This window comes from Pan troglodytes, chromosome 5 (genome assembly GCF_028858775.2).
Source record: "Pan troglodytes isolate AG18354 chromosome 5, NHGRI_mPanTro3-v2.0_pri, whole genome shotgun sequence".
Classification (NCBI taxonomy): domain Eukaryota; kingdom Metazoa; phylum Chordata; class Mammalia; order Primates; family Hominidae; genus Pan; species Pan troglodytes.
In genome coordinates, this window is record NC_072403.2 from 96,837,908 (window position 1) to 96,982,086 (window position 144,179).

The following is a 144,179-nucleotide window of genomic DNA, read 5'->3' on the forward strand; positions in this document are numbered from 1 at the left end:
TCCATGTAATGCATTTTTTTCATTATTCTATTTTATTTCACTTTAAAAGAAGTGCTTGTTGTGTTCCATTCAGTTGATGTTGTAATCCACTATATTATGATCTACTGTTTTACAAGCATTGTTCACATGATTTTAATTAGATTAGCATGATGGTTAATACTGAGTATCAACTCGATTGGATTGAGGGATAGAAAGTATTAATCTTGGGTGTGTCTATGTGGGTGTTGCCAAAAGAGATTAACATTGGAGTCAGTGGGCTGGGGAAGGCCGACCCACCCTTAATCTGGTGGGCACCATCTAATCAGCTTCCAGTAAATACAAAGCAGGCAGAAAAACATGAAAACGTGAGACTGGCCTAGCCTCCCAGCCTACATCTTTGTCCCATGCTGGATGCTTCTTGCCCTCAAACATTGGACTCCAAGTTCTTCAGTTTTGGGACTCAGACTGACTCTCCTTGCTCCTCAAGCTTGCAGATAGCCTATTGTGGGACCTTGTGATCATGTAAGTTAATACTTAATACACTCCCCTTTATATGTGTTTATCTATCATATTAGTTATGTCCCTCTAGGGAACCCTGACCAAAACAATTAGGGACTTGTTCTTTATGTCATTTTCTCTTCTAGAAGAGAATATAAATACTAAGGGCAAGAGCATTGCATGAGAGGCTGCAATATTATCATAGTACTACAAAATAACTAGCCCATACCATCCAGAGGATCTTTGCACATCATCTAGTTCCTGGTCCTGGAATTATACCTGAGACTCATAGAGTGCTTTCACCCAGAACCCAAATTTTATTTCTAGGAAATAGACACTGTTTGTCATCATTCCTGGTGTCCCATCCCATTCATGCTAGATTAGTTATGTTTATCAAACTTTAGGTTACAGCAAAGAACTTTTCTATGGCTAGGCATATATTATCATATAAATATTTTATTTTTAAACAAAACTCGTTTTCTATACGTACTTCATTAACTGATTAGCATCATATCTTTTTCTTCATGTTCTTCATACCTAAATATATGTTTTATAAAGAAATCTAAAGATATTTGCTGATTTTTAATGATGGTTATGGTTGCTGGTGAACATTTTTAAGATTTTCTTATACAAATTTAGCAGTTACAAAGCAATCTCAGAAAAAGTTCTCAATTTTTTTTTTTGTAGATCTTAACTATGAGTTAAGAGTTTTATAGAAGGATGATGTGGGCACCGCATATTTAAATTCCTTGCACAATGTCATACTAAACATAGGAGAAAAATACCCAGGATTTCAGGCTTCTAATAAAATTCTTATTATAAGTAAGCTTATCCTACTTTAAGGTACTTGATAACAATTTGTGTGAAATTCTATCTGGATATTTAAGCTTTTCAGTGTTCTGAGGGTGTGACTGGTTATAACATGGTGCTAAGGGGAGAAAATACCTGGGGTCCCTCCATAGAGAATTCCAGAGTCCCAGACTGTATTTTTATTTCTTTAATTAACCATTCATTCATCATTTTTTTCATTCTTTCATTAGGTCCCATCCACACACATATATTGAGTGTCCATCATATGGCAGTCACTGCACTTGCCACTAAAGATGAATTGAAGGCATCCGAAGATTCACAAGAAATGCTCTTGGTCCTTAAGGAACTTTGTCTCCAGAGTCATAAATTATAATAATAATTGCTAGTTGGTGATGCAGCCATACCTGTACTGTGTGTGTTCAGAATCTGAATAACCAGTTTAATAAAGTCAAATTGTTGTGGAAAACACTGGGGAGATTCTGGAACCACTTTGAAAAAAACCAAAGAACCTTGGAAGGAAAAAAATATAAGCTTCCAAATAGAAATATTAATACATAAGAATTTAATTCCTCTACTAAAAATAATGGCTACCCAAGACATTTACTAAATATTAATAGGAACAAGATGAGAGGCTTGCCAGGAGAATAGGGAACAAAGGTGAATATCGTACTAGGAGTCTTCTATAAAAGAATGGAAATCCTTGGTCTTGAAGGAGTTATTAAACATCCATGAATTTTTATTTTAATAAAAATCAGGTAGAAAATACAGAAAATAGGCTTGACACAAATAATTTTACTATAAATCGGTGTGTTGTTAGTACACACAAGTGAATGAACATTAAATCTACGTTGACAGCTTTGCCCAATAAGAATGTATAAATATTGAAAAGAAAGGGATTCAAAGAATGAAACACTGGGGAACAAAACAGAAAACCAGATTCCAGTTCAATTCCCACACTAGAATTACCACTGCAGAAAAGCAAATGCTGAGAAACATTACGTTTGAAGGAGCAGGCTCACAGGGTTCAACCATTCAAACAAACTCCATTTTGCATAGAAAACAGAGAACAGACAATGACCTTCTGGAATCTTCTCATGCAAAGTTACCATCTGACCTCTCTGGTGCTATCTCTGTGTAAAAATAAGAAGTGAGAAACAGGAAACATTCACACAAATATTTTGGGAAGGATGCTGCTGACTCAGCTAGAAGATTGTGACTCACTGGGAACTCAATTGGCTGACCCAGGATGGTATGCCAAAAGAAGTCTCACATGAAGGAGTGGAACCTGGCCTGGCTACCTGATGCATCTACGATGTACAATTCACTTTTTTTGTTGTTGTTGGAAGAAACTCATAAAACTCATTAGAAGGCTTAGGAATGGAGACCTAATTTTTAAAAAAATTGTTTTAAACTTTTATTTTAAGTTCAGGGGTACATGTACAGGTTTTTATGTAGGTAAAATTATGTCTTCGGGGCTTATTGTACAGATTATTTCATCACCCAGGTATTAAGCCTAGTGTTCATTCATTATTTTTTTAAATTCTCTCCCTCCTCCCACCCTCCACCTTCCGATAGGCCCCAGTGTGTATTGTTCTCCTCTATGTTTCCATATATTCTTATCATTTAGCTATCACTTATAAGTGAGAACAGGCAGTATTTGGTTTTCTGTTCCTGTGTTAGTTTGCAAGGGATAATGGCCTCCAGCTCCATCCATGTCCCTGCAAAAGACATGATCTTGCTATTTTTATGGCTGCATAGTATTCCATGGTGCATATGTACCACATTTTTTTTAATGAGTCTATTATTATGTAGCTTAAATCTTAAACATCATAGAATCAAGAGTTACTAAAAAACAACCACCTTTCAAAAAAGAGATGGATAAATCAAAATTAAATGCAGGTGCCTAAACAATATGAAAATATTCTAATTTTGTAGTAATGAAATGGTAATTTTTTTAGTGCTTTTCTCTTTTTTATTATTATTATACTTTAAGTTTTAGGGTACATGTGCACAATGTGCAGGTTTATTACATATGTATACATGTGCCATGTTGGTGTGCTGCACCCATTAACTCGTCATTTAACATTAGGTATATCTCCTAATGCTATCTCTCCCCCCTCCCCCAACCCCACAACAGTCCCCGGTGTGTGATGTTCCCCTTTCTGTGTCCATGTGTTCTCATTGTTCAATTCCCACATATGAGTGAGATCATGCGGTGTTTGGTTTTTTGTCCTTGCGATAGTTTGCTGAGAATGATGGTTTCCAGCTTCATCCATGTCCCTACAAAGGACAGGAACTCATCATTTTTTATGGCTGCATAGTATTCCATGGTGTATATGTGCCACATTTTCTTAATCCAGTCTATCATTGTTGGACATTTGGCTTGGTTCCAAGTCTTTCCTATTGTGAATAGTGCCGCAATAAACATACGTGTGCATGTGTCTTTATAGCAGCATGATTTATAATCCTTTGGATATATACTCAGTAATGGTATGGCTGGATCAAATGATATTTCTAGTTCTAGATCCCTGAGGAATTGCCACACCGACTTCCACAGTGGTTGAACTAGTTTACAGTCCCACCAACAGTGTACAAGTGTTCCTATTTCTCCACATCCTCTCCAGCACCTGTTGTTTCCTGACTTTCTAATGACTGGCATTCTAACTGGTGTGAGATGGTATCTCATTGTGGTTTTGATTTGCATTTCTCTGATGGCCAGTGATGATGAGCATTTTCTCATGTGTTTTTTGGCTGCATAAATGTCTTCTTTTGAGAAGTGTCTGTTCATATCTTTCGCCCACTTTATGATGGGGTTGTTTTTTTCTTGTAAATTTGTTTGAGTTCATTGTAGATTCTGGATATTAGCCCTTTGTCAGATGAGTAGGTTGCAAAAATTTTCTCCCATTCTGTAGGTTGCCTGTTCACTCTGATGGTAGTTTCTTTTGCTGTGCAGAAGTTGTTTAGTTTAATTAGATCCCATTTGTCAATTTTGGCTTTTGTTGCCATTGCTTTTGGTGTTTTACACATGAAGTCCTTGCCCATGCCTATGTCCTGAATGGTATTGCCTAGCTTTTCTTCTAGGGTTTTTATGGTTTTAGGTCTCACATGTAAGTCTTTAATCCATCTTGAATTAATTTTTGTATAAGGTGTAAGGAAGGGATCCAGTTTCAGCTTTCTACATATGGCTAGCCAGTTTTGCCAGCACCATTTATTAAATAGGGAATCCTTTCCCCATTTCTTGTTTTTGTCAGGTTTGTCAAAGATCAGATAGTTGTAGATATGTGGCATTATTTCTGAGGGCTCTGTTCTGTTCCATTGGTCTATATCTCTGTTTTGGTACCAGTACCATGCTGTTTTGATTACTGTAGCCTTGTAGTATAGTTTGAAGTCAGGTAGTGTGATGCCTCCAGCTTTGTTCTTTTGGCTTAGGATTGACTTGGCAATGCGGGCTCTTTTTTGGCTCCATATGAACTTTAAAGTAGTTTTTTCCAATTCTGTGAAGAAAGGCATTGGTAGCTTGATGGGGATGGCATTGAATCTATAAATTACCTTGGGCAGTATGGCCATTTTCACGATATTGATTCTTCCTACCCATGAGCATGGAATGTTCTTCCATTTCTTTGTATCCTCTTTTATTTCATTGAGCAGTGGTTTGTAATTCTCCTTGAAGAGGTCCTTACATCCCTTGCAAGTTGGATTCCTAGGTATTGTATTCTCTTTGAAGCAATTGTGAATGGGAGTTCACTCATGATTCGGCTCTCTGTTTGTCTGTTATTGGTGTATAAGAATGCTTGTGATTTTTGCACATTGATTTTGTATCCTGAGACTTTGCTGAAATTGCTTATCAGCTTAAGGAGATTTTGGGCTGAGACAATGGGGTTTTCTAGATATACAATCATGTCATCTGCAAACAGGGACAGTTTGACTTCCTCTTTTCCTAATTGAATACCCTTTATTTCCTTCTCCTGCCTGATTGCCCTGGCCAGAACTTCCAACACTATGTTGAATAGGAGTGGTGAGAGAGGGCATCCCTGTCTTGTGCCAGTTTTCAAAGGGAATGCTTCCAGTTTTTGTCCATTCGGTAGGATATTGGCTGTGGGTTTGTCATAGATAGCTCTTATTATTTTGAGATATGTCCCATCAATACCGATTTTTTTGAGAGTTTTTAGCATGAAGGGTTGTTGAATTTTGTCAAAGGCCTTTTCTGCATCTATTGAGATAATCATGTGGTTTTTGTCTTTGGTTCTGTTTATATGCTAGATTATGTTTCCTGATTTTCGTATGTTGAACCAGGCTTGCATCCCAGGGATGAAGCCCACTTGATCATGGTGGATAAGCTTTTTGATGTATTGCTGGATTTGGTTTGCCAATATTTTATTGAGGATTTTTGCATCAATGTTCATCAAGGATATTGGTCTAAAATTCTCTTTTTTTGTTGTGTCTCTGCCAGGCTTTGGTATCAGGATGATGCTGGCCTCATAAAATGAGTTAGGGAGGATTCCCTCTTTTTCTATTGATTGGAATAGTTTCAGAATGAATGGTACCAGCTCCTCCTTATACCTCTGGTAGAATTCGGCTGTGAATCCATCTGGTCCTCGACTTTTTTTGGTTGGTAAACTATTAATTATTGCCTCAATTTCAGAGCCTGTTATTGGTCTATTCAGAGATTCAACTTCTTCCTGGTTGAGCCTTGGGAGAGTGTATGTATTGAGGAATTTATCCATTTCTTCTAGATTTTCTAGTTTATTTGCACAGAGGTGTTTACAGTATTCTCTGATGGTAGTTTGTATTTCTGTCGGATCGGTGGTGATATATCCTTTGTCATTTTTTATTGCGTCTATTTGATTCTTCTCTCTTTTCTTCTTTATTAGTATTGCTAGTGTTCTATCGATTTTGTTGATCTTTTCAAAAAACCAGCTCATGGATTCATTGATTTTTTGAAGGGTTTTTTGTGTCTCTATTTCCTTCAGTTCTGCTCTGATCTTAGTTATTTCTTGCCTTCTGCTAGCTTTTGAATGTGTTTGCTCTTGCTTCTCTAGTTCTTTTTATTGTGATATTAGGGTGTCAATTTTGGATCTTTCCTGCCTTCATTTGTGGGCATTTAGTGCTATAAATTTCCCTCTACACACTGCTTTGAATGTGTCCCAGAGATTCTGGATGTTGTGTCTTTGTTCTCATTGGTTTCAAAGAACATCTTTATTTCTGCCTTCATTTCGTTATGTACCCAGTAGTCATTCAGGAGCAAGTTGTTGAGTTTCCATGTAGTTGAGCAGTTTTGAGTGAGTTTCTTAATCCTGAGTTCTAGTTTGATTGCACTGTGGTCTGAGAGACAGTTTGTTATAATTTCTGTTCTTTTACATTTGCTGAAGAGTGCTTTACTTCCAACTATGTGGTCAATTTTGGAATAGGTGTGGTGTGGTGCTGAAAAGAATGTATATTCTGTTGATTTGGGGTGGAGAGTTCTGTAGATGTCTATTAGGTCCGCTTGGTGCAGAGCTGAGTTCATTTCCTGGATATCCTTATTAAATTTCTGTCTCATTGATCTGTCTAATGTTGACAGTGGGGTGTTGAAGTCTCCCATTATTATTGTGTGGGAGTCTAAGTCTCTTTTTAGGTCACTAAGGACTTGCTTTATGACTCTGGATGCTCCTGTATTGGGTGCATATATATTTAGGATAGTTAGTTCTTCTTGTTGAATTGATCCCTTTACCATTATGTAATGGCCTTCTTTGTCTCTTTTGATCTTTGTTGGTTTAAAGTCTGTTTTATCTGAGACTAGGATTGCAACCCCTGCCTTTTTTGTTTTGCATTTGCTTGGTAGATCTTCCTCCTTCCCTTTATTTTGAACCTATGTGTGTCTCTGCACATGAGATGGGTTTCCTGAATACAGCACACTGATGGGTCTTGACTCTTTATCCAATTTGCCAGTCTGTGCCTTTTAATTGGAGCATTTAGCCCATTTACCTTTAAGGTTAGTATTGTTATGTGTGAATTTGATCCTGTCATTATGATGTTAGCTGGTTATTTTGCTCGTTAGTTGATGCAGTTTCTTCTTAGCCTTGATGGTCTTTACAATTTGGCATGTTTTTGCAGTGGCTGGTACTGGTTTTTCCTTTCAATGTTTAGTGCTTCCTTCAGGAGCTCTTTTAGGGCAGGCCTGGTGGTGACAAAATCTCTCAGCATTTGCTTGTCTGTAAAGGATTTTATTTCTCCTTCACTTATGAAGCTTAGTTCGCCTGGATATGAAATTCTGGGTTGAAAATTCTTTTCTCTAAGAATGTTGAATATTGGCCCCCACTTTCTTCTGGCTTGTAGAGTTTCTGCCGAGAGATCAGCTGTTACTCTGATGGGCTTCCCTCTGTTGGTAACCCGACCTTTCTCTCTGGCTGCCCTTAACATTTTTTCTTTCATTTCAACTTTGGTGAATCTGACAGTTACGTGTCTTGGAGTTGCTCTTCTTGAGGAGTATCTTTGTGGCATTCTCTGTATTTCCTGAATCTGAATGTTGGCCTGCCTTGCTAGATTGGTGAAGTTCTCCTGGATAATATCCTGCAGAGTGTTTTCCAACTTGGTTCCATTCTCCCCATCACTTTCAGGTACACCAATTAGATGTAGATTTGGTCTTTTCACATAGTCCCATATTTCTTGGAGGCTTTGTTCGTTTCTCTTTATTCTTTTTTCTCTAAGCTTCTCTTCATGCTTCATTTCATTCATTTCATCTTCTATCGCTGATACCCTTTCTTCCAGTTGATCGCATAGGTTACTGAGGCTTGTGCATTTGTCGCATAGTTCTCGTGCCATGTTTTTCAGCTCCATCAGGTCCTTTAAGGACTTCTCTGCATTGGTTATTCTAGTTATCTGTTCGTGTAATTTTTTTCCAAAGTTTTTAATTTCTTTGCCATTGGTTCGAACTTCCTCCTTTAGCTCGGAGTAGTTTGATCTTCTGAAGCCTTCCTCTCTCAACTCGTCAAAGTCATTCTCCGTCCAGCTTTGTTCTGTTGCTAGTGAGGAGCTGCATTCCTTTGGAGGAGGAGAGGCACTCGATTTTTAGAGTTTCCGGTTTCTCTGCTCTGTTTTTTCCCCATCTTTGTGGTTTTATCTACCTTTGGTCTTTGATGATGGTGATGTACAGATGGGCTTTTGGTGTGGATGTCCTTTCTGTTTGTTAGTTTTCCTTCTAACAGTCAGGACCCTCAGCTGCAGGTCTGTTGGAGTTTACTGGAGGTCCACTCCAGACCCTGTTTGTCTGGGTATCAGCAGCGGTGGCTGCACAACAGCGGATATTGGTGAACCACAAATGTTGCTGCCTGATTGTTCCTCTGGAAGTTTTGTCTCAGAGGAGTACCAGGCCATGTGAGGTGTCAGTCTGCCCCTACTGGGGGGTGCCTCCCAGTTAGGCTACTCGGGGGTCAGGGACCCACTTGAAGAGGCAGTCTGCCTGTTCTCAGATCTCCAGCTGCATGCTGGGACAACCACTACTCTCATCAAAGCTGTCAGACAGGGACATTTAAGTCTGCAGAGGTTACTGCTGTCTTTTGTTTGTCTGTGCCCTGCCCCCAGAGGTGGAGCCTACAGAGGCTTGCAGGCCTCCTTGAGCTGTGGTGGGCTCCACCCAGTTCGAGCTTCCCTGCCACTTTGTTTACCTACTCAAGCCTGAGCAATGGTGGGCGCCCCTCCCCAAGCCTCGCTGCTGCCTTGCAGTTTGATCTCAGACTGCTGTGCTAGCAATGAGCGAGGCTCCGTGGGCATAGGCCCTTTGAGCCAGGTGCGGGATATAACCTCTTGGTGTGCTCTTTGTTAAGCACGATGGAAAAGCCCAGTATTATGGTGGGAGTGACCTGATTTTCCAGGTGCCATCTGTCACCGCTTTCTTTGACTAGGAAAGGGAATTCCCTGACCCCTTGTGCTTCCCGGGTGAGGCAATGCCTCGCCCTGCTTCGGCTCATGCACGGTGCACTGCACACACTGTCCTGCACCCACTGTCTGGCACTCCCCAGTGAGATGAACCCGGTACCTCAGTTGGAAATGCAGAAATCACCCGTCTTCTTCATGGCTTACACTGGGAGCTGTACACTGGAGCTGTTCCTATTAGACCATCTTCAAAATGGTAATTTTTAATAACACCAAGAGGCTATTCTTCAACTCAACAAACAAATTAGTGTAAGCATCATATTATTATTTAGAATGGCCTGTTTCTGTGGAGATTTAGAAACATGGGCACTCATGGTTATTTTGCTGATTTTTGGATAATTAATAACATGTATCTAAATAAAAATGTTTCTTTGCTTTATTTTAGTAGTTCTGCTTCTAAGAATTTATTTAATCCAAGAATATAACCATTAGATATGCTCAAATATTGATCTATTAAGATGTTCTTTGTACCACGGTTTATAACAGAAATAGTACAAAAAGGAAACAGAACAACTGTCACTTAGTAAGAGGCTGACTTTGGATATATTCTTGATCTAGCCCATTGCCTCCACTTTAGTCCTGAGGGTCACCATCACTTCTTACCTGAACTACTGCAGTAGGTCCTAACTGGTTTTGGGGCTTCCACATTCCTCATCCTCCAATACGTTCTCCACACAGCAGCAACAGGAATCTTAAACTATAAATCGAGTCATATCATTCCACTCCTTAAAACCTTCTGGAGCCTTCCGTTGCCCTGAAAATAAAATCTACACTCAGTCCATGAGCTCAAAGTCCCTTCAAGAAATGGCCCCAGCCACAATGTGTGTGTGTGTGGTTGTGTGTGTTTGTGCTTATGCATCCTTTGTTTTTAAAAAATTTGTATTAGAGTATAATTTACACACAGTGAAATGCACAGATATTGAGTGTATAATTTGATGAGCCTTGACAAATTTATTCACCCATGTAACAAACACTCCTATCATCATATAAGAGAGTTCCAATACCCCCCGAAATACCCTCATGTCCCTCCTTAGTTAACCCCTGCTCTACTTCCTAATTATGGGACAACTATTATTATAATTTCTATCACCATAGATAAGTTTTGTTTGTTCTAGAATTTCATATAAATGAAAGCATACCATGTCTTCTGTTTTGTGCCTGGCTATTTTTACTCTGCATAATGATTTCAAGATTTCATCCATGTTACTGCCTGTATCAAGTTATTCCTTTTATTGCTAAGTAGTGTTTCATTGCATATCCTAGGTATTTATACTCTACAGACCTTTGACCTTCTTCTCAGTAGTCACCAAACTTGAGCCTCACTGATCTTTGATTTCTTCCTTTAATAAGCTTCCTTTGAATCTTCAGGGTCTTTGCATCTGATGTTACCTCTGCATGGAATGCTCTTTCCCCATCCTTTGCATAACTTACTCCTTCTCATCATTTTCGATCTCAACTAACATGCCTTCTCCACAGACAGACATTTTCTGACCAGGCTATATAAAACACCTTTGCATAATTTTTCTCTATTATTTCTTTCTGTTATGACATTGATCACAGTTTGCAATGGTTTTATTTATTTTTCTGTTATTCTATGTTTTCCCTTCTAGAATAAAGGCTCGCTGAATGTAGATACAATCTCTCTCTTGTTCACTGTTTCATCCCTAGCACTTAGGAGAGTGCCTGGCACATGGAAGGTGTTCAATAAATTTTGGGTAGGACTAGCTTTATTTAAATAAATAATAATTATTTTAATTGAATTACTTCAATCACCATTAAAATAACCCTGAAGGAAAATATATTGTGAAACATTTAGGTGAAATGACAGTTCAATAGATATATTACAATAGTAATATGCATAGTATAAACTCATTTTTGTGAAAAGTAAAAATTATATGTGTTTATGTATAATAAAAATATTGTTGGGCAGCATAATTTTAATCTTCTATCTCACCATTTTAATATATTCCAAAATTTGTAAAATAAAAATTATTTTCAGAATTGAAATTAATCATTTATTTCTAATCAGCTGCCTTAATCTGTAGTTTGGTGCCATGCCTGTGCCTTCCTTTGCCTGAAATGCATCAGGCAGGCGTGTGCTGTGTCTGAAATGGAGGGGGTTCATTCTGAATATTTTGTAGGATGATAGTAAGAAGTGTAGAAGTCAGGGAGAGCCTCCAAGTAAAATCTTTACTTCTTTTTAGTGAAGGAGTCACCAAACCTTTTCTGTAAAAGGCCAGATAGTAGATATTTTAGGTTTTGTGGGACATTTCTTTATTGTGGCAGCTACTGAATTCTGCCTCACTGTGAAAGCAGCTAGAGACAAAATGTAATCCAAATGGGCATGGCTATGTTCCAATAACACTTGATTTACCAAAACAGTTGGCAAGTTGGATTTAGCCCCAAGGATTATGTTTTGCTGACACCTTGTTCTAGCATAACATCTTGATATGGTTTGGCTCTGTGTCCCCACTCAAATCTCATCTCGAATTGTAGTCCCCATGAGGGAGGTACGTGAATGGATCATGGGGTCATTTCCCCCATGCTGTTTTCATGATAGTGAGTGAATTCTCATGAGATTTGATGGTTTTATAAGGGGCTTTCCCCTCTTTGCTTTCTCTTATCTCTTCTGCCACCTTGTGAAGAAGGTGCCTTGCTTTCCCTTCACCTTCCACTATGATTGTAAGTTTCCAGAGGCCTCCCCAACTATGTGGAACTGTGAGTCAATTAAACCTCTATCCTTTATAAATTACACAGTCTCAGGGAAGTTCTTTATAGCAGTGTGAAAATAGACTAATACACATCTTGAACTTTATTTGCTTATCCTTCTTAACTACCTAGTGAAATCAAATTATCAGAGTTCACAATTCCTGGCTTCACTACTTGCAGGCAGATGGGTCAATGAGCATATTGCTTAACATCTGTAAGTTTGGTTTTCACACCTGGAAAACAAAGCTAATACTAGTACTTACCACACAGAGTCTTTTTGATGATTAGATAAAATAATCCATGCAAAACACTCAGCCCAGGGTGTACCATGTAGTAAAGGCGTGTCCTAATTACTCTGTTTGTCCTAGGTCCATTCTCTGCCCTGCTCTGCCCTGTGCTGAGGAAACTGACCCCTACACTTACATAACCTGGGCCCCCTGCCTGGTTGCCCTCCACTTGAGTTCACTCACTAGGAGGCACTGGCTATAGACTGCAGGTGGGAGAAAACAGAGAGCTTTACTGAGGTATTTCTTCCTCCCCCTTCATTATTTCAGCACTGCTTTTCTGACCACAGCTGGGACTCTCCCTAGCTAAGGCTTTCAACAAGTAGCCCCTACTCCATGTCTTCAGCCCTCCCTCAGTGAGCTCTTGGAGTGCTATTTTCTTCCCTTGGACTTTTAGACATCCTGCTTTTACTAGTCTGTGGATATCTTCATATCCTTTGCTTATTCTCTAACCCTACCTACACCTAGATAAAAAGTGTCTTCATTTGAACCTTCTGGTGAATTCTATTCTCAGCTGGCACCCTAACTAAAACATTACTCTTTCATGTTAAAAACAACAAGGATAATGGTAACGATGAAAACTACTGTTATTGTTGTAATCATCAATTATTTCAAAACATTTTTCAGGTGTAGGTCTCTAAACTAATTCTTGGTTTACTATCCATTGCTCTTCTAGATCTTTCCAATATAATTATTATCAGCTAATACTATGACATTTGATATTGATGACTGGTGCTGAGAGAGACCCTGAGAGGTCAACTAACATATTTTCTTGCTTTAAGGTATTTTGAAACATGTTTCAAAGTCAGACAGGAATCTACAGTGCTGTACCCTTTTATCTCTTTCATGTAGCGAGAATTAAAATACAGTAACATAACCCCAAGTATAGATTTTCCAACAGTATGAAAATCACCCAGCACATAGAGTGATATTTCCACTCTTACACCACCCTTTTTCCAAGTGGTAGACAGGAATAGGGTGATAACGGACAAGGAAAGGGTAACAAAAGCACCATTACTCAAGGTTTTCTGGAGCCAGACATATCTGGTCATATATTAGGGCAGCAGTCGTAGGTCTGTGGCAGAGAGATGAGGGCAACCTACCTGTGGACTGGGCCCTGGAACAGAGGCTCTGAGCCAGGATTGCCCAAAGGCTCCTTCCTGTTACCTGCCTGAAGCTGAAACCTGCCAACTGCCATCCTTGGGAGCTATTAATATTTGACTTCTCATAATTAGCTCCAAATAGTTTGAATTGGGTGTATTAGTACTGTATTACTTTCACTTTTCAAAGTAAGCCTAAGAGAAACTGTATTTTCAACAATGTCTGTTTAAATCAGGAAGTACAAGGCTGATCTGAATTTGACTTTCACTTCAAGTAACAATGTTAAATGTGTCTGCAAACTGGCCAACAAGTCTCAAGGAAACTGTTGCATTTTATCATTTATAAAATGAAATTTTAAGTCATCATTTTTTGCTTATATGTACAATATGTATTATACCAATATACTTATTTTGCCAACTGTGTTTTCTTGGGAAGAATTGCTCCGTACTCTGAGATACTTTCTACTTTTTTTGATGTTAAAATAATCTTTCTTTTATGAAATTGTAACAATGAAGACAATAACGAGCCACAGTGATTGAATGAGTAGCACATCCCAGGCACTGTGCTTAGTGCTTTTCTATATTTAGCAGGTAATTTATCTGTAATTCTCGCAAGAAGCCTTGGAGGGGAATAGGACTGTTATCCTCATTTAAAAGAGACTAAAGATGGGGGACAGAGTGGTTAAGAATATTTTTTCAAGGTCTCATAACTATTATGTGGCAGTGTTGGAAGATAAACCTAGATAGTTTGACTCCAAAGGCTAAACTTCATTGTTTTCCCATAGTGTTGGTTGGTGCAAAAGTAATTGCGGTTTTTGCAATTACTTTGGCAAAAAACAAAATTACTTAAAAAAATTTTTTTTTGTTTTATTGTACTTTAAGTTCTAGGACACATGTGCAGAACGTGCAGGTTTGTTACATAGGTATACACGTGCCATGGTGGTTTGCTGCACCCATCAACCTGTCATCTACATTAGGTATTTCTCCTAATGCTATCCCTCCCCTTGCTCCCCACCCCCGACAGGCCCCAGTATATCATGTTCCCCTCCCTGTGCCTATATGTTCTCATTGTTCAACTCCCACTTATCAGTGAGAACATGCAGTGTTTGGTTTTCTGTTCCTGTGTTAGTTTGCTGACAGTGATGGTTTCCACCTTCATCCATGTCCCTGCAAAGGACATGAACTTATTCTTTTTTATGGCTGCATACTATTCCATGGGGCATATGTGCCACATTTTCTTTATGCAGTCTATCATTGATGGGCATTTCGGCTGGTTCCAAGTCTTTGCTATTGTAAATAGTGCCACAATAAACATATGTGTGCTTGTGTCTTTATAGTAGAATAATTTATAATCCTTTGGGTATATACCCAGTAATGGGATTGCTGGGTCAAATGGTATTTCTAGTTCTAGATCCTTGAAGAATTGCCACACTATCTTCTACAATAGTTGAACTAATTTACATTCCCACCAACAGTGTAAAAGTGTTCCTATTTCTCCACATTCTCTCCAGCATCTGTTGTTTCCTGACTTTTTAATGATCGCCATTTTAACTGGCATGAGATGGTATCTCATTGTGGTTTTGATTTACATTTCTCTAATGACCAGTGATTATGAGCTTTTTTCATATGTTTGTTGGCTGCATAAATGTCTTCTTTTGAAAAGTGTCTGTTCATAACCTTCACCCACCTTTCAATGGGGTTGTTTGTCTTTTTCTTGTAAATTTGTTTAAGCTCCTTGTAGATTCTGGATATTAGAGCTTTGTCAGATGGATATATTGCAAAAATTTTCTCCCATTCTGTAGGTTGTCTGTTTATTCTGATAATAGTTTCTTTTGCTATGCAGAAGCTCTTTAGTTTAATTAGATTCTATTTGTCGATTTTGGCTTTTATTGCAATTGCTTTTGGTGTTTTAGTCATGAAGTCTTTGCCCATTCCTATGTCCTGAATGGTATTGCCTAGGTTTTCTTCTAGGGTTTTTATGGTTCTAGGTCTTACATTTAAATCTTTAATCCATTTTGAGTTGATTTTTGTATAAGGTGTAAGGAAGGGGTCCAGTTTCAGTTGTATGCATATGGCTAGCCAGTTTTCCCAACACTATTTATTACATAGGAAATCCTTTCCCCGTTGCTTGTTTTTGTCAGGTTTGTCAAAGATCAGTTGGTTGTAGATGTGTGGTGGTATTTCTGAGGTCTCTGTTCTGTTGCATTGTTCTATATATCTCTTTTGATACCAGAACCATGCTGTTTTGGTTACTGTAGCCTTGCAGTATAGCTTTAAGTCAGGCAGTGTGATGCCTCCAGCTTTGTTCTTTTTGTTTAGAATTGTCTTGGCTATGTGGGCTCTTTTTTGGTTCCATATGAAATTTGAAGTAGTTTTTTCTAATTCTGTGAAAAAAGTCAATGGTAGCTTGATGAGAATAGCATTGAATCTATAAATTACTTCAAGCAGTATGGCCATTTTCACGATATTGATTCTTCCTATCCATGAGCATGGAATGTTTTTCCATTTGTTTGTGTCCTCTCTTATTTCCTTGAGCAGTGGTTTGTAGTTCTCCTTGAAAAGGTCTTTTGCATCCCTTGTAAGTTGTATTCGTAGATATTTCATTCTCTTTGTAGCAATTGTGAATGGGAGTTCACTGATAATTTGGCTCTCTGTTTGTCTATTATTGGTGTATAGGAATGCTTGTGATTTTTGCACATTGATTTTGTATTCTGAGATTTTACTGAAGTTGCTCATCAGCTTAAGGAGTTTTTGGGCTGAGACGATGGGGTTTTCTAAATATACAATCATGTCATCTACAAACAGAGGTAATTTGACTTCCTCTCTTCCTATTTGAATATGCTTTATTTCTTTCTCTTGACTAATTTCCCTGGCCAGAACTTCCAATACTATGTTGAATAGGCATAGTGAGAGAGGGCATTCTTGTCTTGTGCCCTGTTTTCAAAGGAAATGCTTCCAGCTTTTGCCCATTCAATATGGTATTGGCTGTGGGTTTGTCAGAAACAGCTCTTATTATTTTGAGATACATTCCATCAATACCTAGTTTATTGAGTGTTTTTACCATGAAGGGTGTTGAATTTTATTGAAGACTTTTTCTGCATCTATTGAGATAATCATGTGTTTTTTTGTCATTGGTTCTGTTTATGTGATGGATTACATTTATTGATTTGTGTATGTTGAACCAGCCTTGCATCCCAGGGATGAAGCCAACTTGATCACGGTGGATTAGCTTCTTTTTTTTTTTTTTTTTTGAGACAGTCTCGTTCTGTCACCCAGGCTAAAGTGCAGTGGCGTGATCTCTGCTCACTGCAAGCTCTGCCTCCTGGGTTCATGCCATTCTCCTGCCCCAGCCTCCCAAGTAGCTGGGACTACAGGTGCCCGCCAACATGCCCGGCTAATTTTTTTATTTTTATTTTTAGTAGAGATGGGGTTTCACCCTGTTAGCCAGGATGGTCTCGATCTCCTGACCTCGTGATCCACTTGGCTCCGCCTCCCAAAGTGCTGGGATTACAGACGTGAGCCACTGCGCCCGGCCAGATTAGCTTTTTAATGTGCTGCTCCATTCGGTTTGCCAGTATTTTATTGAGGATTTTTGCATCAATGTTCATCAGAGATATTGGCCTGAAATTTTCTCTTTTTGTTGTAATTCTGCCAGATTTTGGTATCAGGATGATACTGGCCTCATAAAATGAGTTAGGGAGGAGTCCCTCTTTTTCCATTGTTTGGAGTAGTTTTAGAAGGAATCGTACCAGCTCTTCTTTGTACCTCTGGTGGACTTCGGCTGTGAATCCGTCTGGTCCTGGACTTTTTTTGGTCGGTAGGCTATTAATTACTGCCTCAATTTCAGAACTTGTTATTGGTCTATTCAGGGATTCGACTTCTTCCTTGTTTAGTCTTGAGAGCGTGTATGTGTCCAGGAATTTATCAATTTCTTCTAGATTTTGTAGTTTATTTGCATAGTGGTGTTTATAGTATTTGCTGATGGTAGTTTTTATTTCTGTGGGATCAGTGGTGATATCCCCTTTATCATTTTTTATAGTGTCTATTTGATTCTTCTCTCTTTTCATCTTTATTAGCCTGGCTAGCAGTCTGTCTATTTTGTTAATCTTTTCAAAAACCAGCTCCTGGATTCATTGATTTTTTGAAGTATTTTTCTTATCTCTATCTCCTTTAGTTCAGCTTTGATCTTAGTTAATTCTAGTCTTCTGCTAGCTTTTGAATTTGCTTGCTCTTTCTTCTTTTCTTGCTAGCTCTTTTAATTGTGGTGTTAGGGTGTCAATTTTAGATCTTTCCCACTATCTCCTGTGGGCATTTAGAGCTGTAAATTTCCGTCTAAACACTGCTTTAGCTGTGTCCAAGAAATTCTGGTAAATTGTGTCTTTGTTCTCATTGGTTTCAAAGAACTTATTTATTCCTGCCTTGATTTCATTATTTACCCAGTAGTCATTCAGGAGCAGGTTGTTCAATTCCTGTGTAGTTGTGTGGTTTTAATCCTGAGTTCTAATTTGATTGCACTGTGGTCGGAGAGACTGTTTGTTATGATTTCCACTTCTTTATATTTGCTGAGGAGTGTTTTACTTCCAATTATGTGGTCAATTTTAGAATAAGTGCTATGTGGTGCTGAGAAGCATGTATATTCTGTTGATTTGGGGTGGCAAGTTCTATAGATGTCTACTAGGTCCACTTGGTCCAGAGCTGAGTTCAAGTCCTGCATATCTTTGTTAATTTTCTGTCTTGTTGATCTGTCTAATATTGACAATGGGATGGTAAAGTCTCCCACTATTATTGTGTGGGAGTCAAAGTCTCTTTGTAGGTCTCTAAGAATTTGCTTTATGAATCTGGGTGCTACTGTATTGGGTGCATATATATTTAGGATAGTTTGCTCTTCTTGTTGCATTGATCCCTTTATCATTATGTGATGCCCTTGTCTCTTTTGATCTTTGTTGGTTTAAAGTCTGTTTTATCTGAGACTAGGATTGCAACACCTGCTCTTTTTTGTTTGTTTGTTTTGCTTTCCATTTGTTTGGTAAATCTTCCTCTATTCCTTTATTTTGAGCCTATGTGTGTCTTTGCATGTGAGATGGGTCTCCTGAATACAGCATACTGATGGGTCTTGACTATTTATCCAACTTGCCAGTCTGTGTCTTTCAATTGGGGCATTTATCCCATTTACATTTAAGGTTAATATTGTTATGTGTGAATTTGATCCTGTTATTATGATGCTAGCTGGTTATTTTGCCCATTAGTTGCTGCAGTTTCTTCATAGTGTCGATGGTCTTTACATTTTGGTATGTTTTTGCCCTGGCTGTTGCTGGTTTTTCCTTTTCATATTTAGTGCTTCCTTCAGGAGCTCTTGTAATTCAGGCCTGGTGGTGACAATATTCCTCAGCATTTGCTTGTCTGTAAAGGAATTTATTTCTCCTTCACTTATGAAGCTTAGTTTAGCTGAATATGAGATTCTGGGTTGAAAATTCTTTTCTTTAAGAATGCTGCATATTAGCCCCCACTCTCTTCTGTCTTGTAGGGTTTCTGCAGAGAGATCCACTGTTAGTTTGATGGCTTCTCTTTGTGGGCAACCCTACCTTTCTATCTGGCTTCCCTTAACATTTTTTCCTTCATTTCAACCTTGGTGAATCTGACGATTATGTGTCTTGGGGTTGCTCTTCTCGGGGAGTATCTTTGTGGTGTTCTCTGTATTTCCTGAATTTGAATGTTTGCCTTTCTTGCTAGGTTGGGGCAGTTCTCCTGGATCATATCCTGAAGGTGTTTTCCAACTTGGTTCGATTCTTCCTTTGACTTTCTGGCACACCAATCATCGTAGGTTTGGTATTTTCACATAGTCCCATATTTCTTGGAGGCTTTGTTTATTCCTCTTCATTTTTTTTTCTCTAATCTTGTCTTCACACTTCATTTCATTAAATTGATCTTCAATCTCTGATATTCTTTCTTCTGGTTCGTCGATTCAGCTATTGATACTTGTGTATGCTTCTTGAATTTCTCGTGCCGTGAAAAACTGCAATTACTTTTGGACCAACCAAATAGATTGCACTTGCTTCTTGTTAATGTTCTTTGTTGGAAAAATTGTATTTTAAATCCCAAATTCTGGGAACCACTAGACTCTTCTCTCTGCTGTATCAGCTAATATGTTGCAAGTAGGCCTGAGAGGAGTGGACAGAGTGGGCAGGCTTGGAAAGCATTATCCAGACCATTGCATCTCCTATGTGGTCAGCATGGAGAGAGATTGCAAAGGCAAGTGTGGTTCTGATATTGCCACAGACATTTCTGCAAAGTCACTGGCTACAGAAACAAAAAGGTCAGAGAGAGGTGTTTTGGCTCTCATGACACCATGGTGGGGTGTTATCACCTCAATAATATTGCCAGCACCATCACAAAGAACACTACCTTCAACATAAGAAAGAAAACCTCCCAGAGGCAGCACATGCTGAGAAAATATGGCTGCAGTCCAGGAGGCTGTTTCCAGAAACCACACCCAGCTGAGAGCCCTCATCCCAGCTGGGAAGTCTGGTTATTGTTTGGATCAGCTCATAAAGTCCCTATGGGACTCCTTTGCTCTGTCTGATGGTAACAATAGAACACAGCTCTGGGAAGTTGGATCTCTTGTGCTGTTACATCCCTTGCTTAATATGTCAATGTATCTTTGTCAGGCATGATGGTGTGAATATGAGAGGTTAAGTTCACTGAATTAATCTGTATATGCTCCAGAAGTTTACCTTAATAAAGTAAAGGTATTCTAGGTCCAGCCGTTACTAGTGTTAAGGCTTGAAAGAAATTTGGAATCTGTATCCTACAAATACAGTGAAGTACATCTACACTAAACCCCAAGTAAGCTAAAATCCAAGCACAGTATTAGTTTTCCAGGAACATAAAAACATGACAGTGTTTATAGTATTAGAAAATCCTACTATTCAGTCATCATTCGTATATGTCAAGAAAAGGGCAAATGCCTACATCACATTGCATACTTGTGAAGACAGTTCTTTGGTTTCTAGCTCTGTGCTCTCACTGGGGATCTGTGTCATTTTATTCAAATCTAGCCATGCTGTTTTTATTATTATGCCAATGATGCATTGCTCAAAGTTGTCTTTAGTGTATGCTTTTATTCCACATTGATGATGCATTGCTTGAAGTTGTTCTTTTAATGTCTTTATTTTGAATAACAGCTACCATTGACTAAGCTCCTACCTATGTGCCAGCCACCAGTCCAAGGAATTTATATATTTTATCACACTTATTTATTATAACAACTCCTTGAGGCAGGTACAGTATTCCCATTTTATAGATGAAGAAATGAAATTGAGGTAGTGTAATTTTCCTAAGGTGAGGGGTCAGGAGCAGAGTTTGGATTCAAACAAAGCAGGTCTTTCTGACTCCAAGGTCCACTCTCTTTCCACTACACCAGGGCTCTGTCCTCTGTCTTTTCCGGTGATTATTCTCTAGGTATGTGCAATTATTGGACTTCTGCTTGCCACACAGCAGCTCCTGGGTCTTGCTACCTCCCTGCCCCACAAGTCCTGTTCAGTATGGTGCTGGGCCATGGGATCATGCCTCAACTCCTGCTGCCCAACAGATATTGGTAGAGATTCTAGATTCAAGATCTTAGATATTTAGTTCTGCCAGTTAGTGATAAGTGGGTGCTGCCAAAGCTTACTCTTAAAATTGCTTAAAGAAACAGCTTTCTCATTTTACAATCATAGAGAAAGTTGATAGAACTTTACTTTGAGAACACCATTGTTGTATAGAAAGTGTCTTGATTTTGGTGCTTCAGTTTTCTGCCAGCTCATTATTGAGCAGCCTACTCTTAGGGTAGCAGAGTTCGGCTTTCAGATCCATATAATGAAAGGGAAATTTGGATATGTGGTGGATTTCACTGAATTGGATTGATGTGGTTTTCTTCTACAGTAGAAAGTGATTTTCCTGAAATGGTCCATGTCTTTGTTGTTAGAGCAGATAATGTAAATAATAGTCTTGAGGTTTTTTTGATGATGCCTATATTATGCTTAAATGGAAGATTTTACAATATGGCTGGAAATATAATCTAAGAGCAGATTTCATATAAATATTTGAAATTTATTTCAACAAATATTTACTGAATATGTATTATGTGTCAGACCTGCTCTAAACACTGGAGATAAAGCAATGGAAAAAGCTGATAAAAAAGTTCCTGCATTTAGGGAGCTTATGTCCTGCTGTGGAGAGATAGCCAATAAACAAATAGGTAAAACATATAGTATGTCAGATGGTTTAAGTACTATGGAGAAAAGAAAAGCAGGACATGACAGTGAAGAGTGGTGGAGTAGGAGGAGTATTGCAACTTTTTTATTGGGAATAAAAAGGGAAGGCCTCATCAAGAGAATGACATTTGAGCAAAGATGTGCAAGAGCTGAGGGAGTGAGCTGCATGGATACTGGAAGGAAGAGTATTCCAGACAGAGGAAACCAAGGCCCAGGGAGCATGCCTGGCATGTTGGGGAATTGAAAAGGTGGCCAGTATCAATCAAGTGAGCCATGAGAAAGCAGTAGGAGGCCAGGCCAGTGAGACAGTGTGTGTGTGGCCATGTGAGCTGTGGTGTAACTGTGGCTATTGCTCTGTGTTGGGGAAGACCCCAGACTGTTTTAAATAGAAAAAGACGTACATATTAACAGGATCCTCTGGCTGCTGTGTTGAGAATAGATATTGTTGAAAATAGAGAGTAGTACCAGTATATTAGTTCTCTACACTGTGTAACAAATTATCAGAAACTTAGCAGCTTAAAATAACATCCATCTATTATCTCACAGTTTCTGTGGCTCAGGAGTCGAGGCACAGCTTAACTGGGTCCTCTCAAGGCTGCAGTCAAGATGTCAGCCAGGACTGGGTCTCATCTGGAGGCTTGGTTAGGTAAGGAGCTGCTTTCAGGCTGTCTCAGGTTGTTGGCAAAGTTCATATTCTTGCAGCTGTGCGATTCAAGGTAGCTGTCTTCTTGAAAGCCAGCAATGGAAAGAGAAAGAGAGAGAAACACACTCACACGTGCGCATGCACACACACACACACACACACACACAGATTTCAGAGCAGGTCTGCTAGCAATACAGTCTTATATAATATAATGAAATCATGGCCGTAATATCCCATGACCTTGGCCATAATGCATTGGTTAGAAGCAAGCCACAGACCCTATCTGCACTCAAGGGGAGGAGATTCCACAAAAGTGTGAATACCAGGAAGTGAGCGGTCACAGAGTTCATCTTGAAGTCTATTGGCCACAATTAAGAAAAACAAATGAGGAGGCTCTAATATAAAAATTAGACTGAAGGAATAAAATAGAATCCATTATATGATCTTTATGTCCTTGGTGCTGATAATGTATTGAACTGTATAGGACTAATTTGGATGTCATAAGCCAGAGACTTTCACCAACTTCTCTGAGCATCTTTTGGCCTCTCTCAGTCGTCCTTGCCTTCCCTAGTTCCTCACCATCAGGTCCATAATGTCCTTCCCTGAGTGCTAGTGCCCATCAAAGTTCTCCAGTCCATCTTCTCTGAGACAAAACCTGCATTACTCCAATCCCCATTCTGTGGCCAGGACTGCTCCCAGCAGCCACATGGGGCTACTGTTGTGTGTTCCTATGAAGTAGACAGCAGAGCCCAAGGCTGGGCTCCAGGACTATTTGCTAAGTCTGACAGTGGGTCTGCACTCCTCATGATGACTCTTTCTGTTTGGCCTTGAATTAGAGTTCACCCATCTTCAGAGTCCCCTTCTCCTGATAGTTCCTGAATGCCTGGTCAGAGTCGTGATCTCAATGCTTTCCTCTTGTTGCTGGCATCTTCCTTGATCTCTTCTGGCAAATTCCTGTTCTGGTTGCCTATACTGTATTCTTGGTCTTTTCAAGACTAAAGTCATGCCCCCACCTCTCTTTATAATCTGGTGTCCTTCCCTACATCCCATTTGGTTATTCCTGCCTGAACCACTGAGGATTGACAATGTCATGTTTTTCCCAATGCTTGCCACTGTGGCCTTACATCACCTCTCAGACTAGCTCCTCCAGCCAGCCCAGGATTCTTCTTAAGTATTTTTACATTAAGAGTAAAATTTTTTTCATTGTTGATAAACGGTATGATACCACACAGCCAAGGTTGCCACATAATGCCCAGGGTCCGGACTCAAAGTTTAATGAGATACTTTCACAATCTATAAATGAAATAAAGAGTCCTTTCTTGGCCAGGCACAGTGGCTCATGCCTGTAAGCTCAGCACTTTGGGAGGCCGAGGCAGGTGGATCACCTGAGGTCAGGAGTTCGAGACCAGGCTGGCCAACATGGCGAAACCCTGTCTCTACTAAAAATACAAAAGAAAATTAGCTGGGTGTGGTGGCACGCACCTGTAATCCCAGCTACTTGGGAGGCTGAAGCAGGAGAATTGCTTGAACCCGGGAAGTGGAGGTTGCATTGAGCTGAGATCACACCATTGCACTCCAGCCTGGGTGACTGAGCGAGACTCTGTCTCAAAAAAAAAAAAAAGAGTCCTTTCTTGTTTCCCCCTTGTGTGTCTTCTGAATCTACCTTTATGTAACATCACATCACTCTTCCACATTTTGGCCTGAAGTTCCACTGTAAATCTGGGACTGCAGATTTAATCAGTCACTCATTAGCACCACACAAAAGCACTGGGCTCAATACTGTTGGTAGGGGTGTAAAGTAACCGGAATATATCTGTTCCTGTCTCAATCAGGGCTAGAGTTTTTGCGAAGCCATCTGGCTTAAAAAATATATTTTTGGTAGCCTCTTGCCTTTCCACATAAAATAAGTGGTGATTTTAGTGTCTCTGGAATTTTTGCAGCATTTCTTTAGTGTTCTCTTTGTTGAGGAAAAATACATGACTCTCCTCATTTAGCACTTCTCCTGGTCAGGAAATCTCAGTTAGACTGCTAACAAGCCTGGCAAGTCAGCTTGCCCTTCTCCTCTTCCATCTGTCCTCTCAAATTCTTCACACCTTTAACATTTCTTGGAAATGTTTTTTTATTCACTTAGTCTGCAGACCTAATTGCCTCATACCTCCACACCCAGCCTAGAGTCTCAGCACAGAGACTGTTCTATCTCATAAAAGCTTCCCACAGCCTGTAGCTTCTTATCTTCCCTTGTCAAAAAATTCCTCTGACCCCACCCCTTTATATGCTCCGGCCCTCAGTCTGTTATTCCCCAATCACAAATTAAATGGTTATTTAATATTCTCCATAAACATACAAAGCTCAATAGGATACCCTGTGCCAAAACCACGATGAGGTCTTTGTCCTGAAGACCTCACATTCTGATGTCACTCTGGCTGTTATCAACACATTAGGACAATAACTGTATGTTGGCTCCATGGAAGAGCACCATCCAAGAGAGCAGCATTGCTTCCAAATTTTTTTTGAGAGGGCCCATATCAGGCATTTAGCTTGTGCGAGTCAATTCAGGTCCTTCATCAAAGTCTGCACTAAGCAGATCTGCCCCTGACACACAGTGCAGCTCTCCTTTAAGTCAACAAGAGCCTCTGGTTTTGTGAGTCATCCTTTCCCAGGCATTAAGGCTTAGGTATAGTTTTGATAAAAGACAGTTGAAGTTGTTACAGCTAGTTCACTTAACCCTTATTTTGGGAGTCTATCAGCCCAGAATTTCCTAATTCTGCCATAAAGACTTCCTAGCTAAGCATATGGAAGCCCTGCTGGATATATAAGTAGGCATTCAAATAGTACTGAATGACAAAAAATATATATGTATTTTGAAGTTGGTTCTTCAAGTAGCTTGAAGGAAGGGGTAAGGGAAAGGATATGGGCTTTGTAGTCAGTCAGACTAACATTTGAATCAAGCTTACTATGAATCGTATTTTCTCTGAATCTCAGTTTTCATTTCTGTAAATGGGGATAATAATACATCTCACATGGCTCTTGATAGAATTAAATACACAAATACGCCTTGTGGAGTGCCAGGCCCCTAGTGAGCATTTCCCCCTGTTGAAGTGGGTGATGGCATTTTGACAATCAAAGCCCATACACTAGGATGCTTATGCTAGCTCTTTACAGATGAGGACAGCCAAAGTGCTTGCCTCAGTGGCCTTGCCTCAAGAATGACACAGATTCAGAATTTGTCCTACTGTTTTTGTTTCACTCAGTCTTGGCTAAAGGAAGTGCAATAAAGCAGTAACACTTTAGATTAGTTTCAAGCATACTCATAAAATATGGAAACCTTCAGGAACCAGAAGATTCTTAAATTTTCTGAGGACTAATACAGAGGCACCGAAGAGATTTTTTAAAAATAAAATGTACAACAAAGCTTAGGGTCCACCAATAAAGTCAACTCTGACTTATTATTATTCATCTTCTTTATGTGAGAAGAATCTTACAGGTGATGTTCAGGAGGGCAGGAGACAATTTCAGAGGGAAACACTTCAGGCTTTCTGGGCCACACCAGCCTCTTTAGTTTTTCCCTGTACACCTTCATGTGTTGGGAGGATGAGAGTCTGTGAGTGTCAGAAAGGAATATATGTGTGTTTGTATGTGTGTATGAGGCTAGGGCTGATGGTGTATTTCTTTTTTAAAAAAGTAAGATTGAGAGTGGATTAATTATTTACTGCTTTGGATCCTATTCGACACTTTAGCACTTTGTATTTTCTGCACTATTGTGCTTTGTCATGTTATCTTATAATTACATGGCTAGACAACTTGATTTGTGGCCTCTACACAATATCTTTGGTTCACCAAATATTGTACAGCTACATGAACAACTTGTTGTTGTCGTTGTTTTACCAAGAAGTAAGCAAATAATCTTAAAAACAACAAACAAAAAGCATCAGAACTGTATTTGGATCTCACTTCAGTATACAAGTATTTTTTAGCAGGTTATTTAAGGGCTAGTATCAGCTGGGTGGTCTTTTTTATTATATTTTCTTTTCCAAAGTTAATTGGCTATAAATTCACTTTTAAAAATCTTGTTGTATATATAGCCTTAGTATAGGGCAAAGAAAAAATAACCTTCTATAAGATACTATGTCACCATTATTAAGATTCATCAATAGTCAAGCTCTATGCATATCCCAAACTTGAAAGTTATTCTGTCATTTACAATCATAAGAATGTATAAGATTAGAAATTTGCTATTAAAAAGAGAGAGTTTTAATTGATCCCTGTTTTACTGTTAAGCATGTAAATGATCTGTGAAATTTAAGATGACTTTGAGCATATAAGATAAATTCCATGAAGTCTGTCACAGCTTCAGAAATTAAATGATCTAACATTTTGGGAGGTTCTAACTGCTTATATATAATTATATTTTTAGTCAATAATAAAATTAAAAAGTAGTCAAAGGTAAAAATAATAATAAAGTATTACTATTTATATTTGGAAGAATGTATGCCATTAGAATTTATAGTTTTATTTACTTATTGAGGTTACAGGTGATACCTATTTCTGATAGCACTTGTGGATCCAAATAATCACCAAGAGTAGGCCCATTATTAGTACATGCGCCCATAGTAGTATTTCTGCCTATGACAATCCTGCAGAATCTAGTACAACCTTGGTTTCTTGGTGTTAGAATGTTGGAAATTGTAGAACTGAGGGAAAAGCAAATCCACTGGGTGAAGGAACCTATGAGGAATCTCAAAACTAGAACCCTCAGCTTGGAGAGGGGAGGAAAGTGATTTTAAAATAACTAATTAAATGTTTTTTAAAGGATTTTAGAAATAAAAATTTAGTGTAAATGTGAAGCCATTTTAACTTCAGCCTTAAAATTCATAATTAAATAAATAAAAATAATAGAATTATAGAAGGAAGCCACTAGATATTGATCTCTAGTTTCTCCAAATTCATCTCTAGGATCACACCAGGATCAGTGCTGTAGATAGCTTCCCCGTTTAATTCCTCCCGGAGAGCAAGTCATTAAAGCTCTGTCAGTTGCTCCCTGCAAGATTGAACAATTATTACTGTTAGAAAGTTCTTCTTTATATCCAACCTCATTTCTCATGGTGCATATTGAAAATTATTTCCTCTTCGGTAGTGTTTTTTAGAAATAAAATCAGCTACATTCCAACCTCCATGGGGTAGGGAGAAAGTATTAAAGAGAAAACAGTTTAAGTGATGTTGAGAGTATGTTTTTGTAAGTAATGAACTTACTCAAATGTCTTTGATAAGGAATTTAAACCAAAGGATATATCTCAGAACATAGCTGAGTGTCTGACAATCACTTTGTGTGCTTGTTTATAAGCCAGCAACCTCAAAGACTGTGCATTAAGTGATACCTTCACAGAATCCATTCAATCAATGGGAATGTGTATATATTTAATACCAATAAGAAAGTAAGAATGTCCAACTGGAAGCATGCAATTGCTCTCATGCTCAACCTCTAATATAAAAGGAATATGGGGTAGACATGTGCTCTTAGGGTGGGCTTGAGTGTTCATAAAAGTCCTGAACTGTTCTTTAACTGTGGGAGATACCCCAAATCAAGGAAAAAAGGAAAACATTTATGTGCAGTATTTGGTTCTGTGTTCTGAGATGGCCTTGTCTATATGCTAACCTTGTCTGTAGACAAATGCTTCACGTCTGCCACTATCTCACTGGCATATTTGGTAGTGGAATTGCACTGTCTATAAAGTGTTTCAGTTCCTTCAGAAAACATCACATAAATATACAGTAAGGCGTATTTTTTATTATATAGAGCAGAAGCCAAAAACCTCTTGCCAAAGTGATCTTCTAAAATTTTACACCTATTTCATGCATTAGAAAAGAAATATGTACCATATGCTTTCACTTATTTTATGATTAGCTCATCAGATTTGTGTTCTGTGTATACAGAAAGCCAAAAAGCCTTGTGTCTCTCAGGACCCTTCCTCAGCCCCTAATACCTTGCTCCTCTTCTGGCATTGCTTTTTAAAAGATCTGGTCTTGGCCGGACGTGGTGGCTCATGCCTGTAATCCCAGCACTTTGGGAGGCTGAGGCGGGTGGATCACGAGGTCAGGAGATCGAGACCATCCTGGCCAACACGGTGAAACCCCGTCTCTACTAAAAATACAAAAAATTAGCCGGGCATGGTGGCGGGCGCCTTAGTACTCCGAAGGCTGAGGCAGGAGAATGGCGTGAACCCTGGAGGCAGAGCTTGCAGTGAGCCGAGATCACACCACTGCACTTCAGCCTGGGCGAAAGTGCGAGACTCCGTCTCAAAAAAAAAAAAAAAAAATCTGGTCTCACAGTCTCTCAGAAGTTAAGTTGAATTTAAACTCAATAATAATACATTGTATTGATCTTTAAAGTTTACAAAGTGTTAATAAACACTTTGTGTTTGATCTTTAAAGAAATCCTTTAAAGATCATTACACACAAATATATTGTGTGTAATGATCTTTAAAGTTTACAAAGTGTTTTCACATAATTTCATTTGATTCTCACAACTCCTGATAACTCTATGGAGTTAGCCGTTTTGGGAATAATATTCCTATTTTATAGTTTTGGCAATTGAGACTGAGAGAAGAAAGGCTTCATGGCTTGCCTCAAATTATGGAGTTAATAACTAATAGAGCTAGGTCTTGAACCCAAGTCTTGAACCCAGGCTACTTATGGTAGACAGAACTCTAAAACGACCCCTGATGCCCCTCACCTTTATATAATCTCCTCTGCTGGAGTATCTGTGGAACCTCTGAATAAAATGAAATACCATGCCTGTGATTGTGTTATTTTATATGGCAAAAGGGATTTTGCAGATGTAATTAAGGCCCCAAATCGGTTAACCTTCAAGGGAGATTGCCTGTGTGGGCCTGACATAATCGTATGAGTCCTTAAAATATGGATTAAGAGGTCAGAGAGACAGAGGAGGCCAGAGAGATTGAAAGCATAAGAGGGATTTGATGCTAGGGAGATTCTCTGTTGCTGGCTTTGAAGGTGGAGAGGTCTCCATGGCAAGGAATGTGGGCAGTCTCTAGGTGCTGAGAGTTGACCTGGCTGACATCTAGCCGGGCGAGGGGCCAGGGGACTCTCAGTCTTACAACTACAAGGAACTGAATTCGACCAATATCCTGAATGAGTTTGGAAGCTGATTCTTCTCCTGGGCCTCCAGATGAGAACTCAGGGTGGCCAACAGCATGATTTTAGGCCTGTGATACTAAGGAAACCCAGTCACACCATGCCAAACATCAGACCTACAGAATTGTGGCATAATAAATGGGTGTTGTTTTAAGCCGTTAAATTGGTGACAATTTGTTATGCAGCAATATCAAACTAATAAACTGCTGTTCATTAATATTTATTGAATAATTATTACATGTAAGACATGAATTTTTATTTTTGATCAGTATATTTTGTGCCAATGTCCAGGAGGGTTAGTTAAAAATAAAATAAAAGCAACCCAAGCTTGCTAGAGTAAATTAACAAATATTTCCCTTTCCTTGTGGAATTTAGAGAATTACCATCCCAGTTCCCCTGAAGGTAAGCATGAATATGTCCCTTATTCTGACCAGGAAAAAGAGGAGAGCTGAGATATGTCTATTCCAGGATAATGGCTTACATTCTCCACATTCTCTTGCCCTGTTACAGTCAACTCTAAAACTCTGGAAGAGAAGACAGTGTCACATGGTGGGGTGCCCTGTCAGCCTGGGTCTGGGGAGCAGAACCTCCTGCCAATCTGCTTTGAGCACACCTACCCTGACTGACACACTTGTCTTGTAGGCACTGTGGCCACATGTAATACTGAGATTCATAAACAATGAATGCCACCCCACTGCACATCAGCAATGAAAGCCATGTCTTCTGTTCCTAGGACCTTTTGCTACATACTTTTTGGATAAGAAAAAAATAGAGCTTAACTTACCACCATTTTTTTTCTCCAACTAGGTTAGAGGTGAGAAAAGGAATGAAAGAAGTGGGTAAGACTGAGGAGATGAGAAAAACAAGAAAGAACAGATAGTTCTGTGGCTGAGCTACAATTATTAACTGCCACTAGCTAGACTCTGTGGGGTCCCCAAATATCAGTAACTATAGCCCCACTTCCCATGAGATGTTGACACCCAACATCGGTCATTAGTATAGTAACGAGTTGAAATGAGGAAATCGTGAACCTTAAATATGTTAAGATGTTTCCATTCTCTAGATTTGCTAGAACACATTTTCCTAATTTGAGAAAATGAAACCAAGGCTGTAAACAAACTATTATGTGGGCTTGCTTTTACATGTCATATTTCTCTGTTTCATTTCTGTAGAAAACTTGGAAAATAGGCATATATGGTAGCCAAGTTAAAGAAGCAGTTTTTATTTATATACCAGAACATAGTAACTAACAGATGTAACACAAATTTTTATTTTCTTTGCAACTATTCTTATAATCCTTCATCAGCTATCTTCTTTCTAAGCTGCAATATTACATAAAATACTTCCTATTAAAAGAGCCATTAAAGTTTGAGAATTTTAAGTGAGCCAAATTGAGTAAGTTGGTTTCCTTAGCCATAAATAAGCATATTTTGAAAATAAACTTTTTTGGGAGGTAAATTCCATAAAGCTGCTAACAAGTAGAGGTCAAAGTGAGCATCTGTCAAAAATATTATTTCAAGAAGTTTTGATACAAAGCAGGGAAATGCTACATAATGTTTAAGCTCTTGGTTTCCAGGCTTATTTCATCATCACTGTTTTTTCCATTTATTGACTAATCAGATGAATCAACTCTAAAGAAGTTTCTTTCATCTATTTGTGAAGTTTTTCAAGTAGATTTTTCTCAAACTAAATTAGATAGAGGATTTCTTTAGAAATTTAAAATTTCTGGAAATCAAAAGTAAAATGGACTTTTAAAGTTTATTTTTCTTGTAGTATGAAAAGAAGAAGATAGTTTAAAAGTGTGGTTTGATTTTCTTCTTTCCTTTGCAAATCAATTTTTCACATTTTAACTTAATTCTGAAGGGATTGCAAGTTGAATATCTTTCAAGGGCTTTCTCTCATATATAACATCAGTATTTTGAACAGAATATAATTTCCATGGTACTATAATATAATTATTAGTGAAACAAGTGTAGATGGTGAATTATGAAGATCCCCCTAATTCCAACTGCAGTGAACATTTGGGGTTAGGAATGATCCTCATCGAAACCAGCATCTTGGCTTGCTTAGGGGGAAGTGCACGTTGGGAGGATAAAGGAAGGCTAGACTACATAAAACTCATACCTGGAACCCCATGAAGTTTCCGTAACTCCCCCACTGCCATATTCAAGTTCTTCATCAGCTTGTTAATTTCATTCTAACAAGATTTTTTTCTTATATGAGCAAATTTTCTCTTCAGAAAATACATGCAGCGAGTAATTTCAATCTGGCCATTAAACAAGAGTGCCATTGAAGGCAGAAAGGCGCCAAGTTTTTGAGTGTGAGTTTTTTCCTTTTCTCCGCAAAAGAAACATACATTTAGTATTTTTTCATTTAAAGACATGCCCGCCCACAAACATCTGAGAAACATCTGTAGACAAAATGCCAAAATGCATAGTCGAATTTTGACTCACACCTCACCACCCACCAAGACCCCTGTCAACTCACAATAAACACCTTTCTAGCATCTGCCCCAGAGAAAGAAACGCCACATTACCCAAAGGTCAGAGCAAACAGATGTCACTTATTGCAGACCCTAATCATATCCATATCCAACCTTAGGAGGCCTGCAGTGGAGCTGACTTCGGGACTACGGGTTCCTCCAGTTGGAGATGCTTATCACTGTGTCCTCCCTCCTGATTTGAGCAAGGGGGGCCTTAGGAGGGCTTATCTCTAGAGACTGTCCCTGCATCCTGCTGACAGAGCACATGATTGAGCACTAGGGTTAAGGAAGCAGAAGGGAATTCTTCGTGGTTGGCCTGCACTTAGCAGTCGCTCTGTTTCTCACCCTGACAGGCTTGCAATATTCTTGCAAATATACTCCCTCATCAACCTCCCTGTCTCTGTTCTTATTGCATTTTGCACACATCTCTGTGCCTCTTTTTATAGCCTTCATCATGTTCAATAACATTAGTTTATGTATTTCACCCTTACAAGACAGCATTTCAGCTAGAGGAAAGAAACAAAAGGAAAGGAAGGAAACAGAGAAGCGGGGATATGGTATTTATAGAAGAACTTTAATAGACAACATTGGCAGTGCAATTTAGTGGGGTTTTTTTAATGGATAAAGAAATTGTAATATGTACACACACAATGGAATATTATTCAGCCAAAAAAATGAAGGAAATTCTGCCATTAGGGACAGCATGGATATACCTGGAGAATATTTTGCTAAGTGAAATAAGCAAGATACAGAAAGAAAATATTGTATGATCTCACATGTGGGATCTAAAAAAGTTGAACTCATAGAAGCAGAAAGTAGAATGGTGGTTGCCAAGGGTTGGAGAGAGAAGTTGGTCAAAGGGTTCCAACTTCCAGTTATAAGACGAATAAATTCTGAGGATCTAATGTATAGCACGGTGACTGTAGTTAATAATACTATATTTTATACTTGAAACTTGCTAAGAGAATAGATCTTAAGTGTTCACACCAGACACACACACACACATACACACACACACATGAAAAAGATAATGTGAGATGATGGATGTGTTAATTAACTTGATTATGGTAATCATTTCACAATGTATGCCTCTATCAAATTATCATATTGTATACCTTAAATATATACAATTTTTAGTTGTTAATCATATCTCAATAAAGCTAGAGGAAAACATTTTTTAATTAAAAATGAGCAAAAAAATTGAGGAACATAGCTTACTTTCCAGAATTTCAGTCCCAGCCAACCTCAAATGCACACAGATACAGGTACCATAAACCTGTAGCCTAAAGGCTAAGCTTTATCCAGTTATTGAATCAATCCTGGCCATGTCTGTCAGTATATTAGGGGTTCTCTTTCCCAGTGACTGAGTGACAGTTATGCCACATAAGCCTAGTACCTAGTGATCCTGGAGTGGTTCCACATGCTTCCTGAAATTTTTTCTCTATTCTTATGACTGAGCATTTGTTTTCTGTGTGTTTGTGTACCAATTTCCCCCCACTTGAACTACATCCCTCCTCTGGTTCTTAAACCACTGATTGTAGCCTTCCAGCCAGGCTTATCCACTTAACCTCCCCTGGAGACTGGACCCTGTCCTCTGGTTAGGCAGTGCTCCAGTGATGACAACAACAAGTTCTACTTAGAATCTATTTCTTCAAACAACTTGTTTATATTATTGGCAATTCCAATAAAAAATTTAAGCTATATAGGATGGTCCCCTTTTGCAGATATACCATAACACACTATCCGAGATATCTGATGTCCTAGCCAAAGCTAAGTGACTAAATAGTAGAAGAGCAAGGTGTCTCTGATTCCAGAGCATGACCTTCCCACCATATTTCATTGCTTCCTCTCTGGAATTGACACTATTCACCCTCCATCTTCAAGGGTCTCCTCTTCCATAGATGCTTTGGTTGTGTCTCATCCACCAGACGGAACCCTTAGATATCAGTGTCAGAACATACTCTCCTTGAAGACATTAGACTCAGTTTTAGATAATATGATGTTTTTACAGCAATCCCACAAAACTTTAGCATCTTCCCTGAGGCTTTTTTAATATTGTTTTCTGTTATGAGAATGGACAGATGTAAAAAAATGTAGGTGTATAGGGATGTGTTTTTATATAAACATAACTACCATAAAACCTTATCACGTTAGTGCTAATTTTTAGAGAAGTCCAATTTTATTCCTGAGTTGATCACTAGATTTTACAGAAGTGAAGTTTGATATCCCTAAGAGTTTGAAAATGTATATAATTGCAGCTAACCCTTGTTTGCTCTGAACTGAATTATCTATTGAGGAATACAGGGTCTTTTTGTTTTCTTTCCCTCCCCCATCTTCTGAGTTTGTCCAGTGAATACCATCGAATAAAAATAATCGTTGAGCATCTCTGTAGACACCGTACTGGTCTACACACAGAAAATTCATTTTTCAAATATCCATTAGTGGATTTTATATCTTTGTGACTCTAAACCAGGTTCTTGAGTTGTTTCTTAATAATATAAAAATAAGATATAACCTTTCCAAATGTGAGTTTCTTTAGAAGAGTTGATGAGGTATTTCCTTGTTTGTTCAAATCCCTCTTCTCCAGATCCTTAAGGATTTAAAAGTTATTTACATACTTTGCCAGTATATATATTTATTTGATTCCTTTTGTATGGATTTCTCTAGTTCTTTATAGTATGGAGAAAGACATGTATTATATAGGTAATATATGGGTAATGTAATGCTTGCTTCTATATCAAACAACACCCAAATGTATAGTGGTTCAAATACAATAGAAGTTTATTTCTTGCTTACATAAATTATAAAACAGATGTGTCTAATTGAAGGATGTCTTTTTTCAAGTGATAATATAGGAACTCCGATTCTTTCCTTTATATGCCTCTGTCATATTTAACATATCCAATGTGTTCATGCATTTTATCTCAAGTCAGTGAAAGAGGAAATCACTTGGAGGAAAATTCTGCATGGAGGATTTTTTGGGATAGTCACAAAACTGGTAAACATCACTTCTGTTTACATTCCAATACACATGGAACTCAGCATATGATAAAAAGGAGCCTGGGAAATAAAGCCTTAAGTGTGGGTTCAGGAACAAGAGGAAATGAGTTTAGTAATCCCACATTGTGGGGTTAGAGTCAGACAGACTTGGGTTCAAATCCTAGCTCTGCAATAAATTCTTATGTGAATCTTCATGTTTCAATTTTCTTGCCTTTTAAGAGATAATAAAACCTATTTTAGTGCTTGCTGTTAAGCTTAAATGGAAGGAATGATATACAAGTGATTAATACATAGTATTATTACTTGAATCAGAAAGGCCAAGACACATTTAGGTTTATGGTTAAACAATTTGTATAACTGTAGATTCTGCCTGGTCGCAAAAGCTTTGTGGGGTCAAGTTGGTCCACATTTTGAAGTTTTAACAGTATTTTACAAGTGCATCCCTGTCACTTAGCAACCTAATTAAACATTAAAGAAAATTTATTAATTAGGTACCAAGAATATACAATGGGGAAAGGACAATCTCTTCAGTAAATAGTATTGGGGAAACTGGACATTTACATGAAGAAGAATGAAATTGGACCCTTATCTCATATTCTTTACATAAACCAACTCAAAATGAATTAAAAACTTAAACATATGACCTGAAACTATTAACATAAAACTGCTAGAAGAAAACATAGGAAAAAGCTTCCTGACATTGGCCTGGGCAATTATTGTATTTTTATGTGACATGAAAAGCACAGAAAACAAAAGCAAAAATAGACTAATAGGGCTGCATCAAACTAACAGTCTTCCTTATAACAAAGGGAAGAATCAAGAGAGTGAAGAGACAACCTACAGAATGGGAGAAAACGTTTACAAATCATACATCTGATAATGGGTTAATATCCCAAAATATATAAGGATTGCAAACAACTCAATAGCAAGAAGCAAATAATCTGAAATTTTTTTTTTTTTGAGATGGACTCTCACTCTGTCACCCAGGCTAGAGTGCAGTGGCGTGATCTCAGCTCACTGCAAGCTCCACCTCCCAGGTTCATGCCATTCTCCTGCCTTAGCCTCCTGAGTAGCTGGGACTACAGGCGCCCGCTGCAAATAACCTGATTTTAAAATGGGCAAAGGATCTGAATAGACGTTTCTCCAAAGAAGACATATGAATGGCCAACAGGTATATGAAAAAGAATTGTTCAACATAATTAAGCATCAGGGAAATGCAAATCAAGCAGCAATGAGCTATAACCTCACACCTGTTACATGGTGTGTTACAATGGCTATTATCAAAATGATGAAAGATAAGAGGCGTTGGTGAGGAAGGAGAGAAAAGAGAACCCTTGTACACTGTTAGTAGAAATATAAATATAGAAATAGAAAGTAGAAATAGAAATATAAATTAGACCGTTCTTAAAATTCTCTTCTTTATGGAAAACAGAATGGTGGTTCCTCAAAATATTAAAAATAGAATTACCACATGATCCAGCAACCCCATTTCTGTATATATAGCCAAAAGAAATAAAGTCAGCATGTCAAAGAGATAGCTGCACTCCCATATTCATTGCAGCATTATTTATAATAGTCTAAATATGAAATCAGCCTAAGTGTTCACCAATGGATGAATGGATAAAGAATATATACAATGGAATACTATTCAGCCTTAAAAAAGAAAATTCTGTCATTTTTGACAACATGGATGAACCTGGAGGATGTTAAGTGACATAAGCCAGGCACAGAAAGACAAATACTGCCAGAGCTCACTTACATACATGGAATCTAAAATAATTAAACTCGTAGAAGCAAAAATTAGAATGGCGGTTACCAGAAGCTGAGGATGGAGGAATGAGGGAAATGTTGGTCAAAAGGACACATAATTGCAGTTAGAGAAAAGTAATAAGTTCAAGATATGTAATGTACAACATGGTGTCTATAGTTAATAATGATGTATACTTGAAAATTGTTAAGAAAGTAGATCTTACATGTTCTTACCACAAACAAAAGTATGTGAGCCGATGGATATTTTAGTTAGCTTAACTAAATGAATTCACAATGTCTACATATACTAAAACTTCACATCGTATATCATAAATATGTCAATTTTTATTAATCAATTAGACTTTAATCAAGGTGAGGAAAAAAGAAAAAATATCATAAATTGGTAGTATATCTTCTGGTGATTTTCCATGCTTGAAGTTATTCCTAACAAAACCTTATGGAGCACACTGAAAAGCTGATTTTGTGTTTCTACTTTGTCATATTTGATTTGGTGAATTGATACAGTTTGGGAGAAATAAAAATAATAGGTATAATTTAATTCAAACATAATGATAAGTTTCAAATTCTATAAGCACAACAAACTTAAAGTTCTCTTCAAATGTCAAAAAGTTGCCAGTCTTAAGAATTATGTCTTCATCAGTAATCCAGGTTCAGATAGGCATTTTGCTGTTTCAAAATCAGAAGTTGCCCAATAACCAAGATCTTAGCATAAATGAAAAGAAAGATCAGAATTATTTTTTGATAGGCTGTGCAATTCCTATGTATTCGCCTCCTTTTGGTTTCCCCAGGTACATTTTACCCTTTATATTTGTTTCACTTTTTTTTTTCGGTGCTAGCAGCAATGAGATTTCTGCCAGAACTAAACTCAGCCACTTCCCTGGGAATGTTCTCCAGTTGCTAATTTCACTACCGGAACTGTGTTCCCTCACATTCTGGCCTATTCCACGCATGCCTCCTCTGGAATAAAGGGTCTGACAGTTCTGTAGATAATGGTAAACATATGTAGCCAATGCTGTGCAATTCTTTTAGAGCCAGAAAGCATTAGTAGGTATTTCGGTTGCTACAACAACAACAACAACAAATCAGTGTAAAGAACTTCATCAAGCACCAGAACCCACAGAATACTATACGTCAATAATTTTAATGCACGGCAGAATTCTTCTTTTATTCTTTCTTTTTAAAATCATTGGCTAATTATAAATGGAAATCAGACTTATGACAACCTAATTCCAAACTTTAAAACTACAGGGGAAAAAGCTGGGTCAAGGGGGAAAGAGAACATTTCAACTTGTTTACTCTGGATACTATTCCCATTTCAAGTTAGGCCTTTTGATTCTTTAAATGTGCAAAAGAACTGACTTCCCTGAGTACACAAGGGACAAATTACATATTGTGATGTCATTGCGTTGCGGATTTCTCATACCACCAAATACATTAGTCACACTGTCAATGTCACGGAGATATAAAAGAAAAAAATTAAAAGGCATATTATTTTCATATGAGAATCAGTAATGATTTCTCTTTGGATGTATTTCTTCAAAATCATTTCCTAAATCTCAGTGAAACTTAAGAAAGCTATCTTAAAATATAGAATGACATCCTCAGCAGGTCAACTTGTGGTACTGTATTACCAGCCTAATAGAAACATTACTGTGCAGTGATAAATAAGAATAAAATGAAGACTAGAGGCAGTATCTTATTGGGTGTGTAACTTTGATTCATTTAATTGTTTAATTATTCTATATTGTATTTTTATGATTGCAGTGAGACATTTTCATCCAAACATACTGTAAGTTATAATCTACCAGAGTTCTCATCTATGGTGTTAAATTGATATAGGTGTCTCTAGCCTCCTGCCTACTTTCTCTGGCCTATCCAGTTTAGCAACTTCCTTCTCATGTGCCTGGAAAACCATCTGACATCCCTTACTGTCTGTGTTTTTTCCCCCTGCCCTCTAGCAGATTAGAATTCCTTCCAATCTAATGGTTGAATGACTTTAATATGGAATAGAGTGGTTCAACCCTAAGTAAGTGCTTTTCTACCTAGGCTCAGAACAAAACCTGGAGAACCAATTACAGAGACTCTGTGTAGAGAAAATCATGTTTCAGATCAGGAAGAATTCTACTTGACTGCAGTGAATACAATATCAAAATGTTCAGTTGGCTGAATTCCCTGGATGCGGCTTAACAGAATGTAAGTAAAGAAATGGACACATTAGACTCATTAAAACCTTGTGATATGATGGTGTAAATGAGCCAGAGCAAGAACCATTTGAATTCCATTCACATCAGTCAGTTACTCTGAATATACAAGTGATGGACCATTTCACAGTTGCCCAATATTGACTTCTACCAAGGTTTCTCAATTTGGCACTATTGATTCTCAGAGTTGTATAATTATTTCTGAAGGAAGGGAGGCTGTCCTGTGCATTGTAGGTTGTTTAGTGGCATCACTGGCTTCTACTCCTCAGATGACTGTAGTGCCATCACCCAAGTTGTGCCAACCAAAAATATCTCCAGACATTGTCATATGTCTCTGGGAGATAGGGAGCAAAATTGGCCCTGGTTGAGAACAACTAAGTTAGATAAATCTGTGTCTGGAGTTTCTGAGATCCGGGTGGCCAGGCACTGGCATCTCACTTTATTGATGGTGACCTAAACTGCAGGATTGGTGGTCAGAATGCTTGACTATTGGGAATGGAGAGAAGGGCCTCGAGCTACATTGGATGGGGCCACTCACAAAACAATGAAGCAAATAAATAATCCACAAATCATTTTACTACATCTTTGTGACCCTCACGAAAAGAAATAGTTTGCCCCAAAATAGAAATATTATGGTGATAATCTGAGCCAATCAATCTAACTATTACACACTGCATTTTGATAGAGCTATAGGTATATAAGTACAGGTATAGGTAGACAGATATAAATAGCTCTCAAAACACCTTTCCAGACATAACCTTAAGCAATTCTCTCAACTACCCTGTAAAGTCCAGTGGACAGGTGTTCCAGTTACTCTTATTTTATGGGCTACGAAACTACATTTCAGAGAGGTTAGGTGATTTCTTCCAGATTATACAAGAAGAGTTTAGATCAAATACAGGGCCTTTTCTATAGTTCTGTCTTCTTTAAAAATGAAGATTAAGTAGTGAGAGGTGGTATATGCTTAGACCATAAAAATATTTAGTTATGTATCACATAAGCAGAGGAAGATAAGTATTTACTTTTCTGTGACGGAGAAGGAAACCCCAGTAAGTGTGGGCTGAGATGACCCTTGGATTGTGACTCCAAGAGTTCACATGGAATATTTATCAGTTGGGCTACGGCAGCATGTTCTCACCAGGAATACATAAAATAATACTTAATTCTTTCTCCCTTAACATCAAGAACTTGGATCTAGTTTGAAGGAAAGGAATCATTTTCTCAACTATGACAATACTTTAAACAACTTCTTGAACTCATTTAGCGGCCACTGCAACAGATTCTATTGTTTTGTTTTTTACATCATCAGATTTTGATCAAAGGGTTGACAAAAAATTAGAAATACAAAGAGCAGAGCATGCTGTGTATCAGCTGCTGGTAGAGAGCAGATTAAACAAATGCCAGGGTTTATCACAGGCTGGGGACTACCCAAGCCAACAGTTGCAAATATAGCAAACCCTTAAATAATTTCAAATCCTTTTTTATTATCCATTATAAAAGTGAAGCTGGTTATACACTAGATTAATAAACACTCTCTGAGACATAGGATGACCTAGAGAATAACATATATCATGCCAGATCAAATGGTGTTTCTTAAAATTAAATGTAGAGTAAATATAAATGACAAAATGCAGAATGAACTTTTTTCATGAGTTCTGGAATGATCCTATTTGTGTCATACGCTACCATGATAATCAAGCAGTGTTGCATAATATCATTTGTAGAGGTTTTTAAAAACATATTTTTACTTTTATTCCCTGTTTGTTTCTTTTTCTTGAGAATCTTACTTTTCTTTTTTTAAATTATTTTCTATAGCACAGTATTTTAATTTCTCAAGTCTCAGAATGAATATTTTGATTAACAAAAAAGCCTAAAATCAAATCCTCCCCCCACTTTCTTTCAGAATTTAAGAGACAAGAAACATACTAATAAATACCGAATGATTTCTTCAACCATTTGATGTTGATAGGTTTCAATGAACAAAATTCTTCCAATTAGTATGAGTCTTAGGCTAAAACATGTTAAGATATTAACACTTGTCCTGTGGTTATGATTGTTCTTTGAAAATCATAAACCATGACAAAATGCTCTTTCAATACAAAAAATAAATTCAATTTTTATCAATTATCTGTGAAAGAATTAACGAAGTGGGGGAGGGGAGAATCAATGTTCTATGTAAAAGGTTAAGTAGAGCTTTGTAATTGACAGTGAAAGTCCACAAAAAAGCTAGGATGAGTAATGTCTACAGCCTCCTTGACCCATTAAAAGGTGATGAGTTCATGTGACAGCCAAGAATTATCTGCTCTCATAACATGGCACAAAAAAAGTTCGTTTTACATCTTATGAACTTACAAGTTCATTTCATTGGCACAAATTAGAAATAAGACTGTATGAGATAACCTGGATTTCTTCAAGCATCAGGCAAAACAGAATGCAATTATTGTCAAACAGGTTGGAATTATTAAGTTCTTTCCATTTACCAAACTGTTTTTTTTTTTTTAGTTTGTCTTCTTTATTCTTTTTTTTATATATATACTTTACGTTTTAGGGTACATGTGCATAAAGTGCAGGTTAGTTACATAGGTATTCATGTGCCATGTTGGTGTGCTGCACCCATTAACTCGTCATTTAACATTAGATTTATCTCCTAATGCTATCCCTCCCCCCTCCCCCCATCCCACAACAGGCCCCAGTGTGTGATGTTCCCCTTCCTGTGTCCATGTGTTCTCATTGTTCAACTCCCACCTCTAGGCAATACCATTCAGGACATAGGCATAGGCAAGGACTTCATGTCTAAAACACCAAAAGCAATGGCAACAAAAACCAAAATTGACAAATGGGATCCAATTAAACTAAAGAACTTCTGCACAGCAAAAGAAACTACCATCAGAGTGAACAGGCAACCTACAGAATGGGAGAAAATTTTTGCAATCTACTCATCTGACAAAGGGCTAATATCCAGAATCTACAATGAACTCCAACAAATTTACAAGAAAAAAACAAACAACCCCATCAAAAAGTGGGCAAAGGATATGAACAGACACTTCTCAAAAGAAGACATTTATGCAGCCAAAAGACACGTGAAAAAATGCTCATCATCACTGGCCATCAGAGAAATGCAAATCAAAACCACATTGAGATACCATCTCACACCAGTTAGGATGGCGATCATTAAAAAGTCAGGAAACAACAGGTGCTGGAGAGGATGTGGAGAAATAGGAACAGTTTTTTTTTTTAATTTTTATTTTATTATTATGATAGACTGCATTAAGAAAATGTCGAACACTTTTACACTGTTGGTGGGACTGTAAACTAGTTCAACCATTGTGGAAGTCAGTGTGGCGATTCCTCAGGGATCTAGAACTAGAAATACCATTTGACCGAGCCATCCCATTACTGGGTATATACCCAAAGGATTATAAATCATGCTGCTATAAAGACACATGCACATGTATGTTTATTGTGGCACTATTCACAATAGGAAAGACTTGGAACCAAGCCAAATGTCCAACAATGATAGACTGGATTAAGAAAATGTGGCACATATACACCATGGAATACTATGCAGCCATAAAAAAGGATGAGTTCCTGTCCTTTGTAGGGACATGGACAAAGCTGGAAACCATCATTCTCAGCAAACTATAGCAAGGACAAAAAACCAAACACCGCATGTTCTCACTCATAGGTGGGAATTGAACAATGAGAATCTTACTTTTTTCTGAAGTTTATTAGTACTTTCAACCTTATTTGCTGGATGCAAAAGCCTTCCCATTGGTTTGTGACATTTCCTTTAAAATATAATATAGTCTACATACTAGAGTCTATTTCAAAGTTATCCACTTCATTTCATCGATCTGACACTTCTTTGCCAATACCATGTGGTGTTAATCGCAAGAGTTCTATATTACATTTTACTATATAGTAGTTTGAGTCTGACTTTAATATTCCTTTTGTTTAAGATTTTATAAGCCATTCTCATCTCTATTTTTATTACCTAGTTTAATATTAGAATTATTTTTAAGTTAAAAAAGTTTAAAATTTTGACTGGCAAACAAGTAATTTATTTGTAATACTTAGTCTCTTTATTCAGAAATGTCGTATGTCTTTCTCTAATATCTTTCAAATTACTTTTTCAGTATATTTCATAAAAGTTATACTTTTTGTTAATTTTCTCCTAGTGATTTCATGTTTTAGACTGCTATTATGAATGGAATTTTCTAACTGGTCACTGCTCATACAAAGGAAAGTTATTTTGGATATTTATTTTGTGTTTCACCACTTTGCTGAATTGTCTTACTTATTTTAAGAAGCTTTTGGTGTGGCTCTTTAAGAGTAAAATAATTTCACATGCGCATAATAAGTTTTCTCCTTAGTCATGCATTTTATTTCATGGTATAGTCTTACTGCATTAGCTAAAACCTCAAAACCAACATTAACAATAGTAATAGTGAGCAGGACCTTGTTCTTGAATTTCTTGGGCACACTGCTTGTGCTTTACCATTGAGCATGGTATTGGCTGTAGGTTTAATACAGATCCTTTTTTACCATGTTGCTATTTCTAGTCCATTCCTACTTTTCTAATTAGGAATAGGTTTAGAAATTATCAATTACTTTTCCAACATAAATGGCATTGTTATGGTAAATAGTATTTACCATAAATGGCAAATTTCAGAGAATTAAATATCTCAACAAATCTGTAATGTGTCAAATAAGAATATTTAAGATACCATGTAACAAAAGCAGATATGTATCATTTCAACCTCTTAAAAACACTTGAATTTCTCTGAAAACTACTTGCAATGCTTGTATGCTCTATTTTACTATCTTAGCTCCTAACATGTCCTTGTGACTTTTCAATATTGACCTTGGCTAGCCAGCACCCACTCCCTCTTTTTCCACCCCTACCTCTTGGTTGCTTGACTGTATTTGCTGTTGTCTAGGACTAATCCTGCATACACGTGGTTTCAAAAATCCTCAGCCAGAAATAACATGATGCAATAGTTCAAAATAACTCAAAGAGAGATCAAAAGGTAAGATTTGAAAATGATTTCTATACTATTGTTTCAGTTTGAAATGCTCACTATATCTAGTTCAGTTAATCCACTGTTTACTTCCATTTTTAAAAACAAGAAAATATAAAGCCAGGTTTTCCATTGTGCTATGTAATACAACCTTTCATATTATTATTTAAACTCAGCTTGTACTTCTTAGTCAAGTTTAATTTCATGCAACAATCTTCTTATATCTACCCTAAACTGAATTATAGAAAAAATTGTTCACATTATTTTAGATACATCAGTAAGTCCAAGATACCTTTAAATACGTTAGTAAGTTCAGGATATCTATCTTGTGATAATGCCTCTTCATTGAAGGAGTCATTCTTTTTAAGCAACAAATTATTTTCTTTGCCACATTCCTTCTGCATAAAGTCTAATTTACTGTATCTTGTGTGTCTCTAACTTTTTTCCTTAAATGAGGGAATAAATTTTCAGCCTAGAAATGTACTGTATCAGATGACAACTTCATTAGAATTTCTTTCCAGTTTTGAAGACCTAGCCTATAACCATAGGCTTCTTTCACCTTCACCCACTCTAAAAATCTTACCATCCAACATCTTTTCTTGTTCTGTTTTCCTCTCTAACTTTCTGTCTTACAGACACACACACACACACACACGTGTGTGTGCACATTGAGCAACTAAATATTTTTGAATCTTGTTGACCAATTGTGAGTCTAGGCTGCTTTAGGCAGCAGTTAAAATCAGGGTATGTGAGTAATGCTAGGAAGGCTTGGAGTCAGACTGCTGGTGGCAAAACCGGCCTTCTCACTCATGATGTTGCTTAATCATGCTGTATCTCTCTCTCTTTTTTGATGTTTGTTTTTTCATAAAATATTTATAAGAGGGCATTGATTTTGTTAAATGTTTATAATAATAGTGTCCCTTCAATTAATTTTTGCGAGGATTAAGTACATCAAATTACATAAAGCATTTGGAAGATTGATCAAGATAGTGAATGCTTAATAAGTGCTGATTATTTCTATTATTATTTCATACTAAATAAACTGGCCTTGTAGAAAAGGAAGATGAGGGCAACCTTGCCCTTTAAACGTCTTTAAGACAAGTACATAAGACTGACAAATTACCAAGTATATATCCTAATTGTGCAAGAAACAAATAAGTGTTAATAGAAACATCTTTTGAAACTATGATTGAGAATAGTATTCATTAATGTCTATGCTTGGCAAACCAGTAATGAAAAGAGATACAATGTACAGTCATATCTCTGTTTCAAAAGAGAATGTATTCCAGTGATATACTTGTTACAACAGTATACCAGAAGTAGAAATAACACAGGGATACTGTCAGCTTATTTAGGGGGAAGGGACAGTTATCTGTTAACTATTAATGATTCTTATCAGCTTCCTAGATATAAGATAAGGATGGCATTCAGCTGTATGTAACAAAAATTCAAAATGTAGTAGCCTCACCACTGGGGACCTCATGTTCCATAGGCCATCCTGAGCTGGGGCAGAGGCTCCAATGGTCAATAGTGACCCTAGCTTCTTATTTTTCCTCTCCTATCCTTAGCAAACCGCTTTCATCCTCATAGTTGCAATATGGTTGCTTCACCTCAAGCCGCACATTGAAGTTCCAGATAGGAAGAAGAAGACTCCCCCAAATACCAGCAGACTTCTGCTTATGTTATTTCTATTAAGTCAAAGCTGTGTCACATGATCACCCCTCATTGAGAGGGCATCTGAAAAGGGGTTTAGCTGGGTACATTGTTCCCTGAGCAAAATAGGGCATCAATTAGTGAAGAGGAAGGAAGGCAAGAATAAACACTGAACAGACACCTAGATGTACCTGCTACATGTATCCTATCTCATTTCAAACTAACAACAGCTGCCTGACATAGGTGTTATCATCTTGTGGTTACTGATGATAAAACTGAGGCTTAGAGAGTCGTACGATTATAAAACCATAGAAAAGGCACTGGAAATTAGGTTCCAGAACTGCTATGCCACGCCACACCCCAGTGCTCTGACCACACAGGACTCAGATCCGGTGGCACCTCCTTAGTTCCCAGTGTCTAGGCAATGCCAGCCCAGGAACATGGGCAATTTTCCACACAGACTGAAGACCTGACCCACAGGAGAAGCCAGGATCTGAAAGAACCTCCCTGCCTTCTTCTCCTTTGTCACACCTGTCAAGAACCTAGCCCCCAAAGAGCTACCCGAAACTCTTCTCTGTGCTAGAGCCAAATTTGTCAAAAGAGCTCTATTTGCAGACAATTTATTATTTAAATGTCACTTTTTCTCAACCTTATTTTTGTTATAACCCCATCTTTCTTTCTAGTTATTGAGAGGCAAGTGTACAGGCTCTAGAGTCATGTTACTTGGGTTCAAATCCCAGCTCTAGCGTGGACTCACTGTGTAGCTTAGGGAAAGCTTCTTACTTTATAGGCTTGCATTTCTCTAACTGTAAAATTGTTGTAATATACATATTTCATTGAGATAACACAAGGACTAAATTAATTTGTATGTATAAAGCTCTTGGAAAGTGCCAGAAACATAAAGTTTGTTATCATTTAAAATCAAATTCATAAATGCACATTTTTATCTGTTTTGCAACTTATAAATATTTTGAAGTTATTGATGTATAATTTACACACAACAAAATGCACCAATCTAGGGTTTCAGTTTGATGAATTTTGACACTGTTATACACCTATGTAGGCACCACCTCAAACAAGATGCAGAACATCTCCATCATTACTAGACATCCCCTCAGGCCTGTTTCTAGTCAAGCCCTGATTTCTGTCCCAAGGGCACCACTGTCTGACTCTATGGCCATAGAATAGCTTTGCATGTTCTTAGATTTCAAATAAAAAGAATCATACAAAATGTACTTTCTTTGTGTCTAGCATCTGTAGCTCAACCCTATTTTTGAGATTCATCCATGTTATTGAGTGCACTAATAGTTCATTCCCCTTATTGCTGAGTAGTATTCCATTGTATGGCCATACAGCAATTTTTTGTCCATTTTTCCTGTTGATTTATATCAACATTCAGGTTGTTTCCAGGCTTTGGCAAATCTGAATAAGGTTATTGTGAACATTCTTGTATAAATCCTTTTGCGGACATGCACTTTCACTTTTCTTGGATAAATACCTAGAAGTAGAATTGATTGGTTGCTGATGGGGTAAATGTAAGTTTAACTTTCCAGAAATCTTTTCAACAGTTCTCCAAAGTAGTGTTACTATTTTATAGTTCCACCAGCATAACATGAGAGTTCTGGCTATTCAATGTCCCCCTAATATTTGGTTTTGTCAGTGTTATATTTTAACCATTCTCATGAGTGTGAAATAGTATCTATTAAAGGAATTGAAATTGTGAAAACCTCAAAACTATGAGTTCAGATGATTTCACTGATTCTATCAGATATGTAAAGAACTCTTAAATGTTAGAAAAATGGAGGGTGAGTGAACACGTCTGAGTGCATACTGAGATCTAAGAATCAGTTACTCAACAGATTTCAAGCATTCTGCCCTCACACTGAGTCAAGAGATTCCTAGTGCCACTAATTCCCAAGGCTTTGGCCAATTATGAGGTATTCGTTAGTTGCAATTAGGTTCTCCACTGCTGGCTTAGTATTCAGCGTTCTTGGGTCAGCTACTTAATCCCTACTCATCCAACAGCTTTCCAACTTCCTAAATTTTGTTACTGCAGTCTCATCTCTCATTTTCTCCTCTTTCTGAATTGGTATTTAAAAGAAATCCCTTTACTGTTGTTTTTATTGGACTTGAGGGAAGGAATGAAATTAGATATAGTTGCCAAATTCGGTTTCTCCCTTTGTTTTCTGCAGTCTCTCAGAAGCCCCTGCTAGTGGTAAAATTCTGAACTGTAGTTAGGGAGGTTGCAGAGCAGAGGGGCTTGAAATGCGGTCTCTGGAGGAAGACTGGGTTTGATTCTTCCCTGACCATTTATAAGCAATGTGTTTTGGGATGAGTTACTTAACATCTGGTGTCTCTGTTTCTTCACTTGTAAAATGGAGATAATGAAGATAACAATAGTATCTACTGCATGTACTTATGAGGATTGTCTAACATGGAGATCACAGTTATAACAGTGTCTGGAACATAGTAAGGTCTTCATAGGTATTAGACATCATCGCTGTTATTGCTCAAACTGGTGGCATGAGAAGGTGAGTTCCTTTGGTGGGTAAATAGTGGTATTTGTGAATGTAACCCAAGTGAAATTGTTTAAACTGTTCACAGGTCTGTGCATTAAAATACGTATTTCAACACCTGCTTATTCATTCTATTTGTGCTTATTGAATCCAAGTTTATCCTTGTAACCATGTGTAAGTGAAGATTTATCAAACAACATTGAAAAGCATGCTTATTAATTCTATTTGTGCTTATTTCATCCAAGTTTAAGTTGATCTTTATACCATTTCTAAGTAAATATTTAGGAAATAATTTAACAGTGTAAATATATTTCAAGGGGCTGATTAGCTTTAAGAGAACATCATGCTAGTAGTTTGTTTTATGGTTTAGCACAATTATATGGAAATAAATGAAACTTTTCTTCATTAAAGCAGCTATTGTAGTACCTATCTCTTAGCAGTTAATAGGAAGAAATTCTTTGAGATGTTTTTCAGTAATATAAAACAAATATAAAATATAAAACAATAAAAGAGAAATCTTTTTAGTGAGATCATAATTATATTCCCATAACATATAAAGACAGCATACTCACATACATGTACAATACATACTCACATAAATACACAATATGATATTGAATGCAGATGACTCCTAAATATCCTAAATTAGGAAAAACTGTGAACACATTTGCTAATTGGATCACTATACAATCATAAATGCCAGTGTTTTGAACTACTTTGGGTAGCCATGGCAAACATTATGTCTTACTGTATGCGTGTGTGTGCGGAGGGTGGAGGGGATGTATCAGGAAGGTAAGAAGTAATGTGGCACGGACTCAGGTCAGTTTGCCAGAGTGAGAGGAATCAGGGTGGTTAGAGAGGAACTGTGCAGTGTCAGCCCTGAAGTCTGGTAGAGGAAAAAGAACGCCAAGGTTGGAAACCATGTGTCAGCAGGTGAGTCGCCAAATCTGAGCAGAGAATATGCAAGAACAGTCAAGCTGACACTCAGGTTTAAACGACTGGCAAAGAATGGGAAACTAAGAAGCAGAAGGCACAACATTGATGGCTCATCAGAGGCCTCTTCCAGGCAGTGGGCAAGACCCCAGAAGAATGAGAAGGAAATGGGGGTAGGGGGTGGAAGTAGAAAGTGAAGGGAGAAAAAGGTGGACCCAGGGGCAGAGGGGAGCCCCATAAACAAGGGGCCAGTCCAGCAGCTGCTGAGGCCAGCAGGTCTGCAGACACACCATATAGGGGCAACCAGGACAAAGTTGCATTCAGTTCTGTTTAGCTTAGTTTGAGTTCAATAATCTGGCTCTACAATTGTGCTTCTGCCAATCTGAAATGGGTAGCATGAAACCAGGTAGCAAGAACCTAATGTAAACAGTATTGCCATATGTTAACTCTTTAGTTAATGCAGGATTGTTGCCTTGCAAGAGAATTATATGAACAAATGTAGTAATTGTCCTATACTATAAAAATTAACGCCTCCTCCATCAAGTGTTAGGGCACCTGTATAATTATAAAAGGCACAGCTGGTTACAAACTTGCTTATACATCACCTTATTTTATCACTGTTTACTCATGTGTAAAGTGAACTGATGACCATAAAATGTTGTAAGATTACTTTCTTGGGAAATTTGGTCATTACCATTTTTGTAAGCTTCGAGCTGGTGTTTCCTGTCTCATCTCTCTGGAGATTATAGGGTACTTTACATATTCCATTCTTTCCTAAAAAAAATTAAAAACTCAGAATATTCCAGTCTTATAAAATGTATTCTTCCAAAAGATCCTGGAAATAAATTGGCTCTGTGACAAATAGGTTCTATTTCTACGAAGGATTGTAATGCAAAGCTACTCTTTACATTCTATCTATGTGACTTGGATTTGATTTTTAGTAAAATTTTGCCAAAACTAAAAAAGCATATGAACTCAATCTCTAGGCAGGAGTCCGTACATAGACCCCAAGCCACAGATAGTGTAATCAGCTAAAGTTTCCTTAGACAGTCTGTGACTGTACCCCATGGTTAAGAAAACACAGCTAACCAAGTGCATTCAGCAAATGCCTGATGTGATTAAACAGAGTAGAGTTGACAAATTCAGTTTGGGCCCCACTGATTTTTTTTTTTTTTTGGCTGTATCCCTTTTTGCAAAATTTACAACTCTGTGAAATGTGTCCTATATTTCACATCCTGTGACTGCTGACCTACTTTTTTCTCCAAATTCAGTATTTCAAAAAAGGTTAAAGAAGTAATACTCAAGTGATCAAGCCCATGACACGTCTCAATACTCACAGAGCTGCATTTAGTATACCCAGATGTGGGAAGCCCAGTTGTTCCACAATGCTTTTGTACTTCCCTCTCTTCCTCTCAGCTTCTAGCTCTCTCGACCACCACCCAACTGATTCGCACAAGGAGATGACATCTCAGCCAATACTTCTGTTTACAATTTAACTTGTTGATAAAAAAAAAAAAATGCACACCACTTCTTGAGGGCCCATGACATGCCTGGAAATCTGTCTATCTATCTATCTATCTATCTATCTATCTATCTATCTATCTATCATCTATCTATCTATCATCTATCTATCTATCTAGTTTACAGTGCTTTAATCATTCATGCCTGGAATTTTATAATCATTATTTTCCTCTCTCCCAACAACCCTATTAGGTAGGTAATGATAACAAGAATGTATTTATTTCCTGTTCGTCAGGCATTGGATTAAAACTTTGATATACACAATCCCAAAATATCCTCACAACAAGCCCATGAGGTAGGTATTATTGCCTCTATCAAATGTTGAAACTGAAGTTTGGAGAGGTTAATAATAACTTGCCCACAGCTTGTGGGCTAGTGGAACCAGGACTCAAATCTACAGCTATTGACTTTATGGCCTCAGTTTTTCCCAAAGCAGCATTCTAGGTCTCTTGAATCTTACCTCCCATGAATGGATAAAGCCACAGGCTAGAGTTCCCATTAGATCCTAAACTCCTTAAGGGTCAGGACCCTCTATTGTTTAACTTTGTGTCCTCCACCAAGTCCAGTCCTACACCTTATGAACAATTGGTTCTGAGAAAGCAGCAAGGTATAGAAGAAAGCACAGGTGTTAAATCCAAGCATATCTCCTTCGAATCTTGGCTTCACTACCTACCAGCTGTGTGCCCTTGGAGATAATGTGTCCAGAATTTTTATCATAAAGGGCTTGTGAGTAGGAAGCAATAAAATATGGGGGTTTGTCTCATGTTGCCTAGCAAGCAGAGAAGAGGGCTTTCTGAAGACTGGTTGGGCAGCCATAGCTAACAATCTCCAAGCTATCCCCAAGTACCATCCTGGCTGTGGGTATGGTACACAGCCTCCCTAAGCCTCTGGATAATAGCACTCACCTTGTGGGCTCAATGTGTCCTACAGGGCATGTTCGATAACAGACTACTGAGCCCTATTTAGTATACTGACTCTGATTCAGTGAGAATCTGCATTTCGAATTAATCACCCGGTGATGCTGATGCTACCAGTCCAGGGACCATACTTTGGAATCACTGATGTAGAGAATAGAAGAAAGGAGGGAGAAAGTACATAGTCAAATATAATAGATTTTTGTTAATTAAATATCCTTAGAGTGGGCATGGAAAATAATAAAGAGGAAAGCATAAAATATGAGAAGTCCCAGGACAAGCTGCTAAGACTGAGTCATGTGTAAGAGGCTCAGATATAATTTGATAAAACTGATTCACCTATGTCCCAATGCCTCTACTGGATTGCTCTCTAGATGTCTCATTTGCAAAATGGAGATGAAAAACATGGTCTCTATCCAAAATGTGAAATTATTGTGTAATACACACACACACACACACACACACACACACACACACACACCATGCCTGCTGTGTGCTGTTAAACCTACTTCTGAAATAAAAGTTGTCCCTGAAGAAGCCAGTGCGTCTGCACTTTTGAATATGAACAACACCCCGGCCAGCTCCATCTGAAGTCAATACCATCTTCTTCTCCAACAATGTTTCTACTGTTTCCTTTGGAAAGAAATCCAACTAGTTGGCCACCAGATTCCGGGTTGTGCCTGGAGCCATGTGAAAGGTTTTGCACGTTAAAAGCAAATCTGGCAAACCTAGGCTTTTTGACAGCTTTGTGAAGTGTGAAAAAAAATCATATTTCTCTGGCACAGTTTTATGAGTTTTTGTCTTGAGCAAAAGGGAAGCTTTGCCTGTGAAAATGGAAAAAGGGTCAAGGAAATGACCGCAGATTAGTGATCCAATTTGAGATCCAGTGAATTCTGAAACTGGAAAATTTCACCAAAATTCTCAGGTTTTCTGTGCAACTGCAGAGGAGCTTTTTTTTTGTGCCAGGGACACCAACTCTGACTCTGCTCCATCACCTGCAACTGACAGGGCCAAGAGTGCTTAATTACAGGGATCTACACAAAAGGCTGCTGAAAAGAGTAGCTGATCATGACTAATTACTACACAGGGCATGGTATTTGCAAGGATTCTTCCAGAAGGCACCATGTTTGTGTGAAAAGATTATTTGGCTAGACTGGAAACATAAACTAAGGGCCTAGTAGAGGCTCATGAGAAAGAAACCCTATCTACAAATTTGCTGTAGTGAAGCTAACAAGAGGATGAAAAGACAGAAAATCTAGCCATAGAGGAATCTGGTCTCCTTCTGTCATTTCAACAGGTCATTTGCCACATAGCTAACAAAGCACGAGCCTCACTCAAGGCTCCTATTTAAACAGCCCTTGGAGAGGGGCCTGAGCAATGTTCACGTGGTCATGTGTTTTTTAATTTGTCAGCACTTTACAATTTTAAAATGCATTGTGATTTCTTTTCTTATTCTGTAAATATTTTCTTTCCTATTTTTTTTTTCTTGAGGAGAAGGCTCAAAAATTGTATAAGCTTCAGGTCTCTCAAAACCTAAATCTTTTCCATCACTTACAAAGTTCACTGAGTTAGAAAATAAGGAGACTTAGAAAATAATATTTCCCAGACAAGGTGACTATATTAGTTTTCTAAAGCTGCCATAACAAAATACCACAGATTGGGTCACTTAAACAACAGATATTTAGTTCTCCAAGCTCTGAAAGCTAGAAGTTCAAGAGCAAGGTGTCAGCAGGATTGGTTTCTTCTGAGTTCTGTCTCCTTGCCTTGCAGATGGCTGCCTTCTTGCTGTGTCTTCACATGGTCTTTCCTCTGCCCGTGTGCAGCACTGTGTCCTAATCTCCCCTTCTTATAAGCACGCCTGTCATTTTGAATTAGGGCCCACCATATGAGTTCATTTTACCTGAATTACTTCTTTGAAGACCCTATCTCCAAATAGAGTAACATTCTGAGGTACTGGGGGTTAGGAGTTCAACATATGAAATTTAGGGGGACACAATTCATTCCATAACATTTCTCCCTGTGGCCCACCAAGAATGATACAGTTCTTACTGCATTCACCCCATCCCAACAGCCCAGAAGTCTTAGCCCATTCCAGTATCAACTCTAAGTATCTTAATATCATCCATATTATCACTATCATTTCAGTTTTGCTGTTGGGACACTAAAACTTTGGGAAAAGGCTTTTTATTCCTCCCAGCACCCAGAAACCCAAGCCCAGAGCTGCCATTAGTTGCTGGCATAACAGGAAGAAGTGGGCTCAGGTACTGTTGGCAGTTAAAAGAACAACTTACTGTTGAATAGTTCAACTCAACATTTGAAGTTTACACAATTATATTTTCCTCTAAGAATTTAATTGGCCTGGTTTATGACTCTATGCCAGCCCCAGAGGGCTGATTTCACAAGCTGGGTCATTACTTAGTCCCTACCCTACATCAGCAGGAATCTCAGACATGCCACTTCATTTTCCACCAGAGGGTCTCCACATGCCCAAGAACCCTGAGGGTCCTTCATGTTTATCCAGCTTAGCCTCTACCTCCAACATCGCTGCTTTTAATGTCCAACACCCCAAACCCACAAAACTACTCCAAAAGATCAAGGAAACCAAAAGAGAGTTATTGGCAAGGCAGTTAAAATGGCAAATCTCACTTTGTGTTGGCTAGATGGGTCACCAAAAAAGTGAGGACTCTGATCATTCCATATTTCTGTATTTTATCTCCCATTTCTTACCACTTCACCTTAGAGATGGGATGTTTGTGTGTCTGTGTTTCTCAATCTCTCTCTCTCTCTCCCCGTGTGTGTGTGTGTGTGTGTGTGTGTGTGTGTGTGTGTGTGTGTGGTGGCAGCAAGTAGATATGATAAGAGCAAAGAAAATTGTGGGAATAGAATAGAGGCAGAAACATAAGATCAAACTCTAGGATTTCCAGGTGACAATGAAGGCTATTTTACCATATAGACCACACATCACATATATACCTCATACACATTTTTACACACACACACACACACACACACACACACAGCACACTGTAAGGCAAAACAAAACAAAAACAAAAATCAAAACTTTAAATGTCATAGGTCCACTATAATTAATGAATCCTAAAAAATATGCCTGCACAAAACTGTAACCCATGCTTGTTGTTAGCTTATTTTTCTTTTTTGTTTACATAGTGGGTACCAGGGTCTTGTTAGTTTGTTCACTCATTCAACAAACATATATTGAGCAATAATCACGTACCAAGAACACTGCTAAGTTCTAAGGATTTAAAGATGAATAAAACACAGCCCATAATAATGTAATGCAGAAAAACATGTACTTTCATAGGTCGTTTTTGTATATGCAGCTCAGAGTGGGTACAGAGAGGAAGAGAGTGCTGCCTGGCATAGGGGAATCAGGAAAATGGGGTGACCCTCAAGCTGAGTGGTGAAGATGAGTTCCAGGGAGAATAGCCAAGGGGACTGTCTTAAATGCAGGGAGGTTGTGTACAAAGATGCCATGTCATAAAAGGGAAGTTAGAAAATGAAAGGGTCAGGTTTGTAGACTGAAAGTTGAATACAACCTACAGAAGAAAAGTGGACTCTTCTAGAATTTGGGAGAACTTTTTGGTATAGGCTTTCCTTTTCATTTTTTTAAAAATCTTTTTAAAGAGGTTGAAAAGCCTTGGAGCTGATATAAATGTGGTTTGCCCTAAAAATAAGATTAGTAACCACAGACTGCTTGGGGACTATTTCTGACAGAAATGAATTTGAAAGGAAATTCTTCTAGAAAAGTTTCCTTTTTAGATGTGATTTATTTCAGAAACTAGAGGTGAATACATTTGAATGTAGGTGTTTGTGTTTGTGTGTTTATGATTTTTGTGTTGTGTGTTTATGGTTTTTTAAAACTTTTATATCACTGATACCAACTGCGCTCGCCAGTTAGATAAGAAAAGATAATCTCTTATTTTATCTAGGTAGTGTAATAGCACAGGGTAGGAACTATAGACTTTGAGGAGGCACTAGGCCACCCAAGAAGATAGAGTATCAAGGAAATTTTGAGGGTGCCCCTTAACATCAGCACCCATTTTTAGTATCCTTTATCTAACATCACTCCAATAGAAGAGCTCTGGGTAGCCAGTATGATGAGGAATCTAGATTTTGTGGTGTGGGCTGAAAAGATGTCCATAAGGCCACCCAATGCCAAGTGCATGGAATAGCTGTGACTTCATAAATGTGTTGAATGAAGAATCAATTCCAGGTAACTATAAATTTTTTTTACACAGAAACTGATTTCTCTAATGTACTTTTCTTGACAGTAAGTTAATTTCAAGGGCTGACTTTCTCTAGAAAGGGTCTTTATAACCAAATATGCCCATTGACATTTTGAATTGATAAAGAGTTCGGGGATAAAACTTAGAATAATTCTTGAGGGTCCTTCTCATGACATTAGGCCCAATATCCTTGCATTCAGGATTGGATTTTCATTTGGGCCCACCCAACACAGGTATTTGAGGCAGTCTTCTTCTCCTCTCCTACATAGATCATGTCAACTCTGTCTTCATGCCTTTGATTGAAAGAGCCCCTCCCCTGGAATGCCCTCCTGGCCCCTTTCTGAATATCTGAAGCCTGCCCATTGCTACAGGCCTTGCTCAGCTCCAGCTGCTGTGATATACCTGCTTGCCTTCCCAGCACTGGCACCCAGATGTACTTCCTCCTGCCTGCAAACTTCTTTTTTTTTTTTTAAATGATTATTATACTTTAAGTTCTAGAGTACACGTGCACAACGTGCAGGCTCATTACATAGGTATACATGTGCCATGCTGGCCCGCTGCACCCATCAACTCATCATTTGCATTACGTATTTCTCCCAGTGCTATCCCTCCCCCCGCCCTCCACCCAACGACAGGCCCCAGTGTGTGATGTTCCCCACCCTGTGTCCAAGTGTTCTCATTGTTCAATTCCCACCTATGAGTGAGAATATGCAGTGTTTGGTTTTCTGTCCTTGTGATAGTTTGCTCAGAATGATGGTTTCCAGCTTCATCCATGTCCCTGCAAAAGACATGAACTCATCCTTTTTTATGGCTGCATAGTAGTCCATGGTGTATATGTGCCACATTTTCCTAATCCAGTCTATCATTGATGGACATTTGGGTTGGTTCCAAGTCTTTGCTATTGTGAATAGTGCTGCAATAAACATATGTGTGCATGTTTCTTTATAGTAGCATGATTTATAATTATTTGGGTATATACCTAATAATGGGATCACTGGGTCAAATGGTATTTCTAGCTCTAGATCCTTGAGGAATCACCACACTGTCTTCCACAATGGTTGAACTAGTTTACAGTCCCACCAACAGTGTAAAAGTATTCCTATTTCTCCACATCCTCTCCAGCATCTGTTGTTTCCTTTTTAATGATTGCCATTCTAACTGGTGTGAGATGGTATCTCATTGTGGTTTTGGTTTGCATTTCTCTGATGAAGAGTGATGATGAGCATTTTTTCAGGTGTCTGTTGGCTGCATAAATGTCTTCTTTTGAGAAGTATCTGTTCATATCCTTTGCCCACTTTTTGAAGGGGTTGTTTGTTTTTTTTCTCGTAAATTTGTTTAAGTTCTTTGTAGATTCTGGATATTAGCCCTTTGTCAGATTGGTAGATTGCAAAAATTTTCTCCCATTCTGTAGGTTTCCTGTTCCTTCTGAGGGTAGTTTCTTTTGCTGTGCAGAAGCTCTTTAGTTTAATTAGAAGCTTCTTGATGGCTGTACCAATCTTCATACTGGAGTCTGGATGCTCCTGAACATGAAAAAAAAACTTTCTAAAGGATATACAGCTAAGGATATCTTTAATGAAACCAATTTTCAGATTCCCAGTTTCCAGGTATACTCCTTTGTAACACTGATCTGCATGAGAACTCACCTAGAAAAAGGTGTTCCTTTAACAACCAACTTTCTTCCCATTTACAGAAGAAAGGCACACCTCTTACCCAACCAAAATCTTACAAAACTGTAAAAATTTCCACAGTGCCAAGCAAACAAAAACATTCAAAATACTGGCATAAATGTTAAAAAATATGCCTGCATGGTTGTAATGACTGACTTTTTTCAAGTCAGGTGGCTTTCAAGTTTTTGCTTTTAATAAAATTGAGGACCTAATTGAGTTTAGATTATTAAAACTTTTAAATAATAGGTCATCATATGACATATATCCCTAAAGGAATTATAAACCTGGGCCATATTGTTTCTACAGACTCTTGTCCATCTTATGATTTATGCAGAAGGGGTTTCTTGGTGCTTAAATGTATAAAAACAAAAGAATTGGAACAAAATTGATGTTGAATTTTGCCTCGATTTGGGAATTAGTAATGGAAAAGAAACAATTAAATGAAAAAAGAAACAGTTCCATGCGTCTCATTAATTTATACATGTCCAGTACGTGTTTTAATGTTTATATCTAATTATTCATAAAAATTTGGTGTATATGTATGTTGCTTTTTATCAGTTGAGTGCTCATTATAACAATCCAATATCAAATAAATGTTTTAATATTTATAGCCTTATGTCTTAGGCTACAAAAATATTTAAATTTAAAATTATATATACATTTTTGTTGAAGAGAGTTATGGGACCGTCAATAAAAGATAAAAAAAAACTGAAAATATACTATACCAGGATGGGATTCTATGGAGGAAGTAGAATAAAAACACAGGTCAAAGGAATAATCTAAAATTTCTAACTTGTTTGTATATTTTAACAGCTTTTCAAGGTACAATACATGTAGCATAAATTTTACTCATTGTAACTGTGAAACTGTTTTTAAATAAATTTTTATATAAATGCATATGTTGTGTATCATTCCAATTTAGCTTCACGGCATATTCATTATCGTAAAAATACCCTTGAGCACATTTGCAATCTGTTTGTGTATTTTTTAAATAGATGATGAATATCAAATAACTATAATATTTAGACTTTATTGAATATGTTTAAGAGTGAAAATGCTGATATTTACAATGCATTGGAGATTACACCCTATTTATCTATTTAAAGCTATAATAAAAATATTAGATGTTCACTTAAGAACATGGAAGTTGGGGTTTAAGTTAATTAAAAAATAGGGGTTACCCAGGCAAAATTTGAAAGCCAGTAGCCTACACCATCTCACTGACCACTTAATTATATAATAGTCTACTCTGTAATTTTCTATTTCTATTTTATAAGATAGATAAATTCTGTACTTGGTTGATTGGCTGATTGAAGTTGTTACTGTAGACCTGACTTTGATCCAAACTAGAGGGGTTCAAAATACATTTTTCATTTAAAAATATGCAGCATTTAAATGATATTTCATTTAAAATTATCACAGAGAGAAAGAGGAATAAAATATTTTTTCCTATTTTGAAACAGGATTAATTTTCCAAATCAGAAGACAATGTCATTAAATTCTTGAATGACAACTAATGTCCTGTTTATTTTCTGGTTGTTTAGTAATATTTCTGTCGCCTTTGGTCTCTTGGAATTCTCTTGGCCTTAGATAAAAATTGGACTTTCTTTTTTGTTGTTCCTTTATTTTTATTGGATGAAACTCTTAGGCTTTATTGTCACTAAGTAAACAACATACATCTAGTGTTTTTCTTTGATATAAAAAAAGACTCTAAATCTCACTTTTAAATGAAGTTCTATCTAAACTTTATACAGTATATCTACACACATTCACATGGATATATATGTGTCTAAAAACAAATTTTAAATGATCATTTTTGATTCCATCTTCACATATAACTTTCTCTGAGGGCATGAAAGAATACAATACAGTTCTTAAAATCAGAAATAAAACTGGCTTTTACTGCATAAAAATAAAAGGTGGGTTTGCTTTATTTCTCATTGACTTGCCTACTCCATATTCTTAAAAAAAAATAGAAAAGTCCTTCGATTACTAAAGAGATTAAAGAGTAAGGATCTACGTCAGCATGATAAAGATTTCTAAGTGTGATTAAGGTTCCAATCTCATGACATGTGGAATAACCTATGTAATTATATTCCCTTTAGAGCTACAGAAAAGTCCAAGTGACTGTAATACATGCTAACTTAATCTTAGCCACAGAAAATGTGTTTCTAATTTTCAAATTCGGCAATTTTTCAATAAAAGTTGTTGTACTTCGTCTGATCTATTCTCAAAATACGGAAGTGCTTGAAGCCCGACCACCTGCAATAACAGATTACTGCTCTCTAAAATATTACCATACACCTACAATGTGGAGGCGCAAAGCTTTGCTAAAAAAGATCTTTGTTGTTTTTTCTAAAAGAAAGAAGTGATCCCAAAGTAAAGCTGGTTTTCAGCAGCCTCTCTGCTCCCAAATGCGACCGGCATCAAAGTCTAATGAAAACCTGTTTGCGGACACTGGATCCAATCCAAGGTACACCATTGGCATATTCTAGACCCCTTGGGACATGACTCATATAAAAAACACAGGGCTGTCATCGGATGGCTGGTGGCTCAAATAAATCAAATTTACTTTGAAAACTGAGGCATACCAAAATTTTATTAGGTGAAACTTTGGCATTTCTTATAGCCAACTTGCACATATATATTTTTATTACTTACAGCAGTTAAAAGGTATGCTACCAATCATATGCAAAACAAGAAAAGATTGCAGAGTACATTTTTTTACTGGGTGGTGGTAGAACTACTTTTTATTTTTTATTTTTTTACCTTTAAAGGAACTCCAAATAGTTAGTTAGTAATAGGTGGCGCCAAAGAATGCAGCCCAGTGTTTGCATAATTCACAAACCCTCTGGTGCAAACTTCTCCATTGCAGACTCCATTTAGCAGATCCCATCACTAATCTTAAAGAATGACTTTTACCCGAAAGTGATTTCTTGCTCACTAAAACTATCAACTGCACCACACTTCTTAGGATGATGACAGGTAGTGTTTATAATGTGCATTTATGAGAAACAGACATGAACATACTCAAGTTCTAGATGATCTAAAAAGAATTAAACTTTAAGCTTCAAAGGTCTACTACTTCTTATGCACTAACTCATACATTAAGTCAGTTTCAAATTCTGGTATAGGAACATTTCATTTTCTCTTCAGTTAAATATTAGAAAATTCTTTATAAGTCTAATATATATTTATCTTTTAAATATGCTAATTGATCATCAAAGGCATACCAGAAAACAGGCGTTTACCCAAAGAATAGTATACTTACAAGTCAATACTTACTTTTAAGGTCACATTTCTCACATTTTAAAAGTGATAGCAGCTAATTTTCCTTATTTGGCAACTGCTTCAAGATTTTAATGTGGCAACACACATACTATTGTGTACATGTTCAAATACACACACAGGTACACATTTTACCATGTAGTACATAGATTTCAACTGGCAAGCTTAGACCAGAACCTCTTAAAAGATTTACATGCACCTAAAATGTTTACTTTTTAAATATTGAGTTTTGTATAGAATTCATAAAGCTTATTGTTTTAAAATTATAAAATTGTGGCAGGTTGTGTACAGTTATAAATACAGTCAAAAGATATATATTCTATTAAAAATGCATTGTGCATTTCTAAAAGAGTTTCCAGAAATATTTTAAAATCCATTCTTTCATAGCTTCTTTGATTATTTAATATTGTTCCATGAATGAACAATAGCCCTTTTGCCATACAGCTCACTCAGCAAGCAGTAACAGATATCACAAGGAAAACCAACTTCATGCTAGGCTGTGTTTTCAGTGACTGAGCACAAGCTAGGTCAACGCAAACCAAATCAACTATTTTGACTGAATTTACCTATGACTTGAGAAAATCGGTTACTTTGAATACGGATTTGACTGAACAGAAATCATTTCATTTGAAATGGCTCAGTGATTTTCAAAGAGATGTAGCTTCAATAAAATCTGTGAGAAAGGAAAAACAGTGATTTGGCCACAGAATACAAGGGAAGAAACACATCTGTAATCAATGAACAAGTAATTGTTCAAGGCTTATTACCTGCTGAGCATTGTGCTAGAACTATGAAGAATAGAAAAGAAATATAAAAAAGTATTCCTGTCCTTCAATTGCTTACAATCAGGCTGAGAATTTATAAATGATTACAGGAATTATCTAGGAGCAAGACAAGATAGTAAGTTGATCCATGCCATATAGTGTAGTAACACACACATTTTATGAAAATGGGCTTAGTTTCGTGTTTTAGAAGGGCAGGATTCTGATAGAGAAGACAGGAGCGGCTGAGACCAACCATGCAGAATTTGGTCTCACCCGTGTCTACCTAAGTTTGTTCCTGTTTCATCCTCAACTCGAATAGTCTTTGTCCCCTGAACAGATTACTATTAATAACTTCAACCTCATAATTTATTTTTTAAATTTTGTTTTTAGAAAGCCACCATAAATAAAATCAAAGGCAAACTGTGAACTTGGAAAAAGCTTTTCCGTATCTCTGATAAAGGGTTCATATCTTAACAGCAATTACCAATCAGTGAGGTCAGACATGTACAGCACTAGAAAAAAATAAGTGAGCGTAAGACCACCAATAGGCCACTGACAAAAAAGTCTGGTTGGCCAGTTATAACATAATAAATCATTTAACTTCATTGATAAGTATAGCCATGAAAATTAAAACCATTAAGAAATGTAATTTTCACGAAGCAAACTGCTGACATTTTGAAGATATCAAAGACTGGGAGAAACAGGGACATTTGGTCACAGATAATGGGAAGAGAAATTGATTTAACAATTTTGGGAGGCACACTGGCACTATGTATTAAAAACCACAACATACGTAATAAACTTTGACCAAGAAATTGCATTACTAGGACATTTTAAGGGACTCATTATGAATATGCTCAAAGGCTTAATAGATGAGGATGTTCATGGCACTGTTCTAAGATTTTTAAAATTTGGAAATGACATAAAGGTCCAATAACAGACGACTTTTTTCATAAAGTTTAAAATTTGAGAAATAATATTTAGTGATATGAAAATATTTCCTATATATGAATATACAGAATGGTTCATAAAATATGGAATGCATTTCAAATTTTAGAAGGAATGTACAGAAAAACACTGGAAAGAGATACATTAATATGTTACCAGTGAAATCACGGTTTTCTAGGCAATGGGAATACAAGTTGCTTTTCTTTGTCTTTTTTTAATTTATAAAAATACATGTTATTTTTATTACTTGAAGAAATTTATTCACAAAACAACGGTGCAAAAATATTTTGAAACTAAAGCTGTTTGTAAATATTTAAGATAGCTTTGTTAGGCTAAGGTACTGAAGCTTGCTATAGACTGTTTTCCAGAGGAATTTCTAATAATGTGCATTTCCAGCAGGATTTATGATAATGTCATTTCACTGCAGCTTTAGCAAAAGGGAATATTTAATAATGTTATAGTATGTTGCTAATTGTCTTTTTAAACCATTTTTGAAATTTATATTGAAAAATGCTACATTTGTATATATTTTATCAAAGTGATAGTTTTTTAGTTATGATTAATAGGTACAAAATTGAAACACTTAAAATGTGTATAATTATACAAAATTTTATAAATGTTTATTAATAGGTTTAAGAGACCTTTTCCTAAAATATTCTTAGGTCAGAAGAAATGGGATCAAGAACAGATTTGCTTACCTTTCTTCTTGTAGGACTTATGAGAAGATAAGGAGTAACAAAAATCAAAATTCTAAGCTCTAACCAAGCTTTGCTTGGTGGGTTTAAACACAGCTCATTCTTGACTATCTTAATTAACATAAAAAATAGTGGGCATAGTCATAAACAATAAATAGTCAAAAGCTTTCTGTTATTCTCTTAGCTACACGTGATGTAACTTTTCAGCAAATATGCCATATTGTAATAAATGTATTTGCCTCTGACTATTGAAAATCAGCTGAGTTTGGGAGACACATAAAACATGTTGAATATCTGAAATAAGTCAGTTTGAATTATAAATAGTTCTGCCAATATGGATTATGGATAAAAATAGATTTAGTTCGGCATAGTTCTTTGCCAGTGTGGCTCCTAATTCTAACTTGAAAGAGAAAGACATTGATGAGCTTAACTTGCAGAAATTATTTCTTATAGAAGAGTGAAAGTTTATTCTCACCCATACTTATTCTTCCAGACTGTTCAGTGTGACAGTTTTTTCTTTAAGTTCAATCAGACCTTTGGGCCAATGTCCTTTGTCAACCAGTCAACAATAAAGCTGTTCTCAATCATGAAAAATGATTTTTTTCCTCATAGGCATTCTTCGGAAAGGGGGAAGTCTTCTTCAGATTTAAATTATAAATTAGAGAGACATTTCTTCTAGGAATAAAGTGATTTTGTTAGTTTCCCCCAAATTAAAAAATATATAAAAGGATAATTTTCTGAGCTTTTTGATGAAGGGGCTATGAACAAACAGCCTGAATTGTATTTGAGCATATATAAGTAGAGTTCAGCAGAGATAAAATACGACCCTCTGCTTAGGGAGTTCTCCTTTGTACACTAGTGATTCCAAGCCCTTATCCCAACCTCGTCACCACCTTGACCCCTCTTCCAACTCATTAAGCAAGTGAAGTTCCTACTGGTGACAGTTTGAGGCAAATTCCTTAGGTGGTCAGACATGAGATCTCAACATTGTAAAAATTTTACTGTCTAACCTGACTTGCAACTATGAGTCTAAGAAAACCTCCCATAGCTTCTTTTTCAGATAGTTCTTGCACAACTGTCTTTGCTCCTCCCTCCCCTGCTGCTTTCCCCTTCTCATTAAAGCTTTAAGAGCAGCTAAGTATGAAGAGGTGCTCCTATTGCTGAAGTTTTATTAGTTTTGTAAAATGCAGTGTGGCATACCCACGCTACCAAGCATTACAAATAAAACTGGAATGTCATTAGCAAAACTAAATAAAATAAGAATGGTGGAAAGAGCACTATTTCAGGAGTCAAGACATCTATATTCTCATACCTTTCTAATTCACACGACTTGTCATTAAACTAGTCATTTAATGAAATGTCTTTGTGCCTCTATTTCCTTTGCTAAAAAAAATGAAGGAGCTGCACTAGCTATGTCCTTTCCAGCTTTAGCCGTCTGTGCACCTAAATCTGTTCATAAAACTGTCTTTAAAAATTATTTTTTCTTCCCGCCTTCAGTAAGACAGCTTTTGTCAGCCAATAATATTGAATGATTACAATCTGATTTGCCACAAAACCTGCCACCAAATCTGTTCATAAAAATATTCTTGAAAACTATTTTAGAAAACCTGTATGCTAATACTTTTCACATCTCCTGCACAAAAATAGGCAAACAAAGAGTTCCTCTGAGTGTGTGTGCTTATTTTATTATTATTTATTCTTTTTTTCAGAGGGCTTATATTATAGAAAAAGTATTAAGCAGTAAACTCATTTATAGACATCCTAAGAAGGTCAAATAGAAAATACAATCATAAATAGATTGTCACTACTGCAAAACAATGCAAACTTTCTCCATCTACTTGGCTTTCTTGCTCCTTAGACTAAGCAAGTGATCAGATATGCTTGTGCAAGTCAGCTATGTTATTTCAAACTATTGCTTTTATACATATTCAAAAGTCATATTAAATAACAGGAATAAAACAATTATTAATTTCTGATAAAACCCAGAGTGCATTTTTTAGCTTCTTTATAGAAGATTGTTGAGCATTTTGATTTTGATTCAGAATGTACCTTTGATGACTGACAACTTCACTAATGTTTTCTTGCATTTGATACTTAACCTTAGAAAATTAATTTGCATGCAAAGTATGTTCTTCTGAATTTGGCAGCAGAGAACTAATTGTCATTAAATAAATCCACAGTTTTATTTTGAGAATGAAGGAGTTGTTTCTTTCTCTCTAAATGTTGTCATTATTATTATTAAACTGTTGGAATACCAGATATTTGTTGGTAAGAAAACTCAGTTGCTTTAAATACCATCTTGTTTTCAAATAAACTGCTCAAAATGTGTTGGGTTGTATTAATAAAATATATAAATATTTAAATAGGTTTTATAAACAAAGTTGATGTGATCCAATAAATACATAGTAAGGCTCCTATTATGCAAAAGACATTGTTTCAGGTACCATGTGACATTCAAAAGCAACTCATCAAGAGTTCTTCTTTGGTAAAGCCAAAAATATATAGTTAGAAATAAACCAAGGAAACTGAAACAGCTATAGCACAAGACAGAATTTAATAAGTGCCAAAGCATAATATATGATGAGTCAAGACAGAAATCATACTTGGGTGATTGATCAGGTAGGACTTCCTGGAAGAGGTTATTTGAAATGAATGGGAAGTACATCCCTTCAGGAATTGCTATGGGGACAATGTGTTCCAAGGACATGTTAGAAACACTGAAACTGGCCCAGGTTCTCCTGATATTACTACCTCCACTTAGAACTTGTTCTATATATCACTTACTGCTGGTTGCATTTCTGCCTCAAGAATTCTCCCAAAGATCACTGAGCTTATCTACATAGAGAGCAGATATAGAGGAACAGCAAGGGGCTACCTGGAAAGGTAAATGGGACCTACATTATGGAGGGTCTTGAATGCCAAGCTAAATATGGAGCTGATTCTATGGATGTTGGGAAGCCACTGAGCCTTCAGGGCAGGGTTACTATGTGATCAGCTTTCAACAACAGACTGGCAGGAAGCACAGGATAACTTTACCCAGGGAGAGTCCTTAGGGTTCAGAAATTAGGGAGGGATCTTTGAAGACCTGCCCCTGGTGATGGCAGTGAAAAGTGAAGGAGAAGGACTGGTTAAAAGAGACAACTAAGGAGAAAACCAGTAACCTCTATTATATAAGAAATAACTATGGTTTAAGTATTTAATACCATAATGGTTTCCAAAAGTGTTTTTGGAAATTTATACCTGCAAAAAATAGAACCAACAAAATACTGTAAAACTCAGGAGTAGCTGAGTAGAAGGCCAAAGAAGGGCTAAAGTGATTTTCTTAACTTTCTCATTTATTCTTTTTTGAAAATTTATCAAATAGATTTTGATGTTAACAACTGGCTGAGATCTGATTTTCTAAATTAATTTTGTAATGATTTTTTGGGGGTTTGAGAAATCAAAAAAAATGGTTAATTTCTTAAAAACTCCAAATAATTATTAAAAGTAATTCTAATATAAAAGTTTTTTAAGAGGACTCTAGAATTTATAGCTTCAGAAAATCAAACTTTCAAAAGTATTTTGTCATATATATTATAGTTAGTGATATTTGGATTTTTTAGTTTCTAGAGCTTTAATTATTGAATTAAATGGAAATTAATGTTTTAGAATTTGAAAAGTCACTTAATTTTCATGGGATGTCTAAAAATTTTCCTAAAAATATAAGGCACTCTATTTGGAAAAACTCAAACATGTGAATCATAGGAGAATTTTATATTTAAGTAGGTTTACTTTTTATAGCCATTTACTTTCAAACCAGAAGTTGTGCGATTAACAATAAAAATCAAGTTTTCTCACACAATCATAGACTTGTTCACTTTGCTACACTGTATAAAGCATGTCCATACATATGTGGAGCCAATAAGGCAAACTGACTAAAGTAAGTGTATCATCATATACACAAGAAAAACCCAATACTCCACATAAAATGTTTAAGTTACTGAATCAATAATATAATGATTATTTAAAATATGGATTTATGTGCTTTGAAAAATTTTCTCTTTTTAAACCAAAATATCTTATTTACACAGAAAAATTACCAAATAAATCAAAATACTGACACCTTACTATAGAGGATTCATCCTGACCCAGGAAAAAATATGAATTTTTTTTTTAGGTACAAAATAAGAATTGTGATTTTAAAAAACAGATTAGTGACAAGAGTAGCAACAAACTGAGCACAAAAGCCTACTTACACAGTTGTACGATTAACAATAAAAAATCAAGCTTTCTCACACAATCATAGACTTGTTCACTTTGCTACACTGTATAAAGCATGTCCACTATCGCAAGAACAAAAAACCAAACACCGCATATTCCCACTCATAGGTGGGAATTGAACAATGAGAACACATGGACACAGGAAGGGGAACATCACACTCTGGGGACTGTTGTGAGGTGGGGGGAGTGGGAAGGGATAGCTTTAGGAGATATACCTAATGCTAAATGACGAGTTAATGGGTGCAGCACACCAGCATGGCACATGTATACATATGTAACTAACCTGCACATTGTGCACATGTACCCTAAAACTTAAAGTATAATAGTAATAAAATAAAAAATAAAAAAAAGAAATGGGAAACTACTATAGTAATAAAGATGGTTAATTACTTAAAAAAAAAAAAGCATGTCCATATATATGTGGAGCCAATAAGACAAAGAAAACCAAAACAGTTTATTTTTGAATAATAGTATTTGTAGATTCCTTGATAACATACCAGGTGACTTGGAGACAACATTGATCTGGAAGATTATAAACCCAAAAGGTTCTCATGGCTGAGTAATGCTAACAACAGCAGTAACACTCATTCGAACCCTGAAGAAAAATAATTGGGAGGACCAAATTTGCTCTGCAGAAAGTACCCAAACTACTGAGGTTGAAATAGTCATTTGAAGTAAATCATGTGTTATGGTAACACTGCAGAAAGCCTTTACATTCCTTCTGAACATCCTGAGATGTGGTAATATATGGTTTATTCACAAACATGCTCTCATGTATAAATGTCCGTCTGTAGATCTGAATTATGCATATGATAACATCAAAATGGCAATCTAATAAAATCCAAGCTTCCACAGTCTTGTCTATTTTCAGATTTTTGCAAAGTACGAGAATACTTCCTTCGGCTGTTTCACACTTAAATGCATTGGCTGTCCAAAGGAAAAGTTTTGTCAACAGTTTAGAAGCAAGAAAAAAATTGAAAAAATTGGATAATTTTCAGTTTGCAGATTTGCTGTAGTTTTTAGCTTCATGAAATGGCTTACTTAAAAATTTGCAAAAATTATAGGAAATATATTAATATGTAATGACAAAGCAGACATTTCAACTTTAGAAAATTGAGGCTAAAACAATTTGCTACCGGTGTTTAGTTGATACAATAATTTGGATCTTTGCAAAAACCTTTTAAGAGCAAGTAACATCTGTGTATTATTGAGGAAACACTTCATGAGTATTTTGAAATGCTTGATTTTAGAAAATATATTAACTGGATTTGAAATTTCTTGTTGTACAATGAGGACTTTAAGCATTACACTTATCAATGAAAGAAAAAGAAGCTTTAGATTTAAAGGATGAATACACCATTCATGTTTAATTTAAAGTGTTCAAATAATTTGAGTTCTGCTCAATGGAGGTAAGAGTCTGTGATATGGAGAAAAAGTGATAAATACATTTTTGCTATTTGCTACCTCTTATTCATATAAACAAAGTTTCTCACAAATTATTTACCTTAAGAATGTGAAGATAAATCATCATTTGAAAAAATCTTGATTAGGATATATGCATAACCAAACAAATCATAAAACTCTATAATAAAATGTTATGTACACAAAAGTAAGATCTAGTTTCTCATTTAAAAAATTTGGAAATATTTTATTTGGGAGCTATGTACAAACTCAATATTTAATATCCTGCCTAACATTTATGTTTTGCTTTTCATAACAAATCCATATAAGGTAAAGAAAGAATATATTTTGTTTTTCACCAAACTGCATATAGAAACCTCCAAAATCCTCTCTAGTTTACCATGATATGCTGTAGAAATAGAATCATTTAATCTGTGATTGAATATGAGTAAGTCTGACAAGAAATTCCTAGGAAAATAAATTTAACTGATTGTTGGGTAAAGTGTGATAAAGCAAATGAAAAACAAGCCCAAGGTAACTCAAAAGTTAAGAATATTACCAAGGAGAAAAATATGTTGGCTGTAGCTTAACTTGTTTCTTGGTTTGTAAGACTTAAAGAAGCTATGAGAGGAAGCACATCTCGGCAGACATAAGAGTATAAAGATATTCCAAAAGGCAAACATTCCAAAAGCACTCATCCTTATCCAAGTTTCTCTAAAGGGGTTCTCAGTGTGCTAATGATGGAAACATGTACTGGGCATTTGTTGTGGTTTCTTATAAAAACCAAGTTATAGATTGTCTGAAGTTGTAGTCAATGACTAAATATTACACAACTTGAGTAAGTTTTGGTACTTGGGAAAATAGCTTCAAAGTTTCACTCTTCTGGGGACTATCTGGGAACAGGAAGGGAAGAAACATGTATATATTCTTAAAATAACCTACATCAATAAATCAACATTCATATTAAATTCCTCAACTGAGTGGTGATATGTATCAGAATTTCTGCTAACTGCAGAGATACAAAGATCTTTTTTAAAAATATGCTACTTTAAAATCCCATACAGAAATAGGCCTGAAGCTTTAAATATGTATTCCAATAACTCATATTTCTTAGAACTACTGTACTTTTTATCTCATGTACTGTTTGAGGGTTTTCCAGGTTCAATATTGTGTGCGTCAAATTACTCCATATTCCTGTATGTTTCAGAGAGTCTGAAGAGACAAAATAAAATACTTTCCTTTTGATCTAAAATGGCATTTCCTATATAAGAACAAAAAGCCACAAGAAAGTTTTAAGGCTTCTGCAATTAGCGTATTAAAAAAATTGTACTGCCTAAAACTGACCATAATTTCCAGCGAAACCTTGCCAAATCTACTGGAAAAGGCAGAGTCAGGAAGAATGTCTATGTGGCTACAAATAACAGCAAAACTCTATGCTATAATACAAATAATAACCTAAGAGTTATTGAAGGCATGAGAATAACTTATAAAAAGCAATTGTAAAGCATTTTGTAAAATATTATTGCCATTCAAATGTTAAATGATGACAACAGAAGTTCTTCAGGGACTGATAAAAAGCAAATACTGTTGGAAGAGGAACTATAAGGAAAAAGTAAAGAAAATGGAGCGGATATAAAGACCTCGTAAATTTGAGAGAAAAAAAGACAGTTGTGAGTGATAAAAGGAAAAACCTTGCCAATTTTATGTCCAAATCTACCAGAATAAATAGCTCTTTTTTAATTCCAGGGGACCCAAACCCAAATAGGAGAATAAAAGGTAATCTCTTAAATGTTTATAGAGACACTTTTCACACATATAAGCAAATACAGAAGAAATATATACTAATTGATTCTGTTTTACAGATCATGTAGTACAATTAAATTATTTTTAGAGGAATATAAAGTAACAAGGTTCATCATTTCTGCTTAGTCCTAATTAACACCTACAGTGGAACAACCTATAAAAAGAAAGATAAGATGCTCAGCAATCTTCATCACTCGCCCATCAAAGCAAGGTCTTTAGAAAAGTGCCTTAATAATCAAAACTTGTTTCCTAAAAAACCAAACCTTTATAGAAAAATGATGATAATGATGATGATGTTGAATTCTTAACAGAGTATGCTTAATTCTTCTAACTTTTCTTTTAGCTCATGAGTAATTTAATCTGTAAATTACCTGCAAAACCAATAGCATGAGTAGTGCTCTCTGAAACTGGTATATTTAATCAAAATGAAGAATAAATAAAGGGTGCTTATGTAAATCAGACACAGGTTTTGCCAATTCTGCAGAATGGATTCCTTATTCTTTTCTGCCCTATTTGGAACTAATATGTTCCTAATTATTGCTGTTTAGCGTCTTAGGAAGAGAAAAAGGAATAAAACATGAATGATGCTAGAATGTTCTCTAATGATAATTAATTGCTTTTTAAAAAAAGACTCAGATAATAGGAATAGGATCAAAAGATATTTTTGTTTTACTTGACTGTTTTTATTCATTTTACAGTAGTCATCTTCCAGGAAGCAAGACTTACCACCAATAACTAACGGGGACCAGTCTTGGAGAATCAAGGTTCATCCAATGTTTAGGTTGTGTATTCAACACTCCCATGTTTTATCTAGCTCACTTTTGTCTGTGGAGTCTGAGAGTGAGAGACTAGCTCACTCTCCTCTGTAGAGTCTGAGTTATCTTGTTTAGATTTTATGTCGACTACCTTAAAGGGTGACTGCAGAATCCTAATTTCCCACATGCTATGAAGAAAAAAATGATACAAAAAAAGGAAGGGGAATGAAAGAAGTAGAAGAGGGAAAGAGAGAAAAAGAATCAAAGAGATATTCTCCTACACAGTCTGCCCTTGAAGAAAACATCTGCCTAAATGTTTTGTGCTGAGAATGACCTGTTAACATGATCTGAAGTTAGAGCAGTTAGGACCGGGGGGAGGGGAGAAGTGCACACTTGGAGAAAATTGAGAAACAAATGTGAGGGATAAAATTATGTTTCTCCAAAAAGTACAATATATAAATGTTATTGTCAGAAAAATAAGGGTAAAAAGGAAAGGAAAACGTACATACATATAGGCAGAAATTATAAAGATTGGGGCTTAAACTTAGGCAAAGTTGTACTAGCTGAAAAATCGCCAATCCAAAACTATGAAATCAGTGGGCCTGAAAGAGGAGGCATGTACAAAGTAGAATAAGGACAGCGTGATGTTTTGGTGCTTTTATCCAATGGACAAAATTTGCTTGACCCAGTTTTGAGATAATCGCACCCTATTTTCTCAGACTTACTAGTACAAAACTTGGTCTAGAATGATCTCTGAGGGTGCTATATTACAGACCTTCCATACTAAAAATTGCTGTCAAAATTTACTGAGCATGTACTGCACGCTTGGCACTGTCCTGAAAAGTGTGCAGCTAATTGCAATTCTGTGCTGTAAGTACTATGTTCATTTCCATTTTGTACATAGAAAAATTGAAGCACAAAGTTTCATCACCTGCCCAAGCTCACAAAGAAAGTAAGTGGTGGAAGTGGGAATCTAATTTAGGCCAGCTAACTCCCAAGCCCCCTAGTTTAATCACAACACAGTATGTTGACCTTTTCATAATGATGTTTAAGTTACTTATCTGAAATGATTTCTAACGAGTAAAGGAGATTGGTATAAAGTGATCGCTCATTTTAATTCAAGCATAGAAATGGCAGGCATTGGGTTAGATTCTGGGGCCAAAAAAGAAAAAAATCCAGTTACTGTGCTCATAAATATTAAAGCCTGGTAGAATCCTCACAACAGGAATGAGAATGTCAAGGAGTGCAGATGCAATACTGTGTGATAGGAAAGGTTGTAATAGTGAAGTACTCAAGTCTGAAGCAGTGAAGTATAGGCCTCAGAAACTAAAACAGAGGAAAAGTGGAACAGCTTTTCCCACTACAAGTAGACACACTAAACCTTGCAATAACGTAGGCACTCCTGGGCAGATTAGAACTACTCTTCTTTCTGTGAGCCTTCTAATCATTCCAGAGCTAAAATATAGCCCTTCAAGAATGTTTCAGATGTGCAAATAAGTCCATGTAGTCAGTCAAAAGAATGAAGAAGCATCTGTGTTCAGTCCACTTAGTTGAAATTTACTGACATTATGAAAATATTAGGAAAACCTATCAATGATAAAGAATCATGCTCAGCATAATAAAGATGCATTAATAAAAGCATTGGGGAATGGGATGGAGAAGTGGGTTGAAGATTAAAGCCAAGCCAAAATATGAATGGGATGTTGCTGCAAGATTAAGAGGGTCTTTGGTATTATAAGAAAGAAAATTAGGGCAAGTTAATTTATGGAAAGACAGTGAAAACAAAATTGTCCCTTATGTCATCTAAGTTTGGATTTGCTATTTTTTATTACCTTTTAAAGATTTATAATAAGAAAAATACAATGGAGAAATTAAGAATCATTAGGATGTAATGATGAGTTTCAAAGACAGCCCTAATGAAAAGCAGAAATATTTGAAAACAAAAATCCCCAAATCATATTTCTGTTTAACATTTATAGTAATACTCTGATTCTTTAAAATCCACTGAGCTGCAATATGTGCTTATATTGGCTGTTGAATTATGATTTAAATGTATGCTATATTAAGGAGGTAAAATATTTGTTGCCTTACATGAAAAAAATTTAATTGTGGAAAATTGAGGAAAGTCAGAAGATTGAAGACACAAAATAGTAATCATTGAAATCTACTGTACTGTTTTAAAAAAGGAATATGCATATACTTTCATATATCCAACTTGGATAAAATACGTGCAAGCAAAATACACCAAAATGTTAACAGAGTAATCTCTGCAATGTGATTGCAGGCATTTTTTTCTTTTTTCTTTATACTTCTCTTGATTTTTCAGTTTCTATAATGAGCTAGTACTACTTTTATAATTAGAAAAAGGCCATGTTATGTTAAAATAGACTTGTGTCTATGTTCTAGAAGAAGTGAATTGTATAATAATAAATTAGACATCAATTAAAAACACAAATCATTAGCAGTATACAGCCATAGTTTACAAAGAACAACTTAAACCATACAAACTTCATAACTTCTTTTGGCTTGAACTCTAAGATTCAGCAGATGTTATACTGGAATTTTAGTAAAGGACATGGTATAGTCTCCCGAGATTTTACTGACAGATGAATTTAAATCTGTTTGGATCAGAGAAACTGCACTTGGTTGAAAAACAAGGCTGTAGGTCTGTAAACAAAAGGAAGTGATGACCTGATCAAGGGAAGAGGCTAATGAAAAAGCCATAGTGTCAATCAGCAACCAGCCATAGAGAATAGAGGCATAGCCTAGATGGCACATGGAGTATTTAAGATGGTAAAAGGCTCTGGTAGGGAGAAAAAATGGCAAGATGGCAGGGAGAAGTAATGATTATTAAGCACCTGCTTCGTGTGAAGTATTGTGCTAGTCTTTGGTGTATTGCTCTCTTGTACTGTGTGAACAACATCTCTACAAGTTAGGAATTCTTTCCGATTAACAGATGAGGAAATTAAGAGTAAAAAAAGACGTTAAATGTAACAAATAGTAAATACTGACAGATACAGCAACTTACCTATTTAGTTAAATGTGATCTGAAAAATAAAATCTATCAATAGTGAGTTCCTAGTAAGCATTAAAAAAAAAAAAAAACCAGAGAAATTACTGTGCTAAACATTGACAGAAGTGTACTATGTAACATGAAAGGAAAAACCCAAGGGTTTTTGCTTTTTGTTTTTTAAATTTTTTGAATTTTGACTTCACATATTACATTTAATAACATGGGGGATACAAGGACAATTAGTTTGCCCCTCTCTCTATAAGTATAGTGAAATTATGGCCGGGATATTGTATCTCATTATGAGAGATTTATTCCAGCAAAGACAATAAGGTCCATAAAAATGCTAAGGTATTGTCTGTGGAGATCCTGACTAAATGTTGACTAGGATGAGTCATAGCATAGCTGAAATGCATAAGCACTTGGAGGAAATGATGGGGTTTGATCTAAACAGGATAAGTAGAATAAAAGTAAGGAAAGGAAGAAGCATAGGTCAAATATCAATAAAAACTTTCCAACAGTGGAAACTATCAAAACCAGAAGATTTGTTCCCAAAGGAGATTCATATTTTGGAAGATTTAATATTTGACTGAGTAAACATGAAAAAATAACTAATCGAGAACAGTTCTCAATTTTATGCTTCTATAGATTCATTTGTAAATAAACTGTTGAGCAATGATGCCCCATTTATTCATCAGCATTAGGGAACAAACTGTTCTGTAGAAGTCAGTTCCCCAGATGTTGCAGGACTTGCAACAGCTACAGATTTTTGAAAAAATTTCAACTTATTTAATGGGAAATTATTTAAATTGCGTTACTCAGATCCTTGGCTTCTTCAACATTCCAATTCAGAATTACGATATGAGATAGCAGAACTATGTGTGGAAAGCCTCCTGGAACATGGGCTCAGGACAAGCAGAGTCCCAGTCTTAGTTCAAGTAGAAAGTAGCTATGACCGTGAAGGTCATTTATCCTTCTGGTCCATATATTTTTTTAAATATACAACTATAAATAAAAGTATGGGGAAAATGATCTCATTCACATGTGCACATGTTTTTCTTTGATGGGTAATAAGAAGCTGAATATGTGGGTAAAAGGGATTTTAGCATTCTAAAGTTATATTTATGATAACCAGAACTTATTCACTCATTCCGTGTGTAATTAAACATAAATACACTTTTATCCACCATTGCTCAATTGATCCCATTTTTAAGAACTTTATTGCTGTATAATCAATGTATGATAGACTGTACAATTTAACAAGTTTGAGCATTTGTATATGCTAATAGAACTATCACCACCATCAAGATAGTGAACATATCCATCATTCCCAGTAGTGATCTCTTGCTCCAGTACATTTCCTTCTTCCCACCCATCTTCCCTCCACCAGGCAACTGCTGATTGGATTTCTGTCACTATATATTAGTTCACATTTTCTAGAATTTTAAATAAATGAAACAAAACTGTATATACTCTTTTTTCAGTCTGGATTTTTTGTTTTGCATAATTATTTTGAAATTCATCTATGTTGTATTTATCTGTAGTTCATTTCTTTTTATTATTAAATAGTAATTTATTGCATGCCAATTTGTTTATCCATTAACTCCATTCGTCTGTTGATGGACATTAGGGTTGCACCAGTTTTGACTGTTACAAATAAGGCTATTGTGAATATTTGTGTGTAAGTCTTTGTATGAACATTTGCTTTCATTTCTCTTGGATAAATATCTGGAATAGAATGGTTGGCTCCTGTGATAGGTATATATTTAATTTTTTAGGAAACTGACAAACTATTTTCCAATATGATTGTGCCATTTTGCATTCTCAGCAGCAGTGTATGAGAATTCCAGTTCCTCCACAACCCTATCAGCACTTAACATGGTCAGTCTTCTTAGTTTAGCCATTCTGATGAAAGTGCAGTAGTCACAGCACTTTAGGAGGCTGAGGCGGGCGGATCACCAGGTCAGGAGATTGAGACCATCCTGGCTAACACGGTGAAACCCCGTCTCTACTGAAAATACAAAAAATTAGCCGGGCATGGTGGCGGGTGCCTGTAGTCTCAGCTACTCGGGAGGCTGAGGCAGGAGAATGGTGTGAACCCGGGAGGCGGAGCTTGCAGTGAGCCGAGATTGCACTACTGCACTCCAGCCTGGCCGACAGAGGACACTCCGTCTCAAAAAAAAAAAAAACGAAAGTGCAGTAGTATTTCTTTGTGATTTTAATTCACATTTCCTTAATGATTAAAAGTGTTGAACATTTTTCATGTTTCTTTTTCAACTTAACTTTATTCTCGAAAAGTCTGACTCTACCCATTTTTAAAGTTGTTTTTTATTATTGAGATTTGAGAATTCCTAACCTATTCTAGATACAAGTCCTTTTTCACATATATGATTTGCTAATATTTTCTCCAAATCTGTAGTTTATCTTTTCATTCTCTTAATATCTTTTGAAAGCAGAATTTTATCATTTTGATGAAGTTAAATTTATCATTTTTATCTTATACGGATTGTGCTTTTAGTGTTTTATATAAGAAATTTTGCCTAACCCGGGGTCACAAAGATTTTCTTCTATGTTTTCCTCTAGAAGTTTTATACTTTTAGGTGTTACATTTAGATATACAATTTTTTTTAATGTATGGTGTGAATATGGTTTGAAATTTATTTTTTACCTATGGATAACCAATTGTAATATCATTTGTTGAAAAACGTTTTCTAATAAATTGCCTTTGCACCTTTTCTAAAATTCTCTATTTGATTCCATCAGTCTATCTTTACCAATATTTCACTGTTATGATAACTGTAGTTTTACAATGAATCATGAAATCAGGTAGTATTGGTACTCCAACTTTTTTCTTATGTTTCCATTTTATTTTGGCTGTTCTATGTCCTTTGCATTTCTATCTGAACTTTAGAATAAGCTTGTCAGTTAAAAAATAAGAATAAAAATAAACCCTGCTGGGATTTTGATTGGGATTGCATTGAATATGTAGGTCAACTTGACAAGAATTGACATCTTAACAATATGAAGTCTTCTCTCCTATGAACACAGTATAAATCTATATTTATATAGGTTTTCTTTAATTTCCCTTAGCAATGTCTTACAGTTTTCAGTGTACATGTCTTGCATATATTTTGTCAGATATATTTCTAAATAGTTCATATCTTTGATGCTATTGTAAGTGGAATTATATTAATTATTCCAATTTTCAATATTTCCTTACTATGCAATTGATATTTGTATCTTGATTTTGTATTTTGTAACATAGTGAATTCTAGTAGATGTTTTTATAGATATTATCAGGATTTCTACAGACAAACCTATGTCATCCGTAAGTAGACAGTTTTCTACTTCCTTTTCAATCTGGATGTCTTTTGTTTCTTTTTATCAGCCTATTGAATTGACTAGAATCTTCCCTACAATTTTGGCTAGATGTGGACATCCTTGCTTTATTCCTGATCTTGGGAGGGGAAAGCATTAAATATCACATTGTAGGTTTTTCATAAATGTCCTTTATTAAGTTGAGAATGCTACCTTCTATCTCTAGTTCGATGAGAGCAATTTTATTTTTAAATAACAAATGGATGTTGGATTTTATCTAATTTTTTGTGTCTGTTTAAAGGATCATATGGTTTTCTTTTTTAGTTTGTTAATACTATGGATTACATGGATTGATTTTGAATGTTAAAACTACTTTGCATTTCTGGGATAAACCACAGTTGGTCTGGATGTATTATCCTTTTTCTATATTGTTTGATTCTATATGCTAAAATGTTAACAACTTTTTGTCTTTGTGTTCATGAGGAATATTAATTTGTAGTTTCTTTGTGATGTCTTTGTTTTGCAAGGTAATGTTGGACTCATAGAATGAGTCGGCAAGTAGTTTCTCCTCACAAAATTTGTGGAAGGGTTTATGCAGCATTGGTATTTTTTTAAACTAAATATTTAGCAGAATTCAGAAATAAAGTAATCTGGGCCTGAGGTTTTTTTATGTGTGAAAAGGCTTTTAACTACAAAGTCAATTTCTTTAACAGATATAGAGGTAGTTAGAAAGTTTGTTTCTTCTTATGTGAGTTGATATTTTTTGTTCCTCAAGGGATTTGCCCACTTCATATAAGTTGTCAAATATATTAGCATAAAGTTATCCATAATATGCCTTCATAATCTTTTAATATCATAGAATCTGTAGTACTGACAACTCTTTCATTCTGAATATTGGTAATTTGTGCCCTGTCTCCCTTTTTTATTCTGATCGAATAGGTCTGTGTAGAGGTTAATTATCAATATTAATCTTCTTAAGAAAAGCAGGTTTCAATGATTTTCTCTAATCTGCTTTTTATTTCATTGGCTTACACTCTGATCTTCATTATCTTATTTCTTCTGCTTACTTTGAGGTTAATTTTTTCTTGCTTTTTCCAGTTTTTGTGGACAGAAACTAAGGTTGTCACTTTGAGATCTTTCTTGCAATACAGTCATATTTTAATGTTTCTTTTCATGCCTGAAACTTTTTATTGGGTGCCAGACATTGTGAATTTTATCTTGTTGGGTGCTGGGTATTTTTAAATTCCTGTAAATATTTTTAAGCTTTGTTATGGGAGGTAGTCAAGTGACTTGGAAACAGTTTGATTCCCTCAGATTTTGCTTTTAAGATTTCTCAGGTGGGGCAACAGCAGGATTTATTCTGGAGATAATTATTTTGCACCTGAGACAAGAATTTTCTGAGTCCTGTACTCAATGCCACATAGAGGTTTTCCATTCTGCAAGTGGGAATGGGAACTGGTCCCAAATGAGCTCCAGCTACTGTTCCTCCTAATCCTTTTGGGTGGTTCTTTTTACCTGGCCTTGGTCAGTTTCCTTGCACGCACCTGCTGATCAGCACTCTGCTGAATACTCAAGGGCAGCCCTCTGAGGCTCTTGCCAATTTTCTCTGTCTTCCATTACTCTGCACTGTGAACTGTAGCCCTCTGTCTCTCCAAATTCTCATATCAATTTTCCCAACTCAGGGAGTTTGCTGGGTTCTGCTTATATTCCCTCTTTTTGCATCACAGCCTGGAAACTCCCTCAAGCCTGAAAGCCAGGGCAAGCATGAGGCTTACCTTACTTGTTTCCTGTCCCAAATTAATCATTTGCCTTCCTTGCTTTATGTCCAATATCTTGAAAAGTGTTGTTTAATATATTTTGTCTGATTTTTTAATTGTTTCAGCAAGAAAGGTAAATCTGGCCCCTGTTACTCTGCATTGGCTAGAAGAGGAAGATATAAATATACTTTAAAAAATAACATAAACTGACCTAAAAATTAGTTCGTACTAAGAACTAGCAATCTTTGAGTCAAAGGTTTTACTCTGTTTACCTGCATTTTGTGCCTCTCTCTCTCTCTCTGGCAAGACTTTAGATTCCTCATTATTAAGCCCAGGCGTGGCCTTTGAACATGAACCAGTGGAATCTGAGTGGAAGTATCATGTCTCTTCTGAGCAGAAGTTTTAAGAGTCAGGCTGAGGTTTGCCATGTTCTTTTTTGCCTCTGTCACAACGACTGCCCATCTTTCAGATGGAGGCTGCTCTTTCAGTGTATTAGTCAGGGTTCCCTAGAGTGACAGAACTAATAGGATAGATATATACATATAAAGGGGGGTTTCTTAAGTATTAACTTACACGGTCGCAAGGTCCCACAATAGGGAGGTTTAGTAAGTATTAACTTACATGATCCCAAGTTCCCACAATAGGCTGTCTGCAAGCTTGAGGAGCAAGGAGAGCCAGTCCGAGTCTCGAAACTGAAGAACTTGGAGTCTGATATTTGATGACAGGAAGCATCCAGCACAAGAGAAAGATGTAGGCTGGGAGGCTAGGCCAGTCTCAGCTGTTCACGTTTTTCTGTCTGCTTTATATTCACTGGAAGCTGATTAGATGGTGCCCACCAGATTAAGGGTAGGTCAGCCTTCCCCAGCCCACTGATTCCAATGTTAATCTCCTTTGGCAACACCCTCACAAACACACCTAGGATTAATACTTTGTATCCTTCAATCCAATCAAGTTGACACTCAGTACTAACCACCACATTCAGCTTGAGTTGATCCTCAGTATTAACCATCACATTCAGCTTGAGTCCGCATGTAAAGCAGAACTCAGATGACCTAGGGTGGACTTAAGCCTTTTTGTTGTAAGCTACATAGCCTAGCCTGTCTAACACATACTATAAGGGAGGCACTGGTTTTAGTTTCTAGATCATTAAATGGTTAATTCTATCTAAATTCTAACTCTTATACCATGTTACCTTAAGGGAGAGCGAGGGTTTCTTAAGAATTATTCATTGAGTGCCTATTGCATGCTGGAACTGTGATAGGCTTTGACAACATAAAGATAAGAACAAAAAAGATAAGTCATGTTCCCTCAAAAATCCACAATCTAAGGGTACCCAGTCTAGTGAAGTATGTTTTTTCACGTGGACTTGGTCAGTTTCCTTGCATGTTTTAATTGGGGTGAGTATGTTTTAACTGGGGGTGAACAAGACATGATGTTCCCCTTGGGAAACGTCACCCAATCTGTGATAATCAATGCAGGCTTTCCAGGGGTGGAACTGCTGGGATGAGTCTAAGGGAAACCTAGGAGTCAGCCTTCTAGAGAAAGAAGACAAAAGCAGTGCTGGCAGAGGAAGCAGCTTGTGGAGTGGCTGAGTGTCATGTGTAGGCTTGGCACACCTGAGAAGTTCACTTTGTTCTAGAGACCAAATAAGAAATGAGGCAGATAGAGGAACACTTTTCCCTTTGAGTCATCTCACAAATCTAGTTCACTTTTATAAGTAATTATTGACTGTAGCACCTACTAGGACAAAGGCAACTGAGAGGAGACATCTATTTTCCCGAGTCTTAGAGTCCTGGCCCTCTGAAAACAATAGCCAAATAGGAACAGTAAAGAGCTATGCCTGCCAATCTATAAGCCTGCAAGGGTGTAGAATATAGGCAGAAACAAAGAAGGAGCCAACACTTCCTGGAGGGAAGGAGTGGTCTCAGAAAAGATTGTGTACAGGTGGTGTATTAATATGCTAAGGCTGCCATAAGAAAGTACCATAGACTAGGTGGCTTAAACAACAGAAATGTATTTTCTTACAGTTCTGGGAGCAGAAGTCCAAGATTAAGGTGTTGGTAGGTTTGGTTTCTTCTGAGACCTCTCTTCTTGGCTTGTAGATGGCTGCCTTCTTGCTGTGCCCTCACATGTTTGTTCCTCTGCATGCTCATGTGTGTGTCCTAAGCTCCTCTTCTGGTAAAGCATACCAGTCATATTGGATTAGGGTACACCCATAGGATCTCATTTTCCTTTAATTAATTTTCTTTCTCTCTCTCCCTCTCTTTATTTATTTATTATTATTATTATTAGTTATTTATTTATTTTTTTGAGACTCTGTCACTCTGTAGCCCAGGCTGGAGTGCAGTGGTGCAATCTTGGCTCACTGCAGCATTCACCTCCCAGGTTCAAGTGATTCTCAAGCCTCAGCCTCCCAAGTAGCTGAGACTATAGGCACACAACACCATGTCCAGCTGTTTTTCTGTTTTTTGTATTTTTAGTAGAGACGGGGTTTCCCCATGTTGCCAATGCTGGCCTTGAACTCCTGAGCTCAGACAATCTGTCCACCTTGGCCTCCCAAAGTGCTAAGATTACAGGCATGAGCCACCGTGTCTAGCCTAATTTTCTCTTTAATGACACTATCCCCAAATATAGTTACATTCTGAGGTACTAGGACTAGGGCTTCAACATACGAATTTTGGGACACAATTCAGCCCATCACAGGTGACATGATCAGATCCTTGATAAGTGAATATGTATTTTCAGACAAGCGATGAAAAGGAGCTTTAGACAAAGGAAACGGTGTTAGCAAGGGCAATGGGGAAGGAAATTACATCATTTTATAGAGCTGCCCATAGAGTGAATGGAGTCAGAAAACATGAAAATGAGGCAGTAAGTAGGACTTTGCAAGTCTAAATAAAGGTCTTTTGATTTTAATTTGTAGAATTTGTTCTTATCTTTGGCCTTACAATAGAATCCCTCAGGATTTAAGAAAACAACAACAAATATCTCACTCCCAGTCTAACCAATTCAATCTGGATATAGAGTAATGGTATTTCAAAAACATCTCCCTAAGTAATTCTAACATGCAACCAAGGTAGGAGCCACAGCTGTAGAGAGTAGAGATTGAGAAGACAGATGAGATTGGATTTGTGTTTAGGAAAAAGGGCTGGAAGGGTGTGAGCCTTGGGGGTAGAGAAATCAGTTTGCAGGCACTGTTGCAAGGGTTGGAGGGCTGGAACAACACAGTGGTAGGAGTGGGAAAGGGACAACATGAGATGTTAATAATGTAGAAGAGAAAGAACTTGATTCCTAATTCAATGCAGAGAATGAGGAAATGGGGACGTTTGTGAAGATTCTTGCATTTCTGACATGAGTTGTTGGGTGGAGGGCAATTCATTTGATAATAATAACAACAGAAATGCAGGAAGAAGATACAATTTTAAGGGAATGATAATAGGCTCATCTTTGGATTTGTTGGGCTTGAGTTTCTTGTGATGAAGTACAGGGTGCACTGGTACATACAAATCTGGGCTTAGGAGATAAATCAGAACTAAAAGCAAACATTTTGGGATCATCAATGTGTGACTAATAGTTGAAGCCATGGAGGTGACGAGATGGCCAAGGAGAAAAGAGGGCTGAGGACAGTCCCCTAGGAATACAAATGCTTGAAGAAGACTGGGAGGATGATACCAGCGAGAACCAGAGAACAGTGATAAATAAACTGAGAGAGAGAGAAGTCAGTAAAGGTGAATCCCTCAGAAAAATGAAAAACTTAAGGACTGACAAAAGCCCATTGGATTTGTTAATTGAGAGGGGTTTGGTGGTATTTGCTCCACAGAGTTAGCGAACCAATAGGGGCCTAACCTTACCTGCAGGTTAATGGTGAATGGGCTCTGAGGGAGTGTATTCAGGGAACATAAACTATTCTTCGGTGGAAGAGCATGAGCCAAGGGGATGGGCAGACTGTTAGAAAAGTTGCAGCCAAAGTTTAGAGGTCATGAGGTAAAAGGGCAAGTGTAATGAAAGGAAGGGAGTGAGAAAGGCAAAGTGGGGAAAGTTGTAATTGCAGTTGGATACATCATAAAGTTTATGATTGCAGAGTGGCATGAGGTTCAGGCAATAAGATGCAACAAAGCATCTTGGAAAGGTACTGCTGAAATGAAGAGGAAGAGGTCCATGAATTTGGAAGCTAAGTTGATTAGACCAACCACACAGAGTCCTTTTGATAAGGGGAAAATTTGGGGCAAGGGAAGGGAAAGACTGAGAGGCAAGTGCTAACATAGTTCGTGGAGATGCAGATGATATCACTGGTTTGGGAGATAACAGAGGAGGGCCCAGGGTGCTTAGGGGAGCTCCTGGAAGTCTTGGATAATGGAATGGTAATCAGCCATCTGTAGACAGGTGATGAGATTTCAGGGGGAAAAAAAAAACCCAGCAACCACGATGACAAAGCAGGAAACATACATTCAAAGAATCGGCTCTCATATATATTAATAGTTCTGAGTTGCTGCATTGAGCAGTGAGAGAAAAGAAGGAATATGAGGGTAGAGAGGTGGAAAAGAGTTAGATTTTGTAGGAGCTTGTAGATTATGGGAAGGATTTTTGTCTTTCATCTGACATTGGGGGGACCATCTTATGGTGTAGGCAGGAAGGTGACATGATCAAATTTGAGTTTTAGAAAAGTCTTCTGGGGACCTTGTGGAGGATACACTGTTAGAAGGCAACTGGTGGAGACAAATTTGGAAACAAATTGCATAAACCCAGGTGAGAGTCTAGAATTAATCAGTGGTGGTTGTGCTGAAGAGGAGGCAACAGACTTACTAGACAAATACAATTGATGTGGTTATAAGGAATAAGAGATCTAGACAGAAACCAAGCTTCCTCCTATGTCTGCCAGTCATCAACTACATATGCTTAGGCAAAAATTTTATTCAGCATCTATTATATGTCAGGTTGTTGAGATGAGGCAGAGAACAAACAGACATGTAACTTACATTGTGAGTAACAAACTAAAGCCTAGAAGGGTTCATAAAGAAGAAATACTTGGAGAAAAAGCAACAGGAGGAAAGAGGAGGAAAGGGAAAAGGAGGAAGCAGAAGCCCTCCTTCTTAAGAAACACATGATATAATTTTCTTGATTTGCTGCCCTACATCCCAATACTTATTTAGTAATATATAACATTTTTTAAAGTCTTTGTTTTTCAGATACTTTCCAAATTCCTTAAGTGTATTCAAAATAGTGTTTAGATAATCTTTGGCTGACAAGTGTCAATTATTAATTTATCACTGTCATTATCACTTGTGTTGCAGTTGTTTACTTTTCAGTTAGTCGAAATTACCATAAACAATAGGAAGGTCAGAATAAAAGGTTTTATGGGAGTTATCTCTTTAAGGAATTACCTTACATAGAGGAAAGGAGAAAGCTGACTGTGATCTATTGGTACTGTTAATAATCCTAATTCCTGCCCTACTCAAGGAAACAAAGCATAACATAGCTTATTGATAACATGGACAGTTAAGGACAACATGACAAGTGGCTCAAACATAGTTCAGTTTTGATGTAAATTTCTAAAACTTTATAAAGTAAGGAAGGAGCTAGAACACATGTAAAATTGATGAATTTCTAGACAGCCTTTCTCACATCAAATATAGAAATCTATCCTTGAAGAAATATTATTAGGATTTGCAAATAATTCACAGGAGTCAAGCAATTTGAAACAGGGTCCCTCTTTTAGAACTGCAGATGTTCTGACTCAGAAATGAAACTAAAACTTGAGCAAAATATTTGTTTGAGGAAATTCCTTCCTGTCTTCACGATAGTCCCCCATACACATTAAGACTATGAAGGATCATTTCTCATCACAGGGAAACTTAAATAGCGTTTCTAAATGTTTTTTTAAAGTATGAGCTTGTGGTACTTTAGATGCCTCATGTAATGTTTGGTTCCCTGTGTTGGAGGTTTTCCCAGAAAGGCCAGGGTCCCAGGTAGTATTGGCATCACCCAGGAGACTCAAACTAGGCTGAAGGTTAGGGTCGAAGGATCTTTGAGGTAATTTTTAACTATATAAAAAACGTAATAATAATAAAAAATAAAAATAAATAAATAAATAACATATTATTTTACACTTTCCAATTTCTCAGTATGTTCTGATCCAGCACAAGACTCATGATATTTTTGAAAACAAAAATCAAGGGGCTTACCAACTACAGCATGGGTGAATGTCACATATTGTATTTAGTGAAAGAAGCCAGACACAAATAATACATACTATATAGTTTAACAGATATGAAGTCTGAAACTGGGCAAAACTTATCTATAGTGATAGTGATCAGAAAGTGGTTGCTTCAGGTGAGATAAAAATTGAGTGTAAGAGGCCACTGGGTAATTTTATGGGGTGATGAAAAAGTTTTATATCTTGTTTTGGGTGGTGGTTACACAAGTGGATACAGTTGTTTAGTTGTCTTCCAACTGGAAATAAATTCTGTACATTTTATTGTATGTAAGTTCTGCCTAATTTTTAAAAATTAATGCTCATAAAAATTAATTAGTGTTATAAAATGCAAAAGAAATTTTATCTTATGTTAACATACAGCATGCATTAGATCAAAGCAGGCTATGATTTTAAAGTCATATAACCAATGCGTATTTTCTAAAATTCTAAGACATTAGTTGCCAAAAATACTTTTTTCTTACCTACTGTCTTGGATCCAAAATCTAGTAGCAAGCAAAATGCCAATTACTCTATGTAGCATTCTATAAATGATTACTACTTACTGACATATTATTAATACAAAAAATGAGAAAGGGTTTTTTTTTTTTAGTTTCTAATCTTTATATCAGTTTGCTTACTCAGGAAATATTTTTATGCTGTGAGAACCACTTTATCTTTCACTTTGGAGGCATCTCTCTTGTAAGGTGGCAAACCTTGGGCATGCACTTAAGCAAATTACTGATCCCTGACTGATGTACCCAGTGTCTACCTGGGGCAGAGAGTTCCTTTGTAATGGGTATTTTTGTAGCAAGAAAACAAGAGAAACGGCTAAAGAGAAATAGGCATTGGAGTAATGAGACAGAATGTTTCAGGCACTTCTTAATTCATTATGTGTTCTTGTTCCAACTAAAATCAAAGAGGTATAGAAAACTCCTCCCAGCATTGTACAGATGAAAGAAACATCATTTCACAGGCTCAGGGAGAGAGTGACAGGGGGCACTCAATGCCTGCTCTTCCTCCATCATCTGTAGTCAGCTATAGGAACTGGGTACCAAAATAAAAATAGTAAAACCGTACAGACCAAAACCCTATGTATTTGTGGTAGAGGCCTATCTCTAAACCATGAAGCAATTGCAGCTGAGAGACCTTCTGTACAATCTAAAACAGTTCTGCTACAAGATGGGACACAAAATGGACCAGAGTAGGATACCCATGTGGACAACACATATGGAAGATGCAAAGGTGCAACAATTGGAGAGTGCAAAGATACAAATTAGGGCAGGCAGGTAATTTGCTTCTAGCTAAGGTTTACCCTAGGTTTTGATGGAAGAATTCATCATTGATATCATGCTAACACCATAGCTTATACCTGAAGATTATTTGTTACTATCCATAGTTTACTCCATAGCATGAATTTTATTCTTCTTGCCTTGATTATTTATTTATCCTTATAATATGCTTTGAACTAATATAATAACTATAGCTACTATCTGGAAGAGGACCTACTGTTGCAGCAATTTACATTTACTATTTTGGGCTCCAGGTAAGAATCTTTTAAAAGGAAATAAAAGGTGGAACCAAGCAATGTGTTTGTTCAGTAGGTTCTTGGCTTTCTGAGTGGTGGTATAAGGATATTGAAGGATAAGTTCATAAATATTTCTACCAGCAGGCATTTGACCAGTTCTATATTCTTATCCTGGTTATTAGATAAAATAAACATAGTTCATAAGCGCATGATGGTCCTTTTCTTCACTGTCTAACACCTAATGTTGTTTTGCTAAATACGCATCTGTAAATGACTGTTTGTGTTGGCCACTGAATATGTATAGAAACATGTCTTGCTAAATAAAGGCTAACTGTCTAGAGTTGACTCAGGATAAGCAGTGTAAACAGGATGGCATATAAAGTGTGAGACAATATACAGAGGACAAAGTGTGTATGAAGGTTAACTGATTAATAAAACATGTCTGGCCTTGATTTAGTTTATAAGAAACTTAAGACATTTATCAACATCTGTCTGAACCCAGTTCCAGTCTCTTGGACTCTGTTGTGCATAAGCTGATTAATAAAAGATGATGCCTTAGGAAGGAAGCTTAGATCTTTGTAAGCAATGACAAAGGAAAAGGCAGTGCTGAATCTACATATGAAAGGGAATTGTAAAAGTAAACTAGTTTACCACTATATGCCTGGCTGCCACTTCCCTATAACATTTCATCCCCCTCATATTGGCTCAAGTCTGGAAAAATAAGAAGGAATTTCAAAAATTAAGTGTGGAATTAATTTACAAGACAGATTGTAGGTTTGGGTTTTTTTTTTTTTTTTTTTTTAAGTCTGAAATATAATCCAGTTCCCTTGTGGCTTCCTCCTCTCAGTGTTCTTAACTTTGCAGCTTTCTATGTTTGTTTTTCATTTGTGTCCTTGATCTTTTAGTCTTTCCTTTCCTCTTGGCTAGAATAAAGCACCAGTATTGAACAAGTACCTCCCTTTGCCAACTGATAAACTGTTGCCCAATAAGCATCACCCTCATGAAAACATCAGTGCCCTATTTTCCCTCTTACACTCATTCATTCCTTTAAACACCACCGACGTAACACATTTAAATTATATCTAGTCATTTGAGAATTTTCTCCATATGGCATTCATAACTAAGGACTTGGAGGTAAAACTGAGTATAGTAAGTATACTAACACCTGGTAATAAACGTCTCTACCAAAGCATCCCATTATCTCCTAGATGTCCAGGAAAAATCACTGCACGACAAACAGGAGAAAGGAATCTAACATTTCAGGAAGAAGTACCATAAGTTAGGAAAGGAATTCAGAATCATGTTTCTCATGATTTGTATGAGAATAAATGCCTTCATATTATTGACCAAGGAAGCCCCCAAAACTAAAGTTAGGTGGTCAGCATGCTTCATTACTAATGGACAAATAATGAATACAGGGAAATTTGAAACTCTTTAGATCTCACATTGTTATAGGTTGTCAAAGCACTGGTTGCTCGGAGGGTAAATGTTATTATCCACAACTCAGTTATAGGGTTGTGTTCAGAGTCCAGAGAAGGGTCCAAACCAATAATTTGAGGAGGAAAATGAATGGTTGCGGGTGGTAGGGCATTGATGCGGAGTCTGGGTTCACTAAATGCCTGTTATGCTTACACATCACCTTCGCTGTTCATATTCATCTAATGACCTAGATATTCAACAATTTCAACTGTTCTTTGTGCTCTATAAAATTACTCTACAAACTCACAGGATACTAGTAAAAACAGAAGCAAAGGACAAAAAGAAAACAAAGAAAAATATTCTGGCTTACTGTTAGAAACTGAGGCCTGAGAATATAGTGGTGTTTTGATTATCATGTCATAGGACTTGTCCCCCTGAAACCAAAAATTTAAATTTATATATAAAACACATATAAAAATTTAAGACATGAAAAAGAAGCAGCCAAAACTCACCGGGTGGATTCTAGGAATCACTGTTGCAAAACTGACACATAAATCATTCTAAGGAGTTAGATAACCCCAGAGAAAGAGGAGAGTGGGACGCCAGGCTGCCAATGTCTATCCTGGGGAGTTTCTGCTATTTTTGATATCCTTATTCCCTAGTTAAATGCAAGATGTCCAAGAATTTTTTATTTTAATGACTATGTTGTATAATCTAAAACAGTCCCTCACACAAATCAGTTACTTGCCATGCCAATCGTGAGAACATGATAAATATTAAGTAATTAAAATTAATAATTAATATTTGCTTAGCCACTTGAGTACGTGTGCATATGCATGTATGTGCACATGTTGAAATATGTGAATATGTATATTTGTAGATACATATGTATATATGTACAGGGCTGTACACATATATGAGAGACAAACTATGATGATTGCTCATAAAAATGTTACCTAAACTTAATAGTGAAGTCTTGAGGGTGCCTGTATACTACTGCTTGTTCTGTGGAGGTGTGTGTGTGTGTGTGTTCTTGTTTGAGCAGTTGCTGACAGGGCCTCGGGAACTGAGAATGATAAAGCTGCAGGAGGGCTATGCAGGCATAACCTTTCCTTCATGCAGGAAAAGCCACTATAAAAAGGGAATTGGGCCAGGCTACGCAAAGCACAAGTGGGACTGTCCGGTAATGTCCAACATGTGGTGGTGTTTAAGGCTGAATCCCCCAAGGCCTGGGAACGGTACTGCTGCTGGAATACTCTGATCTGACGCTATTGCCCTGATGGGGTCAGAGCAAGAGACCACACTCTTGCGGGTGAGAGGTCAGATTTCCCCAGAAGGGAGGGTGTTTTCACTCCCAGGCATCGTGGGAAGAGTTGGATCCTGGGTCAGGAAATAGGGACTTAGAAGGGGGTCTTAAACAGGGCATCCCTTGAAGGCAGACATATGCCACCCCTGTGTCTCTTAGCGTTGTTCAGGCTGAATGAGGAGCAATTATGAGTATTGTATTAGTCCGTTTCCACACTGCTGATAAAGACATACCTGAGACTGGGCAATTTACAAAGGAAAGACCTTTAATGGAGAACTCATAGTTCCACGTGGCTGGGGAAGCCTCACAATCATGGGGGAAGGCAAGGAGGAGCAAGTCACATCTTATGCGGAAAGCAGCAGGCAAAAAGAGAGAGCTTGTGCAGGGGAACTCCTTTTTTAAAATCACATCTCGTGAGACTTACCCACTATCACGGGAACAGTACAGGAAAAGACTTGCCCCCCTGATTCAGTTACCTCCCACTTGGTCCCCACAACATGTGGAAATTCAAGATGAGATTTGGGTGGGGACACAGCAAAACCATATCAAGCATTTTGTGTACCCAACTGCTGTGCACCTCCAAGATTCCTGCTCATACATACCATGCCACACACATAAGTTACCTGCAACTTTGCTTATTCCTGAGGGCTCCTGAGAGGCCCTGTAGCACATCTGGCTTTGTCAAGGCACCATGGAGGTAGTGAGTGCATGGCTCAGCAGTAATTTTGGAATGATGTGGGCCCTAGTTCTTGTGACACCACTTATTAGCATTTATTGACCAAACTGCTACTACTTCCTCCATTTATTGGCAAAAAAATAAAAAAGGGAAGCAATACTTGCCATTTCTGTTTCCCAAGGATCTGATGAGGATGACATGAGAGAAAGGATATGAAAGTGATCAGTAAGCCATAAAGCATTATTCCTTCACATGCTCTGCTGCCTTCAGGCCCTTTGCACTAGCTGTTTCCTCTTCCTGAAATACTTCTCACCTAGATATCCCAATGATGTGCTCCCTTACTTTCTTCAAGGGTCTGCTAAATGTTGTTTTGTCAGAGAAGCCTTCTCTGGCTGCTTTGTATAAACAGCAATCTTCCTAACCCCCTTGCTTTTAGTACTTGCCCCCAGACACTGCCTTATTTTTCCCCATAGCACTTTCCACCATCTAACACATATTTTGGACATTCTTTCATTGACTCCATAAGGAAAGAGAATTTTGTCTGTTTTAGTGATGACCATATCCTTTGTGTCTAAAGAGTGCCTGACACATAGTAGGCACTTAATAAACATTAGTGAATGTTTATTTACTAATGAAAGAATGAATTAAACAATTAATTGTAATACATTATTAGAGTTGCCTGTCTCCATAACATAATAAATAACATAACATAATAAATAACATAAATAAATTCCAAAGTTAAAGAAAAATTATTTACTCATTGCTGGCATTTTACAAACTACTGACAGGCCTGTGACGAAAATCAGAAATATCTCTAGGTTCACAGACATTTTCCCTAGCCTGTCTAATTTTGAAGTATAACCATAAGAACCTCCAATTCATGTTTGGCCTTTTCCTCTGTTTTTCAAACCTTTAGGCTTCAAGCACAAAAATTGCATCTGCAGGCAACTACATAAGGTTCCTTATGAACAAAGTTTTCCTGCAGGTCTAATAAAAAGATAACAGAAGCAAAACATATTAAATTTCTCTTTTCACTGCCTTATTTCCTTTAGGCTTGCTGCCTGAGTTTCTTTGTCTTTTTTCCAGATTTCTCTGAGAATCCTAGCTGCTCTAGATGGCTTTCCTAATACAATGCAACATTTGCAGAGGGTATTTTATTTTTCGAAAGCAATATTCTGAGCCTTCTTATACTTGGCCTTCTTGAATATTAAAGACATTGACCTGATGCTTTGGTCCCATCACCTCTGGGATCTCATCTCCTACTCCCCTCTCCGCCCATGACAGTTGAGTCACACAGGCTGCCTTGAACATACCAGGCACATTTCCACCTCACAGGCTTTGCTCTGGCTGTTTCTTCTGCCTGGAACTCTCTTCCCCACATATGTCCTTAGTGGACTCCTTCACTTCTTTCAAATGTTTGCTTAGATTTTCCTTCCCAGTGAGGCCAGTGCTAACCTACTTGATATTGCAAGAGGCTGCTCCTTCTGCCTCACAACCCACTGCCCCAAGCCCCTTTTCCACCTCTTTTTTTTCATAGCATTATTATTTTCTAAATCACTCTATAATTTACTTTTTATTTACATTTATTGTTTATTCCTTTATGTATTTATTACTTATTATTTATTCTTTTCTTCTATAACATAAGCTCCATGAGACTAGGAATTGCTTTTTCTTTTTCTGTTTAGTATTCCAAGGATCCAGAATAGGGCTAAGCACAGAGCAGGTAGTCAATAAATATTGTTCCATTAATTGATTGATTGATTAAATGAGAACAATTTAAAGATAAGTGAGATTTTTATATATTTCTGGCTTTCCTTGCCTAGATCAGGAATTTTAGGGAATCTGAAATCCTAATTCTTTCTCGAATATATGGCCTCTAATTTGCTTCTGATTACTTCATAGGAACATTATGCTGCTGAGCAATATTTCAGCTCCACAAGCTTGATTGAAAACCCACTGGGAATCAGGCAGTCATTGTACTGGGCAACAGGGATACAGAAAGGAGTAAGACACAGTTCCTAACTTCAAGAAGGTAGACAGGAATGTGAACAAATAAATTATAATTCAGCATCACAGACTCACAGTAAAGAGCTAGCCCAGTGGGAAGAGATCAGGATCTCCACATGGAATAGGAGAAGGGTATCGAGGAAGCCTTCCCGGAAGAGGTTATTTTAAGCTGAACAAGGTTTTACAAGATGAAATAGACTTGGATAGATCCACAGACTGAAGAAGATAATTCCAAGGAGATGGAACAGCATTAGTGAAGCCACCAAGCAACGTGGTGCCTATAGGGATCTATAAGTTCGGTATTTCTGTGTAACATATTTTTCCTTTTGGAAAAATAATAACAACAATAATAATAGCCTATACACAGAGTGCCTACCATGTACCAGGTAGGGTTCTAAGCTTTATACATTAGCACATTTATTTTTCCCTACAACACCATGACATAGGCATGATTATAATTCCTATTTTATAGATGAAGAAACGAAGGCACAGAGAGATCACCAAGTAAGATGATCGCTGTCACACAGGCTTTCAGAAAGTAGGATGAATTTTTTGTTTCTATTAAAACAAGATAGAAACTAAATCAAAAAAGTCTGGTCTAGCTTAATCTAGGCTTGATATACTCAGAGGAAAGCAAGAAAGAATGATTTGTGATTAAAGGAAGAGAACTTTTTTTAAGCCTTTGAAAATAGTTTTGTTGTTATTGTGGTTATTGTTGTCTTAGCACATAAGGACTTTTAATGCAAATTAATAGAAAGAGCAAACATTTCTTATAGAGTGAGCCAAAAAGACTATGAAAAGTGGAGATAAGTATGTTTTTTAATATTTTACAGAAAGTTATATTAAAAGTTTATAAAGGTCCACTGGATATTTATTTTCCCTCCTCCAGTAACAGTCTTAAATAAATATAATTACTTTTGGACAATAAAGTGCTTCAATGTTGTATACTGAAAACCAATAAAAAATACCAGTCACTTGGAAGTGTTCCTGTTTGGAGGCCGACCTGGCCCTTACACAGCGGAGTCAGAAGGTGAAAGGTTGAAAGTGCGTCCTTGATTTTAGACTGAACATAAAGTGTAGACTTGGGTTTTTTAAGCCAAAGGTAATTTTCTTTCCTTCTTTTTTTTTAACGTTAATTAACCACTAATGTGGACAGTCTCAAGGATCCAAGTCAATTAGGACACTGTGTGTAACTTTTTCAAGCTGAAGGCAGCATGCCCTTCACATTTATAGGTAGTGTACTCTGGATAAAATCTCTTTGCAAGGAACAATAAAAGGCTGAATAATCAAGACCATGAGCCTAGGATTGATGTAATAAAAGAAGTTCTCAATATTTTGGCACTACCCTTCTGATGTAAAGTGTGTGTTTTTCTCATTTAGTGGGCAATGGCCAAGTGGAATAAGAGAAATGTGTGTTAATCCACTGCTGTTCTAAAGTGATGGCAGAAAGCATTTGCTGCATTTCCCATTTGGAGCCTGTAGTCCCTTTGATTCACACCTATTTTTTCCAGATTAGATCTCTGCCATATTATTTATATGGCACTACCATATTCAATTCACACATTACAGCCTGCCTCACAATGTAGCTATTCTTATCCCTAGAGAGACAAATGACAGTATTTGTTAATTGCATTTTTAAAGTTATGCAATGTCTGCCAACCCATTAGGATCTTTTCTTAATGAGTTTTGCTTCTCTACTTATAATACTACCAACATTTCCATTTAAAAGATAAACAAGCTTCTCTTGATAGCACCAAATTCCCTACTTATATACAATGGTCTTTTCTACATAAACATTTCTAAGGAGATAATACATTACTGATCAAAATTCTTCCATATTTGTTTATAACTGGAGTTGGCAAACCACGGCCTGTGGGCCAAATTTAGCCTACCACCTGTTTTTGTAAATAAAGTATTACTGGAACACAGCCATGTTCATTCGTTGACGTATAGTCTAAGGCTGCTTTCATGCTTCAATGACAGAGTTGAATAATTGCAGTTGAGGCCATCATGGCCCACAAAGCCTAAAATATTTACTTTCTGGCCCTTTTTAGAAAAAGTTTGCCAACCTTTGGCTTAAAAAAGCCTGTATTCTCTTGTAACTTTGTCAGTAACATATGTTACATTATTGCTTTTTCTACCTAGGTTGGATTCTAAATTAATACAGTTCTTAAGAACAGCCCAAGAAGCAAGTTTGGATTTAAAAAGCCCAAAAAGAATCAAATCAGTTTTTATTGTCAGGTCTTAGAGATACAGTGATAGACAAGGATAGACACAGGGTTCCCCTCCTTAAAAAAGTTTACAGTCTAGAGAGAGTAACTGACAAAACAACTAGAGTACACAGTGACCAATCCAAAATAAGGGAAGTACAATTTTCTGTGACAGCAAAGAGCAGGGGAACCTTAGCACTTCAAAGATGACTTTTAAGTTTGGAGGCGAGTAACTAACTGGATCAGGTGTTGGGTGTGTGTATCAGGGGAGAGGATGGCAGGATGGAGTCATTAAAGCAAGCAAAGTGAAGAGCATGAGGGAAGTTCCAAGGTACGAGAGGATAGGATACCAGGAAGCACCGCACATCATCATGACTGGACCATAGAGAAGAATAGAAAAAAGGGCAAGAGGTGAATGGGAGCCACCTGGTTATGAAGCACCTCCTACATGTGAGGCAATGGGAAACCCTCAAAGAGTTTTGATGAGAAATCAGAAATGTCCAGGTTTTCCATTTTAGAAAATATTACTCTGGCTATAAGTAAAAAGGATTACTGAGAACTTTTGGAAAGAGAAGCAGTTAGAAGACAGTGGCTAAAATTCAGGTGACAGGTATCGGTGGCTTGAATTATATTATTGGAGGTGATAAGAGAGAGCTATGGATTTGGAGAACTATTTCAGAGCAAGAATTGACAAGCTTTAATAAGTATGTGAATGTGGGAGTTGAGGGGAAAGGATAATTTTAAAACAATACTTCAGTTTCTGTCATGGACAACTTTGTGAATGGTGACGCTTTTCTACAAGCCCAAATGGAGTGGGAATGTAGAAGAGGATGATGGCATGTGTTTGAAAACACTGAGCTTAAGGTGTCTGTGCGATGTTCAGAGAGAGCACACTTATGGATAGTTGGACATTTGGCTCTGAAGCTCAGGAAGGGTCTAGGCTGAAGATAAGGCACAGAGGTCATTAGCATCAGGTGCATTTAATACACCTAACATACTGAACATAATACCTTAGCCTAGCTTACCTTAACCATACTCAGAACAATTACATTAGCCTACAACTGGACAAAATCATCTAACACAAAATCTACTTTATAATAAAGTGTTGAATACCTCATTTAATTTATTGAATACTGTACTGAAAGGTTAAAAATGGTTGTATGGGTACTGAAAGTATGATTTCTACTGAATGCTCATAGATTTTGCATAATAAAGTTGAAAAAATCATAAGTTGAAACATCGTAAGTCAGGGACCATCTGTAATAATATAAATAATAACTTTAAGTTGATGTGGAGATTCACAAATTCACAAAGAACATTTTCACATAATTTCTTATTTCATGTTCACAACAATCTCATTATAGAGCTTCCATTATAGAGCTGAGGGGAGAGAGAGATTTAGAAAGGTCAAGTAATGCTCAAGTTGGAATTTTTGATAAAAGGACAATTAGAGGAAGTGCCCTTCACACATTTCCATTATATAATCAAATAATAATATATGGACTTTTTAGAACATCTACTATGCGTAAGACATCATGCTAAGCATTCATTTTGCACAAGAATAGTGTAATGTGGGTTTTATTAACTCAAGTTAAGGAAGGTCCAGAGAAGAATGATTAACTTTTCCAACTCACACAGCTAGAAAGTGGCAGAATGGGACTTTGAATTCAGATCTGATGGATGCTGATGTTTGTACTTTTCACTATTAAAGCCTGCTTCACCAGCTGTTCAAGTTTTCTGGCAAATATCACTTTAAAAAAAATTCTTAACAAGCTACATGTATTCTTGAAAACATTCACATAAATCCAATATTGAAAACTGAATTATTTTTCTCCTTCTTTATGTTGTAATTTCATTTAATAGATGTGTCTTCCATGGGAATTAAATATATTTAAAATATAGTATTTAGTTGCCCTGAAGTTGTATATTGAAGGTAAAATTATTTGCTAATAAAACATTAACCACAGAATACCATAATGCAAATGCTGTGCTGGAGATAGTGCTGAGTCCCAAAAAATAGAAGAGAGCGCTATGAGGAAAGAAAGGGAAAAATGCTGCCTTTTTGAACAAACTTCCAAGGAAAAATATGCTTCCAAGATGGTGACTCAGACAAATCTAAATCTCTTTCTTCTCCTTGACAAATATTTTCTGGACACCTTAGTTCTAGTGGTGAAGCTGCAAGAGCCTAGCATTCCATTTCCACCATAGTAATGGTAAAAACAAATTATGTTGTAGATGAAGTATAAAATATATTTTTTTCTTCCAATAAATTGAAGAATTGGAGCAACTGTGAGAAATTAAAACTAAATTAGAACCTAGGTGGTGGGTGTATGGGATTCATTGCTGAGTTCTTTAACTTTTCTATATGGTCAAAATATTTTCTAAAAAATGTTAATTTAAAAAATTAGGGAAGAAGAAAAGAAAAAGCACTAAAGCACCAGGGATGTAATAAGCTCCAGACCCAGGAAAGAAAGTTTGTGAATATAGCTGAAACACCCTCTCCCAAAAAAGTACTCACTTAATGTCTTCAGTCAAAATATTAATAATGAGTTATTTTATGAGGCAGTTTAGATCCAAATAGAACTAAAATGGACTTGATTTCTTTCCACTAATTTGTCTCCATAATAAAGTTACCAAAGTTTTCACATTTCTTTAATTTTATTTCCATTTCCAGTTGAGCTCCATGATCAGGAAATCATAAAAAGTATGGCACTGGTGGTTTATAGATGTTTTAGAATATAAATTGAATTTACAGTTATTAAATGAGTTATTACATAAGCTAATTATAAAACAAACTGATTTTATAATTTTATTTTTAATTCAGGAAGTGAGGTAATCTCATAACCTAAAGTTTGGAGAAAAGAGAAAGAAAAATCAAACCCTTGCTTTAAATATAATTATTATAATTTTAATATGTTTTCCAGACTTTTTGTTTTCTAAAAATGCTTTCAAATGGCCGTAAACATAGAGGCTTAGATCCTACTTTTTTCATTTAATTTATATATTAGGTGTTTTTGTATGTCTACATATTTAACATATAAATGATTGCATAACGTTTTACAGTTGTACACAGTGCTGTGATGAATCTTTAACTGTGGCTTGCCTTACATTTTGAATTAGATTGCTGGAAGTGGAATTACTGGATCAAAGAGCATAAGATTTCAATGGTTTTATGTATTAATAAGTTGCTTTGCAAAAGTGTTATACTAATTTATATTGTAACATAATGTAAAGATGTATCCCCGCCAGCATTAAGTACTATAACTTTTAAGTGTTTACAAATTTAACATGCAAATGATTGTACCTCATTGTTTGTATCTGTGTTTCTAGAAAATACTTAAAAACAGCTTTCTTATTCTCACCAGGTGAGTTGACAAGTAGACAGTTTGATAATGAGTGAATTTCATGATCCTTCTTGTTATAATTAAGTGTTTCTCTCATTGTCCACCATAGCAAATTAAAATTCCTGGCTCTTGTCTTCAAAGACCTGGGCCAATTCTCTGTCTCCTCCCCTATCTTAACTGCTTTTTTCCAATGCCTCCCAAGGTTCCCTGTAAATCACCTGAGATCTTGGTAAACACACATACAAGCCTCACTAGAGACTCCTAAGTTAGAATCTCCAGGGTGGGGACTCTCAGTGCCCTGTCATTACTTTCCACCTTTGTTTCTTCCTGGATTCCCTTGGCTTTCTTTCTTTTAAGGACTTTTATGCCAGAAATAGACTGAATTCAAAGCTCACTTGGAAGCGTATTTTTCTCTGAAAGTCTGTATCGATTAGGCGAGAAATTTATTTATTATTTAGTACTAAAATGACAAAATACAGCTAAAAGTGAATGATGCTGGTCTTTTCCCTGTGCAAGCAAACAATTTTGCACTTAACCTTGTGTGTGTGTCTGGTCCCTATGGTGAAAGAGGAAAGAGAGCTTTCCAAAATGAGGCATACCAGGTTGGAGAGGTGCTCCTGTTCTAAGCAAATTGACTCACCCTCTAGAGGGGAAAACTGAGAACCCATGAGAAGAGAGCAGTTAGATCTGCTGAAGGTCACAAGGGGGCCAGTCTCTTGAGTAAGCCAAGGAAGCTTGATGAGGGAAGTGTGAACTGGGTTTAGGGTGATCTCAAAATTCTTGAGATCGACTTAGATAAATTCATATTTCTGCAATTTCAGGCTGATGAAGCCAAGATAATAATTGTCATATAGCATAATAATTAATGCTAACAACATCACATGTAATATTTTTGAGTGTTTATATGTGTCTGGTGTTGTACTGAGCCCTTTACATCATGTGTGATTTCGTGGCACCATCATGAAGCAAATACTAAGGTGATTCTCACCATTTTACTGATGAGGCTCAGCGAGAGAGATTAATAAATTATTCTGAAGATGCACAAGTATCCTGGTCTTTTGCTGGCTATTTTTTCTATGTAGGATTATAAGCTCCCCAAGTTAACAGTCATGCCTTCTGTGGGGGTTAAGAACATGTAGGAGGCAGGGCAGGAGGCAGGGCCAAATCAGGCAGATGCTCGATAAACGAACTGAAATACAATGAAGGAAAAAGGACTGATTAAAAGATCTCATAGGATTCTTTATAAAAAATTTTTTTCTTAACAAATTACAATATGAGTTTCTTCAAAAATTATCATGATTCTCAGCTGCCCCTTTCTGGCCCTTCATCCTCATCCCATTCACAAACACACTTGGAAATTCCTTTTCCTTTTGGGTTCAGGCTTTCATTTCAGTTATGAATATCTGGGCTCTTATTTTTCCAGACAATTGGCAAATTCCTTGGAGTCAGTAAACAATATTGTTTTGATGCCATTGAGATAAGCACGTATTTTAAACCGCTAACTTGGATGCATTTTTATACAGGTCAATTCTTGGTCAAAAGGATTGAATGGCTCTATTCACACCTCTGGTGTTGATGAGTTGAGGCACATCATTGATCTAAAAACTACACAAATGTTTAGGTCTCAGGAGACCCGCAGGAGGCCTGATGCAGTGTACTCACAACACACATTTTCTCAGCTTGAATTACGTTTTGGGGCTTAGATTCTTATTTCCTATAAAAGCTTCTGTCCACACTGGATGAAGGCAAGTGAGTAAAAACTTTGACAAATCTGCCCTGACCTGGCTGGCTGCTGGCAGCCCCCTCCCAGCCTTCACAAGCAAAGAACTGTTACCTATTCCTATTCCATTCCCCACTGCAGAGCAGCATTCTGTGCCTATTGTCCAAAGCCCACATTTCCAAGCTCAAAACCAGGCTATCGGATAAACAAGTGAGGATCTCATAGCTCTGTTGCTGCATCAGAAACTTGAGAAAAGGTAAAGTCCATACTACATGCACTCCTGAATGTTTCAAGGCATAGCCAACTTGAAAGGCAACCTAGGAGACCCTCTTCAGGATTTGCTACTGCTCCTGTTCTCTCTCATGGAACCAGGATGCTGGTGAGGATTCAGAACACAAAGGCAGCTGGATTTTCTTTCACGGACCACAATGAAATATGTGTCTTAAAAGAAAACAGGAGTGAAACAAGAGGAAATTTCAGGCCAGCAAGATGATGCAAAGGATCCTTTTCAGCCGCCAAGGAACACTGTAAAGATTATTTAGACACACTCCCTCTTATGTGTTTGGCAAGACCCCATCTCCACCGAAAAAAACCACTTTTTTAAAAGTTAGCTGGGCATAGTGGCATGTGACTGTTGTCCTATCTACTTAGGAGGCTGAGGCAAGAGGATCACTTGAGCCCAAGGTGTTAAGGCTGCAGTGAGCCAAAATCATGCCATTGTACTCAAGCTTGGGCAAAAAAGCAAGACTCTGTTGCCAAAAAAAATTAAAAATAAATTTTACTGCTCCCAGATTACATCTTTTAGACTCTGAAATTAAAATGCCTTCCCCAAAGGATAAGACGTTTAGCTTCCACTTTTAAAGAAATCCAAAGTGCATTTCATCTCTTTCTGTTTATATGGATCAGAGACACAATGGCTTACGTAATGCTGTTTACTTTTCCTGCTATGTCTAGCTTAAACAGTATTTCAAGGACCATTGACTGTTAAGCCATTGATAATAATAAAGAAAAAAATAAAGCTTTTTTTTAATTGAAAAAGACACCTATTATTTTGATAGTTAGCCAAGTTATTGTAAGACCTACAAATATGCCTCCAGGGGCAACCTCGGCTTCTTCAACTTGGTTCTCCCTTGTGTTCTTTACTGGCTCCTTATCAGTTTTTTCCTGCCCCCAGTTTGTGATCACCTTATCCCCAGTGAAGAAAATGTACTTATTCCATATATTCCCTACCTCCATTTTCTGAACTGAGAAGTGACCCAAACTTTATCTTCTCTTTTTTTTTGACGAGATCTCTCTCTGTCACCCAGGCTGGAGTGCAGTGGTGTGATCACAGCTCACTGCAGCCTTGATCTCACTGGCTCAGGTGATCCTCCCACCTTAGCCTCTCTAGTAGCTGGAAATACTGGTGCACACCATCACACCTCGCTATTTTTTTGTAAAGACAAGTTTTCACCATGTTGCCCAGGCTGGTCTCGAACTCCTGAGCTCAAGTGATCTGCCTGCCTCGGTCTCCTAATGTGCTGGGGTTACAGGTGTGAGCCACTGAGCCTGGCCCAAAGTTTATCTTAATTTTCTGCATACAGCAATGAGAGAAAGCGACTCTCTGGAGGTTGGAATACACATAGTAGAATATGAGAGAACAGTGCCAGAAACATTAAATCATGTGAGCAAGGCTACCTGTGTGTTTAATGTATCACCACATTGGCCAAATAATGTGCAAATGGCATCTGTGAACATCTTCCTAAAATGCTTTTCAAACATACTGTAAATTTCAATAAGAAAAAATAAATTCAATGAACTCCAAGCATTTACATTACTTTATAAATTTTCTACTTAGTTATTTCATTGTTCTGTGTTGAAAGAACTTTAAAAGCTGCTATCTTTTTCACTTTATAAATGAGGAAACTAAGCCACCAAGCAGTGTCCTGCCTGTAGCCATAGAACTTGTTCATGTCAGAGCTACTACTCAAAGACCTGATACTTAGCAAAGTTTTATTTATTTCAACTATACCAGAAAGTCTCTTTTACTCCTCTTACCAAACATAGTATTACTAATTTTTGAAATAAACTTCTATTTCTCAGTTTTGTATTTCTAAGCCCCATTTTTTTCTGAATATCTTTTTTCATCAACATGTTTCTCTGTTCTATATCTTAATATGCTTGATATTTCCAAGTTTTTAATATTTCTGGTTTTACTCCTATATTTGATTTTAATTACCTCCCCTCAATCAACATCCATAATCCATTTGTGTCTCTTTTACTTTCCTCAACATTTCATCTCACTCCCATTTTCCTTTTATTGTTTTAAAACTTTTCTTTATAACGTCTATGTTCCTTCCTACACCTCTTTTCATCTTGTGTCTATTTGGATTTTTTCTTCTCCACTTCTGTGTTTCTATCAGACCATTTTAGCTCCTTCTATACTTTTTATATCATCTTTTTTTTGTCTTATTTCAGCATGACCACTTTGTTTCATTGGCTTTTCAACACAACACATCAATGAAGGGTGTGTGTGTGTGTTTGTGTGTACACAAATTTAGAATTACTTGCTGTGAGAGTGATGAGGGCTGAGTTGGGGAGATTGAGAGAGACACCAAAGAATGTAATGTGTTCATAGAAGGAGAAAGGCTTGCTTTTTTCCATCCCTGGGGACATTAATCAGAAAGTTTATTTCTAATGCCCATTTAATAAATATAAGTCATGTACATATGTTTCCTATATAAAAGTATCCTGAATCAGTATTGTATGTGTGAAATGTTTCCATTTTCCTAAAACATTCTAAAATTTAATCCAGAGCTATTGTACAAATAGTTAAAGAGCAACAGGGTTGCTTTCTGAGTTTCATTTGGATGTATTTCAAGTATAATAAACACATGGTAAGATTATGTTTTAAACATCACTAAAATGTTTATCAACTTTGTATATGAGACAACTATAAAATTACCACAGTAGCATCAGACATGCTAAATTATATATGAAAAACTCTAAATATAATATTGCTTTAAAAAATGTTTTTTCTGGGTTCTAGACTTTGAATACATTGGTTTAATATATATTATTAGCACTCTATTTTATTAATCAGAATACAACCATAAAAATGAACTTGGGTGTACACAGCCTTAAGTATTTATAACGGTTTATCCTATTTCTGCCCTTAGGGAAAAAAGTTTCCTTTATTCCACAATCAGTTTCTTACCCTATTTCATGGCTAAGTAATTCAGAGTTGGAAATGAGCCCATTTATAATTGCATACATCTAAGAATCAAAACTCGATGATTACTGAGTATAATAATGGCACAATAAGTAGAACTTGAGCAAAAATAATTCAGATAATTCTCATTCTTTTGTTTGGAAAAATAAAGCTTTCCTAAATACTAATCAATCAATAAATACACGAATAATAGTATTGTTACCTTTTAATAACAAGTTTTCTGGTTAAAATCCTGAGAAAAGATCTTTTGTCACAGACTGTTTTTTGGTCATCCTATATTGGTGAGCTTGCCTGGTGTTCTCCCAAATGACCTGGGTTCAACATCTGCTCTGAGGATAGACTTTTCTGGCTCAATAATTAAAATACAATGATCTTATTACAGTTGGAAAATGATTTATTCATCTTTATTACACATTGATTTTTGGCATGGTAGAAAACAGAAGAGAGATATTAAGTGAAATTCCATGGGGCCAGAGATGGGTCTAATATTACCTAATATCTTCAGAACTGACCAGATCAAATTAGACAGTAATCCAGAGTTAGAGAGGCTGACTCAACGTTGTGAAAAAGAGAGACACTGTGGAGGATATTGAGCATTTGATGAATCAGTGGGATCAGATGGCATGAAGGAGGAACAATGTTACACACACCTGGGGAACAGGACTAAAATATGTGAATAATAGAAGGGGCTATTAGGGGAAAATCCACGGAAACAAAGAGAAAAGGAAATAAGTGAAAATAGCACATACACACAAAAAACAGAGCTGTACTGACATGCAAAAAAGACCATGTGACTTTGCCCACATAGAGGGAACTATTCCTTCTGTACTTGGACCTAACTGTGGCCACTATTTTTAAATCATAGATTGAAAAACAAAGGCTGATTTTTCTCCCAGCGGAACAAACATGAGAATACTATGCTACATTTAATACATCATTATTATTTCTTAACAAACATATTTGCTTCTAAATTCTGCACTTTCTAATGCCAAGTGCAAAATCAGTGCATTTAATTGCCTCTCTGTCTTAACCTTTTACTTATATCTAATTAATCGTATGTAATTCCTAAAATGATTCAGTATTTCTGCCTGTGGGCTAAGTGTCTACCGAAGTTGGCCATACAGAATCTAGCATGGCATCATGTACAGATAAACAATGATATTTAACACAAGGGATGATAAGACATATAACATAAGAAAAGATGATATTGATCCTTTTAAAAATTGATGGAAGTATGGCATTCTTGACAAATACAATGTTTACATGCTCAATATATAACTCAGCCTATTTATAATAGGGACAGCTTAGAGAATAGTGACTGGAGGGAATATTATTCATATCTATTTAACAATGAGGTTTCAGCATTTTTTCTGAGGAATGATTGTGTGTCTCAGAAAACCACAATGGCTTCTGCTGCTAACAACTTAAATATGGGGAAAGGAGTGTGTTAAGAAAGAAACAAAAATAGGCCCACTTGCTTTTGTAGCTTTATAAATCATGAAATCAAGGTCATAAAAAATTTGAAAAGTATATAAGAGGGAAAAGGTCAAGAGACAGAAAGAAAGATGGAAAGGCAATGTGAGAAACTGCCTTTTAAAATCAATGCATCAATAACTTATTAGCCCAAAGAATTCCCTGGTTCTTTAAGAAAATGCAGATCTTATGGGACCAAAACTAAATTTATCAATTTCTCTCCTCAAATCAGCTTTCTTTTTCACTTCTCTATGCTTTTTTGGCAGCACCACCTTTCCTTGTCCCAGACTAGAAACAATTTCATCACCTTTGGCCTCTTCTTCACTTTTGATATCCAATCACTCAAACCCTGAACATTCTGCCTAAATCTGTCCTGGCACCCACTGCCACTCTTTTATCCTCTACCCCAAGAATGGCCTTACAAGCAGAGGTCTTACTATCCATTCCTCCCAGGGGCATCTGAGTATCAATTACTTATTCCACCTGCAAATAGGGAAAATGTGCCTAGTATAGTTATTAACAAGTAGCATATATTTCTTCTCCTCATCTCCAGTTCATGTTGAACCAAGCACCAGATGCATTACCTTGAAACGTCACTTCAACCATACCATGGCCTTGCTAAACATCCCACACCAGGTCCAACTAGACTGCTTCTCTAGGGTCAGGTTCTCTTTGCCTCCTGTCCATCCCAAGACCTTCAGTATCTCCCTAGCTCCTGTTGGGAGGCATTCCCCAGAACTCCAGGCTTCTGTGCATTCCCTCTTCTCTGAGCTTCATTGTCACTTCATGTCAGTACTTTCCCTGTTGGTATTTAAACTTGAATTACTCTCTCTAGATATATATATTTAGTAATATATATTATAATTATAATGTATAATTATAATATATTATTATATATAGTAATATATAGTTATATATAGTAATATATATAAAACTTAGAAGCTCCATCATGGGTATAAGTCAGAGAATGTAAGATTATATATAAATAATATATTAATAATATATATAATATATGTAATATATTATATATTGTTTATATTATATAGTATTTTATATTATATATTATTTATATATTATATATTTTATTATATATTATTTATATATTTATATATTATATATTATATATTTTATATATATATATCTTTAGAAGCTCCGTAAGTATAAGTCAGAGAATGTAAGATTATCATAATTTCATTCCATCTCTGAAAACATATAACAGAGCTCATTAAATGCTTATCAAATAAATAAGTCAAAAAGTCAATAATGTCTCTTAAACGTAAAAGTCAGGGCTTTTTTCTTTTTGGGCTTTTGGTATTTGCTAAAACAGGATTTTATTATCTTTTTTTAATTAAGGATTTCAGATTTTTTGGAGGGGTAAAAGGCTTTTGTAACACTTTCTGCTAATAAATAATTAAAAAATGGTAATTGTTGATTGTTAATTGATTACTATTATCAGCCACTGTGCTAAGTGCATCAATTTAGTTAATTCTTAAACACCCTTATAAGGGAATTACTATTATTCTCACTTTGCAGATGAAAAAAACAGGCTCAGAGAGGTTAAGTTACTTGCCCAGTGTCACACAGCTAGCATGCTTCAGGGCTAGAATTTGGACCTCGTAGTTCTGGTTCTGTTTAAGTCTGCTTGGGCTGCCATAATAAAATACCACAACTGGGTGGTTTAAACAACAGAAATTTATTTTCTCACAATTCTGGAGAGTAGAAATCTGAGATCAGAGTGCAGCATGATTGGGTTCTGGTGAAGGCTTTCTTCCTGGCTTGCAGACTGCTACCTTCTTGCTATGTCTTCACATGGCAGGAAGACTGAGAGAGAAAGAGAGAGAGGGAGAGAAAGAAGAAAGACACTGCTTTCTCATCCTCTTCTCATAAGGTCAATAATCCTATGGGATTAGGAACCCATCCTTACGATGTTTTTTAACCTAGATTACTCCCTAAAAGTCTTATCTCCAAATGCAGTCACATGGGGGGTGTTAGGGATTCAACATATAAATTTGGGGAGACACATTCAGTCTATAACAGGCTCCAAAAAGATCTGAGGATACACTTTGGACATTACAAAATGAGATCCAAGAAATCTGCCCTCAAAAATAGACTGTCCATCCACTGACTGATCACAGCTTTCAATGCCCAGCCTCAGCTTCCAATAATTCAGCATGTCAGGGAAGGTCACAATAACATCTCACCCTCAAATTCAACCTTCTCAACAGCCAAGAAATTCAAATTTTTGAAAATAAAATAACAATTCCAACAAGTTTCCAACCAGCTCTCTTTTGGATTTCTTGGAGATTTCAAGATTTGGAGTTCTTGTTTTGACACTGGGGAGCATAGTTGGGTGAGCCTGTACAGAAGCTGGAATGCACATGTCCCTCAGGTGGTGGTAAAACCCCATCTTGCTAGTGTTACCTGGACCCTGTTTAGTCAGTACCAAGGCAGTGGGGGAGACAACTAATAAGGACTTACCTAGTGCTGAATGGCCCCAATAATAAACTCCCAGTGTGTCAAAAGGGTGCACGGGGTAATTTGCTATAAGGCTTTAAAGTTAAATTCCTCAGTATGCTGAAATAGGCACTAGGCTTCCCAGGGAGAACATATCCCAGTGCTCATGTTTGTCATGAAAATATTGGTGGCATTTTATTTTTGCCTTAGAGAATCAAGTCCAGTTCCAAGCAGGATCCAGATGTTCCTGCATTTTTATCCTTCCCTGCTGTCATCTCTCAGTGATTATTGATATTTCTGAAAAGGGAGATGTTTCTGAAATTTTCATTTTCATTAAAAACACATCTTACAAATATTTTTGTGTTTTCTTTTCTTTTTAAATTTTTCTTATTTTGCCATCTTTAAAAAAATTTCTCAGTTGCAATTTGTTTGACTGTTATGAGGTTTTGGTTTACTTATTAATTTACCTTCATTTTTACTCCAGCAGAAATCATTTATAGTGGTGGTGTTTCTCTGCTATGTTTTTGTCTGTATTCTCCTCTCTGCTTCTAAGACTTCTTCTTTCCTTTCTGCTGTGCATTAAATCTGCCAGTATAAACCTAGCATAAAGATTTTATTCTAGCAACTTTCTACTGTTGCTTCAAAAAAATTAAAATGTATTATGGAGATACCAGAGGTAAATCTCTATTTCTCTCTGAGAAAAGTGGCAAGGAGATTATTTTACCTAAGGCTGGAGTCAGTTGCATTTCTTCTTCAGGAGTGATTGGTTTGGTTTCATTTCAGCTCACACTGCCCTAGTCCATTCAGAGAGAAAATAGAGATGATGTTTTACAAGTATATATTACTTAAATGGTCATTATCAAAATTATATAAAAATTACATTAAAATTCTGCCTGATAGTCCAGGGAATGCATCTGACATTGAAATAGCAAAACCTGTATTTTACTCCAATTTTTGTAATTAATAACATTGAAACCCATAAACTGATAATATTAAATGCACAGTTATTATATGACAATGGGTTTTTCATGCATTTTCTTTACTTTTTCTTTTCTTCTTGAGACAAGTTCTCACTTTGTTGCCCAGACTGGAGTGCAGTGGCACAATAATGGCTCACAGCAGCCTCGAACTCCCAGGCTCAGGTGATCTCCCCACTTCGACTTCTGAGTAGCTGGGATTACAAGCATGCACCACTACGCCTGGTTAATTTTTGTATTTTTTGTAGAGACGGGGTTTCACCATGTTGCCCAGGCTAGTCTCAAACTCCTGGCCTCAAGTGATCTGCCCACCTCAGCCTCCCAAAGTCCTGGAACTACAGGCATGAGTCCCTGAGCCCAGACTTTTTATGCATTTTCTATTGCTATATTGCCAATTGAGCAGGACTCTGAGAGGCAGCCTCTACATCTTTAGGCTGGTCATACTTAAGATCTCCCCCAAGGATGTCACACATCCTTACATGTGACTGTTACCTCTGCCAGGGAACTCTTCTTCATCAGCTTCAAATACTCACGAGATAACATCAGTCCACTTTGTTTTATTTCTAACTTCTATGGCAATGGAGAAAAGTCTGCCCTCAAGAAAAGCTTTTGTTTTTCTGCACTGCAGACTAAACTGAAGTCCTTTTACATTGTCACCCTAGAAGATTTATAATCCACCCCTCATGCTTCAAATGTCTTTGTGTCTCTGCTGAGCTACTTTCAAAATTATTTTAAAGTTGAATTTTAGACTTGTATACCATTGCAGTGTTTTCTCTGTGAAGTCATAAACTTCTTGAGGGCAAGGGCCATGTCTTACATATCTTGGCATTATTACGGTGCCCTAAGAAGTGGTTTAAACTCAATAGTAATAAATCAATGTTGAGCAAATATATTTTATTCAACACATTCTTTTACAGAGCTCACTAGAGGTGGAAGCCATTCTGTGTGTTTAAAAATATTAACTCGACTAAATTTTAAAGTATTATTTTCAACCCCATTTCACAGATGAGGAAATCAAGGCACAGAGAAGTCTGAAAACTACCCAAAGTTGATATAGGTAAAGGTAATAAGTACCTGAGCCAGGATTCAAACCCTGGCAGTGTGACTCTAGGTGCTCCCTGTGTTCTTGATCACCCTCTACCTGGTCTCTCTCTGAGTGAGTAAATACATGAAGGCATGAACAGGCCATCCTTGAATAAATTGTTCATAGTATTATATTACATTGCCTTGTAATGACAGATTGCTTTCTCCTTAATTACACTGGAATGAAGTGTTGCCCATTTTCTACTTACATAATCTGTACTCTCATCAAGAACCTTATTTCAGTTTCTATCTGTTCTTTTTTCTCTCTTTTATACTTATTCACATCCACGTCCAGTTAATTTCTAAGACATAGCATCCTTTTTCCAGTTTATCATAGTCATAATAGATTTTGATGTTAGGCCTTTTGCCAGATGCTGCCTTCCAAAATTATACATCATCTGCAAATTTAATCATGTACTTTCAATTTCACCAGTGACAAAAATTCTTTGGGGCATATTAATCATGTTAATTGTTGACATGTCATGCAATTTTCTGCTTGTTTAGACTAAAAAATTAGTCCTGAGCTCTCTGAAAATAAACAATTCTTAAAAAGTATACTGCATAAATAATATTTCTATGATTCAGAGCCTGGCACTAGGAATTTATCTGACAACAAAAATATACATATGGCAGGTAGAAACTTATTATACCAAGTCAAATGTGACTAAGAAATATTTTTTTATTTTATTTTTTAGTGTATAAAACAATCAGCTTAAGTAATATAAGGACCACATTTGGCCAGACTAGTGAGATGCTAAGTCTTGGTTCATTGTTGAGGTTTCATCTCCTTCTTTAATGGTCCCATGAGAACCCAGAGGCTTAAGAGATATCCGAAGGATATGGAAAGGTGTTTAGTCCTTCATTACAGTGTGGTCGTCATGGACGTCTTCATTGTGTAAGCCTGTTTGTTCCTCTGAAGTCCAAGGGCAACTCGCTCATAGGCCATATGTGGGGCATAGGAATGTCTGCCAAGACTGTTCCAACATGCCTGGGATCCAGCCTCCCTAGATATGCTCAGACATTTCTTTCTGATGTTCTGCCATTTGCCCAGAGAGCTATCAGGATCAAAGTCTCCCACTAGGTGAGGTACTTGCATGCCCCTCTCTTTCCCAAGCTAGGGAATATCTTCCTTTCACCTCTTCTTATGTTGAGACACACCCTGCTGTTCTGTTCCCTCCTTGGAATATGCAGCATAATTCCTTCTATGAGTTTAGGTGTTTACAAAAAAAACCAGAGAGAGCCAATGACTATAAGGAAGAGTCATCTGAGTAACAATCTTTCTTTAGGAGCTGAGTGAAGTGGCTTATGCCTGTAATCTCAGCACTTTGGGAGGCCAAGGCAGGAGGATCATTTGAGCGCAGGAGTTCAAAACCAGCCTGGGCAATAAAGCAAGATCCCATCTCTACTATAGATGTATATGTCTATGTGTATGTATGTGTGTGTGTGTGTGTGTGTGTATTTGCATGTAAGTACATACATATATTTGCATGTATATATATATATTTGTTTCCTCCTCTTGGGCAAGGAAGCACAGAAGCTGGTTCTCAGAAGTGGAGAAGGAAAAATACAGGGAGGAAAAAACTAAATTAGTATTGGAAGAAATTACCCTGACATACTTGGGGACAGGGTATTGCTTTTAGTTTGCTCCCAGTTTTAGCCAAGGAAATAAGATGTATTCATCAAACAAACATATCAACACGTGACCCTACAAAGTGAGTACTAACTATCAACTAAATTATAAGAAGTTCAGAGAACAGGATTTATCAGTTGTACACTGAACTTTCTGGGACTGACTAAAAAGAAATCTGGCTTAGGGGAGACTTTCAGGAAAAAAAAATGAGTCAAGTTTGAACAAAAAAACTTGCTCAGCCATTTCATTAAAGAATCATGCAAGGAGAAAGCTGTAGAAATGCAGAAGCTAAGAAAAATCAGATACAATCTTAAAATTGGTACTTTTTTGAAAGACATCCCATGCTCATGGATCAACAGAATTAATATTGTTAAAATGACAATATCAAGCAAAGTAACCTACAGGTTCAATGCAATCCTTATCAAAATACCAATGACATTCTTTATATAAATAGAAAAAAAAATCTAAGATTGATTTGAAACCACAGAAGACCCCAAATAGCCAAAGCAATCTTGAACAAAAAGAAAAAAGCTGGGGGCATTACACTACCAGACTTTAAAATATACTACAAAGCTGTAGTAGGCAAAGCAGCATGAAACTATCATAAAAACAGACACATAGACCAATGGAAAAGAACAAAGAATGTAGAAATTAATATGTGTATCAACAGCCCACTGATTTTTGACAAAGGTGTAAATAACACTCATTGGGAAAAGGAGAGTCTTTTCAATAAATGATGCTGGGAAAACTGAATATCCGTATGCAGAAGAATGAAAATAGACCCCTACCACTCACCCTCTACAAAAATCAACTCAAAATAGATCAAAGACCTAAACATAAAACATGAAACTATAAAAATACTGAAAGAAAACATAAGGAAGATAATTTAGGACATTGGTCTGGGAAAAGATTTTATGAATAAGACCTAAAAAGCATATATAACACAAGCAAAAATAAACAAGTGGAATTATATCAAACTAAAAAGCTTCTGCATGGCACAAGAAACAATCAACACAGTGAAAAGCCAACCTACAGAATGGGAGACAATATTTACAAACGATGCATCCACAGGGAATTAATAAGCAGAATATACAAAGAACTCAAACATCTCAAGAGTGAAAAAACAAACGACCTGATGAAAAAAATTGCAAATAATTTTTACAGACATTTCTCAAAAGAAGATATACAGATGGCCAACAAATATGTGAAAAAATGCTCAACATCACTAATCATCAGAGAAATGAAAATCAAAACCACAATGAAGTATGTCATCTCACTCTGGTTTGGTGGCTATTACCAAAAAGACAAAAGTAACAAATGCTGGCCAGGATGTGGAGAAAAGAGAAGTTATACACTATTGGTAGAAATGTAAACTATTACAGCCATTATGAAGATCAGTATGGAGGTTCCTTAAAAAACTACAAATAGAATTACCATGTGATCTAGCAATATCACAACTGCTGATTTATCTGAAGAAAACAAAATCAGTATATGGAAGAGACATCTGCTCATCCATGTTTACTTTATCACTATTCACAATAGCCAAGATATGGAATCAACCTATGTGTCCAACAACAGATGAATGGAAAATAAAAATGTGGCATATATACACAATTGAATACTATTTAGTCTTAAGACATAATAAAAATCCTGTCATTCCTGGCAACATGGATGGAACTGGAGGACAGCATAATAAGTGAAATAAGCCAGGAACAGAAAATTAAATAGTGAATGTCCTTACTTTTATGTGGAAGCTAAAAAGGTTGATCTCATGGAAGTGAAAAGTAGAACAGAGGATATTAGAGGATGGGAAGGAGAGGAGAAAGGAAAGGATAGGGAGAGACTTATTAAAGAATACAAAATTACAACTAGATAAGAAGAATAAGTTCTAGTGTTCTATACCACTGTATGATGACTATAGTTAACAATAATACAGGGAGATCTTCCAAGATGGCTGAATAGGAACAGCTCCGATCTGCAGCTCCCAGCAAGATTGATGCAAAAGATGGGTGATTTCTGCATATCCAACTGAAGTACCTGGTTCATCTTATTGAGACTGGTTGGACAGTGGGTGCAGCCCATGGAGGATGAACTGAAGCAGGGCAGGGCATGGCCTCACTGGGGAAGCACAAGCGGTCAGGGGATTTCCCTTTCCTAGCCAAGGGAAGCCGTGAGAGACTGTACCAGGAGGAATGGTACACTCCTGCCCAAATACAGTGCTTTTCCCATGGTCTTCACAACTAGAAGTCCAGGAGATTCCCTCCAGTGCCTGGCTCAGCAGGTTCCATGCCTACGGAGCCTAGCAAGCTAAGATCCATTGCCTTGAAATTCTCCTGCTAGCACAGCGGTCTGCAATGGACCTGGGATGCTGGAGCTTGGAGGGGGAGATGCATCTGCCATTGCTGAGGCTTGAGTAGGCAGTTTTATGCTCACAGCATAAACAAAGCTGCCGGGAAGCTCAAACTGGGTGGAGCCCACTGCAGCTCACCAAGGTTGACTGCCTCTCTAGATTCCACCTCTGTGGGCAGGGCATATCTGAACAAAAGGCAGCAGGCCCAGTCAGGGACTTATAGATATAACCCTCAACTCCCTGGGACAGAGCACCTGGGGGAAGGGGCAGCTGTGGGCACAGCTTCTGCAGACTTAAACGTCCCTGTCTGACAGCTCTGAAGAAAGCAATGGTTCTCCCAGCATGGCGTTCAATCTCTGATAATGGACAGACTGCCTCCTCAAGTGTGTCCCTGACGCCCATGTAGCCTGACTGGGAGACATCTCCGAGTAGAGGCTGATAGACACCACATTCTGGGACAAAGTTTCCAGAGGAAGGATCAGGCAGCAATATTTGCTGTTCTGAAGCCTCTGCTGATGATACCCAGGCAAACAGTGTCTGGAGTGGACCTCCAGCAAACTCCAACAGACCTGCAGCTGAGGGGCCTGTCTGGTAGAAGGAAAACTAACAAACAGAAAGGAATAGCATCAATGTCAACAAAAAGGACATCCACACCAAAATCCCATCCATAGGTCACCAACATCAAATACCAAAGTTAGATAAAACCACAAAGAGGGGAAAAACCAGAGCAGAAAGGTTGAAAATTCCTGAAGCCAGAATGTCTCTTCTCCTCCAAAGGATCACAACTCCTTACCAGCAAGGGACCAAAACTGGATGGAGAATGAGTTTGCTGAGTTGACAGAAGTAGGCTTCAGAAGATGGGTAAGAACAAACTTCTCCGAGCTAAAGAAGCATGTTGTAACACATTGCAAGGAAGCTAAAAACTTTGAAAATGGATATGGCTAACTAGAAGAACCAGTGTAAAGAAGAATATAAATGACCTGATGGAGCTGAAAAACACAGCACGAGAACTTCATGAAGCATACACAAGCTTCAATAGCTGATTCGATCAAGTGGAAGAAAGGATATCAGAGATTGAAGATCAAATTAATGAAATAAAGCGAGACGACAAGATTAGAGAAAAAAGAGTGAAAAGAAATGAACAAAGCCACCAAGAAATATGGGACTATGTGAAAAGAGCAAATCTATGTTTGATTGGTGTACCTGAAAGTGACAGGGAGAATGGAACCAAGTTAAAAACCCTATTCAGGATATTATCCAGGAGAACTTCCCCAACCTAGCAAGACAGGCCAACATTCAAATTCAGGAAATATGGAGCAAAGATATTCCTTGAAAAGAGCAATCCCAAGACACATAATCGTCAGATTCACCAAGGTTGAAATGAAGGAAAAAATGTTAAGGGCAGCCAGAGAGAAAGGTCAGGTAAACCACAAAGGGAAGCCCATCAGACTAACAGTGGATCTCTCTGCAGAAACCCTACAAGCCAGAAGAGAGTGGGGGCCAAAATTCAACATTGTTAAAGAAAAGCATTTTCAACCCGGAATTTCATATCCAGCCAAACTAAGCTTCACAAGTGAAGGAGAAATAAAATCCTTAATAGACAAGCAAATGCTGAGAGATTTTGTCACCACCAGGCCTGCCCTAAAAGAGCTCCTGAAGGAAGCACTAAACATGGAAAGGAACAAACGGCACCACCCACTGCAAAAACATGCCAAATTGTAAAGACCATCAATTTTATGAAGAAACTTCATCAATTAATGAGCAAAATAACCAGTTAGCATCATAATGATAGGACCAAATACACACATGACAATATTAACCTTAAATGTAAATGAGGTAAATGCCCCAGTTAAAAGACACAGACTGGCAAATTGGATAAAGACTCAGACCCATCAGTGTGCTGTACTCAGGAGACCCATCTCACGTGCAGAGACACATGAAATAAAGGGATGGAGGAAGATCTACCAGGCAAAAGGAAAGCAAAAAAAAGGCAGGGGTTGCAATGCTAGTCTCTGATAAAACAGACTTTAAACCAACAAAGATGAAAAGAGACAAAGAAGGCCATTACATAATAATAAAGGGATAAACTCAATAAGAAGAGCTAATTATCCTAAATATATATGCAACCAATATAGGAGCACCCAGATTCATAAAGCAAGTTCTTAGAGACCTACAAAGAGAGTTAGACTCCAACACAATAATAATGGGAGACTTTAACACCCCACTGTCAATATTAGACAGATCAACAAAACAGAAAATTAAGAAGGATATCCAGGGCTTGAACTCAGGTCTGGACCAAGTGGACCTAATAGACATCTACAGAACTCTCTACCCCAAGTCAACAGAATATACATTCTTCTCAGCACCACATCACACTTATTCTATAATTGACCACATAATTGGAAATAAAACACTCCTCAGCAAATGTAAAAGAACAGAAATCACAACAAACTGTCTCTCAGACCACAGTGCAATCAAACTAGAACTCGGGATAAAGAAACTAACTCAAAACTGCACAACCACATGGAAACTGAACAACCTGCTGCTGAATGATGACTGGGTAAATAACAAAATGAAGGCAGAAATAAAGATGCTCTTTGAAAACAATGAGAACAAAGACACAACATACCAGAATCTCTGGAACACAGCTAAGGCAGTGAGTAGAGGGAAATTTATAACACTAAATGCCCACAAGAGAAATCAGGAAAGATCTAAAATCGACACCCTAACATCAGAATTAAAAGAATTAGGAAAGCAAGAGCAAACAAATTCAAAAGCTAGCAGAAGACAAGAAATAACTAAGATCAGAGCAGAAGTGAAGGAAATAGAGACACAAAAAAACCTTCAAAACATCAATGAATCCAGGAGCTGGTTTGTTGAAAAGATCAACAAAATCGATAGACCATTAGCAAGACTAATAAAGAAGAAAAGAGAGAAGAATCAAACAGACGCAATAAAAAATGATAAAGGGGATATCACCACCAATCCCACAGAAATACAAACTACCATCAGAGAATACTATAAACACCTCTATGCAAATGAATTAGAAAGTCTAGAAGAAATGTATAAATTCCCAGACACATACACCCTCCCAGAACTAACTAAGAAGTCGAATCTCTGAATAGACCAATAACAGTTTCTGAAATTGAGGCAATAATTAATGGTGTACCCACCAAAAAAGTCCAGGACCAGACGGACTCACAGCCGAATTCTACCAGAGGTACAAAGAGGAGCTGGTCCCATTCCTTCTGAAACTATTCCAATCAATAGAAAAAGAGGGAATCCTCTCTAACTCATTTTATGAAGTCAGCATCATCCTGATTGGCAGAGATACAACAACAAAAAAGAAAATTTTAGGCCAATATCCCTGATGAACATTGAGGCAAAAATCCTCAATAAAATACTAGCAAAACAAATCCAGCAGCACATCAAAAAGCTTATCCATCTTGATCAAGTTGGCTTCATCCCTGGGATGCAAGGCTGGTTCAACATATGCAAATCAATAAACGTAAGCCATCACACAAACAGAACCAATGACAAAAACCACATGATTATCTCAATAGGTGCAGAAAATGCCTTGGACAAAATTCAACAGCCCTTCATGCTAAAAACTCTCAATAAACCAGGTATTGATGGACTGTATCTCAAGAGCTATTTATGACAAACCCACAGCCAATATCATACTGAATGGGCAAAAACTGGAAGCATTCCCTTTGAAAACCAGCACAAGACAAGGAGGCCCCCTCTCACCACTCCTATTCAACATAGTATTGGAAGTTCTGGCCAGGGCAATCAGGCAAGAGAAAGAAATAAAGGGTATTCAATTAGGAAAAGAGGAAGTCAGATTGTCCCTCTTTGCAGATGACATGATTGTGTATTTAGAAAACCCCATTGTCTCAGCCCAAAATCTCCTTAAGCTGATAAGCAACTTCAACAAAGTCTCAGGGTACAAAATCAATGTGCAAAAATCACAAGCATTCCTATACACCAATAAGAGACAAACAGAGAGCAAAATCATGAGTGAACTCCCATTCACAATTGCTACCAAGAGAATAAAATACCTAGGAGCCCAACTTACAGAGGATGTGAAGGACCTCTTCAAGGAGAACTACAAACCACTGCTCAATGAAACAAGAGAGGAGACTAACAAATGGAAGAACATTCCATGCTCATGGATAGGAAGAATCAATATTGTGAAAATGGACATACTGCCCAAAGTAATTTATATATTCAATGCTATCCCCATAAAGCTACCACTGACTTTCTTCACAGAATTGGAAAATACTACTCTAAACTTCATATGGAATCAAAAAAGAGCCCACATAGCCAAGACAATCTTAAGCAAAAAGAACAAAGGTGGAGGCATCACACTACCTGACTTCAAGCTATAATACAAGGCTACGGTAACCAAAACAGCACGGTACTGGTACCAAAACAAATATATAGTCCAGTGGAACAGAACAGAGCCCTCAGAAATAACACCACACATCTACAACCATTTGATATTTGACAGAGCTGACAAAAACAAGCAATGGGGATAGGATACTCTATTTAATAAATGGTGTTGGGAAAACTGGTTAGCCATATGTAGAAAGCTGAAACAGAATCCCTTCCTTGCACCTTATACAAAAATTAACTGAAGATGGAATGAAGACTTAAATGTAAGACCTAAAACCATAAAAACCCTAGAAGAAAACCTAGGCAATACCATTCAGGACATAGGCATGGGCAAAGACTTCATGACTAAAACACCAAAAGCAATGCCAACAAAAGCCAAAATTGACAAATGGGATCTAATTAAACTATAGAGCTTAGGCACAGCAAAATAAACTATTAGCAGAGTGTACCGGTAACCTACAGAATGGGAGAAAATTTTTGCAATCTATCCATCTGACAAAGGGCTAATATCCAGAATCTACAAAGAACATAAACAAATTCACAAGAAAAACACAAACAACACCATCAAAAAGTGGGCAAAAGATATGAATAGACACTTGTCAAAGGAAGACATTTATGCAGCCAACAGACATATGAAAAAATGCTCATCATTACTGGTCATTAGAGAAATGCAAATCAAAACCACAATGAGACACCATCTCACGCCAGTTAGAATGTCAATCATTAAAAAGTCAGGAAACAATAGATGCTGGAGAGGATATGGAGAAATAGGAACACTTTTACACTGTTGGTGGGAGTGTAAATTAGTTCAGCCCTTGTGGAAGACAGTGTGGTGATTCCTCAAGGATCTAGAACTAGAAATACCATTTGACCCAGCAATCCCATTACTGGGTACACACCCAAAGGATTATAAATCATGCTATTATAAAGACACATGCACACATATGTTTATTGCAGCACTATTCACAATAGCAAAGACTTGGAACCAACCCTATTGTACATCAATGATAGACTGGATAAAGAAAATGTGGCACATATATCCCAAGGAATACTATGCAGCCATAAAAAAGGAAGAGTTCATGTTCTTTGCAGGGACACGGATGAAGCTGGAAGCCATCATTCTCAGCAAACTATCACAAGGACAGATAACAAAACACCACATGTTCTCACTCATAAGTGGGAGTTGAACAATGAGAACACATGGACACAGGGAGGGGAACATGACACATTGGGGTCTGTTGGGGGTGGGGGCTGGAGGAGCAATAGCATTAGGAGAAACACCTAATGTAAATGACAAGTTGATGGGTGCAGTGAACCAACATGGCATATGTATACCTATGTAACAAACCTGCATGTTCTGCACATGTATCCTAGAACTTAAATACATATATAAAAAAGAAGTTGCTTCTTATGGATGAGCAAAGAAAGTGGTTTCTTCAGATCTATTCTTCATAAAGATGCTGCGAACATTGTTGAAATGACAACAAAGGATTTAGAATATTCATACACTTAATTGATAAAGCAGTGAACCAGTGATGGGGTTTAAGAAGATTGCCTCCAATTTTGAAAAAAGTTTTACTGTTGGTCAAATGCTAACAAACAGCATTGCTACAGAGAAATCTTTCATGAAAGAAAGAGTCAATCAAAGAGGTAAACTTCATTGTTGTTTTATTTTAAGAAATTGCTGCAACCACCACAGCCTTCAGCAACCACCACCCTTAGGAGTCAGCAGCCATCAACACTAAGGAGAGGTTCTCCACCAGCAAAAAGATGACAGCTTGCTAGAGACACAGATGGTTGTTAGCATTTTTAGCAGTACAGTGTTTTTTAAATTAAACAAAATCAAATAAACAAAAAAAAACAATAGTACATTATGTAGTTTCAAATAGGAGGAGAATATTGAAAGTTTCCAACACAAATAAATGATAAATGTTTGAGATGATGGATATAATAATGACCCTGATCTGATCACTATACATTATTTGTATCAAAACTTTACTGTGTACCCAAGATTATGTATAATTATTATTTGTCAATTAAAAAATAAAATAAAACAATTGTTACTTCTCTCCTCTTAAGGGGCCAAAAAGAAAATGACATTAAATAAAGAAAAAAGGTACATGTAAAAGCTGGTGTGTTTGCCAAATTTCTTTATAGTATAAGCTGTCCAGCCTTGGCTTTGATCTGGAATTTCTTAATCTGGGGATGCTGAAAGAAACAGTAACATTTGAATTCCTCAATCTAACTTACACCCGGCTTTTTATTACACCACTAATCACTCCACTAAACCCAAAGTCTGTACTCATCCTTACCCACTTAAAAACTGAACAGTTTTAATCCAGGAGAAAGGGATGGTGATCCAGAGGAGAGCATGTTATGACAATCACCGGCACCCAGACTTTCTTTGCTTTTGATAAACTTAAACTTTGGATGAGTCAATGTTTGAAACTTTCAAAAGCATTATAATAATTTATTTGAAGGCTCTTTGTGATTTGCATGCCAGGTTATTTAAAAGGTTAGGCTAGAGACTTAATCTCTAGAGGTCTGGCAAATAACCACTATCATTCAGTGGGGAACAGGGGCATGTCAATTTTCAGTTCTAATTTGTCCTCTAGTCAAGAACCCTGTACATCCTTTTCTTATTATACCTCTCACTTTAACAAGACTGTTTAACACACCATGATGAGGGTTCTGGAAGACAGGGAGAGCTAAAGAGCTACCCAGTAAGAGTATTTTTATAGAATATATAAAATCTAGTACTTTAATCTGAAATAAACAATAATTGGATGTTGAGGGTATTTTTTCCACCAAAGTTGCCAAGAACTTCAAGGCAGTTTCTGTGAAAAACTGGAATAGATTTTTGTTGCCTATTTCCTCTACCTAAAAGGTGAGTGAAAAGACATAGGTAGGATCACTGCTATATTTTATTAAATTTAAGATGAGCCATTATTTTATTTTCCACTAAGAAGAAGAAAAAAGCCTCCAATTAAACTGACAAAGTATTATCACTTAGAATTTATACATTTGCATCTTACTGAAAAATTCTTTTAGACTCATTTTAGATACAGATTGTATTATACATTATAGTTTTCTGTTTATGTGCCTTTCTATGTGCATAATAAAATTTCAATGCTGATTCATGGTATAATCTTTTTGAAGACACTTTAAAAAGCAATTAAACTCAATCTTCATTAGTGTCTCCCTTACATGTAACTCTGGGGAAATGACAACAACATAAACAGCTATGACCCAGTTTGAATATGTGTAGGTGAGCAATCACTTCACAAGCACTCCCTGACTGTAACAACTGTAAGACACATTCCAGTTCAAAGGATAAAATATGCGCATCACAGAAGTAGTGAAATGTAGCATTTGGGGATGAATAAAGTCTTCCTATTGGAGATATTTTGAGTGTATTTGCATTATTCTGCATCTCCCTCTAAGAGTCTGCTGACCTTTGAATAAGACTTTGCGCCAGATCCTGTACAGAAACCTAAAGAGGTGGCAATCTTACACTGCTGGGGTCATCAGAAAGGAAAGGAAAGGGAAATAGAAGGGAACCACCAAGCTGATATTGAAGTCAAAAGAGCCGCAAGGCAGGACCCTCCATTAGAAATGCTTATAGAAGGACCCCTAGTATGGGATAATCCCCTCCAGGAAACCAAGCCCCAGTACTCAGCAGGAGAAATAGGATGGGGAACCTCATGAGGACATAGTTTCCTCCCCTCAGGATGGCTAGCCACCGAAGAAGGAAAAATACTTTTGCCTGCAGCTAACCAATGGAAATTACTTAAAACCCTTCACCACACCTTTCACTTAGGCATTGATAGCACCCATCAGATGGCCAAATTATTATTTACTGGACCAGGACTTTTCAAAACTATCAAGCAGATAGTCAGGGCCTGTGAAGTGTGCCAAAGAAATAATCCCCTGCACTGCAGGCCATACATTTCAATCCCTGTATCTTTAACCTCCTTGTTAAGTTTGTCTCTTCCAGAATCAAAGCTGTAAAACTATAAATGGGTCTTCAAATGGAGCCCCAGATGCAGTCCATGACCAAGATCTACTGTGGACCCCTGGACCAGTCTGCTAGCCCATGTTCCGATGTTGATGACATCAAAGTCACCCCTCCTGAGGAAATCTCAACTGCATGACCCCTACTATGCCCCAATTCAGCAGGAAGCAGCTAGAGAGGTTGTCAGCCAGCCTCCCCAACAGCACGTGGGTTTTCCTGTTGAGAGTGGGGACTGAGAGACAGGACTAGCTGGATTTCCTAGGCCAACTAAGAATCCCTAAGCCTAGCTGGGAAGGTGACTGCATCCACCTTTAAACACGGGGCTTGCAACTTAGTTCACACCCGACCAATCAGGTAGTAAAGACAGCTCACTAAAATGCTAACTAGGCAAAAACAGGAGGTAAAGAAATAGCCAATCATCTATTGCCTGAGAGCACAGGGGGAGGGACAATGATCGGGATATAAACCCAGGCATTCGAGCCGGCAACGCCTATCCCCTTTGGGTCCCCTGCCTTTGTGTGGGAGCTCTGTTTTCACTCTATTAAATCTTGCAACTGCAAAAAATAAAAAATAAAAAAATAAAAAATAAAAATTAAAAAAAGACTTTGTGCCAGATTTTCACATTTAAGATAATGCTACTCTATCATAAACTTCGAGTTGCTTTTGTAGTTAGAGTGCAGTCATGACTAATTGACATCCTACACCCAGCTCCCTTACGTAGAGATGGTTTGGTTTCAGAATATGTATTTTATTCCACACAAATCCATATGCATAGTTTTGATATGTCATTATAGTCCAAAGATGAAGGTGGCCCATTGCTTAAGATTTCTAATCAGATGCTTGCAAGTGGTTGTTAAAACCTTCCACAAAGTTTGGATATTTAAAAGGAGACTCGAAGGTAAGTTTGGAGGTGGACCTTAGATGCTAATGAGAGCCAAACTGATATCAATAAAACATAGGAGAAATTTGGTTATTTCAGTTGGAAATCGAAAAGAGAGAAAATGGAGAGAAGACAAAGATACTCTGTGAGGTGACATTTCTCCAGGGTGTTCCTAATTAAAGCAGATGAACGTTCCTTTTAAAGGCCTTAAAGTTGCTTTTGTTTGTGTTACCCCACACATGCTTTGTCCTCTAGTGAATAGTATCCTTTGGAGTATGAATGGATAAGATCCAGCATTATCTGGCCAGGCAGGGCTCTAGAAGGAGGCAAGTGAGTCTTGCATCGTCAGGTGGATGTGACTGAGAATTGTGGGAGTGAGGGGCTCCAGCCCGGGACTAGGTGAGTTAGCTTTGTGGATCATGAAGATGGAAGCACACAGCTAGATGCTGCAGGAGCAAGAACCATGGCCAAGGTCTGTATTGGTCTAGCAAAGACAAGAGGAGATCCTTGCTTAAAACACAGAATGAGATACATGCACAGGAATGAAACCCAAGTGTTCTATCAACTGTTGGCCAGGAAAGCCAGAATTAATTCTTATATAAGACTAGGTGAGCTAACTCCCCTAGTACCAGGCTACAGCCCCTCACTCCCACAGTTCTCAGTCTACCTAAAAGGTGAGTGAAAAGACATATGTAGGATCACTGCTATATTTTATTAAATTTTAGATGTGCCATTATTTTATTTTCCACTAAGAAGGAGAAAAAAATGCCTCCAATTAAACTGACAAAGTATTATCACTTAGAATTTATACATTTGTCTCTTATTTTAGACTCATTTTAGATATAGATTTTATTATGTATTATAGTTTTCTGTTTATGTGCCTTTCTATGTGCATAATAAAATTCCAATGCTGATTCATGGTATAATCTTTTTGAAGACACTTTAAAAAGCAATTAAACTCAATCTTCATTAGTGTCACCCTTACATGTAACTCTGGGGAAATGACAACAACATAAACATAACCTGGACGTAGTGAGCAACATGTAAACAATACTTCATCTCACTCATTCAGTTGGCTATAACTATCCGGCTTTATTTCTGGGTTCTCTATTCTGTTCCATTGGTCTGTGTGCTTATTTTTATACCAATACTATGCTGTTTTGGTAAATATAGCCTTGTAGTATAATTTAAAGTCAGGTAATGTGATGCCTCCAGATTTGTTCTTTTTGCTTAGTCTTGCTTTGACTATGTGGGCTCTTTTTTGGTTCCACAGGAATTTTAGGATTCTTTTTTCTAGTTCTGTGAATAATGATGATGGTATTTTGATGGAAATTGCACTGAATTTGTAGATTGCTTTTGGCAATATGCTCATTTTCACAAAATTGATTTTACCCATCCATGAACATGGGATGTATTTCCATTTGTGTTGTCTATGATTTCTTTCAGCAGTGTTTCATAGTTTTTCATGTAGAAGTTTTTCACCTCCTTGGTTAGATATATTCATAAGTATCTAATGTTATTTTTGCAGCTGCGGTAAAAGGGGCTGAGTTCTTGATTTGAGTCTCAGTTTGGTCACTGTTGGTGTATAGCAGTGCTACCGATTTGTGTACATGATTTTGTATTCTTAAACTTTACTGAATACATTTATCAGTTTTAGGAGCTTTTTGGATAAGCCTTTAGGGCTTTTTAGGTATATGATCATATCATCAGTGAACAGAAACAGTTTTACTTCCTCTTTACTGATTTGGATGCCCTTTATTTCTTTGTCTTTTCTGATTTCTCTGGCTAGAACTTCTGATACTATGTTGAATAGAAGTGGTGAAAGTCAGCATCCTTGCCTTGTTCCAGTTCTCAGGGGTAATGTTTTCAACTTTCCCCCATTCAGTATAATGTTGGCTGTGGGTTTGTCATAGATGGCTTTATTACCTTGAGGTATGCCCCTTCTATGCTGATTTTGCTGAGGGTTTTAATCATAAAGGGATTCTGGATTTTGTCAAGTGCTTTTTTCTGCATCTATTGAGACGATCATGTGATATTTGTGTTTAATTCTATTTATGTGATGCACCACATTTATTGGCTTGCGTATGTTAAACCATTCCTGCATCACTAGTAGGAAACCCACTTGATCATGGTGCATTATCGTTTTGATATGCTGTTGGATTCAGTTAGGTAGTATGTTGTAGAGAATTTTTGCATCTATGTTCATCAGGAATATTGGTCTGTAGTTTTCATTTTTGTTATGTGCTTTCCTGGTTTTGGTATTAGAGTGATACAGGCTTCATATAATGATTTAGGGAGGATTCCCTCTTTCTCTCTCTTTGGAATAGTTTTAGTAAGACTGGTACCAATTCTTTTTTGAATGCCTGATAAAATTCATCTGTGAATCCATCTAGACTTTTTTTTGTTGCTAATTTTTTATTACCAATTCAATCTCACTGCCTGTCATTGGTCTGTTTAGAGTTCCTATTTCTTCCTGTTTTAATCTAGGAGGGTTGTATCTTTCCAGGAATTTATCCATGTCCTCTAGATTTTCTAGTTTGTGCACATAAAGGTGTTCATACCAGCCTTGAATAATCTTTTGTATTTCCGTGGTATTGGTTGTAATATCTCCTAGTTCATTTCTAATGGAGTGTATGTGGACCTTTACTTTTCCTGGTTAATCTCACTAGTGGTCTATCAATTTTGTTTATCTTTCCAAAGAACCAGCTTTTTGTTTCATTTATCTATTGTGTTGGTTTTTTGTGTTTGTTTGTTTCAATTTCATTTAGTTCTGCTCTGTTCTTTATTGCTTCTTTTCTTCTGCTGGGTTTGGTTTGTTCTTGTGTCTCTAGTTCCTTGAGATGTGACCTTAAATTGTTTATTTGTGCTCTTCCAGACTTTTTGATGTAGGCATTTAATGCTATGAACTTTCCTCTTAGCACTGCTTTTGCTGTGTCCCAAAGTCTTTGATAAGTTGTATCACTATTATCATTAAATGCAAAGAATTTTTTAATTTCCATCTTGATGTCATTGTTCACCCAGATGTCATTTAGGAGCAGATTATTTAATTTCCATATATTTGTACAGTTTTGAGGGTTCCTTTTGGAACTAATTTCTAATTTTATTCCACTGTGGCCTCAGAGGGTACTTGATATAATTTTGATTTTCTTAAATTTGTTGGGAATTGTTTTGTGGCCTACTATATGTTCTAACTTGGAGAATGTTCCATGTGCTGATGAAAAGAATGCATATTCTGCAGTTGTTACATAGAATGTTCTGTAAATAACTGGTGAGTTCATTTTTTCTAGGGTATAGTTTAAGTCCATTGTTTCTTTGTTGACTTTCTGTCTTGATGACCTGTCTAGTGTTGTCAGTGGAGTATTGAAGTCCTCCACTGTTATTGTGTTGCCATCTGTCTCATTTCTTAGGTCTAGTAATAACTGTTTTTTAAATTTGGTAGCTCCCATGTTAGGGTGCATATATATTTAGGATTGTGATATTTTCCTGTGGGACTGATCATTTTATTGTTTTATAATGCCCCTCTTTGTCTTAACTGTTGTTGCTTTAAAGTCTGTTTTGTCAGATGTAAAGATAGCTACTCCTGCTCACTTTTCATTTCCATTTGCAAGGAATATCTTTTCTCACCCCTTTACCTTAAGTTCATGTGAGTCCTTATGTGTTAGGTGAGTCTCTTCAAGACAGCAGATACTTGGTTGGTGGACTTTTATCAATTCTGACATTCTGTATCTTTTAAGTGAACCATGTGGGCCATTTACATTCAATGTTAGTGTTGAGAATTGAGGTATTGTTTTATTCATTGTGCTAGTGGTTGCTTGACACCTTGTTTTTTTTAATTGTGTTATTGTTATATAGGCCCTCTGAGATTTACACTTTAAGGAGGTTCTATTTTGGTGTATTTTGAGGTTTTGTTTCAAGATTTAGAACTCTTTTTAGTATTTCTTATAGTTCTGGCTTGGTAGTGGCAAATTCTCTTAGCACTTGTTTGTCTGAAAAATACTTTATCTTGTTTTCATTTATGAAGCTTAGTTTAGCTGGATACAAAATTCTTGGCTGGCAATTATTTTGTTTGAAGAGACTAAAGAAAGGACCCCAACACTTTTTGGCTTGTAGGGTATCTACTGAGAGCTTTGCTGTTAATGTGATAGGTTTTTCTTTATAGGTTACCTGATGCTTTTACCTCACAGCTCTTAAGATTCTTTTCTTTCTCTTGACTTTAGATAATCTGATGACTATGTGCCTGGGTGATGATCTTTTTGCGATGAATTTATAATAGTGCTATTAATTCATTCCACTAATTCTGTTGATGCTAAACTTTAGACTGAAGACAATGCAAACAATTTTTAAATTATACTTTAAGTTCGGGGATATACGTGCAGAACGTGCAGGTTTGTTATATAGGTATACATGTGCTATGGTGGTTTTCTGCACCCACCAATCCGTCATCTAGGTTTTAAGCCCTGACAGGTTCTCACTCATAAATAGGAGTTGAACAATATGAACACAAGGACACAGGGAGGGGAACATCACACAGCGGGGTCTGTTGGGGTGGGGGCAAGTGGAGTGATAGCATTAAGACAATGTAAATTCTTCATACAGGAACAAAAGAATAATTAGCAGCCATGATTGACAAGGAAATTGAGGACTGCGTGTTGCATTGTAAACCCTGAGAGTAAGAAAACATGCCCAGTATTGGATAATGATTATGAAGAGTACTCAAGAAAATAAATAAAATGGACTGTGTTGTTTTAAAAGAAAGACTGTTAACGCTGGGCACAGTGGCTCACGCCTGTAATCCTAGCACTTTGGGAGGCCAAGGCGGGTGAATCACAAGGTCAGGAGATCAAAACCATCCTTGCTAACACGGTGAAATCTCATCTCTACTAAAAATATAAAAAATTGGCCGGACTTGGTGGCAGGTGCCTGTAGTCCCAGCTACTCAGGAGGCTAAGGCAGGAGAATGTCGTGAACCCAGGAGGTGGAGTTTGCAGTGAGCCAAGATCGCACCACTGCACTCCAGCCTGGGCGACAGAGTCAGACTCCATCTCAAAAAAAATAAAAATAAAAATAAATAAATAAAATAAAGACTGTTATTCCCTCCTCTCAGATGTAAATAAAATTATATTTCTTAAGTTACTGAAACTTAGAAGCATTTCCAGCAACTGTGGTAATAAGCTGGACAATGGCTTGCATGGGAATCATAAACTTCCTTACTTATAATATCTTGATTCTTAGTTAAATAAAGATACTTCCTCTAAGGGGTACACTACCAAATGTAACATTGTCAATATAATATTTTTACTATTATCTGGTTCAAGCCAGATCCCTTCTTGTTTGTTTTTAGTAAAGGCTAAAACCACTAATCTGATTATACAACACTGACAACTACAGATATTATAGTACTATATAGCCCTACTCTGAAAACAGAAGTTCATCACTTTTGTTCTTCTTTGAATCTTGGGAAAATTCCCTAAAAACTTTCTGAGCTAGAAGAAACCTTCACAAGTAGGACATTTTCCCATTTACTTCATATGTCAGGTTTTGGCCAGGGCAACAAGGGCACCATATTGCTATACTTTAGAGTCCTTTAACCTCTGGGTCAGGATGATGGTGATGTTTGCTAATGGTACATTCTTTAAGTCACAAATGAGAATGGATCCCTGCTGAACCCCCCACATCCCTCCTAATTGTATAGAGGGCAAAAGGGAGAGAAGGGAGTAAAGGTAACTACACAAACAATTTGAGAATCTCTCAGAATATAATAAATGATAATATTACAATCCCACCCACATTCCATTAGCCAGGACTCATTCACATGGCCACAACCTAACTGCAAGGGAAGCTGTAAAGTATAGCCTTCCTTTGTGTCTAGAAAAAGAAAATTGGATAGTGAACACAGCATTGTTGCATTTATAAGAGCAACTCAACCTCAAGAATAATTAAAGGGATGAAAATTCAAACAGTAAATACAATTTAACCCATTAATTGTCAAGAATTAGAAATTAAAATAATATAAAGGTGGGATGTGGAAATAGAAACAGACATAGACTAGGGGTGGGTTTCTGAATTCATTCTGGTGAGCAGCTAGTGCACTTGAATATGCACATACCCTAAGATCCAGCAATTCTATTCCTGAGTAAATGCTCTATAGTAATTTTTGTATAGATGTCCAAGGAGATTTATATAAGAATGTTGTTTACAGAGTTATGGGTAAAAGTCAAGGCAATGAGAAGGTCTATCAATAAGAAAATACATAAGCAAAATGGAGCATATATCCAATCAGTATAATAATACATAGTGATCAGAAGCAATTAATATACAAAAATATAAACAGATTTTTATGTAAATTTTGCATAAAATTTTAAAAAAATATAATAATAGTATATATTAGGATGCATATTTTATAAAAATAAGTGAAAGTTGGAATGCAAGGACATGCACAGAATGGGTGCCTATGAGGTGGAAGGGGAATGGTATTGTCTTAGCCCATTTTCTGCTGCTATAACAGAATATCACAGACTGGGTAATTTATAGACAAAAGAAGTTTATTTGGCTCAATGTTCTGGAGGCTGGGAAGTTTAAGAGCATGGCCTCAGTATCTGGTTAGGGTTATCCCATGGCAGAAGGCAGAAGGCAAGAGAGCAGGTGTGAGAGGGTTTGCTTTTTCTCATGAGAACTGACCTACTCCTGCACTAACAGCAATAATCCATTCATGAGGATGGAGCCACTAAGATCTAATCACTGCTTAAAAGTCCCACCTCTTAATGTTGTTACAATGGCAATTAAATTCCAACATGAGTTTGCAGGTATACATTCAAACCAAAACATGGAGGAAGATAGAAAATAAAAAAAATTCCAAAAAGAAGTGGGCAGGCCCAGACTTATACTTAGTAGTGTCTCATCAGCTAGGAAGTCTAATTAACAAATTCTGGCTATCTGAGGTTTAGCTCTATTACCTCTGTATACAAACTGTGAGAACCATGGGAGAAATTCAGATTAGGGGATTATGTTGTATGATCATTTCTTCTACTTCTGGTTTTGTTGTTGTTGTTTGTTTTTTGGTTTTTGGTTGTTTTTTTTATTTTTTATTTTTTTGAGACAGAGCCTCACTATGTCACCTATGCTGGAGTGCAGTGGAGTGATCTCAACTCACTGCAACCTCCAACTCCTGGGTTCAAGCAATTCTACTGCCTCAGCCTCCCAAGTAACTGGCTGAAACTACAGGCGTGTGCCACCGTGCCTGACTTTTTTTTTTTTTTTTTGTATTTTTAGTAGAGATAGGGTTTCACCAGGTTGGCCAGTCTGGTCTCGAACTCTTGACCTCAAGTGATCTGCTTGCCTTGGCCTCCCAAAGTGCTGGGATTACAGGTGTGAGCCAATACGCCGAGTCCATTTCTTCTACTTCTAAGTGGCATTTAAATTATACATGTTTGGATTTAGCTTCCACACATTCTTTGAATTCTATGCCACTAATAGTTTAAGAAGCAGGATTGCTGAAGGAACCAGAGAGATTATCTGGTCCAATCTTATTTCACAGATAAGGAAACTGAGACTTCAAACAGGAAATCTCCAAGGCCTCCTTTTAGTTCTTGGCTTCTTTTTATATGTGCATTTTATTTAAGTTCATTTGAAGAATCTGTTTCCTTTTCTGAACGCTATCTTTCTTCTCTGCAGGATAGCTTTCAGATTCAGGAAAAACAGGAGGCTGAAGAGGATTCAAACCAAAGCTATTTTAAGTGTAAGAATCTAGGCAGATAAGTAAGAACATGTTTTTTAACTTACTTAAATTGTGCGCATCTGCATTTATTTGTTTTCAGATTTTGGAGGTTCTGTGGGTGGTAGCCCAGGATAAAACACACACAGACATTTGCTTTGGGGCTGCACAGCACAAATAGCATTACCACTGCAGAAAGGAATGTAAAAGCAAAAAGTCAACAATGGGTCAGAATACAGATTTGCAGGCAGTCTAGGCACATGGAAGGTCCATGATTTTCCTCTACCTTTTCCTCCCCTTGGAAGTGAGTCTTCGAAAGAAGCAAACATCTTATTAGTACTTTTAACTAACTACTGCTCTGTGTCCTGGTTACAGTCATCTACTGCCAAGTTGCTATTTGGACAACAATTAATTATCAGCTGTCTGGACTAGCTCACCATAAACATATTACAGTGTTTCATCACTCATGTTTTATTTAATTTCACTTGTCATCAAGGTCCTTGATTGGAGCTTTATGATTTTTTTTTTTGAGAGAGGTGATTTTTACTTCTGTTGGAAACTGCCTGTGATTGATCTTATATTTTTCCACAAAGGCGTGGATGATCCTCTCTCACCCAACAACATGGCTAAGGCCTGGTGCTCTCTATGGAAGCTCCAAGCAGGAGCTGGGGCATTTATTCTAATCATAATGCTAAAGAAGCTAAATGAGAGACACATGAGGATGTTTGGGTGGTATAATCTGTCTTCAGTTACTAATGACATTTCCAGTGTGGAATTGCTAATAGGAAGGCCTCAGGACCACTTCACAAATTTCAGATGGGAGAAATTAGTGAGCACCCATGTAGGTTTTGTGAACAAGGAAAATTTAAAACGTGAGATAGTTTTCCATGGAGATGTTTGTATCTTGCCCAATGCTCTGGCAATGATACAGATCACCCATACTCAACACAAAAAAAAATCTTATGCAAACACTGAAATACACCAAATGATTTTCTCATTACGCAGATCACAGGTCTTCTGGTCAGCCTCATAGTGAGGCCAGTGGAATAACTTGGACCAAGCCCTGAAGCTGACACTCAGGTAAGTGGGGACAGGTGTATGAGAGATCTTCTACTGAGATATGTGTCAGTCAGCCAAACACACTCACAGCATGTCCCTGGTCCTCTTCTAACATGGACAAGGTACATGTGAAATACGCTTCCTCCAGAGGGAAACCACACTCTCCAATGAATTCCTTGATCATAGCCTGTGGGTTTTGTTCCCAGCCAGAAAGGGTAGATTTTGCCCACTGATTATCCAAAGGGATTGAGAAAAGAGCTTTCTATTTGAAGATGCTTCTTGTCATATGAGGCTTTTCAGTCCAACTTTAGGGTTTCCTTCTTTGACGAGGGTTGGAGGAAGGTAAGAATTAAACAATGGGACAAAAGTCTAAAGTCTGTACATATACCACACACTTAAAACATGAATTTGCCCAAAGACTTTATATCTATAATTTCCCCCAATCAGGTATTATGCACCCATGGCCAGCGTTCTTTGGAGCTGATTCTAACTTTCTAAGAATATTTGAAACAACCCTGTTACTTAGCTCAGGATGATCTGCTTTTGTACATACAAGAGAAAGAGAGAAGGAACTTGAGCTGCAAAAACAGTTAATAAAACTATGTCTTGTTATGAAAGAAACAGCATAATATTAATAATAACCATGTCTTTCATTAGTAAACTACTATGTCTTTCATTTGTATAATTTTGTAAATAATAATCCATAAAATACATTATTATATTGATCAGCAAGAGATATCAGTCATTCTAGATGTACTCAGCAGCTGTTAGTACTAGGAAAAGGTGGGAAGGTAAAAAAGGTAAGTTAGATATAGCTCTTTCCCTCAGGATATTCAGAGTGTACTTTAGGAGTAGATGCATACATGAAATATTGCATAGTAATAAAAGCACTACAAATACTAAAATGATCAAAGGGCTATAGAAACCAGAAAAGGTAGTATAGAGTTTCTATATGAGTATATAAATGTTCCATATATGTATATTGGAATAACTGCAAAAACTTAGTAAAAAGAACATCTTTTTTTAATCAAACATTTTCTTTATGTCTATTAAATGGCTTTGGGCAAGTTCTTTGGATGAGCAATCAATATGAATACAGAAACCAAAGTAGATTATAAGCTTCATGAGGGCAAGAGTAATACAGGCTTATTCATTACCATGTGATATGGTTTGGCTGTGTCCCCACCCAAATCTCATTTTGAATTGTAGCTCCCATAATCCCCACATGTCATGGGAGGGACCCAGTGGGAGGTAATTAAATCATGGGGATAGGTTTTTCCCATGTTGTTCTCATGAAAGTAAATAAGCCTCATGAGATCTGACAGTTTTATAAGGGGCAGTTCCCCTGCACATGCCCTCTTGCCTGCTGCTAGGTAAGACATGCCTTTGCTCCTCTTTCACCTTCCCCTATGATTGTGAGGCCTCCCCAGCCATGTGAACTGTGAATCCATTAAACCTCTTTTTCTTTATAAATTACCCAGTCTTGGGTATGTCTTTATTAGTAGTATGAGAACAGACTAATATAGTAAATTGGTACCAGTACAGTGGGGTGCTGCTATAAGGATACCCAAAAATGGAACTGGGTAAAAGGCAGAGGTTGTAACAGTTTGGAAGGCTCAGAAGAAGACAGAAAGATGTGGGAAAGTTTGGAGCTTCCTAGAGACTTGCTGATTAGTTTTGACCAAAAAGTCCAGGCTTAGGTGGTCTCAGATGGAGAGTTAATTGGGAACTGGAGCAAAGGTGATTCTTGTTATGCTTTAGCAAAAAGAGTGGCAGCATTTTGCCCCTGCCCTAGAGAACTGTGGAACTTTGAACTTGAGAGATGATTTAGGGTATCTGGAGAAAGAAATTTCTAAGCACCAAAGCATTCAAGAGGTGACTTGGGTTGTTAAAAGCATTCAGTTTTTTTTTTATTATTATACTTTAAGTTTTAGGGCATATGTGCACAATGTGCAGGTTTATTACATATGTATACATGTGCCATGTTGGTGTACTGCACCCATTAACTCGTCATTTAGCATTAGGTATATCTCCTAATGCTATCCCTCCCCACCCGCACCCCACAATAGTCCCCGGAGTGTGATGTTCCCCTTCCTGTGTCCATGTGTTCTCATTGTTCAATTCCCACCTATGAGTGAGAACATGTGGTGCTTGGTTTTTTGTCCTTGCGATAGTTTGCTGAGAATGATGATTTCCAGTTTCATCCATGTCCCTACAAAGGACATGAACTCATCATTTTTTATGGCTGCATAGTATTCCATGGTGTATATGTGCCACATTTTCTTAATCCAGTCTATCTATCGTTGTTGGACATTTGGATTGGTTCCAAGTCTTTGCTATTTTGAATAGTGCCGCAATAAACATACGTGTGCATGTGTCTTTATAATAGCATGATTTATAGTCCTTTGGGTATATACCCAGTAATGGGATGGCTGGGTCAAATGGTATTTCTAGTTCTAGAACCCTGAGGAATCGCCACACTGACTTCCACAATGATTGAACTAGTTTATAGTCCCACCAACAGTGTCAAAGTGTTCCTATTTCTCCACATCCTCTCCAGCACCTGTTGTTTACTGACTTTTTAATGATCACCATTCTAACCGGTGTGAGATGGTATCTCACTGTGGTTTTGATTTGCATTTCTCTGATGGCCAGTGATGATGAGCATTTTTTCATGTGTTTTCTGGCTGCATAAATGTCTTCTTTTGAGAAGTGTCTGTTCATATCCTTCACCCACTTTTTGATGGGGTTGTTTGTTTTTTTCTTGTAAATTTGTTGGGGTTCATTGTAGATTCTGGTTATTAATCCTTTGTCAGATGAGTAGGTTGTGAAAATTTTCTCCCATTCTGTAGGTTGCCTGTTCACTCTGATGGTAATTTCTTTTTGCTGTGAAGAAGCTCTTTAGTTTAATTAGATCCCATTTGTCAATTTTGGCTTTTGTCGCCATTGCTTTTGGTGTTTTAGACATGAAGTCCTTGCCCATGCCTATGTCCTGAATGGTATTGCCTAGCATTTCTTCTAGGGTTTTTATGGTTTTAGGTCTCACATGTAAGTCTTTAATCCATCTTGAATTAATTTTTGTATAAGGTGTAAGGAAGGGATCCAGTTTCAGCTTTCTACATATGGCTAGCCAGTTTTGCCAGCACCATTTATTAAATAGGGAATTCTTTCCCTATTGCTTGTTTTTGTCAGGTTAGTCAAAGATCAGATAGTTGTAGATATGTGGCATTATTTCTGAGGGCTCTGTTCTGTTCCATTGATCTATATCTCTGTTTTGGTACCAGTACCATGCTGTTTTGGTTACTGTAGCCTTGTAGTATAGTTTGAAGTCAGGTAGCGTGATGCCTCCGGCTTTGTTCTTTTGGCTTAGGATTGACTTGGTGATGCGGGCTCTTTTTTGGTTCCATATGAACTTTAAAGTAGTTTTTTCCAATTCTGTGAAGAAAGTCATTGGTAGCTTGATGGGGATGGCATTGAATCTATAAATTACCTTGGGCAGTATGGCCATTTTCACGATCTTGATTCTTCCTACCCAGGAGCATGGAATGTTCTTCCATTTGTTTGTATCCTCTTTTATTTCATTGAGCAGTGGTTTGTGTTCTCCTTGAAGAGGTCCTTCACATCCCTTGTAAGTTGGATTCCTAGGTATTTTTTTAAACCTAAATTCCAATTCCAAACCATATCTTTGTGAATACACAAAACTGAATGCTTCAAAGAGAATAAAGCATTCAGTTTTATGTATTCACAAAGATATGGTTTGGAATTAGAACTTAGGTTTAAAAAAGGAGCAAAGCCTAAAAGTTCAGAAAATTTGCATCCTGATTATGTGATAGAAAAGAAAAACTCATTTTCTGAGGAAAAATTCAAGCCAGCTGTAGACATTTGCATAAGTAACAAGGAACCAAATGTTAATCACCAAGACAATGGGGAAAATGTCTCCAGGGCATGTAAGAGGTCTTCACAGCAGCCCCTCCCATCACAAGCCAGGAAGCCTAGGAGGAAAAAATGGTTTCATGGGCCGGGCCCAGGGCCTTGCTGTTTTTGGAGTCTCAGGACTTGGCTCTTTGAGTCCCAGCCACGGCTAAAAGGGGCCAATGTACAGCTCAGCTTGTTGTTTCAGAGGTTGCAAGCCCCAAGCCTTGGCTACTTACACATGGTGTTGGGCCTGTGGGTGCACAGAAGTCAAGAATTGAGGTTTGGGAACCTCCACCTAGATTTCAGAGGATGTATGGAAAGTTCTGTATGTCCAGACAGAGGTGTGCTTCAGGAGCTGAGCCCTCAAGGAGAACCTCTGCTAGGGCAATACAGAAGGGAAATGTGGGGTCAGAGCCCCTACACAGATTCCCCACTTTGGCACTGCCTAGTGGAGCTGTGAGAAGAGGGCCACCATCCTCCAGGTGCCAGAATGTTAGATCCACCAACAGCTTGCACTGTGTGCCTGGAAAAGTCACAGATACTCAACCAGCCTGTGAAAGCAGCCAGGAGTGGGACTGTACCCTGCAAAGCCACAGGGGCAGAGCTGCCCAAGACCATGGGAACCCATGTCTTGCATCAACATGACCTGGAAGTGAGACATACGGTCAAAGAGATTATTTTGGAGCTTTAAGATTTGACTGCCCTCAATGGATTTCAGACTTGCATGGGACCTGTAGCCCCTTTTTTTTGGCCAATTTCTCCCATTTGGAATAGGAACCTTTGCCCAATGCCTTTAGCCTCATTGTATCTTGGAAGTAACTAATTTGCTTTTGATTTTCCAGACTCATAGGCCAAAGGGACATGACTTGTCTCAGATGAGACTTTGGACTGTGGATATTTGAGTTAATGCTGAAATGAGTTAAGACTTTAGGGCACTGTTGGGAAGGCATGATGGTTTTGAAATGTGAGGACATGAGACATGGGAGGGGCCAGGGGCAGAATGATATGGTTTGATTGTATCCCCACCCAAATCTCATCTTGAATTGTAGCTCCCATAATCCCCATGTGTCAAGGGAGGTACCTGATGCCAGGTAATTGAATCATGGGGGTAGGTTTTTCCCATGCTGTTCTCATGATAGTAAATAAGGCTCATGAGATCTGATGGTTTCAGAAAGGGCAGTTCCCCTACACATACCCTCTTGCCTGCTGCCATGTAAGACATGACTTTGCTCCTCCTTCACCTTTTGCTATGATTGTGAGGCCTCCCCAGCCACGTGGAAATGTAAGTCCATTAAAACTTTTCTTTATAAGTTACCCAGTCTTGGGTATGTCTTTATTAGCAGCACGAGAACAGATTAATATACCAATTTCTACCTGTCACAGCACTGAAAAAAATAATGCTAACATAAAATAATTTTAAGTGAAATCACCTAAGAGGAGGGGAAGGTATGGGGTACAGAAGAAGCTGGAAGAGAGACCCCAAAAGACTATGGGGGTGGTCTTGCAGTCATGAGATGCACTGCCTTATTAGATGCACTTCCAAGGATGGGAGGGAGAGGGCTTAGGCACATGGTGAAGGCTCTGCGTGGAGGAAGAATGGAGGTTGGTCCTGGGTCTAGCAGATGAAGTTGGATTCCTCTTGGCCCCTCTTCCTAGCCCAGACTTCTGGGGGCTCAAGTAGACACATTATGTTCTTAAGATGGAGGGAAATGACATCAAGAAGGGAAGTCAGGTCCCAAATAAGGAGAAAAGGATGTTGAATGCATCCACAGAAAAGCCTCCTAACAAGAAGGAACCAGAGCAAGAGCCCACTGGTGGGGCATTCCACAGGGCAGCTCTGGCTGTGGGAATTGAGAGGTCCACCAGAAGCTGGTGAAGATGTGGCAGAAGAGGGGTGGCTATAGGGCTTTGGCTGGAGATTATGCATCACTCAGATGCGATGCTGGAGGGAGAGAACTGGCCTGAGTGGAGGAGGACAGCTGGAAATGGAGGCTTGAGGGGAGCCAATCAATGCAGGGTTCCAGGGGTGGGAAGCTGCTTTGATAATTGGCTCCTGTCAATCCCGGATAGGAAAAGCAAGCTGCTGCCACAGTCAAGTCCCAGCTCCTAGAAGTCCAGGAAATTGGGCCTTGTCTCCCATAAAGTACTGAACTTTTCTCCAGTAAATTTCCTTGAGGAATGAGGTAGCAGAGTGGGCAAGGTGATACCCAGCCAGACTTTGAGTCTGTGTCCCTTGGTTATCATTATCCTTGATGAGACTAACTGGGCTTTAACACGAATTCTGGGAAGCCATACATTTTGGCATTAGAGAGTCAAAGGAACAAATCATTAGGGAAGTTTTTTAACCTGAGATTCGTAGCCCCATCTAGAAAATAGGGATGATAAAGTCTACCTCTTAGGATTCTTGTGAGAATCAAATAATACACAACATACCTGGATTTAACTCAGTGTTAAACCCACAGAGGTTCTCGCACTTTGGGTCTCAGGACACTTTTATACACCTAAGTACTTTGAGGACACCAAATATTTACAATTTCACAAATCTCTTTTATGTCTGCCTAAGTAGAAGAAAGCTGGATTCTTATATTTGCCTCTGCATTCAATCTGTTGCATTACGGTTTTTTGTTGTTGTTGAAGGAAGCAAAAAAAAAATCCAAATTCACAGAGATATGTAGCTGGAAAAGGGCTGAGTATTTTTAATAGCCATTTGGCAATTGAGAATACTCTTCTTTGATACCACACCAAAATTTGATGAGGCTGTTTTCTTTTCTTTTCTTTGTTTTCTTTTCTTTTTTCTTTCTTTTCTTTTCTTTTCCTCTCTCTCTCTCTCTTTCTCACTTTTCTTTTCTTTTCTTTTTTTCTTTTCTTTTCTTTTGAGATAGTCTTGCTCTGTCACCCAGGCTGGAGGCTGGACTGCAGTGGTAAAATCTTGGCTCACTGCAACCTCCGCCTCCTGGGTTCAAGTGATTCTTGTTCCTCAGCCTCCTGAGTAGCTGGGATTACAGGCGTGCACCACCACACCTGGCTAATTTTTGTAATTTTTTTTTTTTTTTTGAGATGGAGTCTCGCTCTGTCGCCAGGCTGGAGTGCAGTGGCACTATCTCAGTTCACTGCAGTCTCCGCCTCCTGGGTTCATGCAATTCCCCTGCCCCAGCCTCCCGAGTAGCAAGGACTACAGGCGTACACCACCATGCCCAGCTAACTTTTTGTATTTTAGTAGAGATGAGGTTTCACCATGTTGGCCAGGATGGTCTTGATCTCCTGACCTCGTGATCTGCCTGCCTCGGCCTCCAAAAGTGCTGGGATTACAGGTGTGAGCCACTGCACCCAGCCAATTTTTTGTAATTTTTAGTAGAGATGGGGTTTTGCTATGTTGGTTAGGCTGGTCTCAAACTTCTGACCTCAAATGATCCATCTGCCTTGGCCTCCCAAAGTGCTGCGATTATAGGCCTGAGACACCATGCTGGGTGGAAGGGTTTCTTTAAATGATGGTTACACTGTGAAATTGAAAATCATATTAATGAACTCAAGTCTGTTGCATCAAAATCCATTGGTCTATTTGCACTTTGAATAAATATTTTTTACCCATGCCTGATTTTATAACATCATGCATTGGTCATTAAGAAAATACTGGTTCATTAAAGTATGCGGATCTTCCAAATGTTGATACATTTCTTTACACAATATTTTTCAAAATCACATTTGCTAATATCATCACTGATTTCTTCAGAAAAGTTTTTAAGTATTAGGAGATTTCTAGATCACAATGTCGGATATGAGTTTTCCAAAATCTTAACTTTCATTGAAAGCTAAAACTTTATCTTTAGCAGCAAATATGGTTAAGATGTCCTTCAAACAAGAAGGCCATTTCATTTATTTTCAAGAAAATGCCTGCCAAGCACACAAGTCCAAATAACCATATTTTTCTGTCACTCAATATTTCAAGTAAAAAGAAAATAGTGTCCCAGAAAAAAGGTTGTGAGTTCAGCTTACAACTCAATCACCAAGTGCTTCTCCTCAAGGCAACCATCATACTTGAAGATACAGCAGAAATACTTTATGTGTATACTTCTTATCACACAGAATATTAAAAAGATGTATGATCAACGGATGAGATTTAGTAAATTAACACACTAATTGCTTCACAAGAACATTCTTAGGTAAAGCTAGAATTTTGTCTTATTATGACTGTGTGGTGGTGGAGAATACAGTGATTAAGCATGAATTTTGCCCTCAGCTATTCCCACAAATCACTAGAGTGAGCCCAAAATGAAAAGCCTGTGCTCCAGAAAGTGACATGAACAGACTATTAGGGTGATGGATGTGTTCATTATCTTGACTGTAGGGATGGTTTTAGGGATATATATGTATATCAAAACTTATTGAATTGTGCACTATAAATCCATTTAGCTTACTGTGTGCCAATTTTACCTCAATAAAGCTGTTTAAAGAATGAGTGAAGTTAATTTAGAATAGTAGCCATTTAATCTACAAGGAAAGTCATACTTCACCGAGTGGTATGTGTTGGATATAAAATGCTTTGGGAATAAATGCTCGGTGCCATGAAGTGAAACCAGCACTCAGGCAAAAGATTAATTCTTTCAGCAAGGCAACTTACTTCTGCAGAAGGGTACTACCTGTGTCAATCAAGATTGCAAGAGCACACCAAACAAAGAAGACCAGGGGGTTTTTATCCTTAACGCAGTCCCTACTTCTGTGCCACTCCCCCATGGGCTGGGGTCAGACTGAACAATCTGAGCTGACACGATTGGCTACTTATACATATTTTTCTAAATATAGAAGGGGAGGGGGACGTGAAGTACAGAGGTGGAGCGTGTGGGATGTGCAGTTTCAGGGGAACAATGGGTACAGGTAACCAAGGGAACAGATGTGAGTTATTGATTAGTGCTGAAGGGAAAGGGGTAGGCTGTTTTTTAGTAACTAGGGGCAGGAAGGAACAGGAAAGCTGAGTTTGAGAACAAAAGACATGGAAGTTAGCAGGCTAAATCTTTGAAGAAAAACTCAGAGAAATTCATTGTATCTTACAATTCCTCCCTTTTAAATTTTCTTATGATTCTTTCTCTTTAAACTTTTTTTTAACATGTCTTGGCTTTGCTGTTCGATTTGATCTTCTAAAAAGAAATGCTTACTTTAATAAGGTGTAGCAGAACTAAGGGAGGCTCTAGTAAGTGCTGTTTGTACAATCTTTTGTATTAGCACACGGATGCATGGTATGACACAACACCTAACAAGAATGAGTACACCTATTACGATTGCAAGAGAAATAAGAATTGAGGCTATGATTCCTTTTCATTTACCAAACCACTTTCCTAGCCATCCTGGAATAGGGTCATTGACTCCAGAATTTTTAGCTAATTAATTGGATAAAGCGATAAGTCCTTGTAAAGCCTTTGTTATGCTCCCTTCGGGGGCAGTGTTGTTTGGGATGAAGGTACAACATTGGGTTTTAATCACCACACAAACTCCACCTTTTTCGGCTAACGACATGTCCAGAACTATTCTGTTTTCCCAAGCCATTTGGCTAGGAGGCCCTAATTGGTCAGCTACTACTTTGATAGCATCCCTAGCATAATTAATAAACCACTGCTGATTATAATAGATGTAATTTATCCAAGCTACATTTTTAGTAATAGTTACCCATGGAAATACGGATTCAAATCCTGCAGCTATTTGGTCACGGGCTTTGAACATGTCAGGCACTCCTTGTGAGACTCCAATGGCATCTATGTACATTTGAGAGTCAAAAGATCCATAAAGGGCTTCTCTTATTTTTCAGTGTTGTGGTTTTTCTTTTTCTGGTTGATGAACTGCCAGGGTGAAAGGGATAGCCAACTGGACAAGAGCACAAGTGCCACTCCGGTTACTTGGCAGAGTGTCTAATAAGGGTCCACTGTAATACCTCCATCCATCCGTTTGAGGATGACTAAGGGCAGACTGATGGGTAAGCTCTTGGAAGGGCTTAAGCTCACTGCATCCCGTTAAGCTTCCAAGGAACACCAAATTCTCCCCCTGTCCTGAGAGACATGAGGTGAAATTGACGTTGGGAGATGGAAGCTGAGTGGTGCTCAGAGGCTGACCCGCAGGGTGTTGGACTTTGGGATACAGCAGAGAGACAGCTTGGCATGATTTGTTGCCTCAGGCTGTGGAATCCTGGAAAAGAGCTACCATACAGCCCATGCCTGTTTATTGAAGGACCATCCTAGTGGAAAGGGGACATTCTGGGCCTCTGGTCTGCCATGTACACAAGCATAACAATTTCTTTTGTTTAATGTGCGGGCTGAATATTGAATCCATTCCAACCGGGCATTAACATCTTGATATCCTGTTTCAATTGCTAGGGTTTATCTTAAATCTTTTACTTCTACAATATTTATGTTGGCATTGTTGTTAGGTAGGGTAGAAGTTTCTGATGGAGAAGGAGAAGGGGGGTCAATAAAGCGTATTTTAAAGAAGACTGTAGGGTCATATCCATTGGCCTCTGCTCCTGAGCCGTAAAAGCATTCTAAAGGGGGTGCAGGGTTGGTGGAGGTTAAGGGTGTTAATAGAGATAGTTACCGGGTTACAATAGTCAAGTTGACAATTAGAGGAGGTGGTTCTTTTGGTGAGGCAGAGGTAAGATTTTAGGTCAGTACAGCCTTCTGGGGAGGTCCCAACGTGTTCTCTGGTAGTTAGGATGACATCTGCCCATTGAGAACATATCTCTCAACTTGGGGTGCCCTGGTACCCCCACCATGAGCAAGGTGTGGGGTCAGTAGCTTCTCTGAAGGGGCAGAGGTATTTTTCTAAGGTAGTGACATACCTTTGCCAGTATTCATCCTTCTCACAAGGTATAACAAGGCAAGCATCAAAGTTAATGATTTGGGGTGAGTCTAAATTAGTTACATTGATAACAAGGTCAGCAATAGAATGAGGAAAGAAGAAAGGGTAATAGAATAGATAAAAGAGGTTAGACTTTTCTTAACCTTAGTTTGAGGGGGATTTTCCCTGGGATAATGGTCCACAACTTCAGGAATGGTGTTGCTTTCTTGACTCGGGTGTGATGGCTCTATCTTTTCTTGCTGCCCGGACTGCGGTTTCAGTGGTGGGAAGTACTAGGCAGGCTCCTCAGGCTGGTGTTGATGTACTGGGAACTCTAGGGGCAGCGCCTGTACTGGAAAATTTTGAGTTCTGAGGGAAGAGAAAGTGGAAGATAAACCAAGTATGTAGGAATGTTGGCAGTGGATTGTTTTGAGAGGTAGTTTGGAATAGGAAGATAGAAGACATTTGATCTATGGCAACCAAGTCTCTAGACTTATTTGGCTAAGGGTATAAATTCCTATACACGCATAAACTTTGAGTGTGCTATACATGGCTTGGGGTCTTTAATGGGTCCTCTAATGTAGGTGGGATAGGACTTCCTTCATAAGAGGTTTGAATAACATTTCTCTGAGTTCTCTTTAGCGCCTACAGGAGAAATGGCAGCCAGTCCGGCTTTTCTGATTTGCTAGGTTATTTTCTTGACTCTTGAAAGACAGGGTTTTTGGTACCTGGAGACACAGACAATAGCTATTTTCTTTTCTGGTAACTGAAGGTTATTTAAGACTTACGTGATTAACTCCTCATAAACAAGGCTTTGACTTTTACTATTAATTCAGTCTGAAATTTTCTAAATATATGGATTACCACAGAGGCGTATTTAGAATTAGTATAGATGGTTCTTTCTGGGTCCTGCAGGTACTTTAAAGTTTGACTAAGTGCAGACAGCTTATAAATTTGAATAGACTAATTATTAAACACTTTGATTTTATTTCTCTAGGAACTTTTTTTTATTAATTACTGAACACTTATTGTGTTCTTTTTCCCTTAATCACTTTTGAAGGGGGTTTTTCTTAAGTTTGGCCAGATGTTTGTATGGTGCTCACTTAAATCTAAACATGTGTGCTTTCTTTTTAGATTTGGATCTCTTGTTAAGAAATATGATAGGTTAAGTGAATTATTAGTAGTTAATGTTAAACCATCCTTTTTAACAGAATAGCTTCATACTTATACATTTGTAATTTTTTTCTGGTGGCACATTTTAATATAAGTGACTTTAAAGAATCAAAGTTCTTTTCTGGTGGATACTTCCACCTTTAACACTGGACTGACCACAATAAATGCTAGTGGATATACCAGCTGAAAGATAGTTCTACTTCTTGCTCAGGAAACTTAGCTGCAGAGATGCCTAGCTGCTTGGAGCCTCAGCTGAAGCCCCGTATACTTGGCCCTGGCAGAAGTAAGGCAGATGACCTATAATGTAGTCTGCTCGGGGCACAGGCTGTGGCCCAGCCTGTGTGTCCTGTAGAGCCACCGTCAATATGGTGCTGGGACCCTGGACCAGCTGGTGGGGCAGGAGCATGGACTTTGGCTGCCGTGGAGGTGCACTATGGGCCGTACGACTCTGACAACATGTTGTGGCGGATCCTTGATGACAAAAGCCACCTGGCAACTTAGGAGCTTGGAGTCCTTTTGAGGAGGGGGACTTAGGCTGGGGAAGAACAGACTTATGGAGTGATACCTGAGGGGAAGAGTGGGGTGTATTAGGTGGGGGATGGTCTAGGGGATCCTGTGTGCTGTTCTTTTTGCTAGGATCCCCTAAGCCCCTTCCTTCACTGTCTTTTTCATTCAAGATGGTTCTGTCCTTAATGGGGCGCATGTACAACTAATTTTCCTCCAAAGATTAGTTTTTGACTTGCTCCTTTCAATCCTTGGAGGAGGGGAAAGGACAAGGCCTTGCCACCAACATAGGGCATAATCTATTTCCTCTTGGGAGGCAGGTCTTCTACTAGCAACATTTTCTATTAGAAGTTCACAAATCCATCCCTCATTCAACCCAAATTCTGGCCAGAAAACTAAGGGTTCAAGGATTGGTTCTTGAGTCCAATTGGAACAGCAGTATTTTATCATTTGTTGCTCTTCTTATGTTTAATATTTTAATTATCTTTCTAATGTTTTAACACGAGACCTAGGGGACTATCAGGAGGTATCTTTGTTGCTAACTTTATCTTTTTTGCTTGTAATATTTCCCATCCAGGGCCCTGTCTAGGCTCAGTTCCTCGTATTAGGAATCTCTTGCCTAGTGGGAGCTTGCTGTGGCTCAACCCCTCATGTTAGGGATCTCTTGCCTATTTGGGGGGTTCCTTGTTGCTTAACCCTTCATATTAGGTGGTCTCTTGCCTATCCTTCACTGGAAGCTTTGCTAAGGCTCAATTCGTCTATCCTTTACCTCCACCTGCTGGAGTCTTCTTGCATCCTTCTTTTGCTTTGTCTGCTCTGACTGCTTTCCTCACGGGAATATTGCAAGTCCCTCTTAGCATTGATG